Genomic DNA, 136,792 nt, shown 5'->3' on the forward strand with positions numbered 1-136,792 from the left:
CTCGTTCAAATCTGTCGAAGACATACTTGGAGAAAAAAATACTGTTTGTGTTGGATAGAACTGGAAACATTTAACTTGAAGAAATCGCCCAAAAGTCAAAACCAGGTAACATAGATTTTAAACCAGAAGACATTTTGTCCAGTGAGTCAACCAAATACCAGATAAAGAAGTTCCTGTGAGAGGGGACTTACGGAAAAGTGGCCAAATGCATAAAATTAAGCACTCAGGAAGTGATGGCCATGAAGATTATACGGAACAACTTGGCCTACTCTGGCAGAAGAGAGGAGGCCATCCTCACAGAACTGAAAAAGCTTGAACCAAACAAACATAATTTGCTGAAGATACTTGACAGTTTTACTCATATGGGACATGTTTGTATGGTATTTGAAAGGCTGGACATAACTCTTCACCACCTGCTGAAGATGAGGTCCCCACTGCATTTGTCTGAGATCAGAGTAATTGCACAACAGATTTTAGTGGCTCTGAATGCCCTAAAGAGCATACCTATGGTACATGCAGACATCAAGCCAGACAACATCATGCTGGTTAACCATAACATGCAGCCCTTCAAGCTGAAAATTATCGATTTTGGCATGGCTCAAAATGTTTTCAAAATGAAGAAAGGCAACAAAATTCAAGCAATTGGTTACAGGGCCCCTGAGGTCATTTTGGGCCTCCCACTGGATGAGGCCATCGATATGTGGGCACTTGGCTGTGTTTTAGCATTCCTGTACCTGGGCAAGCACCTGTATCCACTATACTCTGAATATGAGGTCATGAGAGTCATCCTGCAGATGCACGGTCAGCCTGAAGATCACCTGCTGAACGCTGGAATTTATTCCAGGGATTATTTCATTAAGGACAAACACTCCCCTGATTCTCCATGGAGATTCAAAACACCAGCTGAATACAAGCTTACAACAGGTTTGGCGATCACACCATGTAGTGGAGTTTTTGACACGTTTAACAGCCTTGATGACTTGGCCAGACCAGAAGAGATGAGTACTACTGAGTATGAAGACACACGGGCCTTTTTAAGCCTCCTCAGACGCATGCTACACGTGGATCCTGAAAAGAGAATCAACCCCAGTGAAGCCTTAGGTCACCGTTTCATCACAATGAAACACTTTATTCATGACACTAACGACAACATGTATGTCGAATCAGTCTGTCAGACCATTAAAAACTGCCAGTTGGAGACGCCATCTGTTGAATTTGAGCCCTTTGTAACATCAAGCGAAGTAATTAGTTGGCATGGACCTTCCCCTAATAGTTCGGACAGCTCAATTTCAACTAACGAAGAAACTGCTGAGGACACCGATAATGGACCACAATGCACAGCTGCTGAAAAAATTGACAGGACCACAGCTACAGATGACATGGACAAAACATCAAATCCTGAGGCTGATAAGAAACCACCTGGCACAAATGAGGCAGCTCCACCTGCCTCTCTCTTAAGTGAAGAAGAAACAGGCTTTGGTGAAGTCAGGTCCCGAAGGAAGTGGTTCAACAGGATCTGCAAATTCTTCACCAGAATGTTCAAATCTTTTGATTGCTGCACAGAGACCACTGTTAAACTGTAAGTAACAGGTCATAAATCCCTCGCTCTCCATGTTAGCATAGAGGCCTATGTTGGGTCCATCACCCAACTTCAACTATACACGATCAGATTCCAAATTACATCATCAGTGAATGATAGCAGCACTACTGTCCGGGATATTTTTGCTTCCCATTTGTCCAATGGGAAGAATTGGAGACGTACTTCATCTTTACATACACTGATCAGTTACAACATTAAAATCACTGAAAGGTGATGTGAATAACGTTAATCCTATCTTTACGATGCAATGTTCTGCGGGGAAACCTTGGCTTGCAGTAATCACGTGGATGGGTGTGGCATGGTGATGCAATGGTTTGCACTGTTGCCTCATAGCCAGAGGGTTCCAGGTTTGAATCCCAGTCTGGACCCTTCTGTCCTTCTTCTTCTTCTTCTTCTTCTTCAGTTTGCATGTTCTCCCTGTACCTGTCTGGGTTTTCTCCGGGTGCTCCGGTTTTCTACCACAATCCCAAAAACATGCACATTAGGTTAATTGGCTATTCTACATTGCCCCTAGGTGTGAGTGTGTGGTTGTCTGGTCTTGTGTGTCAGCCCTGCGACTGACTGGCGACCAGTCTACACTGTAAAAGGTCCTTCAATGGTGCAGTCTATACGAATTTATTTTAAAAAGTATATTTCTTCCAATAAATTAATTAATTAATTCCCTTTTTTTAAATTTAAGTTACACATGAGTAAAAAGTGTGAATGTTTTGGTAACTTATTATTATCTAACATAAAATTGATTTTACTGAACTTCACAATAAATTGCTTCCACAAAACGCCATTTAAGGGTTTATACCCAAAGTAAAACGTCACGACCCGACCACATGCAGCAGCAGAAAAACGAGACCCTTGTCACCTGTACCGTACATTTACACTGACGGTGAAAGCAGAGATGTTTGGGATGTTCAAAGTTGACTTCAAGATAACGTTAGCCTCAGTGAATGTGAATTATTCTGTCTCAAATCACTTGTCTTAAATTTTCTGCCTCTGTCCAAATTAGCTAGCAAAACCCTAGTAGCATGGCCTCGCATCCTTGTCCACGTGTCAGTTAAAAGTTACGTTAGCTGCTAGGTTTGTAACTGTTGTCGTCCCTGCATGATTGCAAAAGATGAGGACATAAAATATTTCTGGTGTCTCTGTCTCTCTGCAACGTGGTATCAAGAAAATGTGTAAATGTGTGTGTGTTGTTCTCTTCCCACTTTTTCTTTGAATGAGGGTAAAAAGTAGAAGTAGAAAGATAGGACTGGACAGGCTCGCACTATGAGTGGACGCACCTGCCGCATCAGTTCAGCAAAGCAGCTGTCCATGGACCTAGTTCGCTTTGACATTGTTTTATCATGCAATTATTAATATTTTTACATGTGCAGTGAGGTCTGAAATATTTTTACAAGGTGCAGTCTACTCGGTGTCATCAAAAAACAAGGGCTAATCAAAAATACTTTTTCAGAGACTTGGTTTAAATGTAACTGCTACACGAAAAGTATGACCATTGCATACTAAGTATATAGTACATGATTAAATGAAATATTCTCAGTAATTGTTGGTTGCAAATGAATTGCATATGGCTTAATTTAATCTGTTGATATATTTGTCTGAAATTTATTGAAATACTTTGAAACCATTTGTTCAAGTGAAAAGATTATAGGTTTTCTTTTGCTTTGCAATAACATTAATTATTCTGATATTTTCATAAATAAACTCTTTCATTTGTGTTGCTTCTTCAGAAGACCATCAGATCTACTGGGAGGAGCAGTTCATGGAGTAGGTAAGCTTTTAAGGTGAGGCAAAAGTGGTAACAACATTGCAGGGGCATATTCATACAATGAGTACTTTATTGTATTGTGTTGCCTAATTGGGTGAATATTGCAAAACAAATATATATATATATGTATATATATATGTATATGTGTGTGTGTGTGTATATATATATGTGTGTGCATATATATATGTGTATGTATGTATATTATGGCATGCCGTTCAGAAAATTAATATTTGAATATATGGAATAATTAGTTAGCTCTGCCATAACTTAACAAATAAGGAAAGAGAACTATTTGTTTCTGTAATCAATTTTAATGTTGTAAACATTTTAACATTAAAAAATTACAGAAACTTCTGACCTCATCTTAAAGTGCAGCATAGAACACCTTCAATCTGCTTACTCTTAACACTGACATTAAAATACAGTGATTCTTGACCTGAGCATTTTAGATAACAGAAGAGAACTGACTTAAACTTGAAAGTGCACAGTACCTTTTTGTATGTACTAAAACATTTTAACAAACACATACAAGAACACCTTTAAATTACAATCTGTGCTGTATTCTCCCAAAACATTTGACATTCAGCTCATCAAATGCACAGCAGCTGGAGGAACTGACGAAGTCTGTACTTGACTGCCATGTTGTTCTCAATTTAACTGCCCACCAAGCAAGTGGGAGTTGTGAAGCAAAGAAAACAAAAAAACATATTACATTATACATTATACTCTTAAAACATGTGACATTAAAATAAAATACAGGGACTCCTGACCACAGCATTTGGCACAAAAGAACTTCAACTTATTAAGTGCACAGTACAGTACATCTTAGTATGGATTAAAACATTTACCATAAAACGGTTTATATACTTGAACTTCTGACATGCAGCCTTATCAATTAAACACTCATTCACTCATTCATCTCTTAACAATCTCACTCATTCATCAAGCTCTGAAAAACACAACAAAAGGGCCATTTATGAGTGTGAGGTCAGCCTTTGACCAACTAGCTCAGAAGTTTGTTTCTGAGTGTCATGAATCTGGAAGAAGGCTTTGGGCGCAACGTGTCAATTCCCACAGACAGTCCCACAAACACCTCAAATGTTTTGCAGAGCTGGGGTGGATAGTGCAGGTTCAGAGTATATTTCATCCCCAGAAGCAGGCAACATGCCCTGGCCAGATCGCCAAGATCAGTAAGAACTGGGACTCCCTCAATGACGATTCCCAAATACCGTATTTTCCGCACTATAAGGCGCACCGGATTATAAGGCGCACATTCAATGAATGGCCTATTTTAAAACTGTTTTCATATATAAGGCGCACCGCATTATAAGGCGCATAGGATAGAAGCTACAGCAGTGGCTCGGGTTGCGTTTTGCGTCCACTAAATGGAGCTGCGCTAAAGGGAATGTCAACAAAACAGTCAGATAAGTCAGTCAAACTTTATTAATAGAATACAAACCAGCGTTCTGACAACTCCGCTCACTTCCAAAATGAATAAACAGCTGTGTTATTATTTTTCCCGAGGTAATGTCAGCGACGTAGTATTTTCGCGACACAGTTTATCTTTATACAGCAAGGTATAACAGGTAGTGCAACATTTTTATCACGTAGTGGACGGGAACTTTTCCTCGATTCAATAAACACGTAAAAGAAACAGTCCGATACCGTTACGGTAACTCAAACGTAAGTGCAATAACAATATAGTAACTCTCTGTATAGTGCAAAGTAATAACAATATAACAACCCCGTTCACTTCCAAAATGAATAAACAGCTGTGTTATTTTTCCCGAGGTAATGTCAGCGGTGTAGTATTTTCGCAACACAGTTTATCTTTTAACAACAGCAAGGTATAACAGGTAGTGCAACATTTTTATCACGTAGTGGAGGGGTACTTTTCCTCGATTCAGTAAACACGTAAAAGAGTCTGATACCGTTACGGTAACTCAGACGTAAGTGCAATAACAATATAGTAACTCTCGAAATAGTGCAAAGCAATAACCATTTAACAATAACTCAACGTTGCTCAAACGTTAATGTCCATATTCACAATATGACCAACCTTGTTCAGTTGTGAACACACAAAAGAAACACGTAAAGCTCACTTTATCAGTTCATTCCTCATCCACGAATCCCTCCAATTCTTCTTCTTCAGTGTCCAAATTGAACAGCTGGGCGAATACGGCATCCAACGGCTCCGTCTCGTCAACGTCGTCATTATCCGAGTCAGCGTCGCTGCTGTTGTCTGGTAGTTCAGCGACGATTCCAGCCTTCCTGAAAGCTCAGACCACAGTTGAGACTGATATATCAGCCCAGGCATTTACGATCCACTGGCAGATAGTGGCGTATATCGTTCGGCGCTGTCTCCCTGTCTTAGTGAACGTGTGTTCGCCTTCCGTCTAGCTTTAAATGCCCTGTTGACACCAATATCTAGCGGTTGGAGTTCTTTTGTCAATCCACCCGGAATGACGGCAAGCACTGAATTAGTGTGCTTCACTTGTTTTTTGACTCCATCGGTGATATGGGAGCGCATGGAGTCGCAGATCAATAGGGACGGAACTGTGTGGAAAAAGCCACCCGGTCTCTTGACGTAAATTTCTCTCAGCCACTCACTCATCTCTTCTTCGTCCATCCATCCCTTCGAGTTAGCCTTGATAACGACGCCGGGTGGAAAGTTTTCTTTTGGCAAGGTCTTCCTTGGGTGGTAGTTTCTGGCCATTAGCCTGGCAAGCGAGAACTACAGTGAAGGACGACTTCTCATTCCCTGTGGTGCGAACATTCACCGTACGTGCTCCCGTTTTATCCACAGTGCGCTTAAATCTGTTACTTTGGCCACGCCCCCTGACTACGGTAGCCACGATTGACCAGTATTGATCCATAGATAAGGCGCATCGGATTATAAGGCGCACTGTCGGCTTTTGAGAAAATTTAAGGCTTTTAGGTGCGCCTTAGAGTGCGGAAAACGAATCTGTCGAAGACATACTTGGAGAAAAAAAATACCGTTTGTGTTGGATAGAATTGGAAACATTTAACTTGAAGAAATGGCCCAAAAGTCAAAACCAGGTAACATAGATTTTAAACCAGAAGACATTCTGTCCAGTAAGTCAACCAAATACCAGATAAAGAAGTTCCTGTGAGAGGGGACTTACGGAAAAGTGGCCAAATGCATAAAATTAAGCACTCAGGAAGTGATGGCCGTGAAGATTATACGGAACAACTTGGCCTACTCTGGCAGAAGAGAGGAGGCCATCCTCACAGAACTAAAAAAGCTTGAATCAAACAAACATAATTTGGTCAAGATACTTGACAGTTTTACTCATATGGGACATATTTGTATAGTATTTGAAAGGCTGGACATAACTCTTCACCACCTGCTGAAGATGAGGTCCCCACTGCATTTGTCTGAGATCAGAGTAATTGCACAACAGATGTTAGTGGCTCTGAATGCCCTAAAGAGCATACCTATGGTACATGCAGACATCAAGCCAGACAACATCATGCTGGTTAACCATAACATGCAGCCCTTCAAGCTGAAAATGATCGATTTTGGCATGGCTCAAAATGTTTTCAAAATGAAGAAAGGCAACAAAATTCAAGCAATTGGTTACAGGGGCCCTGAGGTCATTTTGGGCCTCCCACTGGATGAGGCCATCGATATGTGGGGACTTGGCTGTGTTTTAGCGTTCCTGTACCTGGGCAAGTGTCATGCCTGGTGGTTTTTGGTTATGTTTTGTTTCTTGATTTCTGTCCATGTGCCATGTTTCATGTTTGTCTTGTCATGTGTTTCCATGTTTTATGTTCAAGGTTTTTGTCATGTCCTGTTTTATTTTGAAAGTGTCTCTTCCCCTGTGTGCCCTGTTTTCATGTAGCTTTGCTTTGGTTTTCCTGATTGCTTTCTCCCTCCTGATGTGTGTCACCTGTGTCTCGTTGTCATGTCTATTTAGTCCTTGTCTTCCCAGTCACCTTTGTCTGAGCGTCTGCATTTTTCTCTATGCCATGCCAGGATCTGCATTTTTTCTTCATGCCATGCCAGGAACGTTTCGTTGGTTTTGCCTTGCCTTGCCATGCCATGCCTAGTTTTTTGCCACAGTAAGTGTGTTTTTTTGAGTTTAGCTTTGTTTTAATAAAAGACCATCGTTTTTGGACCTCCACCACGCCTGCCTGCCGCCTCCTTTTGACTCTGCATCGGGGTTCAGCTAATCTCTGCGTCAGCGACGCCGACCAAACTTGACAGCAAGCACCTGTATCCACTACACTGTGAATATGAGGACATGAGAGTCATCGTGCAGATGCACGGTCAGCCTGAAGATCACCTGCTGAACGCTGGAATTTATTCCAGGGATTATTTCGTTAAGGACAAACACTGCCCTGATTCTCCATGGAGGTTCAAAATACAAGCTGAATACAAGCTTACAACGGGTATGGCTATCAACCCATGTAGTGTAGTTTTTGACACATTTAACAGCCTTGATGACTTGGCCAGACCAGAAGAGATGAGTACTACTGAGTATGAAGACACACGGGCCTTTTTAAGCCTCCTCAGACGCATGCTACACGTGGATCCTGAAAAGAGAATCACCCCCAGTGAAGCCTTAGGTCACCGTTTCATCACAATGAAACACTTTATTCATGACACTAACGACAACATGTAAGCCCTTTGTAACACCAAGCGAAGAAATTAGTTGGCATGGACCTTCCCCTAATAGTTCAGTCAGCTCAATTTCAACTAACGAAGAAACTGCTGAGGACACCGATAATGGACCACAATGCACGGCTGCTGAAAAAATTGACAGGACCACAGCTACAGATGACATGGACAAAATATCAAATCCTGAGGCTGATAAGAAACCACCTGGCACAAATGAGGCAGCTCCACCTGCCTCTCTCTTACGTGAAGAAGAAACAGGCTTTGTTGAAGTCAGGTCCCGAAGGAAGTGGTTCAAGAGGATCCGCAAATTCTTCACCAGAATGTTCAAATCTTTTGATTGCTGCACAGAGACCACTGTTAAACTGTAAGTAACAGGTCATAAATCCCTCACTCTCCATGTTAGCATAGAGGCCTATGGTGTGTTAGGATTGTGGCCGAATATTCGGCTATTTTCCCTTTGTTTTGTTTTTTTGTTATTCTTTTTTCCTTCAGGCACGCCGGGGACAGCTGTGTCGGCAGGACGGGGAATTGGAGCTGAGTGCTATCACCTGTCTCATTTAGCCCACCTGTTTCCTGTTCTCCGCTCCTTATTTAAGGACCTGGTCTGCATCCACTCTCCGCCAGTTCTTCAGCTTTTCCTCGCGGTAGTACTTCGGCAAATGTTTGAAACTCTTCCTGAAAAAAATCTTTCATCTCCTGATCCTCTGTATCTTTCAGATCACCAGCTCCAGTTCCCCGCCCGGCAGTGACGGCGTCCTTCGTTGTGTTTTTCTCCTCTGAAACCCTCCGTTTGAGGACACCTTTCGTTGTGTTTAAAACCCTCCTTTTGAGGACACCTTTTGTTGTATTTGTTACCCTCCGTTTGAGGACACCTTTTGTTGTATTTGTTACCCTCCGTTTGAGGACACCTTTTGTTGGTTTTTTGTGTTAATAAATCTCTGAGTGAGAACCCGCACCTGGATCCTCCTTCTCTCCAGATATAGTCCCTTAACATGGTGGCTCCATCACCCAACTTCAACTATACACGATCAGATTCCAAATTACATCATCAGCGAATGATGGCAGCACTACTGTCCGGAATATTTTTGCTTCCCATTTGTCCAATGGGAAGAATCGGAGATGTACTTCATCTTTACATACACTGATCAGTTACAACATTAAAATCACTGAAAGGTGATGTGAATAACGTTAATCCTATCTTTACGATGCAATGTTCTGCGGGGAAACCTTGGCTTGCAGTAATCACGTGGATGGGTGTGGCATGGTGATGCAATGGTTTGCACTGTTGCCTCATAGCCAGAGGGTTCCAGGTTTGAATCCCAGTCTGGACCCTTCTGTCCTTCTTCTTCTTCAGTTTGCATGTTCTCCCTGTACCTGTCCGGGTTTTCTCCGGGTGCTCCGGTTTTCTCCCACAATCCCAAAAACATGCACATTAGGTTAATTGGCTATTCTACATTGCCCCTAGGTGTGAGTGTGTGGTTGTCTGGTCTTGCGTGTCAGCCCTGCGACTGACTGGCGACCAGTCTACACTGTAAAAAGTCCTTCAATGGTGCAGTCTATACGAATTTATTTTAAAAAGTATATTTCTTCCAATAAATTAATTAATTAATTCCCTTTTATAAAATTTATTTAAGTTACACATGAGTAAAAAGTGTGAATGTTTTGGTAACTTATTATCTATCATAAAATTGATTTTACTGAAGAGAACAGCAGAAGAACGAGACCCTTGTCACCTGTACCGTACATTTACACTGACGGTGAAAGCAGAGATGTTTGGGATGTTCAAAGTTGACTTCAAGATAACGTTAGCCTCAGTGAATGTGAATTATTCTGTCTCAAATCACTTGTCTTAAATTTTCTGCCTCTGTCCAAATTAGCTAGCAAAACCCTAGTAGCATGGCCTCGCATCCTTGTCCACGTGTCAGTTAAAAGTTACGTTAGCTGCTAGGTTTGTAACTGTTGTCGTCCCTGCATGATTGCAAAAGATGAGGACATAAAATATTTCTGGTGTCTCTGTCTCTCTGCAACGTGGTATCAAGAAAATGTGTAAATGTGTGTGTGTTGTTCTCTTCCCACTTTTTCTTTGAATGAGGGTAAAAAGTAGAAGTAGAAAGATAGGACTGGACAGGCTCGCACTATGAGTGGACGCACCTGCCGCATCAGTTCAGCAAAGCAGCTGTCCATGGACCTAGTTCGCTTTGACATTGTTTTATCATGCAATTATTAATATTTTTACATGTGCAGTGAGGTCTGAAATATTTTTACAAGGTGCAGTCTACTCGGTGTCATCAAAAAACAAGGGCTAATCAAAAATACTTTTTCAGAGACTTGGTTTAAATGTAACTGCTACACGAAAAGTATGACCATTGCATACTAAGTATATAGTACATGATTAAATGAAATATTCTCAGTAATTGTTGGTTGCAAATGAATTGCATATGGCTTAATTTAATCTGTTGATATATTTGTCTGAAATTTATTGAAATACTTTGAAACCATTTGTTCAAGTGAAAAGATTATAGGTTTTCTTTTGCTTTGCAATAACATTAATTATTCTGATATTTTCATAAATAAACTCTTTCATTTGTGTTGCTTCTTCAGAAGACCATCAGATCTACTGGGAGGAGCAGTTCATGGAGTAGGTAAGCTTTTAAGGTGAGGCAAAAGTGGTAACAACATTGCAGGGGCATATTCATACAATGAGTACTTTATTGTATTGTGTTGCCTAATTGGGTGAATATTGCAAAACAAATATATATATATATGTATATATGTGTGTGTGTGTATATATATATGTGTGTGCATATATATATGTGTATGTATGTATATTATGGCATGCCGTTCAGAAAATTAATATTTGAATATATGGAATAATTAGTTAGCTCTGCCATAACTTAACAAATAAGGAAAGAGAACTATTTGTTTCTGTAATCAATTTTAATGTTGTAAACATTTTAACATTAAAAAATTACAGAAACTTCTGACCTCATCTTAAAGTGCAGCATAGAACACCTTCAATCTGCTTACTCTTAACACTGACATTAAAATACAGTGATTCTTGACCTGAGCATTTTAGATAACAGAAGAGAACTGACTTAAACTTGAAAGTGCACAGTACCTTTTTGTATGTACTAAAACATTTTAACAAACACATACAAGAACACCTTTAAATTACAATCTGTGCTGTATTCTCCCAAAACATTTGACATTCAGCTCATCAAATGCACAGCAGCTGGAGGAACTGACGAAGTCTGTACTTGACTGCCATGTTGTTCTCAATTTAACTGCCCACCAAGCAAGTGGGAGTTGTGAAGCAAAGAAAACAAAAAAACATATTACATTATACATTATACTCTTAAAACATGTGACATTAAAATAAAATACAGGGACTCCTGACCACAGCATTTGGCACAAAAGAACTTCAACTTATTAAGTGCACAGTACAGTACATCTTAGTATGGATTAAAACATTTACCATAAAACGGTTTATATACTTGAACTTCTGACATGCAGCCTTATCAATTAAACACTCATTCACTCATTCATCTCTTAACAATCTCACTCATTCATCAAGCTCTGAAAAACACAACAAAAGGGCCATTTATGAGTGTGAGGTCAGCCTTTGACCAACTAGCTCAGAAGTTTGTTTCTGAGTGTCATGAATCTGGAAGAAGGCTTTGGGCGCAACGTGTCAATTCCCACAGACAGTCCCACAAACACCTCAAATGTTTTGCAGAGCTGGGGTGGATAGTGCAGGTTCAGAGTATATTTCATCCCCAGAAGCAGGCAACATGCCCTGGCCAGATCGCCAAGATCAGTAAGAACTGGGATTCCCTCAATGACGATTCCCAAATACCGTATTTTCCGCACTATAAGGCGCACCGGATTATAAGGCGCACATTCAATGAATGGCCTATTTTAAAACTGTTTTCATATATAAGGCGCACCGCATTATAAGGCGCATAGGATAGAAGCTACAGCAGTGGCTCGGGTTGCGTTTTGCGTCCACTAAATGGAGCTGCGCTAAAGGGAATGTCAACAAAACAGTCAGATAAGTCAGTCAAACTTTATTAATAGAATACAAACCAGCGTTCTGACAACTCCGCTCACTTCCAAAATGAATAAACAGCTGTGTTATTATTTTTCCCGAGGTAATGTCAGCGACGTAGTATTTTCGCGACACAGTTTATCTTTATACAGCAAGGTATAACAGGTAGTGCAACATTTTTATCACGTAGTGGACGGGAACTTTTCCTCGATTCAATAAACACGTAAAAGAAACAGTCCGATACCGTTACGGTAACTCAAACGTAAGTGCAATAACAATATAGTAACTCTCTGTATAGTGCAAAGTAATAACAATATAACAACCCCGTTCACTTCCAAAATGAATAAACAGCTGTGTTATTTTTCCCGAGGTAATGTCAGCGGTGTAGTATTTTCGCAACACAGTTTATCTTTTAACAACAGCAAGGTATAACAGGTAGTGCAACATTTTTATCACGTAGTGGAGGGGTACTTTTCCTCGATTCAGTAAACACGTAAAAGAGTCTGATACCGTTACGGTAACTCAGACGTAAGTGCAATAACAATATAGTAACTCTCGAAATAGTGCAAAGCAATAACCATTTAACAATAACTCAACGTTGCTCAAACGTTAATGTCCATATTCACAATATGACCAACCTTGTTCAGTTGTGAACACACAAAAGAAACACGTAAAGCTCACTTTATCAGTTCATTCCTCATCCACGAATCCCTCCAATTCTTCTTCTTCAGTGTCCAAATTGAACAGCTCGGCGAATACGGCATCCAACGGCTCCGTCTCGTCAACGTCGTCATTATCCGAGTCAGCGTCGCTGCTGTTGTCTGGTAGTTCAGCGACGATTCCAGCCTTCCTGAAAGCTCAGACCACAGTTGAGACTGATATATCAGCCCAGGCATTTACGATCCACTGGCAGATAGTGGCGTATATCGTTCGGCGCTGTCTCCCTGTCTTGGTGAACGTGTGTTCGCCTTCCGTCTAGCTTTAAATGCCCTGTTGACACCAATATCTAGCGGTTGGAGTTCTTTTGTCAATCCACCCGGAATGACGGCAAGCACTGAATTAGTGTGCTTCACTTGTTTTTTGACTCCATCGGTGATATGGGAGCGCATGGAGTCGCAGATCAATAGGGACGGAACTGTGTGGAAAAAGCCACCCGGTCTCTTGACGTAAATTTCTCTCAGCCACTCACTCATCTCTTCTTCGTCCATCCATCCCTTCGAGTTAGCCTTGATAACGACGCCGGGTGGAAAGTTTTCTTTTGGCAAGGTCTTCCTTGGGTGGTAGTTTCTGGCCATTAGCCTGGCAAGCGAGAACTACAGTGAAGGACGACTTCTCATTCCCTGTGGTGCGAACATTCACCGTACGTGCTCCCGTTTTATCCACAGTGCGCTTAAATCTGTTACTTTGGCCACGCCCCCTGACTACGGTAGCCACGATTGACCAGTATTGATCCATAGATAAGGCGCATCGGATTATAAGGCGCACTGTCGGCTTTTGAGAAAATTTAAGGCTTTTAGGTGCGCCTTAGAGTGCGGAAAACGAATCTGTCGAAGACATACTTGGAGAAAAAAAATACCGTTTGTGTTGGATAGAATTGGAAACATTTAACTTGAAGAAATGGCCCAAAAGTCAAAACCAGGTAACATAGATTTTAAACCAGAAGACATTCTGTCCAGTAAGTCAACCAAATACCAGATAAAGAAGTTCCTGTGAGAGGGGACTTACGGAAAAGTGGCCAAATGCATAAAATTAAGCACTCAGGAAGTGATGGCCGTGAAGATTATACGGAACAACTTGGCCTACTCTGGCAGAAGAGAGGAGGCCATCCTCACAGAACTAAAAAAGCTTGAATCAAACAAACATAATTTGGTCAAGATACTTGACAGTTTTACTCATATGGGACATATTTGTATAGTATTTGAAAGGCTGGACATAACTCTTCACCACCTGCTGAAGATGAGGTCCCCACTGCATTTGTCTGAGATCAGAGTAATTGCACAACAGATGTTAGTGGCTCTGAATGCCCTAAAGAGCATACCTATGGTACATGCAGACATCAAGCCAGACAATGCTGGTTAACCATAACATGCAGCCCTTCAAGCTGAAAATGATCGATTTTGGCATGGCTCAAAATGTTTTCAAAATGAAGAAAGGCAACAAAATTCAAGCAATTGGTTACAGGGGCCCTGAGGTCATTTTGGGCCTCCCACTGGATGAGGCCATCGATATGTGGGGACTTGGCTGTGTTTTAGCGTTCCTGTACCTGGGCAAGTGTCATGCCTGGTGATTTTTGGTTATGTTTTGTTTCTTGATTTCTGTCCATGTGCCATGTTTCATGTTTGTCTTGTCATGTGTTTCCATGTTTTATGTTCAAGGTTTTTGTCATGTCCTGTTTTATTTTGAAAGTGTCTCTTCCCCTGTGTGCCCTGTTTTCATGTAGCTTTGCTTTGGTTTTCCTGATTGCTTTCTCCCTCCTGATGTGTGTCACCTGTGTCTCGTGCCATGCCTAGTTTTTTGCCACAGTAAGTGTGTTTTTTTGAGTTTAGCTTTGTTTTAATAAAAGACCATCGTTTTTGGACCTCCACCACGCCTGCCTGCCGCCTCCTTTTGACTCTGCATCGGGGTTCAGCTAATCTCTGCGTCAGCGACGCCGACCAAACTTGACAGCAAGCACCTGTATCCACTACACTGTGAATATGAGGACATGAGAGTCATCGTGCAGATGCACGGTCAGCCTGAAGATCACCTGCTGAACGCTGGAATTTATTCCAGGGATTATTTCGTTAAGGACAAACACTGCCCTGATTCTCCATGGAGGTTCAAAATACAAGCTGAATACAAGCTTACAACGGGTATGGCTATCAACCCATGTAGTGTAGTTTTTGACACATTTAACAGCCTTGATGACTTGGCCAGACCAGAAGAGATGAGTACTACTGAGTATGAAGACACACGGGCCTTTTTAAGCCTCCTCAGACGCATGCTACACGTGGATCCTGAAAAGAGAATCACCCCCAGTGAAGCCTTAGGTCACCGTTTCATCACAATGAAACACTTTATTCATGACACTAACGACAACATGTAAGCCCTTTGTAACATCAAGCGAAGTAATTAGTTGGCATGGACCTTCCCCTAATAGTTCAGTCAGCTCAATTTCAACTAACGAAGAAACTGCTGAGGACACCGATAATGGACCACAATGCACGGCTGCTGAAAAAATTGACAGGACCACAGCTACAGATGACATGGACAAAATATCAAATCCTGAGGCTGATAAGAAACCACCTGGCACAAATGAGGCAGCTCCACCTGCCTCTCTCTTACGTGAAGAAGAAACAGGCTTTGTTGAAGTCAGGTCCCGAAGGAAGTGGTTCAAGAGGATCCGCAAATTCTTCACCAGAATGTTCAAATCTTTTGATTGCTGCACAGAGACCACTGTTCAACTGTAAGTAACAGGTCATAAATCCCTCACTCTCCATGTTAGCATAGAGGCCTATGGTGTGTTAGGATTGTGGCCGAATATTCGGCTATTTTCCCTTTGTTTTGTTTTTTTGTTATTCTTTTTTCCTTCAGGCACGCCGGGGACAGCTGTGTCGGCAGGACGGGGAATTGGAGCTGAGTGCTATCACCTGTCTCATTTAGCCCACCTGTTTCCTGTTCTCCGCTCCTTATTTAAGGACCTGGTCTGCATCCACTCTCCGCCAGTTCTTCAGCTTTTCCTCGCGGTAGTACTTCGGCAAATGTTTGAAACTCTTCCTGAAAAAAATCTTTCATCTCCTGATCCTCTGTATCTTTCAGATCACCAGCTCCAGTTCCCCGCCCGGCAGTGACGGCGTCCTTCGTTGTGTTTTTCTCCTCTGAAACCCTCCTTTTGAGGACACCTTTTGTTGTATTTGTTACCCTCCGTTTGAGGACACCTTTTGTTGGTTTTTTGTGTTAATAAATCTCTGAGTGAGAACCCGCACCTGGATCCTCCTTCTCTCCAGATATAGTCCCTTAACATGGTGGCTCCATCACCCAACTTCAACTATACACGATCAGATTCCAAATTACATCATCAGCGAATGATGGCAGCACTACTGTCCGGAATATTTTTGCTTCCCATTTGTCCAATGGGAAGAATCGGAGATGTACTTCATCTTTACATACACTGATCAGTTACAACATTAAAATCACTGAAAGGTGATGTGAATAACGTTAATCCTATCTTTACGATGCAATGTTCTGCGGGGAAACCTTGGCTTGCAGTAATCACGTGGATGGGTGTGGCATGGTGATGCAATGGTTTGCACTGTTGCCTCATAGCCAGAGGGTTCCAGGTTTGAATCCCAGTCTGGACCCTTCTGTCCTTCTTCTTCTTCTTCAGTTTGCATGTTCTCCCTGTACCTGTCCGGGTTTTCTCCGGGTGCTCCGGTTTTCTCCCACAATCCCAAAAACATGCACATTAGGTTAATTGGCTATTCTACATTGCCCCTAGGTGTGAGTGTGTGGTTGTCTGGTCTTGCGTGTCAGCCCTGCGACTGACTGGCGACCAGTCTACACTGTAAAAAGTCCTTCAATGGTGCAGTCTATACGAATTTATTTTAAAAAGTATATTTCTTCCAATAAATTAATTAATTAATTCCCTTTTATAAAATTTATTTAAGTTACACATGAGTAAAAAGTGTGAATGTTTTGGTAACTTATTATTATCTATCATAAAATTGATTTTACTGAAGAGAACAGCAGAAGAACGAGACCCTTGTCACCTGTACCGGACCAGCGCCATTTTTTTTCGGATTTTTTTGGAGTCTTGGAGGGCTACATACAACACGCAACATATGTAAGTAACTATTTACATCGCTTAAAGTTAGCTTTTAGCTGAATGAGCACGCATGTATTGCACTATAAAATGCAAAAGCGTCGCCCGGCTTCATTTAGTAATGTTAAATTTTTCAATTGTGCGGGCGCCATGAGGCCTCACCAAAGGTCTAACATTAAGATTAATCTTAATCAACGTAGGATAGGTAAAAGTGAGCTATATTGCTAAATGCTGTTTCTACTTAGTATGTGGACTTTTTAAAAACAACAAACTTCGTCCGCTTGTTCGTTTGAGGAGTCCGACATGTTAATTAATCTGCCATTCTTCCTGTGGCAGCAACACTTGGACTTTGGAAGGCAGAGTAATTTCAAAGTAGGCCTAACTGAGAACATTTACACTGACGGTGAAAGCAGAGATGTTTGGGATGTTCAAAGTTGACTTCAAGATAACGTTAGCCTCAGTGAATGTGAATTATTCTGTCTCAAATCACTTGTCTTAAATTTTCTGCCTCTGTCCAAATTAGCTAGCAAAACCCCAGTAGCATGGCCTCGCATCCTTGTCCACGTGTCAGTTAAAAGTTACGTTAGCTGCTAGGTTTGTAACTGTTGTCGTCCCTGCATGATTGCAAAAGATGAGGACATAAAATATTTCTGGTGTCTCTGTCTCTCTGCAACGTGGTATCAAGAAAATGTGTAAATGTGTGTGTGTTGTTCTCTTCCCACTTTTTCTTTGAATGAGGGTAAAAAGTAGAAGTAGAAAGATAGGACTGGACAGGCTCGCACTATGAGTGGACGCACCTGCCGCATCAGTTCAGCAAAGCAGCTGTCCATGGACCTAGTTCGCTTTGACATTGTTTTATCATGCAATTATTAATATTTTTACATGAGCAGTGAGGTCTGAAATATTTTTACAAGGTGCGGTCTACTCGGTGTCATCAAAAAACAAGGGCTAATCAAAAATACTTTTTCAGAGACTTGGTTTAAATGTAACTGCTACACAAAAACGTATGACCATTGCATACTAAGTATATAGTACATGATTAAATGAAATATTCTCAGTAATTGTTGGTTGCAAATGAATTGCATATGGCTTAATTTAATCTGTTGATATATTTGTCTGAAATTTATTGAAATACTTTGAAACCATTTGTTCAAGTGAAAAGATTATAGGTTTTCTTTTGCTTTGCAATAACATTAATTATTCTGATATTTTCATAAATAAGCTCTTCTTTCATTTGTGTTGCTTCTTCAGAAGACCATCAGATCTACTGGGAGGAGCAGTTCATGGAGTAGGTAAGCTTTTAAGGTGAGGCAAAAGTGGTAACAACATTGCAGGGGCATATTCATACAATGAGTACTTTATTGTATTGTGTTGCCTAATTGCGTGAATATTGCAAAAAAAAAATAAAATATATATATATATATATATGTATATATATATGTATATATATGTGTGTGTGTGTATATATGTGTGTACATGTATATATGTATGTATGTATATTATGGCATGCCGTTCAGGAAATTAATATTTGAATATATGGAATGAAACTCTGAATATATGGAATGAACCTTGAATATATTGAATGAAACTCTGAATATATTGAATTTCAATATACAAACTACAATATACAAACTCAGAGGAGTTTCATTCAATATATTCAGAGATTCATTCCATATATTCAAATATTAATTTCCTGAACGGCATGCCATAGTATATATATGTGTGTGTGTGTGTGTGTGTATATATATATATATATATATATATATATATATATATATATATATATATATATATATATATATATATATATATATATATATATATATATATATATATATATGCAAGATTCAGTTTTTTGTTATTCACTTATTAACTCTAGGACCCAAGTATCTCTGTGATGAAGAAGAGAGACGTGACTCTGAGATGCCTCATTGAATATGTGGGAGAGAGTGGGCAAGAGCTCATCTCTGACTACTACGTAAGCATAGTTTGAAAAGCAACAAAAAGCTACACTGCTACAGTGTAAAATAATGCATTAATATATTTATTTGACCACTCAACACATTTTTAAAGCCTCCTGTTCATTTCTAAGGAGATGGCTGCACATTGTAGAGCTCTGAAACTTTTAAACTTGATGGAGCTGATTTAAAAAATTATACTCAAGAACTGCCTTTGGTCCGACACTGCCCCATGAAGTCACTTTAGTCTATGGCCAAATCAAAGTGAAGTAATTTTTATTGATCGGATATTATCTCTGGTAATAAAATACTGAAGGACTTTCTAATCAGTTTTCTATTAACTGTAATACTAGCAGTGTAAATTGGACTAAAAACATAACGTATGTTGTCATTATCATAAAAACGTCAAAAGTGGTAACATAATGGTTTAAACGAATCATGCCGCATTGCATATGTAGGTTAATGTCATACGGATTAAAATATAGTGAACTTTTAATGTGTGATTTTATTGAAGGCTTTTGAAGATTGTTCTCTGTTGCCACTTATTGTTCTGTTTATATGTTATACAGGGAAAAACGGAGAACAGTGTCCACGATGAGTTGAAAACGCACAACATGCAGACATATGTCTGCCATGAGCCAGATGCAGTGGGAATTGTCATTGAGGGAATGTTGCCTGCTTCTGGGGATGAAATATACTCTGAACCTGCACTATCCACCCCAGCTCTGCAAAACATTTGAGGTGTTTGTGGGACTGTCTGTGGGAATTGACACGTTGCGCCCAAAGCCTTCTTCCAGATTCATGACACTCAGAAACAAACTTCTGAGCTAGTTGGTCAAAGGCTGACCTCACACTCATAAATGGCCATTTTGTTGTGTTTTTCAGAGCTTGATGAATGAGTGAGATTGTTAAGAGATGAATGAGTGAATGAGTGTTTAATTGATAAGGCTGCATGTCAGAAGTTCAAGTATATAAACCGTTTTATGGTAAAATGTTTTAATCCATACTAAGATGTACTGTACTGTGCACTTAATAAGTTGAAGTTCTTTTGTGCCAAATGCTGTGGTCAGGAGTCCCTGTATTTTATTTTAATGTCACATGCAACTCTTGCTTGGTTGGCAGTTTAATTGTGAACAACGTGGCAGTCAAGCACAGACTACCTCAGTTCCTCCAGCTGCTGTGCATTTGATGAGCTGAAGTCAGTGGTCAAATGCTGAGGTCAGAATCCCTTTATTTTAATGTTAAATGTTTTGGGAGAATACAGCACAGATTGTAATTTAAAGGTGTTCTTGTATGTGTTTGTTAAAATGTTTTAGTACATACAAAAAGGTACTGTGCACTTTCAAGTTTAAGTCAGTTCTCTTCTGCTATCTAAAATGCTCAGGTCAAGAATCACTGTATTTTAATGTCAGTGTTAAGAGTAAGCAGATTGAAGGTGTTCTATGCTGCACTTTAAGATGAGGTCAGAAGTTTCTGTAATTTTTTAATGTTAAAATGTTTACAACATTAAAATTGATTACAGAAACAAATAGTTCTCTTTCCTTATTTGTTAAGTTATGGCAGCGCTAACTAATTATTTGAGGTGGATTGCAGAAATAATAATAATCTAAATTAATGAGAGTACATGAATTCATTTAAATCAAAGAAATTTTATTTTTATTTTAAATGTTACTTATTTTAATTAAGTATGATTTGGTCAATATGCTGCTCTTTTTCGCAATGGTTAAACTCAAATGTTTTGCTTTTGGTTGTAGACTCTACTTAATTTTTTTAGCATACATGAAAATACATAATACTGAATTTTACCAACTCAAAATACCAAGAAGTTCACTAAAATGTTGCCTTCATTTTTTTCAGTTGGATCTAAGTAACAGTTTTGACAGTGTAGGGTGTACCAGCCTCTCGTCCGTAGTTAGCTGAGATAAGCTCCAGCTCCCCGTGGCCCTGACGGATAAGCAGTACAGAAAATGAATGTATATATAAACTTATTTTACAATTTAAAAAAAATATGTACAGTCCCAATATCTAAAAAGAAAAAAGGTTTTGTTTTTGTTAGTAATACTAATAATTTTTAACTACATTGCTCTGTATATTCTGCACATTTGTTCCGTGTGTATATTTATTGTGATCTACATTTTACACTAAGTTTATTCTTGTGTATTGTGTTACTATAAACAGAACCACTGATTCAGCGAATTTTTATGTTTTAACAGGAAGTTGTTGTGACCTGAATGGACATTGTTTAATATATGCAAAATTACATATGTTTGATATGAGTCCAGGACACCTACATGTCATGTCAACACCTCAAAGTTAACATGACTGCATATGTACAGTACATATGTGTTTGTGTCAGTCATCATGACAAGTCAATTACTATGTGATGCTGTATTTCATTGCTAATTTTCCTTGTGTTTATATGTTTGTGAAGAGTTTAGACTTTATTACACTGTAAAAACTGTTGCTTAGATCCAACTCAAAAAAATTAAGGCAACATTTTCCAACTACTTTTTGCAAGTTTAGTGAACTTCTTGGTATTTTGAGTTGGTAAAAAAATAAGTAGAGTCTACAAGAAAAAGCAAAACATTTGAGTTTAACCATTGTGACAAAGAGCAGCACATTGACCAAATCATACTTAATTAAAATAAGTAACATTAAAAATAAAAAAATAAAAATTTTGATTTGAATTAATTCATGTACTCTCATTAATTTAATTATTATTATTTCTGCAATCCACCTCAAATAATTAGTTAGCTCTGCCATAACTTAACAAATAAGGAAAGAGAACTATTTGTTTCTGTAATCAATTTTAATGTTGTAAACATTTTAACATTAAAAAATTACAGAAACTTCTGACCTCATCTTAAAGTGCAGCATAGAACACCTTCAATCTGCTTACTCTTAACACTGACATTAAAATACAGTGATTCTTGACCTGAGCATTTTAGATAGCAGAAGAGAACTGACTTAAACTTGAAAGTGCACAGTACCTTTTTGTATGTACTAAAACATTTTAACAAACGCATACAAGAACACCTTTAAATTACAATCTGTGCTGTATTCTCCCAAAACATTTGACATTCAGCTCATCAAATGCACAGCAGCTGGAGGAACTGACGAAGTCTGTGCTTGACTGCCATGTTGTTCTCAATTTAACTGCCCACCAAGCAAGTGGGAGTTGTGAAGCAAAGAAAACAAAAAAACATATTACATTATACATTATACTCTTAAAACATGTGACATTAAAATAAAATACAGGGACTCCTGACCACAGCATTTGGCACCAAAGAACTTCAACTTATTAAGTGCACAGTACAGTACACCTTAGTGTGGATTAAAACATTTACCATAAAACGGTTTATATACTTGAACTTCTGACATGCAGCCTTATCAATTAAACACTCATTCACTCATTCATCTCTTAACAATCTCACTCATTCATCAAGCTCTGAAAAACACAACAAAATGGCCATTTATGAGTGTGAGGTCAGCCTTTGACCAACTAGCTCAGAAGTTTGTTTTTGAATGTCATGAATCTGGAAGAAGGCTTTGGGCGCAACGTGTCAATTCCCACAGACAGTCCCACAAACACCTCAAATGTTTTGCAGAGCTGGGGTGGATAGTGCAGGTTCAGAGTATATTTCATCCCCAGAAGCAGGCAACATGCCCTGGCCAGATCGCCAAGATCAGTAAGAACTGGGATTCCCTCAATGACGATTCCCACTGCATCTGGCTCATGGCAGACATATATCTGCATGTTGTGCGTTTTCAACTCATCGTGGACACTGTTCTCCGTTTTTCCCTGTATGACATATAAAAACAGAACAATAAGTGGCAACAGAGAACAATCGGCAAAAGCCTTCAATAAAATCACACATTAAAAGTTCACTATATTTTAATCCGTATGACATTAACCTACATATGCAATGCAGTATAATTAATTTAAACCATTATGTTACCACTTTTGACGTTATGAAAATGATGACATACATTATGTTTTTAGTCCAATTTACACTGCTAGTATTACAGTTAATAGAAAACTGATTAGAAAGTCCTTCAGTATTTGATTACCAGAGATAATATCCGATCAATAAAAATTACTTCACTTTGATTTGGCCATAGACTAAAGTGACTTTGTGGGGTGTGTGTCAGACCGACTGCAGTTCTTGAGTATAATTTTTAAATCAGCTCCATCAAGTTTAAAAGTTTCAGAGCTCTACAATGTGCAGCCATCTCCTTAGAAATGAAGAGTGTAGCTTTTTGTTGCTTTTCAAACTATACTTAGGTAGCAGTCAGAGATGAGCTCTTGCCCACTCTCTTCCATGTATTCAATGAGGCATCTCAGCGTCACGTCTCTCTTCTTCACCACAGAGATACTTGGATCCAAGAGTTAATAAGTGAATAACAAAAAACTGAATCTTGCAGGCAATCTTAAAATTAATAAAGAGTTGTAAACAATGTTTTTGTTTTGCAATATTCACTCAATTAGGCAACACAATACAATAAAGTACTCATTGGATGAATATGCCCCTGCAATATTGTTACCACTTTTGCCTCACCTTAAAAGCTTACCTACTCCATGAACTGCTCCTCCCAGTAGATCTGATGGTCTTCTGAAGAAGCAACACAAATAAAAGAAGAGTTTATTTATGAAAATATCAGAATAATTAATGTTATTGCAAAGCAAAAGAAAACCTATAATCTTTTCACTTGAACAAATGGTTTCAAAGTATTTCAATAAATTTCAGACAAATATATCAACAGATTAAATTAAGCCATATGCAATTCATTTGCAACCAACAATTACTGAGAATATTTAATTTAATCATGTACTATATACTTAGTATGCAATGGTCATACTTTTTGTGTAGCAGTTACATTTAAACCAAGTCTCTGAAAAAGTATTTTTGATTAGCCCTTGTTTTTTGATGACACCGAGTAGACTGCACCTTGTAAAAATATTTCAGACCTCACTGCTCATGTAAAAGTATTAATAATTGCATGATAAAACAATGTTAAAGCAGACTAGATCCATGGACAACTACTTTGCTGAACTGTTGGTGCAAGCCTGTCCAGTCCTATCTTTCTACTTCTACTTTTTTACCCTCATTCAAAGAAAAAGCAGGAAGAGAACAAGACATACACACACATTTACACATTTTCATAATACCACGTTGCAGAGAGAGACACCAGAAATATTTTATGTCCTCATCTTTTGCAATCATGCAGGGACGACAACAGTTACAAACCTAGCAGTTAACCTAACTTTTAACTGACACATGGACAAGGATGCGAGGCCATGCTACTAGGGTTTTGCTAGCTAATTTGGACAGAGGCAGAAAATTTAAGACAAGTGATCTGAGACAGAATAATTCACATTCACTGAGGCTAACGTTATCTTGAAGTCAACTTCGAATAGCCCAAACATCTCTACTTTCACCGTCAGTGTAGTTGTTCCAGATTAATGTTAATGTTATACCTTCAGTGTGGCCCCATGGCTCCCACAAAGTTGACAAACTTAACGTAAATTCAAAAAGAAAAGGGAATTAATTTACTGGATGAAATATACTTTTTAAAATAAATTCCTATAGACTGCACCATTGAAGGACTTTTTACAGTGTACTTATATATAGTAAGTAAGTCATATTTAATCTTAGTATGTTATTGTATGATCAAAGTGTTGCCCGATCCATGTAATACATATATGATGGTGAGTGTGGAAAACACAAAACAAAAGATATAAGTTAGCAACTTTTTACTGAGTGGTGCTTTCATGTAAATGCCAAAACAGTTGGGACACTGCAGGGAATCGAACCCCATCCCGCTAAAGCAGGAGTACCATTACCAGTGCCTTTTGTTTTTGTGGCTGAAATTTCAGCTAATCTGTTCTACAACGGAGGCATGGCGTGTAAACAGGGAGGAGTCAAACTTATTGTCCCATTAGTAACTGAGCTCACGGGCTCACTGAGCTATCTTAGGTTTTTTGTTTTTTTTTACTCTCTATTTTGTATTCGTCACATCTCTTGCTTTTGGTGTAACTGGACTGTTGAATGTTGCTGTGCAACTTTATGGTGTGACTGGGCCCTCATTCTGCCTCAGTAGCTGCTGGCTGCGTGTTGGGACCAACCACAGCATTTCTTTTATTGCAACTGAAGTATCGCAGGGAGACTTTTTGAAATCAGAATTTTGTGTTTTACACTCAGCTGACAGTTACAACGGCACGTGAGTAAAGTTTGAAAACCACAGGTAACCAGCTAATGCCAAAGTTTTCTTTATTTGTTTGATTCAGAGTCAGCAAGCTTAATGAAATAGTAGGCTATTACTAAATACTTGAAATTAGCAAATTAATTCCTTTTTGCTTTTCATTTTTAGCTGTTTTTAATAGTAGTTCAGTATAGACATTTATGTATGTTTACATTTATCATGAATTCCCATCACTCATCATTAACAGATGATCAAGTCTATATGACTTTAGGTGTTGGAAGTTCAGTTGATGTATGAAGTAAGTATGAGTTCCTTAACTGATGATCTATTAAGTGGGAACTAATCATGTGGTGACTTTTGACTATAATAGTGAACAACAGGAATTCATGATACATGTTGCACTGAATCATCATCAGTCATGCATTACTCAGTACTACTGAGGTATATAATTTGTAGTCTAACCTTATTATAGATATATATAAATAGAATAGCTCTTTGCCCGTTCGAATCTGTCCAAGACATACTTGAAGAAAAAAAATATCGTTTGTGTTGGATAGAACTGGAAGCATTTAACTTGAAGAAATGGCCCAAAAGTCAATATCAGGTAACATAGATTTTAAACCAGAAGACATTCTGTCCAGTATGTCAACCAAATACAAGATAATAAAGTTCCTGGGAGAGGGGGCTTACGGAAAAGTGGCCAAATGCATAAAATTAGGCACTCGGGAAGTGATGGCCGTGAAGATTACAAAGAGAAACTTGGCCTACTCTGGCGGAAGATGGCCATCCTCAAACAACTGAAAAGGCTTGGACCAGACAAACATAATTTGGTCAAGATACTTGACAGTTTTACTAATATGGGACGTGTTTGTATAGTATTTGAAATGTTGGACATAAGTCTTCAGGATCTGGTGATTATGACGTCCCCACTGCAATTGTCTGAGATCAGAGTACCGTAATTGCACAACAGATGTTAGTGGCTCTGAATGCCCTAAAGAGCATACCTATGGTACATGCAGACATCAAGCCAGACAACATAATGCTGGTTAACCATAACATGCAGCCCTTCAAGTTGAAAATGATTGATTTTGGCTTGGCTCAAAATGTTGCTGAAATAAGGAAAGGCAACAAAATTCAAGCAATTGCTTACAGGGCCCCTGAGGTCATTTTGGGCCTCCCACTGGGTGAGGCCATCGATATGTGGGGACTTGGCTGTGTTTTAGCGTTCCTGTACCTGGGCAGCACCTGTATCCACTATACTCTGAATATGGCGTCATGAGTTTGATCATGCGGATGAACGGTCAGCCTGAAGATCACCTGCTGAACGCTGGAATTTATTTCAGGAAATATTTCATTAAGGGCAAACACTCCCCTGATTCTCCATGGAGATTCAAAACACCAGCTGAATACAAGCTTACAAATGGTTTGGCGATCACAAAATGTAACAGTCATGACTTGGCCAGACCAGAAGAGATGAGTACTACTGAGTATGAAGACACACGGGCCTTTTTAAGCCTCCTCAGACGCATGCTACACGTGGATCCTGAAAAGAGAATCACCCCCAGTGAAGCCTTAGGTCACAGTTTCATCACAATGAAACACCTTAGTCGTGACACTAACGCAAGGTTATAATAGTTTTGGATTTTTCATTATAGTTTAGTTTTAGTTAGTTTTGACTTTTTTTTCTCTAATTCAGTTAGTTTTAATTAGTTTTTAGGGCGGGTTGGCTAGTTTTAGTTAGTTTTCATTTTTTACTAAATGCTTAGTTTTAGTTTAGTTTTTATTAGTTTTAGTATTAGTTTTAGTTTTTTCATACTTTGGGTCATTTGTCAGGTGCAGGATTCAAAAAGATCAGAGTAAGTATTGTGTAATAAAACTCAACAGAAGATACCATTTAAAAATGTATTCTGTTACTGTTTAACAACCAACCGTCCACAACAACCATAACAGTCCACAGGATAACAGCCTTATGTGCAAAATGAGTGTAATACTGCTTCTGGGGTTAAATACAGTGCCTGCCTGGTACAAATCAAAATAGCCAAAAGACTAAAGACACACATGAACAAAAGAATATAAACCCATTTGTGAGACACAAGTCACATTTATTATAATAATTACAATGCCTTCTGTCCAACATTGGTTCTTTGGCAAAAGAACTAGTTCAGTATGGGGCACTAGAAATCCAATTGTTGTTCAAACATAACAAACAAAGAAACCCTTATTTTTTAACAATTTTTTAACATTTTTCCACAACTGTCACAACTTTTGACATATAATGTAATGAGATCCACTCTAACATCAACGGCTTTTTATCAGCTATCAGTGAAGAACAAACTGGATGACATATATATGGCATATGTTTCCTTTACGCTGGCATCATCACACGTGTGTGTGTGTGTGTGTGTGTGAGAGAGAGCAAGAGAGTGATGTGTGTACTTCAGTCAAGCAAAAATTTCTTGTTGATCTTGAGGAAAACACGCTGCTCCAGAGATGTGGTTGTTCTGTTCCTCAGGCCAGATGACAACAGTCCACATACTGAGAAGATGCGCTCCACAAAGGCTTGTGAGGCAGGGGCACTAACGAGATCTAGTGCCACAGGGGCAAGTTTTGGGTAGACAGCCTCTCTTGATCTCCAGAACTGCAACGGTGTCTCATTAAACACACCCTGTTTCACGTCGTTGCCATACTTCTTCATTTCGGTCAACAGACTGTCGGCTCCATGGGGTTCATTTGTCAATGACACATTGACCTCCATACGGGAGGCGAGGAAGCGGTATTTCTGAAGGGCAGTATGAGGGGAGTGTGCTGCAGTTTGAGTGGCAGTCACATTATCCTGAGAAGGAGTTGCTGGGTTATACTGAGCTGCCAGGTTCAGCACTAAAGACTCTGCTGCCCTCCTCAGTGGCACCATGTCTGGTGTTTGAAGAATCAGTGAAACACTTGGATCCAATAGGCAGGCTGCTGCTGGTGTAGCATCAAACTGTGGGGAATCCGGGCTCAAAATGGCAGCAAAACGTTCTCGCAAGGACTTCAACAACACTTGAGCTAACTGCTTCCCAGCAGCAGTAGTCATCAGCAGGTGTGCCTCAAGGTTGAGCACGCATGGCACTCCTTGTGAGAGTGACTGGCTGTCACTCTGAAGCTGGTCTGTGTGAATGGCAAAGGGCTCAAGCAGCTTGACCAGGTTCTCCAGCTTAGCCCAATCGCTTGTGAGAAGTGTGTCAATGCCCAGCTCGTCAAGTACTTGATTGAGTTCAGTTCTTATAGATATATATAAATAGAATAGCTCTTTGCCCGTTCGAATCTGTCCAAGACATACTTGAAGAAAAAAAATATCGTTTGTGTTGGATAGAACTGGAAGCATTTAACTTGAAGAAATGGCCCAAAAGTCAATATCAGGTAACATAGATTTCAAACCAGAAGACATTCTGTCCAGTAAGTCAAGCAAATACAAGATAATAAAGTTCCTGGGAGAGGGGACTTACGGAAAAGTGGCCAAATGCATAAAATTAGGCACTCGGGAAGTGATGGCCGTGAAGATTACAAAGAGAAACTTGGCCTACTCTGGCGGAAGATGGCCATCCTCAAACAACTGAAAAGGCTTGGACCAGACAAACATAATTTGGTCAAGATACTTGACAGTTTTACTAATATGGGACGTGTTTGTATAGTATTTGAAATGTTGGACATAAGTCTTCAGGATCTGGTGATTATGACGTCCCCACTGCAATTGTCTGAGATCAGAGTAATTGCACAACAGATGTTAGTGGCTCTGAATGCCCTAAAGAGCATACCTATGGTACATGCAGACATCAAGCCAGACAACATAATGTCAATGTCAATTAGCCCAATCGCTTGTGAGAAGTGTGTCAATGCCCAGCTCGTCAAGTACTTGATTGTGTTCAGTTCTGATCTCCAGCAGCCTTCTCAGCATATCAAAAGTGCTGTTCCAGCGTGTACTACAATCTCGGACTAAGGTTTTGCCACACTTTTTGATTATTGCTTCATTTGCCACTGACGATTTCCTCACAGCATGTACCAGCTTCCTTGCTCTTGATATGAGCGAATCAGCATTTGGGTGCTTCAAGACAGCTTTCAGGGTGAGCTGAAGGGTGTGGGCCAGGCATGGCATCCTCTGGAACTTGTTGTTCTCTCCATCATCTGGCAGGTCTAGTTCTTAGCAAAGAAAATACAAACAAATAATTTATTTTCATCAAATGTAAAACACACAAAAGAATATTACAGTTTAATAAAGAATTATTTATAGGACTGTCTGTAGTAACCCTTGGTTTTACAGCAGGGATGACAACATTACTTGTTTTATTGTTTATACACTGTGCGCACCCTGAATTTAACTGAGATAACTTTATTTAACTTTACTTAACATTTAATATTGTACGTTCATAATGAACCCCAATATTGGATATGAAATCATGACATGACAATAACTATGATGTCAATGTGACAAATACATTTTAAGTTTTAACAGATGAGTGATGAGTGAGTAAATGAGAGCAAGTAAATAATTTTCCTCTCTTTTTTTTAACTCTATGGGGTTAATATCAATTAAAGCTTACAACACTGGTTATATCATTGTTACATTTTATATCCAAATAAAACAAATCAATAAATCTAATGTATGTGGCACAATAACTACACACTCACCGAGGTCTTCAGTCTCTCCAGTCTCTCCAATCTCCCCCTCCTCCTCCTCGTCCTCCTCTGATTCGATCCATAGTTCATCCAGACCATGTCCGGCACCTCCTGGCTGAGCCCGTGAACCATCTGTGGACTCCTCACTTTGTACTTGGCTTCTCTCTCTAAGCAGCCGCGCAGCTTTGACTATGTTGGAGCCGTTATCTGTCACAATGAGCAGCACCTTGTCTTCTCCTATACCCCATGCTTCCAATGTCTCATCAATGCAGCAAGCAATAGTCTCCCCAGTGTGTGGATGCTCCATTCGGTGTAGGTTAAGCAGAGCATGGTAAACGCGGCCTCCAGGTGGATGATAAAAACATGCTGACACACCCATGAAAGATGCTGTTAATCCTCTCTTGCTCCAACCATCCACACAAAGGGTCAGTTTCCTCGCGCCCTTTATGATCTCTTTCAATTTGTGCTTTGCTTTTTCCATCTTAGCTCCAAGAAGGTTATTCACTCGTGCAGCACCGGGTGATTTGAATTTTGGCTCGAGTGAAAAGCTAAATTTTTTGAAGGCAATAGAGTCACACAGTCTCGTATAAACATATTTACGAGTGCATCTTCCCGCTTGTAGTGTTCCTGCGTGTTAACTAGCCAGCAGCTATTTGGTCGTCGGTGAAAGCAGTCCATTATGGTTGTCTCCTCCTTCCCGGCGCTACCTGGCCGGGATGTTGCTTCACTTTCAGGGGAGCTACTTAGAGACGCCACTTTGTTAAGGTACTCGCCATTAGCCTTCTTGTGCAAGCTTCTCAAATGGACTTTAAGATTCGTGGGGTTTTTTCCCTTGAGGAGTATTCCACATATTGTATCACCTGTTTCCACAACAATGCACTTGCTTTTGTCTGTCGCGCTGTCATATTCAAAAAAATCCCATATCGGACTCTGCCGCCTTCTCCCAACTTTTGATGCCATTTTCTTGCCGTAGAGTGGCGAAGAGAAGCCGATTCTGACCGACTCTACGCGAGAAGTGACGGACCATGAGATGCCGCCAGCCCTCTGTAACATCAAGCGAAGAAATTAGTTGGCATGGACCTTCCCCTAATAGTTCAGTCAGCTCAATTTCAACTAACAAAGAAACTGCTGAGGACACACAATGACCACAATGCACGGCTGCTGAAAAAATTGACAGGACCACAGCTACAGATGACATGGACAAAACATCAAATCCTGAGGCTGATAAGAAACCACTTGGCACAAATGAGGCAGCTCCACCTGCCTCTCTCTTAAGTGAGAGAGGCAAAACATCAAATCCTTGGCTTAGGACCCTTTGGCTCCTACATTTGCGATGCAATGTTCTGCGGGAAAACCTTGGCTTGCAGTAATCACGTGGATGGGTGTGGCATGGTGATGCAATGGTTTGCACTGTTGCCTCATAGCCAGAGGGTTCCAGGTTTGAATCCCAGTCTGGACCCTTCTGTCCTTCCTCTTCTTCTTCTTCTTCTTCCGTTTGCATGTTCTCCCTCTGGGTTTTCTCCGGGTGCTCCGGTTTCCTCCCATTTCCTCCCACAATCCAAAAAAACAATAATCAATTACTATGTGATGTTGTATTTCTTTGCTAATTTTCCTTGTGTTTTTATGTTTGTGAAGAGTTTAGACTTTATTACTTATATATAGTAAATAAGTCATATTTAATCTTTTATTTTCCTTCCTTTTATTAATTCCTATAATTCGTAGTCTAACCTTATTACAGCGATAGCCCAGAAGCAATAAAATAGTTGAAGAAGAAACAGGCTTTGGTGAAGTCAGGTCCCAAAGGAAGTTGTTCAACAGGATCTGCAAATTCTTCACCAGAATGTCCAAATCTTTTGATTGCTGCACAGAGACCACTGTTAAACTGTAAGAAACAGGTCATAAATCCCTCGCTCTCCATGTTAGCATAGAGGCCTATGGTGGCTCCATCACCCAACTTCAACTATACACGATCAGATTCCAAATTACATCATCAGTGAATGATAGCAGCACTACTGTCCGGGATATTTTTGCTCCCCATTTGTCCAATGGGAAGAAGCGGAGACGTACTTCATCTTTACATACACTGATCAGTTACAACATTAAAATCACTGAAAGGTGATGTGAATAACGTTAATCCTATCTTTACGATGCAATGTTCTGCGGGGAAACCTTGGCTTGCAGTAATCACGTGGATGGGTGTGGCATGGTGATGCAATGGTTTGCACTCTTGCCTCATAGCCAGAGGGTTCCAGGTTTGAATCCCAGTCTGGACCCTTCTGTCCTTCCTCTTCTTCTTCCTCTTCTTCTTCTTCTTCAGTTTGCATGTTCTCCCTGTACCTGTCTGGGTTTTCTCCGGGTGCTCCGGTTTCCTCCCACAATCCAAAAAACATGTACATTAGGTTAATTGGCTATTCTACATTGCCCCTAGGTGTGAGTGTGTGAGTGTATGAGTGTGTGAGTGTGTGGTTGTCTGGTCTTGTGTGTCAGCCCTGCGACTGACTGGCGATCAGTCCACACTGTAAAAAGTCCTTCAATGGTGCAGTCTATAGGAATTTATTTTAAAAAAGTATATTTCTTCCAATAAATTAATTAATTCCCTTTTTTAAATTTATTTAAGTTACACATGAGTAAAAAGTGTGAATGTTTTGGTAACTTATTATTATCTATCATAAAATTGATTTTACTGAACTTCACAATAAATTGCTTCCACAAAATGCTTCATTTCCAGCTTTAGCCAGTTCCCCTTGAGGTATGTCCCTATGCTACAAAAATTATTCATCATTATAAGATTTGGGATAATTTCTCAGAGCATCTATTCAAAAAATCACTGACGTTTCATCAGTACTGACATTTCAATATGCCAGTTGTCCTGGGGGCGCCGACACCATTGCTAGTCAATACTTTGCTGCATTCTCTGTTGCATGTGGAAGTGGGAAACTTGCTGAACTGCACAATCAGGCATAATTTGTTGCTCTTCTGCTGTGATTGGTGAAAAGATTGGTTTAACATGGCTCACTAAAAGGAACCTTATCAATGGCATCCATTTTTTCAGTGCCCATAATGTGAATATGCTGTATAGAAAGTGTGGGGTCATACTTCTCACAGTACCTATGTTGCCTGAAGGCAACGTGACAGAGGAAGGTCCTCAGCCTTCTTTGTTATGCTGTCACTCATGATTGAACGGCCCTCTAAGCAGATGCCACGCCCCCCACGTCAGATCAGGGCAAAAAGTTTGACACTGAAAAGATGAGACCTGAAAGTGAACAAAAGATCTGAAAGCAAAAAAATAAATAAATAAATAAATTCTGAAACCTGAAAAGATTTGAAAGATTTGGTATTTTTGCGTTTTAAGTTCAAAATCAAAATTTCAACTTTCAAGTTCAAATCTTTTTTTCAAATGAATGAAACTTTTGCACCTGATTTGGCTCCATACCTCTGACACATGCAGACAAGCCATCAAGCCAGACAACATAATGCTAGTTAACCATAAGATTCAGCCCTTTAAGCTGAGACTTGTGGTTCATACAGTTTCCGAAATGAGGCAAGGCAACAAATTCAAAGACCAAGACTCCCCTGGTGCTCCATGGAGGCTCAGTACAATACAGTCTCTATGACATACTTAAGATCTGCCCAAAAGAAAAGGGTGCCACTGAGTGCAAGGACAAACAAGCCTTTTTAAGCCTCCTCAGACGCATATTAGTTTTACGCATGCTTCATTGTATTTCCCTCACTTTCAATATAATACTCTACCATTTTCTCCCCAAGGAAACTCCTACAGGTAAACAGCATGTGTCTCTGAACCCGCTTCCCCAGGAGCTTCATGTGCTCCCACACAATCCCTCTCTGATCCATAGAGAAAGCACAGTACAGGGAAACATTTGGTCCAGGTAGACACTTACTTACAGTTACAGCCAACTCATAAGCTGCAATGAAATGGGGAGATACATGATGAGTTAAACAATTTTAAACTTAAGTTCAGACTAACTGTAATGATGATGAGGTGTGGCTGTGTAAATCAGTAGTGTAGGTGACTGCATGGGTGTAATGGCTAATGTTGGGTGCATGTTTACAATGCGTTAACACAAAATAAAGGAGAAGAATGGAGCATGCAGGTCTGGGTGCAGGTACTGACGAAGAAGTCCTCTAGTGTCTGAGGAAGTGGGTAAATGGACATACTGGCCGGGTGTTCTCAGTCAGCTTAATGGTCTCAGCTCCACCCATAGTGAGGACCTGTGAGAGACAGTACACAGCCTCCTGTTTGCTGCCCTGCCCTGACAGGGTGGTGCTCTCTTTCTCCCCTGGGAGACAAAGGAAAACTTGACAGTGTCAGTCACATTTTTGAATAGATGTGAAGACATATAGAATGGCAGTTTTAATAAAATATCTTTTTTTTGGCTAACTTTTTGAAACCGTTTCCTTGGCTTGATGAAAATGCATTTTGTTACCAAATTGACAGAGAAACTTTGCTCAAAAAGAAGCCAGCATAGAGATGGAGAACATATTGAGCAGAGATTATCAGGGTTACACTGGATGTCTGCGACTCTAGATGTCTGACAGAAAAGCTCTTATTTACTTGTATTGTTCCTCTGGGATTTTACGAATGAGTTATTTTTGACTTTCTTAATCCCGTTAATTAGAGAGATGGAGTCCTAAGAATAACAGTAAAGTGAGATAAAAACCAAAGTGAAACATTTTTAGAATGACCCTCAACCAAAATAAATCATTTTAAGGCAACAATAAAAGAAGCAACAAGGAAAAAAACAAAAACCAAAATCAGGCATGAATGACTCACCACCTCCCATTGTCCCTTCTGTTGTGTGCTTTGTGATAAAGAATATCCAGCCAGAATGAAAAAAAAATACTTGGAGTGACAAGAATAAATCAAAATATCTCTATGATTTAGTGTAGTGCAACACAAATACCAGTAATGCTTCATTTCTTAAAATCTTCCTTTTTGGAGTCCAGTTGTGATTTTGTTTCAACATGGTTCATTTCTGTGTTTTTATTTGAACTTTTATTGAACTACATTATCATGAAAGGAGGATATTTTGTCCACCTCATTTAAGCAGATTTAGTTTAAACGTAAATATCAGGACCACCCAATTGAACTGAACATCCCCGAGGGATCTGTAGAGGTCATGACAGCTTTGACTATATTCAATGAGACAAAGCAAAGTGTGGCAATGTACTGTATCTCTAAGGCAGCCTCACACTGCAGCCCATCTAACTGTTTCTTACTCATGATGTGCATGAACTCTGTGCAGATGCACAATGAACAAAAGCTTGTGCAAGATAATATGCTTTCTATACCTTAGCGGTCTGACTTATGCAGGGCATTCTATTTTGCACCACGTATGACAAGAAGGAAGAAAATCAGTTAGTTGTTAGAGTTATAGAGCTCAAAACAAGTACAGTTGGAGAAACCTTTGCTCCTGTATTTCTTTGCAGCAAAATACAAGCTCACAGGTCAACTCTACACGTCCTTAAGGGAGTTCATTCTTTTTATAAGACCGAACTCTGACTGGGTCTCACTGGTGATATTTTTGCAGAGGGTAGCAGTTTTCATGCAATTTGCTTTCTTATGCTGGAGAGCTGTTGTATAAATTCTAATCTCATGGTTAACAAGGGCCTTGTCACCTCTCCCTGCCATAGCATATTGGGAAGTGACACCACAGATTCCCTTAAAACCAGATTTTCCTATGATTTTGCCAGGCTGACTGTTGCATAATTTAAATGACACGGGATGATCTTGTGTTAGTTCTTTGTGCTCATACTTGTCTCTGCACACTGACTTGGGCTGCTCATTATAGCAGCCCCCCCAGGTCCTCATAGATAAAGAAATGTGGTCACTGATAGAGCCAAGACTTAAAACATTATCAGAAATGAGTACATTTGATTTTATTTCAAATCTGCTGCTTACAAAAAAAAGTGAGATAAATGATTGAATGAAATTGTCAGAGCCCAAGACAATAAAAGCTAGGAAAGCTGTAAATAAAATGCTTGGTGGTGCTTTCAGTTGACTCAAATAATAACAAAGATATAATGCCTATGATATGCGTGTATATTTATTTTTATAGTGATGTACTTCATGTAAATTACCAAAATATATATATTTTTTTAATGGTGAGTCATGTAGTTCCCCATGTCATCTATCCTGACAGATAATGGTTATGGGTCTCTATAAGAAATGGCATCATTTAAATCCAGAGCCTAAAATAGCAATAACAAATAAATAATACGCTGTACAAATAATACACTACTTGGCATCAATTCGATTTTTTTTCAGCTCAGTCTTGAAGACTCAAGAGAGTGTGACATCTATATTTAAGTGCATTTGAATTCTTTGACAAACTGAGGTAAGGTCTGATTTGAAACATTTAAAACATTTTGGAAAATAGCAGGATGGATATTAGGTAGAACCAATACATAAAAACATATGCTTATTTATTATATTTCCTAAACACTTGACAGTCATAGTTACTTGAAATTATGTCAGTGATATGATTTTTCTGAATTTAAAGTATCTTGTTAAGGAGTTAGTAGCACCCCTAACAATTAACAACAGTTAATATACAGTATATAATATTATAACTCATGAAAGAGACTATTTATAAACATGTAATATTTGTTCAGTCTTTGGAGTATTTTTTGTAAATTACGAAGCTTGTCTTTTTAATATTATTAGTAAGTTTGCTCAGCTAACCATTTCAAAGTTTACATCATCTCTGTATTAGCATTTTGTATTAGTGTACAAAAGTCTTGTATCATCAGTGAACAGAGAAAATACAAATACAAATCATAGGCAGGTAGTTTAGATAAATTTACCAGTAACAGACCCTTGTGGCACACACTGGGGCCTTTCTGTGATCTTCATTTGCTACAAATTGTTCATACATCCATAGCAGCACTCTGAAGCATCTCATATGGCACTCCACTTAGTGGTTCCTGTATACTGCATTTAAGAGTTACCCTTTAAGTGCCAGGATATAACTGCTTATCCAGCAGATTTGACATTTCCATCCAGGATAAATCCCACTGCACTTCCGTTGCATCCTGCTTGGTTGCAGGAAGCTCCATGGCCGGCAGGGCTTCTTTGGAAACTGGCCAGCAACTACGAGTGCAAAACATCTGGTACCTTCACACAAATATGATCATAAGTTAGGCATTTGTGCTGCAGTGTGTACACAGGTCATTAGACAGATACAACACAAGATGTAGCGACTAACCTGTAGTGACGAACTAACCAAACAGTGAGAGGAATGAAGAACAGAAGTACCAGACCGCATGAAAGGATGATCCATTTCCAAGAGCCTGATGAAGAGAACAAATAATATTTATATGAATGTGTCAGCAACAAAGATGTACCAAACAGTGCACCTCCACTACACTACATGATGTCGTCTAATTTCTCATTAATAGTTGCAGTCACACCAGGAAACCCTTTGGATACGGCATACGGTGATCTGATTCACCAGATGCTGATGTCTTATCGCTACAAAACACACTAGAGTTGAAAACACAACTGATATTTTGCTTTTATTCTTGTAAGAAAATGTAAATACATAATCAAAATTACCCCTTTAAATTTAATTTCTGTTCTGCATGATAAACCTCAAATATTCATCTTCCCATACAAGTGAAAACATTTTCAGCTTAAACAACATGAGGCATATTACAAATGCAGGACAAAAATTAATAAATGGTTTCAGTACATAAATATGTTCATAATAATGACATATGACAATAATGACTTATTAGAAGGTAGAACTCTTTGCTTCATGCAGTCATTATTATTGTGCTTACTGTCACTATCATTCTTATTGTTACTTATTAACTCCCCAACCTAGTCAGTAGATGTGTTAAGAATCTGAAACAATTTTACCATGAGTGGGATCTGCTGTTCCATCTGTTGATGTGAAGGTGCCTGAAAGACAAAACAGTTTCACTGATCCACTGATTGATATGACAATCAGAAGAATGATGAACATTCTGAACAGTAACAGTGTGGCAGTAAAGCCACACAGCTGACCTCGGCCTGGTCTCACTGATAACCAGCTTTCTGGACTTTCCATCTTTCTGTCCTGGGATGCACACTTGTAGAAGCCCTGATTTTCCTGTGTCACATTCTTGAGAGTCATCTTAATTACTCCGTCTGAAGATGAAGAACTGTACGGGATGATTTCAGCTCCATTTTTAAATAAGCTTGTTTTACTGTTGTTGCTTGTCCGATAGTACTGACAATACATGTCCACTCTATCGCCTTCAAATACAGGGAAGGCAGGAGTCCTCAAGATGATGGTACCATCTGTGGGACAAAGATAGTAGACATAGTTAACAGACAAATTGTAAAACAAGCAAATTGTCCTTTTAAGTAACACAACAAATTCAAGCCCTCCTTGTGTGACTGCTGATTTACTGTGGAGCAAACTGCTGTCTGTTTGGAGCATGATTTGATTTCTTATGTGGTTTGTCCCCCCAGTTTGTCCATTGTCTTTAACATCACTGTTACGCAAGACTCACGGCTTACTGTGATGTTGACTGCATTGCTACGGCCCTCAGCGCCCTCACACCAGTACAGTCCACTGCTTCCACTAACAGCAATGAAAGCACATGTGTCAGAATTGTTTGTGCTAACAGCACCCCCTAGTGGTGAACACCAGTCAGTGTCCAGGACTCCTTTCTCCACTTTACGGCCCAGCGGGAACTGCTTCAGCCTCCAGCCTGTGGAGTTACTCTGAGACACGGGGCACTGGACAGTGAAACGCTCCCCACTTAAGACCTGTCTGGTGCTGGGAGTCAGAGTCAGTGAAGGAGGAGGCAGCTCTGGAGGAGAGAGATGAACAAAAAGAGTAGAAGTACATATCTCAGTACTACAAATCTCTGTAAAATACATTACAGTTATCACACAACTACAGTATATCATGGTAAATGTCTTTATTGAAGCAACATGCAATAATGACAGAGAGAGCATCCTTGTACTCTGACACTCATTCAGCAACAGAAGCAACAGATGGCTGAACCAGACATTGTACACTGCATACTGAAGTATCAGGTACTGCCTATACTATTTCGTATAGGCATTTGTGCTGCCCAGAGTTTGAATTCCTTTTACTTTGGTATTCTCCTGACTTTTCTTCTTGTACAGTGATTCCCAAACAGGGGTACTTGTACCACAGAGCATATTTGTAAGACTGGGAATACTTATACCACAGGGGGTACTTGGAAAGACTGTAAAGTATCTTAGCAAATCTTAAAAAATTCAATAGATTTGATTGATGATTTGATTTAAAAATCCAGATATTGAACCTGCTATAACAATTAATTTAGGTGGTGCTTCAACTAAAAGTCTGTGAAGATTACTTAGTGAGCAATGGAGATGCAATCAAAATAAAAATTAATAGATAAACTGTCACCAAAAGTAATGGATAAATGGTTGAAACATAGCTTTTACATGTGGCTGTAGTACCAATGTAACCTTGACCAAACTGCCATAAACAATAACTGTTAAATTACATTAAAATATAGTACCATCCACTTTTAGATCCACTAATAGTAAAATATCCAGTTTGACATTAAATCAAATTTGCAACATTACTGGTGGTATTGATAAAGGGGTACTTGAGCTGATCAGACAGGACTGTTGGGGAGTTGGGGTGATCAGATTTTCAATTTGTTCAATATTTTGATAAATGGCAAAATATTAAATTAATGTTAATGTTTTTTTGAGTCAATACATAGCCAACTTATGTTCTGATAATAATATCAACAAAAATGAAAGCATTCAGGCTAAAAAGCTGCATTAATCACTAAAAAGAGTGAATGATGAATGTATGAGAATGTCCTTGAGCACATCACTCAGGTCATAAAGACCTAAAAACTTTCGACAAAATTCTGACCATTTTATTAACCAAGCAGTACGAACCATGAATAGATTAATATTATTATGACTTCAGTCACTATTATATAGTTTGAGGTCAAAGCAATATAAAAGTAGCACATGTGTCGCCACATTACAAGTCAGTCTTGGAATACTCAGTCTTCCCAGTATTGTGTGTTGCTTTGTGTTTACAGGAGAAACTTGATCCCTCTCTGCAGAGGCTGCAGTTGCTGCTGCTCACCTGACACACTGAGGGCAGCCGGCTGACTGAGGAGCACCACAGAGGTGGTGTTGGCCTCCCACCGCTCAGCTTGACACCAGTAGCTGCCTGCATCCTCCCTCATTACTGCAGTGATGGAGTAGCTGTCGCTGGAGACCAGGTGCCTGGGGTTTGGGGTCAGAGCGAGGTGCGGTTTGTGTCTGAACCAGTGGTAGTTCCACACAAAACTGGAGTTTGACTCCACTGTGCACTGCAGAAAGACACACTCGCCAATGTAGATGTTTGACCCCGGAGGCCACACAGACACGCTGACCTTCAGAGTCTCTGCAGGAAGACAGGGACTCCATTATTGTCTGTTGTTTTTCTTGCCTAACATACTGAAGGGTCATGTGCATGAGACAGGTGCACGTCTGTATGTGGTTATGGTCTTTGCATGTACCTTCATATGTAGCAGCATGGAGAACGAATGCAGCTACACCTGAAATACAGAGAAATTGCTTCACACAAATACTTCGCAACACACATACACATCTCCATATGTGCTCATATAGTACTACAGTTTGTTCCTGCCACATCGGTGACAGTTTGGGTACAGTATGTTTAGTCGACAGTCTGCTCTGCCAGTCAGGAGTAAAATGTACTAACATGAACACCACAGGCAGCTCAGATGGTCTGTTCCCACATGGCGGCAAGCCAGATAGTCAGTTATGGTCCACTGCTTGTTTTGGATTACATAACCGAGACAATAAAAAATAACATTTTAAAAAAGTTAATCTCTGCAGGCAGGTTAGATGTGTTAAATCTAACCCCGGCAAACTTGTGTCTGTAAGACATAACAACAATCTCTAATTCTGCTGAGAAGTTGCAGTGAACACACAAACCATCTGTACGACACTCTTGACACAACACACACACACAGTCACAGTACTGCCACACAGTATGACAGAGAGGAGAGACTGTTAAGGCAGTTATCATCCCCATGGGAACAGAAGGAATGCACACACATTCGCTGTATTTTCTTGTTAGGTACCCCGCCCCCCCTTCATTCAGATATACATCTCTCTTGGCTGTCAAAGATGGAATAGCCAACACAACAAATTGGCAGCCTTGTCGAAAAAATTCCATTAGCCCTATTCAGATTCTGGTTGGTGCACATCATTTTAATTTAACACTGAACACTGAAACTCTCAGCTGCAGGCTAACAGCTTAGTAAAATTTATATCCCTGCATACCACACTGATATACCAGTATCTACATCACCTAAGAGTACAGCTTTGGGTAAAAGTCATCTCTGCTCTTACAGTTGAACACAGATGCTTCTTAAAGTACTTGGATACTGTTTTGTCTACTAGTAGAAGATTATTTTAAAGGAAAACACAGGTATTTATTGCAAGTCTTCTCCGTAGAGGCCAGTCTGAAGACAGTCACTCAAAAAGAAGGAGGATGTCACAGAAGTTTTATCTGTGATACTCACCAATCACTGAGGGCATAAAAATGATGTTCATTCTGTCAAATGTCCAAAATTAGATGTGCACAGCTCCTGCGTGACCCTTTACAAGAACAGGGAAAGCGGCAATAATTACAATTTGCAGATTTCCAACACTAAAAAATGATGTGTATTTCAGAAATCCAAGACTGTTTTTCACAGCCTTTTAATTTGAGAAGCTACGAGACAGAGAATAACAGCCTCTCTTAGGAGGAGTTTCAACTGACTATCACAGCAAACCACAGGCAGAGATGGTCATCTTGGTGGAGACATTTCCTTCCTCTGTCAACTAGTTAATAGGCAGAGCCATCACACAGCAGAATCCAGGAGCAGACAGGAAAGCAGCGAGGTAAAGATGTCAAACTACAAAACAACCAATATACTAACAAGAAGTTTTACTGTTTCTGTGTAAGCAAAAAAAAATGCTGCTGATTTTATGTACACCCGGCCAATAAAATCTATTCAGCTTTACACAGTTTTATTTATTTATATACCTTTTTATTCGGGTTAATAGTTATCGCTTGTTTGCTCTATTTATATCCTGCTTTTCTTTCCAGTCCTTGCTGACGCTGATGCTTATTTTCTCTTTGGAGAGTATTTATTCAGGATTGACAGCTCAGCCCCTCTTCACCCGAGTGTCCAAGACATACAGCCAAAGATCAGATGACACGACCACAAAGTCAATCACTGACATCCAGCCGAGGGTGTCCTGGTGCCACGTGCACTTATGGATACCCTTATGCATGAACGTGGTGTTTGTTTATGGGAAAGCTTTGACTAGGACATAGTCCAACAAAAAAACATCACTCGGGTTCAGACTGGGGAGGCTATTCCTCCCAATCATGCCCCTCCAGGTGTCACTGTCATTGCCTACATGGGCATTGAAGTCCCCCTGTAGAACTATGGAGTCCACAGTCGGAGCACCTTCCAGCACCCCTCCCAGGTACTCTAAGAAGGCTGGGTACTCTGTACTGCTGTTCGACCCATGGGCCAAAACAACAGTGAGAGACCTATCCCCGACCCGAAGGCGCAGGGAAACGACTCTCTCGTTCACCGGGGAGAACTCCAACAGAAGGGGACATACTTATAATTTTTTGATTCAATTGTTCAGTTTTCTAGCACACAGCAGCTACACAATACAAGAACAGCACATTACTTTCCTGCTAAGCTCTCCTTCTTATCTATTTTGCAAACCTTGCACGCAGTATAGCTTATTACCTGCTAAGTTGCAGCATAACACACAGCATACAAACCTATCTGCAAATCTCTCTGTTGGTTCAGTTGGATGCTTGTATTGTCCCTACTCTTCAGTACCACCAACAACACACTTTCTAAATTTCTACCCATGACATATAGAAAGTTTGTTTACTTTGATCCTTGTTCCACTGTTGCGGTTCATCCTGCCATCTTTTGTCAACCAGCACACATCGACTCACCCCTCCAGCAGGCTGAGATGAAAAGGAACATTTCTGATATCATGCCAAATGCATTGTTGTTTTTTTGTTGTTGTTGATTTTTACCTTTTAAAAATTTAAATAAATCAAAAAAACACACATTTGCATTATTTTTGACGACAAAAGGGATATTTGGTTATAGCATTGCTGCAGACTTTTAGTCTGTTTTTTCATGTAGCATTGTATAATACAGACCCCAGAATTACTGTTAGAAAGTGGTCAGAAATAGTAATATATCATCAGTCTAGTTTGGGTTTTCACTGCACCTCGAACTTTTTTAAGCCAAACTACAGTGTATGGCGTGGTCCTATGGTTTTCCAACTTGATAGTGCATTTCACAGGTAATAGCTGCAGCTGCCTCATTATCCCTGAGTGGTCACCGCCTTCTCCTCCTCATCCCTCCCTCCACCTCAATGCCCCTCCCTCCATCACCCGTCGTTCCCACACCCAGCCTCCGAACATCCACAGGGTTTCTTCCAGGCAGTGGTGGTCCTAGCCTGAATGGCGCCCTGGGTGAGCAGCCCCTATGGCGCCCCCCCACCTTCACCCCCGCCGCACTGGCTCACGCCCCCACCAATCCAAAGAGAACACCGGGTGAAAAGTATATGCATAAACTTTATTAAGATAGAAATACAATAAAACAAACTAAATATTAACCAATTTAAAGTGCACAACCATGAATATATGCAAGATATATATTGTTTTTAAAGTGCTTTATAAAAAAAAGCACATCACAAGCATAGAAAAGCACAACAAAGAAATAAGAATAATTGAATATAAATAACAACAATGAAAATAAAAGTCAAAATACACAAATCCTTCACACACACAGAACTAAAACCTGACCCTTCTGCTGACAGCATCTCCCATTAGGAAAAAAGAAATCTGATGCCACCTAACTTGGTCCTCTGTGTACCAACTCGGTCCTCATGCTGTCAGTCAGAGGTGATGGCCAGTCTGCAGGGTCTGTTGAAAGAGGCTCTTCCCCAGCGGAAAATGAACTTTGTGGGGGTTCAGGCATTTCTGTAGAACAGCACATTTGATTTGGCACATTATTCAAAGCACACAGCAGTGGAACAAAACATGGTTTTAAGAAATAGCAAAACTGGATTAATCACAACTAACAGGAAAAAATGTGTACAGGCAGGTAAAATTCACAGATAAAACACACTGCTACTTCTATCTTCACACACACACACACACACACACACACGACAGCAAAATACCGCCCACCTATAGGCTCCTGCTGAGGAGAAGCAGCAGCAAACTCCTCATGGTCTTCCTGAGACATGGCAGGAGATGCCATAGAGGCCATAGCAGCCGTAGAGGTGGATGGGATCTCCTGATCCTCTGCTACAGATGAGGCCTCTGTTGCTGGAGACTCATCCTGGGCAGGAGGCGCTCCAAAATATTTTAGCAGTGTTGCTGGAAAAGTGCATCAATGTAAACATGCATGAACGGCACACTGAAATACATCAGCCATCTCTTAATGTCATTACACCTATTACATTGTAGATAATTGGCAGACATTTTGGGGAAGACCTGGTCTCATTAGGAGAGACGGCATTCATCCCACTTTGGATGGAGCAGCTCTCTTATCTAGAAATCTGACTGAGTTTCTTATTAAACCAAAACCCTGACAACCCAGAGTTGAGACCAGGAGGCAGAGTTGCAGTCCTACACGCCTCTCTGCGCTTCCATTACAGTTACCCACCCAATATCCCATAGAGACTGTGTCTGTCCCCCGACCACTTAAATTAATTGAACCAAATTCAAAAAGAGGAGTTATACATAAAAATCTAATAAAGATCAACACCAACACCTCCACAGCTACAACTGATAGGAGAATTAAATGTGGACTGTTAAATATTAGATCTCTCTCATCTAAAGCTGTACTAGTGAATGAGTTAATATTGGACAATAATATAGATTTATTTTGCTTAACCGAAACCTGGCTTCGGCCAGAAGAATATGCCAGTTTAAATGAATCCACTCCCCAAAGTCATATTAATACTCACATTCCTCGAGACACCGGCCGAGGAGGTGGAGTTGCCGCCATTTTTGACCCAAATCTATCATTTAGTCCAAAGCCCAAAGTCAACTACCATTCATTTGAAAGCCTTATTCTTACTCTCTCACACCCTACCTGGAAAACAATACAACCAATTTTTATTGTTGTAGTGTACCGCGCTCCTGGCCCATACTCTGAATTTTTACTGGAATTTCCAGAGTTCCTATCGAGTCTGGTCCTTAAAACTAATAAAGTTATTATTATGGGTGATTTCAACATCCACGTGGACGATAGTAATGATAGCCTTCGCGCAGCATTTATCTCTCTCTTAGATTCAATTGGCTTCTGTCAGTGTGTACATGAACCCACTCATTGCTTCAATCACACTCTTGACCTTGTTTTGACATATGGTATAGATGTAGAACATTTAACTGTCTCTGAACAAAATCCTCTTCTGTCTGACCATTGTTTAATAACTTTTGAATTTATACTATTTGACTTCATACCACCAAGAAAAAACTCCTACACTAGATACCTGTCTGATAGTGCTGTGGCTAAATTTAAAGAAACAGTTCTATTGTCATTAACTTCAGTATCATGTCCCCATATGAGTGAACAATATAATAATCCCTCTGAAATCGACCATTTCGTGAACAGTGCTGCAAGTTTACTAAGGACAACTCTAGACTCTGTTGCTCCGCTAAAAAAGAAACTCATAAAGCAAAAGAAACTTGCACCCTGGTATAATACAGAGGTTCGCAAATTAAAACAAAATGTGCAAAAACTTGAGAGGAAATGGCGTTCCTCCAAACTTATTGAATCTCGCTCAATCTGGCAAGACAGTCTTAGATCATATAGGAAGGCCCTACGAACTGCCAGAGCAGCCTATTACTCCAAATTAATTGAGGATAACAAGCATAATCCCAGGTTTCTCTTCAGCACTGTAGCCAGGCTGACAGAGAGCCACAGTGCTATCGAGCCTTGTATCCCTGTGACCCTTAGCAGCGATGACTTCATAACCTTTTTTAACGACAAGATCTTAAACATTAGAGACAAAATTCAGCACCTACTGACCTCAGCTGATCCTGATGTAACATCAAACATTAGTGTCTTAGAACCAACAGTAGAAACAGATATTCATCTTGACTGCTTTTCACCTATCGATCCCCATCAGCTATACTCACTCATATATTCATCCAAGCCAACAACATGCCTCTTAGACCCCATCCCTACCAAACTTCTCAAAGAAGCTTTACCCTTACTTAGCACCTGTCTATTAGACATGATCAATCTGTCCCTGATAACAGGCCATGTACCCCAGTCCTTTAAAATAGCTGTAGTCAAACCTCTCCTTAAAAAACACACACTTGATCCAGAGGTTTTAAGCAACTATAGACCAATATCTAACCTTCCATTTCTTTCCAAGATCCTTGAAAGAACAGTCGCCAATCAGTTATATGACTTTCTTCAAAATAATAACTTATTTGAAACTTTTCAATCTGGCTTTAGAGCTCATCATAGCACAGAAACAGCATTGGTCAAAGTCACAAATGACCTCCTCCTGGCATCAGACAAGGGATTTATCTCTGTCCTTGTACTGTTAGACCTTAGTGCTGCATTTGACACCATTGACCACTCTATATTACTGCACAGATTGGAACACCTAATTGGCATCAAAGGAACTGCATTAAGCTGGTTTCAGTCTTATTTATCAGAGCGATTTCAATTTGTTCATGTTCATGATACATCGTCCACACTCTCAAAAGTTAGTCATGGAGTTCCCCAAGGTTCTGTCCTTGGGCCAATATTATTCAGCCTGTATATGCTCCCCATTGGTGATATTATTAGGAAACACTCCATACATTTTCATTGTTATGCGGATGACACGCAATTGTACTTATCAATGAAACCAGATGAAACAAATCAGCTAGTCAAGCTTCAGGCATGTCTTAAAGACATAAAAACCTGGATGACCAGCAACTTCCTACTTCTCAATTCAGACAAAACCGAAGTTATTGTTCTGGGCCCCGAACACCTTAGAAATAACTTATGCAGTGATATTGCATTGATAGATGGCTTAGCCGTGGCCTCAAGCTCCACTGTAAGAAATCTAGGAGTTATCTTTGACCAGGACATGTCCTTTAACTCGCACATTGCAAATATTTCAAAGACTGCATTCTTTCACCTCCGAAATATCGCAAAGATTAGGCACATCCTGAGTCAGAAAGATGCAGAAAAATTAGTCCATGCATTCATTACATCTAGACTGGATTACTGTAACTCCCTTCTATCAGGCTGCCCCAGTAAATCCATAAAAACTCTCCAGCTAATCCAGAACGCTGCAGCACGACTACTGACAAGAACCAGCATGAGAGACCATATTTCTCCTGTTCTGGCTTCTCTACATTGGCTACCTGTAAAATTCAGGATAGATTTTAAAATTCTCCTCCTCACTTATAAAGCCCTGAACGGTCAGGCACCATCCTATCTTAAAGAGTTAATAGTACCCTATTATCCCACCAGAACTTTGCGTTCCCAAAATGCAGGGCTACTTGTGGTTCCTAGAGTCCTCAAAAGTAGACTGGGAACCAGAGCCTTTAGTTATCAAGCTCCTCTGCTATGGAACCATCTTCCGGTTTCGGTCCGGGAGGCGGACACCCTCTCTATATTTAAGAGTAGACTAAAAACTTTCCTCTTTGATAAAGCTTATAGTTAGGGCTGGCCTAGGCCGGCCCCTAGTTATGCTGCTATAGGCTTAGACTGCCGGGGGCCCTCCCATGACGCACTGAGCTCTTTCTTCCTCTCCCTCTCCTTCTGCACACATTCATGTCCCATTAATGCATATTACTAACTCAACTTCTTCCCTGGAGTCCCTGTGCTTTCTTGTCCCGCAGATTCCTAGCGATCATGACTGGACCTCCTGCTGCGGTCCTGCTGTCGTCCTGCTCAAAACCTACTGCAATTACTACTGTTTAGTCATAATCTGATTTAAATCTGTTAAGACTCAGTACAGCTACTACCATTATTGTCACTACCATTGTTATCAAAATCACCATAATACCTTCTGTATACTTCATTGTCATTATCATTATCTACATTTCGATACTTCTGGTATTATTACTGCTGCTATGCATCTCTGCTTGTGTGCTCCTTCTCTCACGCCCCACCCCCTCTGCCTCTCTCCCTTGCTCTCTCTGTCGCTCTCCTGCTCTCTCTCTCTCTCTCTCTCTCTCTCTCTCTCTCTCTCTCAACCCAACCGGTCAAGGCAGATGGCCGCCCATCTTGAGCCGGGGTCTGCTCCGAGGTTTCTGCCTTCTAAAAGGCAGTTTTTCCTCGCCACTGTCGCCAAGTGCTTGCTCAAGGGGGAATGTTGGGCTCTCTCTATTTTACAATTTAATTAAAGAGTTTGGTCTAGACCTGCTCTAATTGGAAAGTGTCATGAGATAACTTTTGTTGTGAATTGGCGCTATATAAATAAACTGAATTGAATTGAATTGAATTGAATTGAATACATGCTATTAACCTACAGATTAACCAACGGGGAGAAATGCTTCATTGACTAAATTCTAATAACGTTATACTGAGACAGAAAATAATGGACGAAATGTGGGCAACGTCCGTCTTTTTAAGGCTAGCTTACTGCACGGAAAATCCCGACGGCCAAATACAGCACGCAGCGATAACCAAATGGCCACAAAGCAATGACAGCAAGGAGCTGATGGCTTAAGTGTAGACACAGTTATTGGGATGTATGTATGTTAACTCAGATAATGTTCAGGTAAACTGTAACCAGCACACGAAACAGCAAACAAGCTAATGACCGCTAAACAATTAACGTTAGCCCCTTTTCATAACGTAATTACAGTCGTACGCTACAGAGGGAACATTAGCTACATACCTTTGTCTTTGGACCGTTTCTCCTCTTCTTCTTTCCTTTTCTTTCTGAAATAAGCACCCGACAGCTTTGGCCTTTTTCTGTCCATTATGTACCGGAGTACCTTTCTGTACCGGAGTCGCCTCGCGAATCAACAGGTTACGCTGATGCCAATGGCCTCTGACGTGACGGACAGCAGGGGTCAAGACTAAACCAGATAGTCTCATTTTTGAATAGTAAGACTGTATTATTGGCCTTCGCACAACACACAGACGATAAACAAGAGTGTATGGAATTTGAAACAGGCCTACAGTAGGCAACTATCTAGTGTTATGAATGAAATTTACTTTGAGTGCTTTTTGATTCCATAACTGTGGAACAATTAGGAGGATCCCCGTTCCCCCTCCTCCTTATTTCAGTGGTTTGACCTCGGCGAGTGACCCCACCCCCACCCCCTTCTTGTACAGTTGCAGTAACTGCAGCGGCGCTCTCGGAGGGGGGCGTAATTACAACGCCAGGGGCGCCAATTATTAATTAATTATTTAAGTATTTTTTATCTTATTTTTCGGTGGGCGGGGCGGAGGTCCTCACATGCCGCCCCCTGCAAAGTGCCGCCCTGGGCGGCCGCCCAGTTCGCCCATATGAGAAACCGCTACTGCTTCCAGGAAGCGCGTCTGGCAGTCGGAAGCTCTGCTGGAATGCCTGGGAGAGAGAGCATCCTTTTTGTCCATTTCTGAGAGAGAGACAGACAGAGAGAGAGCCAGTGGGGAGGAGGAGGTGGAGGAGAGGAGGAGGAGGCGGGGTGGCGATAGAAGAGAGGAACAGACATGGCTTCTAAAGAGATCACTGCCTCTGGTTTCGTCAGTGTGAACAAGGATATCACAGGTGGGTAAAGACTCCCGCTTGGTTATTTTGCTCAGTGTGTATGTTACTGCGGGTTATAACGGCGGTCACCCACGGCGTGTCTGCGTTCATGCTCTGGATGCTTTTCCTTCGCGCGTCTGGCGGAGGTTGCGACCGAACATACGCATTGGATGATAGTCATGAGCTGCACCTTTACATTTTGTTCTGAATCTTTCCGGGGCGTGTTTTTCCTCCTCAGTACATGTGGATTAGTTAACGTGCAGATGAATTATTTACAGTGCAGGGGGAAGCATGCTTTGCTTTAAATCTGCCCCTCGGGGCGGATCAGGTGCCTATTAAACACCACAGCCTTAGGCCAGAGAGGAGAAGGGGCGTTGTGAAAATAATGGTGTGCATTCGTGGGATCTGATAGCTTTCTGTTTCCTGTACGTTTTTCCCAACACACACTATCTCAGATATGTTTTTTCCCTCTTGAAACCCGAGCCTTTGAGTGTGCTATCTTTATTTATATGCAGCCTGTCCAACCAGAGTGCTATAGTGATTGCGCGCGTGAGTGCGTGCGTCCATGCGCATGCGTGCGAAAGTGTAGAGGGGGACCGATAAAGGCAGATGTTCACTGTGTCTTGCCAACAAAAATGCACGAGCTACACAAACCCAACAGCGCGAGCGGACGCACTAATATGTAGTCGTCTTTTCTCAAACAACATCTTACACATGTCAGAGTCATGGCACAGCCTTGAATTGAGTCTCGTGCATAAGCTCAACACACGCGCACAAACACAGACACACTCCACACATGCTCAGGGAATCTGCTGCTGTGTTAATTACTCCTAATGACTCTATTAGGCGCTCTGTGATGATTAATCCAGTGGAATCCCTGCCTCTCCATTCAGTCACCTGCCGCGAGCCTGCACCGCCTCCTCCTGCCCTGCCCGCACTGACTGACAGGTGGAGCACCGCGGCCGCCGTGGCCCTGGTGGCCTGCAGGCCTGCACAAGGTCACTTGAATGAGACTTCTGTCCTGATCTCTTTTCTGGATCGGCTATTGTCCGTTGTGACATGAGGGTTTCCATCTCTGGATCTTACATCGATCTTGTGGTGAATTTACACCAAACTGACAGCAATTTGTTTTCAGAAAAGCATTTATGTAGTTGTGTTTTGGAACTTGGAAAGTAAGCCCAATCTTTCTAATGTTCCAGTGCTCAGATACTGCTGCCCTGTGCTTTCGAACAGTAGTGGAAGTTCTTGTTGAGTAAAAGTACCAATAACATAATGAAAAAATACTCCACCACACAACTAAAATTTGAAACTATTCTTATATTATTAAGTTATTATCTCCAATGCATTAATTTGTCAGCAATATTTTACTGCGGTAGCAGATTGATAAGATGCTACTTTTAACTGCTTTATATCCTGTAAGGAAGTTTATTCTATAATTCATTTTATTTTGTTAACTGATCATATGCTTCACACGTCAAATCTTCTGCACAGTAACTATTGCTGACAGACAGATGTGATGGAGTAAAACCTATCATATTTCTCTCTGACGTTTGGTGGAGTAGAAGTACAAAGTAGCATAGCAGACATATTCAAGGTCCATGTGTAGTACCTGAGTAAATTGACTTTCTATATTCTGTCACTTTGAACTTTGCCTCACAGAGAACAATGTGCACCTGAAAATATGGATACACACTGCTCCATAAAGAGAAAACCTTGCTCTGCTGTGACTGTATAAACGCCCGTGCCAAAGCCATCCCAACTTTAGTATCGATTAGTTCGTAAAGTTGTCAATCGGGATGCTGTGCAGCCACTGTAATGGGATGGAGTGGCTGAATCATGTCATTCCAGCTGGCGGCTGTATTTTTCTGTGATAGTGTGTCGGTTCCATGTGTTCCCACCCTGTGAGTAAGACGCTTCCACTGGCACTGCAGGCAGGTTACGTGCCTTATACATATCAGGGGTCACAGCCCTGATGGTAATGCTTTTTGACAGGAACAGTTCTCAGTGAATCATAGACACTGATGCTCGCATGTGTCATGTCAGTCTTGAGAGGAAGAAATTGACACTGAAGCATATTTTGAACCATTTTGATAACACTAGACAGAGTAGCTCTGTGAGAGCCTGGTGATGAATTCATTGAGGAATACAGAAAAAAAATATTGTTATATTTCCAGGTCGATCCGTGATTAATCCAGGCAGCTTCTCTATAAATACCACTGTAAAGGCCTGTCCAAAGGTCAGAGTGATTGATTTCATTTTGACTCATTTGATTTGTGTTTTGATGGTATCTTAAATGACCACTCGAGACATTTTTATGTGTTTATAAGGGATGTGACTTTAGTAAGATGACAAGAAATGAAGTGATGGAGAGATTGGGAATGACATGCTCAAAGAATGCTGGTTGGTCTTGAACCATGGTTATTGTAGTATCTTAACCCCTAATACGCTGCTGTGTCCGTGTTTTGACCATTTGCTATGAAATACGTGTATTTATTGGTACCAAGTATCTACAAAAGTGATTTTTAAATGTCTTTTTGTTCTACCGGGTAGAAAATTCTAGTACAATATGAAAATCAGCTTGCAGAGACAGGAGACAGGTGATCTGCCATAAACATCACGTCCCTTTTTATTGTTCTCAAACTAATGTTATTGCTGTATGGTAATGCAGTGTAGACTTTTCAAATAAATTTAGAATCACTGCACATGAAACGTTAATGTGACTCTGACAAAAATAAATGCAGACTGTGATGAATTACCTGTGTCAAATTATTAGTCTCTGCAAGTTGATTTTTTACACTGCATGGAGAATTGCTGAAAGCAGTGTCTGTCTTGAATGTAGCACAAACAGATCTAAATGACAGCTGCATGTTTAGCAGTCAGTCATCAAAAATGTTCAGCACTAATGTGTTTTTATTTATGAAGCATCCAGTAAATGTTGGATAGCAGGGGCACTGGGTGTTTATGCATTCTTTTTCGTAGACTATAATATCTATGTTGCGGTTTTCATCCACAGAAAGCATCAAGAAGATTGTGGATAAATCATCAATCAAGTTTATTTATGGCATAAAGCTTGACACCAAAACGGGCAAAACAGAGGACAGAATACTGGTAAGTTTTTGCTTTCACTCTGTTCTCTGAGTGCTGGGCTGTTGTTAATAGGCCTCTGTCCTACAGTAACTCTGGGCTGCAGATGTAGAGGAGCACCTTAATCCTGCAGCCTAAGCAGTCTGATGCATGCATCATGTATGTACACTACCTTTGATGTTAACTTCCACTGCATTGTTAATGGCTCAGTGACAGCAGAGGCTCTCCATGATTTAATGGTGAAACGTCTTGCTTCTGAGGTCACTGCTAACTGCTTTATAACTGCTGGTCCTCTTCTGTGACAGCTGTCGGCAGCTTGGTTGGATGAATATTGGATAGACATATCTGTGGACGTGGCCCCTGGACTCCTCTATGTTGCGACCCCCACTGCAGAGACAGTAGGGGGCTGAGCAGCTCACAGCCTGTGATTCCGTGATGCTTTTATCAGAGAGTATGGGGCAGAAGTATGAAGTCTCTATTAGAGTTAGTGAAGTTCAGATAAAATCTGGGGCAATCAGCATTCACATTTTGGACCAAAACTGAGCCTGGACCCTCAGACAATGCCCGTATCCTTGTATCTTGCAAGGACTTTTACTGAGGTAACATACATTCACAGTACAGAGGAGGTTTTATTGATTGAGTGCTGCTGTAAGTGCAGCAACTAAACAATATATCTGCACAAGCAAGATCTTAGACAATTCCCAGGCCAACAGCAGTGGAGTCAGTGTATTTTTTATACTGCTTAAAAGACCTGTGACTCCTGTTGCCCCTCCTGAAGTCCCCTGATGAGCCAGTGAGCTTTCATCCCCAGCCGAGCATGCATCGGCCTGGCAGAGCAGCGCTTCCACCCAATGGATGCTTTAATGATTCGTCGTGCGGCGAGAATGGGTGGCTTGGAGAGTTTCTGTGTGTACAGCCTTTGATATTCAAGCCCTTTGATATGTCTGTCTGCCAGAAACGTCTTTCCAATAATCTCTTTCCAGTCCATGTCTCATTTACTGCTTCCTCTTAAAAGCTGATCTGGAAAGCAAGAGTTCTAGCTCCTGCTGCGCATAGAAGATGAAAAAATAGATCAGAGTGTGATCAAATGCAGCAAGTTTGTTGGGGAATGCAGAGCTTAACTGTGTTCAGGTTTTTGCTCATATTTCACAGAGGTTGGAAGGATTTGGGTTGCAGTTTCTTTTAAGATCATGATTGGATGATCAGTCACTGCAGGTCACATGAAATTATTTCTTCCCTCGCCCAAGTTGTCAATCAAGAAGAGTTCAGAATTTTAGTCCTGTAGCAGGTCTCCTGCGTAATTATACACCACAATAAGTATGATGTGTGTCTGCTAGATCTAGATCCAGACTAGATCTCCCTCTCTCTTGCTGCGTCAGCATGATTGACTCCTGTTTACTTGTTCACTCTCTCTTAACTATCACCCGTAACCCCAACTCATCACCGTAATGCGATACAATCTGGTCTTCTTAATCAACCCCTTCAGACACGCATGTCCTCCTCTCCTCCTCACTCCCTCTGTCTCCATCTCACATGCACATTGTGAGTGACTACATTTCAGACACCTCGCTTGCTGTGTGGGTGTAAGAGGCTGACAGCGTGTGATTCCGACAGGCCTGTGTCAAGCTCCTCTCTCCAAAAAACACAGCGGTGGAGTGAGAGAGCTGTAATTTAATTACTGCTTTTCACTGGGGAGAGAAACATGGGAGGGGGGGCTGTGTCCTGAGGGAGTGTTTTAGCAGAGCCATCAGGCAGAGTGGAGTAAATGATTGGGAGCGACAGAGCAGAAGAAGAGAAGAGAAAGAGCAGAGGGCAGTACTCAGGGGCAGGTGGAGAGCAGCCAAATGCCAAAGAATCACTACTCTTTGCTTGCCTTGATGATGAGAGACACTGACTTTTTAAGGGTGTGTTTAAAAAAAACAATAAGGGTTTGCTGTTCTTGAACAAGAATCAGGGGCAGAATCAGATATATCCAACAGCTGCGTGACACTTAGGTTTCTGTGTTGGGAATAAGTGGTTGTAAGCCCAGAAATGCTGCGTATGCTCACTCAGACTGACATGCACAAATAAGCTCCCTGCTTGTTTTCAGATTTCTAGTCACGTCCAAATTCCCATCAACTTTGCATTGCACTAAAAATGATCCCACACACTTCAGACTGCAGACGGCAAATTAGCAGAGGTAGTGTAGCAGAAATGTTAATTTGGCGTCCTGACCCAACATGACCGGCATTTCTGTCTCTGGAACAGATCCCATGATTTGAAATGTGGAAAAAAAACAAAAAAAACAAAACATTGTTGAGCGCTGAAAATGGGCTTTAAGCTCCGATATTAAAAAGATCTGGGAGATGCTGAATGACTAGAAATTACTGACTTAAATACATGAGCCACTTTAATGTTTGCCCACAGCAGATATAATGTAATGCTACAGAAGTTATATTTGTGGGAATGTGATTAAAACGAGCTATCATTTCTCAGCCTTTGTCACAGTATGTTAATCTGTTAATGTTAGACAACATGTCTCTGACACAGTGGGCTTTTAGCTGGATCAATACATGAATGTACAGAGGACTCCTCATTTCTCTCTCATCAGTATGATGGAAACTCCTGGGACTACTTCCTCTCCATGGGGAATGCGACTGTACAGCGAACGTTTCCTTAATCTTGATTCAATTTGCTTTCCTCTCGTTATTTTAGGTCCTCACAACATGGCGTCTTTATTTCCTGGCACCAAAGACTCCTGCTAAGGTAGTTCTTACTGCTCTCTGTCTCCAGTTATTGTACAGCGTGGTGCTTTTTTTCCTCTACAACAGCTGCTGAAATTTTTTCTTTGTCGACCGCATCTTTGACAACAGGTAGAAACCACATTCAACTTCTTGGAGATTCGAGCTTTGAATTCCCACCCTGAGCACCAGGTGAATTTCAGCATTAGTACTGAACTCTGTACATCACTCCACTTCACTGTAACAGCCAACTGATTGTCTGTAGGGTTGTATAATGGAGTGGTTACGTCACTTCAGCGGCTTTCAAGGAATGACAAAACACATTTAAAGCATTTATCAGAACAGCTTCAGTGACTCTGTTATGAACCTTCTCCGGGGGGATGTATTTTCTTTTGTCTGAAGGGAGGGTATTCTGTTTTTGGTTTTTTTGGGGAGTGCATGGAGGGGGTTACTCTTCTTAATGGATGAAGGACAACAACATTTTGTTTTAGGGCTCAATTTTTCCACGTCACAGTCAACTATCGAACATGACCAAAACATCAGTCATGAGAAACACTTTAGTGATTAAATGCGATCTCTACAAACCTTTGCTTCCTTCCTCACTTTAACCTTCAGCAATCTATTTAGCGTTTTAAGAAACATGATCAGTATTAATAGTTAGTTTATAAAACATCATATCATAGCTGTAATCACATACAAGGCCTTTTCTGGTGTGTGTTGATGTAGTTAACACCTGCAATATCTGGATGCTGGTACATAAACAGATAGTGAGTGACAATATGATGTAGTAACACAGCTGCAATAATATCAGTTATATCAATATTCAGTTTATATCACGTATTGGAAAATCTTAATTTCCACCTCCAATATACTCATGAGTGGCTCTGAAAATTAGAATTGCATTAATACACAAAGGTTTGATCTGCATAGCATTAACTTTAATCTTTTTTTTTTCTTGTTTATTTATTAATGGTGAAATGAACAAACTGTATTATTTTTTGAGATATTTGAGGGAGGCTGTAGCAGTTTCTTGATGCTTGGAAGGATCTTCAAAAAACGAAACAGAAGATTTAGTTACCCTCCCCATTACAGTTTTCACAGTCTCTTACAGTTTCATTTTCTGTGCAGGTTATTATCGATACTGACAAGTCCAGCTACTCCCTGAGGTTTGAGTCACGTGAACACCTCAATCATGTGGTCAACCATATTAATTTTGCTCTGTCTCGAATATTCAACAACTCCATTTTTGCGTAAGTGTCGCAGGAGAAAAGATCATATCTGTACCACTGTAGATAATCCAAATACTGAAAGGAGAATGACCTTTATTTAGATAAATGAGTCCTTACATTATCTGTTTCTTTTATCTTTGCAGCCCTTCCATCTGTCATTCAGACAGTGACCTTTCTGAGGGCAGCAGGAAGTATTCACCCAGCTCAGAGACTTCAGTTGAAACCCAGAGGGCCTGTGGTAAAAGAGATATTCACATCAAATATGGGAATTTCACACACACGCGCACACACAGATTGAAGCACACGCACACAAATTGGCAGACTCAAGAGGAAGTTGGCTCACACGCTTCACAAATGATCTCCCAGATGTTCTTTTTAAAGAGCTCTGTCAGACAAATAAAAAAACAAAAAAACACCTGATAATTTGGACAAACGTTCCTGTGTGCATTTTGCTCTATTTTCTCTCCTGTTATCGCTGAAGGAAGCAGCTGTACACGTCAGCTCATTCAGTTTTTTTCCTCTCTTGTTTCTTCCTCTCAGGAGGCTTCTCAGAGACGTACTCTGCTCTGTGTGACTATAATGGCATCAGCTGCAAGGAGGAAGTGCAGTGGGTAAGAGCTGTGGGACTGTGTCACTGTGAGTGATTTTGAGCGTTAATGCACAGCTCTGTGCACGAAATGCGTGAGGGGGGGTGGGCAATCATGCAAAACACTCATGGCTAATGTTGCTCATAGGATGTGGACACCATCTATCACTCCCAGGACAACCGAGAGTTTAACCTGCTGGACTTCAGCCACTTGGAGAGCAGGTGAGGGACAAAGAGCAGTCAAACACTGTTACCTCCAGTAAATGTTACAGTCACTTAGCACAGTTTTGCCTTTTCCAGGGATTTGGCAGTGATTGTTGCATCAATGGCATACAATACCTGGTTTACTAAACTGTACTGCAAAGACCTGCGCATAGTAAGTAGAAACGTCTCTGCTTTATTTTGCTTCAGAAACAGGTGAGAGAAGTTTTAAGTGTCTGCTTTTTCCTTCAGGGGTCAGAGGTCACCGAGCAGGTCCTGCACACAGTCAGCAAATCATCCAGCCTGGAGGAGATCACTCTGGAGAACGCAGGGTTAAAATCGTGAGTTTTGATCCCCCTAGCACCTCACATTTCATATAAGCTCTTTGTTTGTATAAAGGAGCACTGGTTTTTCACATCAAGATTGGTTTACTACAAGGAAGGAAGTACTACTCAGCCTCCGAAAAGCATTGTATAATGTTGTCTGTGTATGGAACATCACCCTGAAGATGAGAATTGTAGGATCCGGTGCTACTGTGCCTCTTTAAATGCTTGTCTGTATTGACAATGTATGTTTTGTTTTTTTTTGTTCTGTACAAATCTATGGGCACGCAGAGACTTTCCACAGAAGATGTCAGCTGCTCTTTCAGAGAACCCTTCTTCTGTCATCCACTCACTCAACTTGGCCCACAACTCACTGGACAACCAAGGTGTGATTGTAATGGCTGCTTTATGTGTCTCTGTGGGGCTGCTTTCGACCAGTGTGTGAGTTCCAGTGAAATAAGGCCCCGCATCACAACTATGACTGAAGTCTACTGTATGAAATATAGTCATTACATAAGGTTTCTGGTGCGTTTGTGGTTGAAGTTTTTTTTAAAAATAAATATATTTTAGTTTCATGAATTAGGATGAAAGACAATAGCGAAATAGGGAAATAGTAACACAAACGTAAGGGACAATAGTAAAAAAGCTGTTCCATTTGAAAGATAAAAAGATAATAATATATTTGGCCTTGATCAAAATTGATCAACAGATCTGGGGCAGATCTAAAGTTTCTCTGACTCCATTCTTTTACCTTTTGCATGCGTGTTGCAGGTGTGTCCAACTTAATCCAGCAGGTGTGTCGCCTCAGCAAGGGACTGCGTCTCCTCAACCTCTCCAAGACCTCACTCACCTCTAAAGGTTTTAGCTCATCTCACTTAAATTTCTTTTCTTATCCTTTACTGTACAATCTAGTTCAGTAATGTCAGTGGCATGTGATCAGAGTTTGCAGCATTTTCTACTGTGCAGGACAGTAACTCGTCAAATAACACCCGTGGCGGTTTTTGTGAAGCAGCTCTCAGAGTTTGGGTTGTGTTACAGGTTAAGGCCAGTTCTCCCTCCTGAAGAGCTTTGTCTCATGTTTTGGTCTATGCTCTGACTCCATATTGACTCAGTTTATGATGCCTTGTGCTGCCCTGCAGGCAGCAGGCCTCCTGTTACTGTGTCAGCTTACCATGTACCCAGTGGAGAATTTAAATATTACATTGAAGCAGGCAGATACTATACATGACTTCCCATTACTTCTACTGATACCTGCTGCAGATGTGTATGAATAATGCAAGAACACAAAATGTTTTGAAAGCGTTCTCTGTCTTTTAATGTTGCTCAACTCCCCCTCTTTCTCCTCCTGCTCTCCCCATCTCTTTATTTTTCTTTGTATCCATCTCTCTCTCTCTCCCAGGAGTGGTGTCTCTCTCTCAGGCTCTGTGCTCCAGCGATGAGTACTCTAACTCTCTCCTGCACCTGGACCTGAGCAAGAACCCTGGAGTCCTCTCGGGGGAGGACGCCTCGGTCAGAGAGCTCAACCCATCTGGACACAAAAACACACACTGCTCCATTTGTACACCACTTTTCCAGCTTAATATGACGTCCTTCTCTTTTTCTTCTGTTTTTAGAACTTATATCTCTTCTTGTCTCAGCCCAACTGTCTGGTCCATTTGGATCTGTCAGGCACAGATTGCTCTGTGGACTCGGTGAGCATTTAGCGGGAATGTTTATAGTGCAACGTGTAAGTGAAATGCATATCTCTCTGCACAGTGCTCAGCCCAGATTAACTGTCTCCACCCTGTGTTTCTTGCAGCTATTTGGGGCTCTTCTGAGGGGGTGTTGTGCTGATCTTTCCTTTCTGAATCTTTCCAAAAATTCCTTCTCCCACAGGTAAGTCATATATCCCTGAGATCATCAATATAGGCAGCTGCAAAGCCAGATCTGGGAATACCTCACCCTTATTTCGCTTTTAAAGCCTCATCCTCTCTCTTTCATCATCCATTCTTCCTTGATCTTTCTTTTTCTGTCATTGTCTCCATCTTGTGCTTAATGGGAAATCAGAAATGAGCTTTGTGGGAATCGGTGGAACACTGTGTTTCGTCTCTGTGTGTATGTCTACTGCCGTTTAAAACCAGAACTCTCTGCGCTGTCTGCATAGATAAAACTCATGAATATTTGAGCAGTGCTATCTATCATTTGACCCTGCTCTCTCTTTCCTCTTACACCAAAGAAATTTTCACTCTGTTTCTCACTCTTTGTCAGTGCTTTGTGTTCAGCACTGTGCTCATATTTACCCAGCATGTCAACAATGTGACTTCATCTTTTCTGTGTGACCAGTCTCATCCCAGCCAACTATATCTATCTACCTGTATTCTCACTTCTTTGTCTCCTCTCTTTCATCTCTTGTTTTTTGCCCAGCAGAAAAGTGAAGGACACTCTGCCACTGTTCCGGCAGTTCTTCAGCTCGGCCTTCAGCCTCACTTATGTCAGCCTGGCCTCTATGAAGCTGCCCCCTGATGTGCTGAGGTGCTCGCTGTGTCGCCTCTTATTCTCCATTCAGATGTGCTCCCTTTTATCCAAACTCCTATGCAATGAAGGCATATTTGAAGCATGTGGATATCCTCAGCCTTCTCTGCTTGTCTTTTATCACTCACTTCTATACTTCCTGTCTCCACAGGGCTCTTTTAACAGGGTTAACCTCCAATCCTCATATCAATGACCTTCATCTGGACATCAGTGGCTGTGAGGTAAGAGTTCACCTCCACATTTCTTCTGGACTCTAAACGCAAGTTAGTTCAAGCTCAAGGGATAGCTGGGTATTTTCTCCTGAGCAAATGGTATTCTCTGAATCAGGAGCTTATTCTATGGACTCACAAAAGGGTGAGTAAGATTGCAAGCTTGTGAAAATATGCTCACAAATCATTTCGAAGCTTGAGGTATGTCAGCCATTGTAAATCAGTGAAGACTGTGAATGCTTAGAAAAAGATTTGTAGTTGAAAAGAAATCTAAATGAGAGTGTGAGATCTGTGAACATCTGAGTACAGACTCAAAGCAGAAGACTACCTTTGAAACTGTGAGTGACACATAAATAGGCACATAAAAGTCATAAGTGCACAAAAAATCTCACATTCTACATAATTTGTACAGTTTGCTTCTCATTCTTCTTCACTCTGCAACATTCAGAAAAACTGAAACTGTGCAGTTTTTTCACAGGTTAACAAAGTGTGATTTACAAGATTTACAACCACCGACAGAATGTGTTACTAAATCTTATTTGAGCCCATTATAGCCTGGCCTAACTTGCTGGCTGTGGTCAGAGTATTCATGCACTAAAGTAAGTAGCAATACCCCAATGTAAACTGAAACTACTGTACTACACTGCTACTATACTGTAAAAATACAGGAATAAAAGTAAAAGTGAATTATTTCAGCAAAATGTATTTGAAGTATTAACATTGAAGTTAGTGATCATGCACCAGAATGGTCCCCGTGTTATACAATATCATAATAAATTATTTTTACTGATGCATTAATGTATAAGCAGCACTTAAATGTTGCAGCTGTGCAGCTTTTAATCACTTATACCTGAATATTCAACACTTGTTCATATTTTATGATCTGTAAATCTGCTAGTAAGTAGTCCTCAAATAAACAAGGAGGAAAACAATATTTTGCTCTTCAATGTATTGTAGTACAGGTATTGTTGCATAAAATGGAATTTCTGCAGAGAAGTTAAGTTATTTTTCTTTGTTAAGTTAAAGTCGTTAGTTAATTTTATAATGAAGCAGGTTATGTCAAACTATCAGTTCCTGTTCATGTCCACTCATCAGCAAGATATTGGTATATTTATTTTCTTTAAGTGAAAAAATGCTAAACTAACAGGTAGCAGAAGATCTTTTCCACACTGCTAAGCAGAGCGGCTGCAGATTACAAGCAAGCGAAGCTCACTGTTTAACACTCCTTGCAGAGACATAAAAAAGGCATCCATAAATCTGCCTCTCAGTGGAAAAATAGAACAACTCCCCGAAGACTAAACCCAAAATGACTGTGCATATGTTGCTTTTCCATTTCTCTCTGTCTCTCTCTATCTGTAGCTGAGGTCTGCTGGTGCTGCTGTAATCCAGGAACTCCTCCCCAGAGTCTCCTCTGTCGGCACTCTGGATATCTCAGACAACGGTACGGTGTCACGCTTCACACATCCTGCTGTGACCTTGACTGTCTGTCCTCAGGCAGGAGATGTTTGAGCAGGCTGTTAATGAATCAAGCCGTGCTGAGCTCTATTTGTGTGTGTGTGTGTGTGTGTGCATTGACAGGTCTCGATGCAGACTTGCTTACAGTGCTACCAGCCCTCTCCAGACACCCATCCCTCAAACATCTCCATCTGGGCAAGAACTTCAACATTAAAAACAGGTGCTGCTGGTGCTCTCTGTCATGCTTTACTACAGTTATGTGTGTGTGTGTGTGTGCGCGTTTGTGTGAACATCAGGATGTGTGCACTACATATGCCAGCTTGAATATACGTGTCTGTGATTTTATTTCCGTTTTCATAAGCGGCTGCGGCTCCTCAGGCTGAAAGCTTGCTGGCAGCAGGAAATGACTCGCGCCAGCTCATCCAGCCTTGTCTCTGTGCTTGTGTCTGCAGGGTTCTGGATGAAGTCCTGCAGAAGCTGGTTCAGCTCATACAGGAGGAAGATTGTGTGAGTGACAATACAGGAAATGTCTGCACTCATAAAGAGATACTGTAAGATGCTTCCTCCCAAACAAATCATCCAAACAGGAAATGGACCAGCTGCAAACACACAAGAAAAAAAGACAATTTCTAGTTGCATTGCATCATATTCTGCAAAGGAAACAATAATGATGATAATAACTTACTTTGATTACTCTTTGCCTACTCTTCTCTTTCCACTGCTCAGTTTTCTCAGTGCTCAACTTCTTGAAAGAAAAGTCAGTGAAAATAGTATCAAATACATAACAAGCTTATTTTCAGTTCTTGCCATCAATATTCTGAATTCTTTGACACATTATTTTAATGTTTCGCTGTCACAGTATCATTTATTATTACTCTTTCTCTGCTACCCTTGCAGGCACAGTGTCTATATCACACACATATTGTAAATAATTCATGCTTACAGCATGTAAAGTCATTCTGGCACGCAGTCACATCACTCTGCAGTAAATTTCACCAGTGGACTAAACCTTCCCAGCTCCCCATTCCCCTCTTCTCTTTCCACTGCTCAATTTTCTCAGTCTTTTTTCTTTTTTCTTTACTTTATTTATTCCTAAATACACACCCCTCCCTCCAGGCTCTGCAGTCTCTGTCCCTGACCGAATCACGCCTGCGTTCTCGGGGGACAGTGCTGGTCAATGCCCTGGGCAGCAACACCTGCCTGAGAAAAGTGGACCTGAGTGGGAACAACATGGACGACATCGGAGCCAAGATGCTGAGCAAAGCTTTGCAGATTAACACCACACTCAGGTGAAGGGAAAAATATGGGCAGAGTGGATATTCCTATTTCGTTTTTGCTGTGGAACTTGTGTTCTATATGGAGGTTTATATTCAGTACAACTCATGACTTTGCCCTGCAGGAGTGTGACATGGGATCGCAACAACACCTCCGCAGCAGGATTTCTAGACGTAGCCCGGGCACTTGAACAGTAAGAACATTAAAACATCATCAACGTGTAGTCTGTATATGCACGCTAGAATTTAGTTAATAAATAAGAGAGCTAATATATCTGCTGCAAGAACAGTATTGATTTTAAGAGCCCATGATAGATTTATCTTCTATTTTGGAGCATTTAAACACACTGAAATTTGCAACGTGAGCAGAGCAAATTGTTGTTTTCCACTTTGCTATCTTAAATGGTCCAGACTTACCTTTAGGCTATGGATGACATGGTTGCAGAGATCAAAGTATTACTCACTTATTGCATGGAATAGGAGGGATATTTTTGGATGAGCTCTGTCCGTTGGGGATATTAACCTTAACTAACCTTTGAATCTGTAACCCACTTTATTTTCTCTCTTTAGTCCGTCATTGTCTCCTTCAGTAACTCCGGCCTTCCTCTGGTCTTTGTTCCTCTTCTTCTCTTTCCTCTCTCAGTAATTTCACCTTGCAGTACATGCCCCTACCCCTAAGTGACATCAGCCAGGCATACCGCAGCGCCCCCGAAAGGACAGAGCAGGCACTGACCAAGGTTGGCTTTGAAGCCACAGACACAGTCAGAGAAACTGGGAAATTTCATGAAATATTTTCATCATGTTGTCTTGCATCCTCAAATGTTTTCCCTCTGTTATGATACTTCCTGATGGAAATATCTCTCACATTATCAGCTAAAAGCTCCTCTGTGCCCACTAGGTAGTCACTAACTGTCTGTTAGTTACTGTGTCTGTCTGCTGTTTGGTGCTGAGCTGAGTAGCGTACAGTAAGTTCAACAGTGAGCTGAAACTCATTATAAAGCTCTGAGGGAGCTGCGGAATTAGCTAATAATTCATTGTGGATTCGTCTCTAACGACAACCTATTTCACATTATCATATTGTTTTTTACATTGTCAATTGATGAATATATTATTATAAAGTATATAAAATGCAAAAATCACCAAGTGTAAATCTTGGAAATAACACTATTCTCACACTATTCTCTGCACAGGTTCTCATGTGCAGTAAACAGCCTGAGCTTTCAGCTTGCTGCACTTTATACTCTTAGCCTCGTGCAAGTGGGGGTTTTACGATCGGCCTTCAGATGCTTTTGATAAATGGGACCCAGAAATGTAAATATATAAATGTTACAGCAGCCTCCCTGCATCCTTTCACTGTGCTTTGCTGCACTTTGTTTCCTTTGCAGCAATCTATCTGTTGCATCATAACTTTGCTAATCTTTCTGTTCTGTTTTTAAGCCCGTTTTATATTCTTCCTTTCTGCTGCACAGATCCAGCGTGCCCTGGTGAGGAACAACCAGACCCAGCGCTTTTCCCAGAGGCAGGCCTTGCGCCTGCACCAGGGCCTGGTCACAAGTACAGCCGAACAGGTAGTACTGATCTGCATGGCTCTCACCTGCATGTGTTTATGAGTGTTTCATGTGTGTTTGGCACTCATAACACTCCTCCGCTGGTGTTTCCTGTTTCCAAGGTGATGGAGCGCCTCTGTGTGCGCGTCCAACAGCAGGTGTGTGTGTTACGAGGTGTGGGAGAGATGGAGGAAATTCAAGCTGCTAAACAAGTGCTGAAAGAGGCCAGGAACTCCCGTGCTGTGAGTTGATGTGAAATGCACAATTGTAGTATTTTTATTGCTGTCAAACATTAATTTGAATGATTTCTTTTCTCTGTCCAAGCTGTACCCTTCACTGTGTGAGCTGGCTCATGTTCTGTCTGTGGATGGGCCTGTGCGTCAGAGGCTGGACTCTCTGGCTGGTGAACTCGCCAAAGCTGCAGACAAGGAGCTTCAGGTAGAGCTAAGAGCCTCTGTTCACACCATGAGCCTTCACGGGTGACTGAGTTACTGATCGCTGGCGTCCATTTCAGGTGATCGTCGACTCAATGGTGTCTCTCTGTCGTGAGCTCTGCCCGTTATCTTCCTCTGCGGCAGAGAGGCTGAGTCCTCCGCTCTCGTCCGTCTCCGAGCGCGTGTCCATCCCTCGCTCTGCCATTAGGACAGCTCTGATGGAAAGAGCAGCGCAGGACATTCACCGAGCATTAGAGTAAGAGAGAGATGTGGGGAAGAAATAGAGGGGAGCAGCAGAAAAAGGTCGCAGCAATAAGCCTGAATCTGATGAGCAGGTTATTGATTTCCTCTCACTTTTACCAAACCTCTTCCCATCTGTCTCACTCTTTCCTCTAACCCATCATTCTGTAGAGAAGTGAAGCTGTCAGTGGTTTCCTATCTCACCAACTCCATCGTCGACCAAATACTGCAGGAGCTCTACACCACCCATAAGACCCTGGTAAATACAGATCAAAAGACAATGTGTCTGAAACAAAGATAAAGGGATTAAGTGGGCATCGAAAATACTGAAGAGCACTGTCTGTCTCAGACTCGGCAGGTGTCTCATCTTAAACACTGGGAAGAGACTTGTGAAGATGGGACAGACTGGAGGTTTAACAGACACAGAGACTCTCTGGACATCACGGATGAGGAGCTCAGCACCAGCATAGTGAGTGTGAAGCTTTTTTCTGTGGAGTTGTCTTAGGTCATGTTCACACCTTGCTCGTTTAGACCATGTGTTTCCAAATCTGGAGTGTTTCGCCCCCAGGTTTGGTTAGTTGGGCACATGTGAACACTGCAAATGCACCTGGATGCAGTGTAAAACAAGCAGGCCGAGAGAGGGTGGTTTCAGTTCGCCTCTGCTTGAACTCTGATGGGTTCCTCTTTTACATTAGTAGAACTAATGAAGGTGAACTCAAGGTGACTCATCTAGAAGCTCTCTGGAATTGGATGGGTTTTTTTAAAATTTAATGATCACAGGTATATATAACCACATTATGACAATGAAAACAATGAGGTATACATGCTGCTGGTGCTGCACAATGAGGAAAAAAATACAGAAACAGGAAACATTTTGAGGCAGATCCATTCTGTGATATTTCTGACCAATGAGAGACTGGCATACGATTAAAACTTCTGGACTTTCTTTAAATGTTGCTGCTTGAACACCAACCTACCAGTGAGCAAAGCAGAGGTTTGAAAATGCACTCATTTGCTGCTCAATTTTAATCAATATTTTGCACTTAACAAGTAAAGTGTTTGACATGATCAACACAGCACACTTCTACAGCAACAGGGTCCTCCACTTATATCTTATAGGTGTATAGTTAATTTTTCACTGTATATATATATATATATATATATATTAAAGATTTAAATATTAAATATTTTAAAGAAGTTTAAAAGGATTTTACCCAGACTGAATATTACACCTTTAGCTGTCTCTTGCCAATATAAAAAAAATAAAGAACAAGTCCAGAAAATATGAAAATGGTCAACCACTCCTTTTTTTTAATCACACTGCTTCCACCTCCAGCATTTGTTCTGTCCCTGAGAACTCTTTTGTATAAATTACAATTTTGATGTTAGAAAATATTATACTGTTTCATCCCCCGCAAGTAGTATTAGTGTGACATACACTATTTAAATCTTCAGATCTTTGGAGTCTATATGCATCAATCTTGACTAAACTAGGGCCACTCACCTTCTTTACCATATTAGCAGTACCACTACTGCTCACCTAAAAATACGCAAAAAAATACTGCTTCAGTCTTGGCGAGGCTTGGAGTATTTGATGGACTTTCCTCTGGGCCCTGATATTTGAAACATTACACTGGCTTTCTTGATGGGAAGGTCAAAATTTGAAAAGCCTTGAAAAGTCATTGGAGATGTTTCAGCAATACTTGGATTGATGATGTACCATGATGTGCCAGTAAGAAGAATCTACAGCTATGCTAGCAGCTCTGTGAGACTGCACTTTAGTATGCAGCATTTGCTAGTTTTGTAGGTATTTGCCCAAAATATTGTACAACTTCTAATTTTGATCTGATGATGACACTCGGAAAAGACAGAGGATCAGCAAAGTTATTACATTTAATCCTGAGTGGGTATTGACCATATGTACTATGTTTTGTGGTAATCTATTGAATAAACAACAAATGTGAACCTTATGTTTGAGGTACAGGAAAATTCATGAAATCACCATGTCAGCATTTATCCTCTGGGCACCATGAATATCTATATAAAATCCAACAGTTCTATAATTGTTGAGATACTGGGCCAAAGTGTTCAAAACCAGCTTTCTTCCATGGTTGATCCCCTTGTTACAAAAATCTGTACAATCCTTCATACTGACCCCAGTTTTCATGAGCAGTTTCAGTAATGAGATCCTTCCGCTGAGAAGATTTTCTGTAATCATCTTTTCTTGCCATTCACACTGTCATTCAGAAGAAGTTATTCAGGGTGGAAGTTATTGTCTCTGTTGTGCTACTTGACGGATCAACTGAGCGTACCATTAGTCACCTAGCTTTTTATGTAATACTGTGTGTCTGTTATTGTTTGGCACTTTGCTTAATGTGTTGCTTTCTGAAGTGACCTGCTTTTACAAAGCTCCACTGACAAAAGCACTGACTGGCCGAAAGGGCGGCTTGTATCATTTGTGCTACTTTACATGTTTACTTAGTCCTGCTTGCGTGCCTTACACTAATACACTATCACTACTCACTATCATGTTTTTTCTTTTTTTCTCTCAGGACACAATAGCCATTAAGAAGCGCAGCTCAAGAACAAGACGAATACGACCTGTCTCCACCAGGCTGAGTAAGTACTGCTGTAGATCCTGTTATCTTCCTCTCTTTCGTCTTTCCTATTGAGCTCTGACTCCATCCTGTCTCTGTCAGTGGTCCATTAGTGTGTTTTCTGTTAACCCTTTTTTCTACTTCCCCATCTCTTGATGTGAGAAGTTTATACAGTATACAGTATATAAGCCTATATAAGTCAGTATATCTCAGATCAGTCAAAAATGATAGCTCCCTGAACTTCCCATGTCTTGTCTCCTTGACCTGCTCCTTTGTCTTCTCAGTTTCACACTCTCTATAATCCTTTCATCACTCCTCCCTGCCATCAGGTCTGTGTGACGACTCCAGCTCCTCTCCACCCCCCTCCGTGCCATCATACTCCTCGCCGCTATCCCGCTCGGCATCCTGGGAGGGCTTGTCAGAGCTGCCTACACAGGGTCTGCCTCTCCATCATGTGACGCGAGTTCGACCGAGGCCTCCGCGGAGACACAAAGGGGGGCACATTCCTGCTGAGACAGTAAGGCCAGGCAGATTGTGACACCTTTTGGCACATAGTGATGTAACATGAAATACACACAGTAATTCAGTACACGTTGCTTGAACTCAGTTCACATCCATAGCATCTATCTACATTTTTATGTATCTCTGCATAATTCTCCCATTTCCTAATGTTCATGCCTGCTGGCAGTGGCTGTCTTTGTCAGAGATAATCTATACAAAGTGGATGGCTGCAATTGGATAATGTCATCTCACTGAAGCCTTGTAATCCATTTGTTTTATTACATCCAGAACATTTACAAATGAAACCCAGTGCAACCAAAGTGACCCCTCTAAAAAGAGTGTGTGTATGTGTGTGCAGCATTGCAGTGAAAATGGAGGAATAAGCCCTCTTGATGATGGACTCCCAGATTTCTATACTAAAAGAGTTCTCCCTGACAGGTAAGAGTCTTTTCTACTGCATCCACTTTGATGATTCTTGTCTCCAGCTACCTTTATCTTTGTGTATCTCTTCTCACAGAATATGCTCTCAATTTACATGTTTTGACTACAAATCACCTTTACTTAAAATTCCTGCTGTCTTGCTAAGCATACTTCGAGTTTATGAAATGAAGTTCGCACTTTTCAGTTATATTTTCCATTTATTTCACTAGGCATTAAAGATCAGTTTGTAGAGTCTTCAAGCTTACTTGAAATAGGTGATCATCACAGAAAGCATTTTGTCACCCGGAGGTTATTGGTGCACGTTAATGCAGCTGTGAGCAGAAACTGCTTTGAAAACTGTGTCATGGACATCTAAGAGACTTATTCTGTGAACATCAACTTTTCACAGTGAATACAAGAAGGAGAAGAAATGTTTACTTATCCTTTGTCTTCTGGGTTTATTTTTCAATAATGTAGTTTGTTAATGAAATGTTTTTTTGCAACAAGCACTTAAATCTGATCTTAATCTGATGTGAGAAGGTCTTTAATGTCTTTAGCAGTGGATGTATGGTGTTCTTTGGGGAAAAAATACTAAAACTCTAATAAAAAGATTTTTCACTGTTGAGGTTCCTACAGTATATGAGTGTCAGAGGGCACAATAAGAACAGACAATTGCACTATGTGAAAAATGTGGCTTTAACTGAAATATAACCTGACCTTGGTTGAACACAACTAGTGTGAAGTTGTATAAAAGGAGTCTTATGTAACCAGGAGTGAAGGCAGCACAACAATTCAGCATCGTACAGAATACCAACTAGTATTATCAGGCTAGATTTGTAGTAATTATGTATTCCTGAAAATGTGATATTTTTCAAAAGAAACAAAAGGTTTCAAAAGGTGACATGAGCAACATAAGATTGCTACATTTCAGTCAAATGAAATCTTAATTCAATACATTTCAGATCACATTCTTGTGATTTCATTTAGGCACATTAATATATTTACTGAGGAAATGAGGAAGAAAACATAAAAAACATTTCAGACCAAATAAATCATTGATTCTTTCTTGTCTGTGTTTTCACACATCTTTCCTGAGGCTTTATTTTAGCTGTCTTATGTTGAGGTTAGTATTTTTCATGCTTGTGGTTGTGTTTCTCTGACCACTGTGCTGTCTGTCTTTGAAGAAATCTCATGGTGAGTTTCAGCTTGTTTAGGGCATCCTGCACACTGCTTGTGCATTCAGAGGCAATTGACTCTGCTGTCCATAATCTCTGCTCAATCGAAATGTTCATTTTGTCACTCTTTGAGGATTAGTGGAGCTGGAGCTGACTGTATGGAGCATTTGGAGTTGGGTAACAAGACACGATTGGTTAGTTGGTGAATGTATGCTGTTGATCAAAGGAGTTTGTTTGTTTACATGTTAGTTGACAGGATGTGGCTGTGGTGGGAGCTGTTATCAGCTGGTGATTTTGTTAAATTTGTGATCAGTGTGGAAATGAATGTTTGATCCTACAATCATCAACAAAAAAAACCCCCATAAACCTGTGACCAGTGAATGTACAGTTGTTTAGATTTTTATAATTTGGTGAATCTTTATTTTAGCCAAGCTAAGCCACAGCTTATCAGAATAATGTTGCTCCCTTCCACACTGCAGATCATCAGGTTAAGTTAGTGTTAGTGTTATATTACTGCATTTATAATATCAAGAAGTTCACTTTAGATAAATCATTGTCTACCGAGAGGTGTAGCCTAGCAACTCTCAGTCCGCTGATTTGCCAGAGGAAACGCAGACAAACAGCCTGACGTGGATGGATGTGATGAATGTAATGAATCCTAACCGAGCAGACTGGTGTGGACACACAGGATGACTGCATCGGACTGGAGTGTATGTGTGACATTCAACCTCTCTCACCTTTTTCCAGTCAGCTCTCGTCTTTGCACAAAGCTCACTCACTGAGAAGGAAGAAGAGGAGAAACATGCTGTCCATCTTCGGTTTCCGCAAGAACCGCAACCAAACTTTGTCCATTCAACCAGAGTCGGAGGCAGACGTTTACAGAGACGGGTGTCACACTGTTGCTACAGCACCGACAGGGTTTGTGTATGCACACACACACAACACACATACAGACTCCAGTTAGAAAGATATAACCGTGAATAGACAGGCACATGCCTATATGGTGCACTACAGTGCAACACACCGTGCCACAAAGGACTCGCTCGTTTTCCTCCCATATTCTCCTTGGCGCTTTCACATCTTTTGCACATTGTCTCTTCCCGATTCTCATGTGGACAATCAGCAGCGCTGAGCTCAATAAATGCGCTGACAAATATCACTCTAAATCTCCCTCATTTCTTTGTTGATACAAGAAATGGCTGATAGCTGCCAAAGTGCAGACAGGCTGATACCAGCGTGAGTGCACAGATGTAGATGACAGCCGGTGGCTCCGATTCTCAGCCAAGTGATTAGAAATTAACACGCTGTATGTCAAATACAGATTAGAATAGCAGGATAGCTGGTTACTGCCATAAAAGTGATACTTCATAATTACACTGTTCTCAAAGCTTGTTACATTCTAATATTAATTGGAAACTTCAGCAGGCTAACATCTTAGTTTTCCAACTTGTAGGACAGCCACAGAGAATGTGTACACACTCCTTCAGCCTCCGAGGTCTGCGGCCAGAGCTGTATCTACTGGTGAAGGGGTTGATGGGAAAATGAATGATCACCAGGGGAAAAATAGTCTTGTTTTGAGTCCGCCACCAGTCCCAGGCGTCCCTCACCCGGGCATGGGAGGAAGCAAACACCCCTTTTATTCTCCAAGAGAGGTACAATAATATGACCCACTACAAGCATTCATTTTACTGGAAGTTTGCCTCTAGTGCAGTCTTTTCTTTTGCCTCTCCTTGTTGTGTTTTAACAGAAATCCGAAATGGATGCTGTGTTTGAACAGCCGGTAGAGACAGACAAGTACTGGGTGGACGACAAGCAGAGGACGATAGAGGTTTTGCAATCAGACAAGCCGTGGATGGAAGCGAGGCAGAGTGATCATGATGAGAAACACGTTGATAGACAGCGGTTTGACAACAAACTGCAAGAAAGAACTTTTGGAGAGCCGAGGACAACCGACAGACAAACAGACAGGTACTGGACTGAGAGTGGACACCCGGACAGAACTGTGGACAGACAGTGGACTGTTGACAGACATACCCAGCGGCAGATTGACAGAAAGATAGAAAGGCAGTGGATGGGCGGCAGACAGATAGACAGGTCGTGGTCGGAGAACAGGCCGTCGGACATACAGGTGGACAGTCAGTGGACTGAGGGCAGACATCCGAGCAGGAAGACAGAGAGACAGGTGCAGGCGCTTCATTTGGCTCAAAGACCGCTGCCGCCATATCCGTTGGACAGGACGCCTTCACCAAAACAGGAAACAGATCCGCTGAAAAGCAAAGAGGCAGCGGCTACAGACTGGCATCAGCAGGACACACAGGGAGACAGACAAATTTGTCCCGATGCTGGTGGAGGGTTCTCGGAGGGATGGAGGAGCTGCGGAGGAGGAGGAGGTCGAGCTGCTCCCTGTGCTTCCAAACCCAATCCCCCACCGCAAAGCAGTAAACCAAACCTATCCAAACTGAGGCAGAGGCATCGGGTCGAGAGCTCAGACGCTCTACCAGGTACGTTTAGGTGCTGCAGGTTGGAAACTCAGTGTGCAAACAAACCATAAATCTAGGTTACAGTCTTCTTTTTAATCTGCAGGTACAGAGGAAGAAGGAGAGGCAGAGAAGGATCCTGGAAAGATGGAAAAGAAGGAGAGAGAAAAAAGACGAGACTCGGAGGGTCAACCTCCTCCAATTCCAGAAAAGGTGTGCAATTTATAGCCATGCATGGTTTGGTTTGTTTGTTGTGTAGAAATCAAATATAAACTGCAGTATTCCCAAATCCATCAGTCGTTACTGTATTATACTGACAAATTATTGTCTTTGCCCTTTTGATTTGTTCATGTTTTTGTTCTGATATGAAAAACAGCCAAAGACATCCTCGTATGTGATTTTTCCGAAAGAATCAGCCAGTGAGAGGAGCTTACCTCCTCCTCCTGTGCCACCTCCCATTAACAAGCCTGTGCATGCATTACCAGACAGAGCTGCAAGTCAAGGTAAGTCCGCTACAAACAAATTAAAGTGGTGTTGACAGTTTTATAGCTTCAATTGCTAAGTTGTGTTCCCATTCCTATTAAGATAATCATTTTGCAGAAAAACTTCAAGGAATAGTTCTGGGAAATACACTTATTTGTTCTCATGCTGAGAGATAGATGAGAAGATTGATACCAGTCTTGTTAGGAAGTTACAGGAGATGCTTAGCCTAGTGATTGAAAATGGGTGTTAGTGATTTTTAAAGAGACTTTCAATATGGGTAAACAGCAAGTTGTGGTTTTACAGTGATTGTATTGTATGTTGGCCTACTTCTTGGCCATTTCCAGTCAATCTGCAGAGACTCCACAAAATCACTACTCCCAAGGAGTAGTCTGACACATAACACACTGTGAAACAACAACTTGTGTATTATCTTCTTTGTACAAATTAAACAAATGAGGTGTAACATGTTAATGATGTTAAGCTTTACACACACTGTTGGACAGATTTGTTACCTCTGGACAGAACCAGATGAGGTGTCTCTAGTCTTTATGCTATCCTAAGCTAATCAGCTGTGGGCTGTACTCTTATATTTACTGAACAAACATGAAAGCGCTGTTGCTCTTCTCATTAATTCCTAACCAAAAAGTAAATAACTGTATTTCAGAAGTTGAACTAATAACTTAAACATTGTGTATATAAATGGTTCACATCAAGGACCCCAAACTGAGATCATGAACCCCCATCTGATTTGTGTCTTAGGTCAGCCATCTGACAAGAATTTCGCTTTTAGATTTTTTTTTTTTTCCTACAAAAAGTATATGAAAATATGACCAAGATTGTCCTGAATTCTGTCACTGGGTTACTTATGGCTGAAATTATAATGAAATAAATTATTGCCCTCAAGGATCCCACTTAGCAAACCACCTCTGTGAACAATGGTAGATGTTGTAGTCCTGCACTGGTGAAACATTTTGTCAGAATAGAGATATGCAATTTAGTCTCAAATAATCTGTGTCTATTCTTCCTAAAACACAATTAGGGACTTTGTACTCATTATAGCGAGATAAAAGACATTTCACTAAAAAGTATAGTCCTGAAATAATTAGTCTACTCTGATCCTCTTCACTCTCACCTAAATCATAGAACAAACACAGTCTGTTCTGCCCATTTCTATGGGTAATGGTAATGTACCTAAGTGTAACCACACACACACACACACACACACAGATCCGACTTTTGGCTCATATCAGGTTGTGTTCATGCACTGATCATCACAGATATTAATGATACATGATAAATATATATCTTGCCTGCATTACTCATTGCATGTAACCATTTTTCCCCTCAATTTCTTTTGATAAATGTTCAGGTGAAGAAGGATTGAGACCTCAGGCTCCAGCGAAACCACAGAGAAACAGGAAGGCCATGTCTTGCGACGCAGGTACAATTAGTCTTTTCTACATCACAGATGGTATTATTTGCCTAACAGATTGTTACATAATATGGTTTTATTTATGTTGGGAATTTGTATATATGTGTATGTTGATTGGTGTGAAACGTCTAACCGTATCTAACCGTTAATTGGTGTTTTTTGTCCTAACCTAACTCAGGTACTGACAGGGAAAGCCCTAATAACGTTGAGAAGCCCCCAAATCGCAAACCCCCTGTGAAAAAACCTAGACTACCCCAAAACAGAAATAAGTCACTGGACTTGTCTGGTACATGTCTCTCTGTTTTTATTTGTGTGTGTGCGTGTGTGTGTATGTGTTGCAGATGTTCCGGCATGTGAATCAAGTGGTATGTGTTGCAGCATATGTTACGATTGTGGAACACGATGTTGTAAAATTTTCATTATAAAATACATTGATATGAATAGTGTGGATGCTTTACTGTGTTTTTTCCAAACGTTATGAACTCACAGCTGAGTAGAATCCATAATTGATCAACCGCAGTATTTCACGCTTCTGTCCTGTTCTGCTTTACAGACAGCCTCAACTCTGCCCCCGGTCACAGCGAGCTGTTGTGATGCCTGAGAAATCCGCTGTCCGGCTGACGCGTTGTCATGACAACAGTGGAGCATTTCATCCAACGAGGAAACAAAGAAGAACATGTGAGGAGGGGAGAGCCACACAGAAAATGTCTAACATGACAGACATCATAAAGCATCAGTCACTTGCTTCTGTTGAAACATTCACTTTTCTTAGTGTCACTTTCCTCCCTCTTGGCCCTGAATGTGTTTCCATCTTTGCTTTTCTCTCACGTGAAAAGTCGCTCAAGTTTTCTTGTGGCTACAGTATTTTAACAGTATTTGCTACTTTAGAAAGCCCAAATGATCATTGTCTTTTGTGTTGGTGGCCGGTGGGCCGAGTGTTTGAGCTTTGTGGCTTTTGATAGACAGAAAAACAGTCTTTATTAGAATGTGATTTCTTAAATCTGCAATGCATTTTTGACTGCTGATACAGTTGATTGCCTTGGTTGACACTTGAAAATGAGTTGCTTCTTATCAGATGAAACTTGATTATTTATATCTAGTTTTGCTTTCAGGAACTGAAAGGTAATATATTTTATAAAAAAAAAAAATATGTATGAGCACCCTCACTGTATGAATAAAAGATTAATGGAAAACAGCTATGACTCGTTTTTAGAAATTATCGAAATCATATCACATTAAATCTAGTTTCAGTTACAGAAAGTACTCAAGTATAGTAAAGCTCCCTTAGTTTTATGGTTTAATAGCAGTATAATGTTTTCATTTTTAACTACATTTGCTTTGATTTACTCTCAAATGTTTTTTGTTTGTTTTGTCTTGTTTGTTTTTGTTTTCGTTGATGCAGCTAACTGTTTACAAAGAATCACTCCAGAAACCTACTACCTGCTACCTGTACCAGCAGATACAGTAATGAGCTTGCTAATGAACATACTGTGACATCAGAGGAGCATTTAGAGTTAAAAGGAGAGTGAAAACTGAGCTTACATTCACTTGGTGGACAGAAACACAACTTTGAATGAATGCTTATTTTCTTCAGTGTCTGTTTGAGGTCTTATTAGGCAGCTGGTTTTCTGAAAGGTTCATCATATTAACTTAGAAGGTGATAATATGCCAGTGTTTGGAGGTCTGTTGTTGCTGCCCCCAAGAGACCACAAAGGCTAGTTACAGCAGCATGTACTCATAAAACTGCAAATTACGAGCCCATAATTATTACCAATTAATGACACTGTCTAATTAGTTCATCATCACCCTAAATTGTAAAGTTATTAAGCCACTTACACATAGTTTTACAATAACATGTAAATGGCTGATTTGATTTCCATGATCACAGGTGGATGCTAAATTTACTTCCTGACTTCAGACATGTCCCTCTCTGGTTGGCATGGCAACCTCACAAATTCATAAAAGTCAAAGAATGTGAGAAAACAGCAGGGGGCGACTGATCCTTACAAATGAGGGAGCCGCTGGGAAACACACACACACACACACACACACAAATGATTGGAGTAGAGCAGCAGTCTTGCAGGTTGTCATTAGCAACCATGCCGTGACCTTTTTTCTAAAGATGCTGTAATGAGTCAGATATGAGTTAGTATACTGCCATCGAGTGAGGAAATCTTTGCAGTTTCTTGAGATGGAGATAAAGAGGCAGTTTTTCCACCAAGTCGGTGATTTTTAAAGAGCAAACAGCCTGTGGGAAAATACTACAAAGATTTTTCATACGACTGAGAGTAATTGCTGTGTTCACTGAACATTACAAATGTTGTGATAAAGGCATCTGCTGCTGACATTAACACAGTTTTCTCTTTTCCGCTGTCGGGGCTCCTCCAATGAGGGAGATACTGCACGTGTGAACTTTAACTGATATATTTAATCATTCAACCTGTTAATTAATCAAAGCAGATCCTGATAAAAGATGATTTAATATCCCGTCCTGCATCCATTCTATGTGCGCAAGTCTCTCCTGGAGTCATTTAACATCTCACTTTTTGATTTATGGTGAGATTACAGGCAGTGTATTGGCAGTCATGGCAACAATAACTTCATAATATTGCATCCCAGTGTTGGTTGAACTTTTACTCCCACTCCACCTCAGATGTAATGTGGCGACTCCTTCCCTGTAATAATATCCCCTGAAATTAATGTGCCCACTGTTATTGATAGATGAATTGTCAAGGGAACCGCTGCAGAAATTGAGGCTTTGAGACTTTAAATACACAGATTTTGCTTTGAGTTTGCATGCTTTAAGCAAACTGTCATAAAGAGAACAGAATAATGATAATTTGCTTAGATTTATTTTACATTTCTGTTAAAAAAAAAACACTTTTCAAGTAAGATGTTTGCTAAAAATATGCATACATGTTAAAACCAGTGTCTGTTCCATGCTCAGAGATTAAGGATTAGGTGCCTTGCTCTATAACAGCTCTACAAATGTTTTAAAAGAAAGAAAGGTCATTACTGCCAAGATTTTTTTCATTTTCATTCATTATTTTTAGCAAACGCACAAATTTACTGCCCCAAAAGATACAAATGAAAAGTGATGATACAAGTTCAAGTAGCACCCACAGGAGAATTTCTTCTAAATCACCTGAAATCTCAACTAAAATACTTTATGGTGAATGTCATTCAGCAGAGTTACATACTGCAGCGTATTCCTTACAGCTGATCTGAAGACACATCACACAGGAGGCACCCGAACACATCCTACACTTCTCATCATTCTTCTGCAGTTACCAAGCAACATGATCACATAAAGGCCGAGGGAAGAGACGAGCCAGAGAGAGAACATGTGTGGGTAGAGGAGAAAGATGCGTGAAAATAAAAGAATGCAGGCAGTCCAAAACAATGTGTATGTATGTGCGCGCACAAATTCCTCCCAAATCCCAAATCCTCTCCTTTTCCTTTTGGGCTGAAGTAAGATCCACCGTGCGTGAGAAAAGGGCCTTAATGAATTGTGAGACCAAGTTCAGTTCATGTTAAGAATATGCCGCATGAAATTTAAAAGCTATTGATGTCTACATACAGCAAATACACTAGATTAAAAATTAAAAACTATGAAATCCAGAATGAGTAAGTATCTTCCTCCATGCTGTCAGAGCATGAACAAGCTGTGACAGTTGATTTGCATGTGGCTCCTCACGGCTCCCCACAGCAGGCCTGCTGGATGATATTCATGCCACAGCAACTACATGGGAAATGACTCATGAAAGGAGACAGTGATAAGATGCAGTGTAATTTAATGCAATTACAACCATGTCTACTAAAGGTCATAAGTGAGCTGTTCAGCCAGGTCGTCATGGGAACCGTCTCCCTAATTGCACGACTGCTGTCGATGGGCCAGCAACCTGTTTGTTGGACGGAGCAGCTCAAACAGCATCAGTCACAGGTAAAGAGGCAGCTAATAGACCTGTACACACGACCTGCTCACCAACTGGCTACGGCAAATCAGTATGATGAAATTGTATTATGTGACTAGAGTTACAGGGAAGAATGTCTTTTGCTGTTAAATAATGTCATGAATATTTTTAAATAAACTACAGTGATGTTAGCAGGTCTGTGATGCTTGAAGATTAATGCTAATGTCACCATGCTAACAGACTCCCAGTAATAATACTAACATACTGAGGCTAAGCAGGTATAATGTGTACCATGTTAGGTCAGCAGAGTAGCATGCTAACATATGCTAATCAGAACTAACAAAATACAGCTGAGGCTGAAGTGAATGTCATTAGTTTTGCAGGCACAACCCAAGGGACTATTGAACAAATTTCATGTCAGTCTATCCAAGGCCTAGCTGTTAAGAAACTCAAAACCACTAATGTCGACCTCATGATGGCGCTACAGGGAAAGTCAGGGGATCTCCAAAGTCAGCCATCAGGCAGATGCCAGAAGAGAAGCAGAGGGAGCAGGGCTTTGCACCCAGATGAGAATATGTCTTGGCCAACTTTTTCAGTGAGCTCAGGAAGCTGCTCCCAGCCAGGAGGTAACGTTAATGTCATAATGACCTCATGGAAAGCTGATGAATATATAATAATGAGCATTTTGTAATATCTGGACAGTGTGCATTGTATTTCAAAAATAATAATTCATTAATAGTTATCAGCAAGAAAAATCACGCCATTACCTATAAAGGTTTAAACTGTGGGAGGAAATAAACAGTCTAGTTTTTCCAAAAAGAACTGATTAAGTGTGCAAATGAGTGCATTTTATAAAAATGGCATTCATTATACTAATGAACTCATTATAATTATGCAATATAATAACAATAATATGAACTGTTTAAAGGGACATTACATTTTTAACTGCATTAAATGCAGTGCATTGAATGTTACACTGCTGGCCACAGCAGTGTATTCATGAAGTATGCAGTAATGTGAATCTGTGCACACATGTATCTACATATGACACCATCACAGACAGGAATGAACAGAACGTGTTTAAATCTAAAATAATACACAGTTAGTCTGCGTGCACCACAGTACTGCAGTCGGACTGCAGGTGTACTGCAGAGGAGCGTCAGCCTCAAGTTAATGCCTCCTCTAACAAAACATTCATCATTTCTATAAACACACAGACTAAAATGTGTTTTTTTCCTCTTGTCTTTATTTCTTGTAAATCAGCCTGTTGAAATTTTTCTGAAAAAAAAAATATCTGGTGTGTGTTTTATTGTTAAATCCTAGGCAACAGTAAATTTGACTGACTTTGATCCCAAAACACATTTGTACTGGCCAAGTGTTTGTTGCAGTAGAACTTACAGTAAAATGTCATAATCCTCCTCAGAGGAGGACGGAGGGGAGAAGAATCAGAGCAACTATGTGGTGAGAGAGGGAGGGGTGGAGAGAGGGAATGAATTAACAGCTTTAGTGTCACCTCTTAGTCTGGGAGAGGAACCAAAGTATTGACCACCTTAATCCGCTCATCCCTCTCTTCCTCCTCCTCATCTTCCCTGACCTCCCTCTCTGTCTCTCTCTGTCTGCTGCAACCCCCTGATTTCCATCTCTGATCATCCTCGTTTTTTTAAGATTTAAGTTGTCTCATACTTTATGTTTCTTTGGATGTGCCGGTGTTGATGTGAGCTTGGACATTTTGAGCCACCTGTCTAGATTTAGATTTATACTACTGCTGCTGCACATGAATTACACAAGAAAGACGTTTGCGAGTGATTATGCTTTGCGAGCAGCACTTTATTATTTATTTAATGTAAGTGAAGAGTTGACTTATTAATGGATATTCAGCAAGAACCACAGGAATGACATGTAGAAATTTTACACATTATAGCCTGTTTGATGGTTAAACACTGCTGAATAAATAGAAGAGATATGATCCTCATGAAGCGTGTCCATTGATCTGAGGTGGGGATAGACTGTTGAGGCTGGGGTGGGTGAGGTAACAGCTTATGTCTACATTACAGATGGTTTATGAAGGCATGGGTATCTGTTAATCTGACACTGGTTTCAGGGGGAGAATCAGCGCTAATCCTATGACTAGCCTGATAAGTCCACTCACAATGAGACCCCACGTGTGGCTAGCATGAGTAAACACACTCACACACACAGACACAAACACAAACAACAGAGTCACAAGTAAGGTGGCCTGGAATGAAAATCAATAAAAGACGGCCCATAGCTTGGTATGAAATGCATAATCTTGTAGATGCATAAGCTCAAAGTCAGACTTAAATGGGCAATTTAAAGTTTAACAGCTGAAGTGATGGATTAAAAGCCTGTTACAAAAACACAGATTAGAGACAGCCAAGACAGGGGGTGAAGTTAAGTGATAAGCAGTGTTTCTCTGGGCTGAGTGAAGATAAATATAATAGAATAGAATAGAATATTTACTGAAGAGGTGAAGAGAGTGTAATAGTACGTGTCTTCTGATCATAATGAACGCTTCACTGCATGCCACATTTGTTTGCTGCTTCAATTATATTTGAATTCAGTCAGAAGGGGAAGAAATCGCGGAGCTGTGAGACATCCTGCTGATATTAAAGTAATGTTTCAAGTCATTCTTGTTAGACAAAATAATGCAAACACTTCAAAAGACTTTAAAAAATATGTTTAAGTTTTGGGAAATGTGCTTAGCTGAGAGTTAAATTAGAAGATGATGATGAAGATGATGCCACTCCTGTGTCTGTACGCTAAGATAAAGCAAGAGAGCTTTACATCATAAAGACTTGAAACAGCTAGTCTGATCCACTAAGGCTCACACATATATTTTAAGAGAGTTCATCTTTATAGTTTATTTCTGGACAGAGCCAGGCAAGCTGTTTCCCCCTGCTTCCAGGCTTTATGCCAAGAGATATGTAGATATGAGTGCATGTAGAGAGTGAAGGAAGACAGATCCTCAGAGGGAGGCAGGGAGGGAGGGGGCCCCTCTTGAGGTGAGATGTGTAAGCCTGTTGCTTGTAGCAGAGTTAGTCGGGATTAGGACATGTATCTGTGGGATAAGGCAGAGTTACTGGGACCCTACAGACCTCCACCTCACACCATCTGTCCAAACAGTCATGCCAGTCCGCAGCTCTGTCACTCTCTCAGTCCCTCTGTCCTGTCCTGTCAGTGCTCGCTCAGTCACTCCTTGTGTGCTATTTCTTGTCCTCTTTTCTAAAATATTCTCACCTTTGCTTGTGCTTCAGTCTCATCCTGAGTTTATCCCACTTCAGCAGCTTCTGTTTCATGACCCCGACTGACCTTAAGAGCCTGCCAGAGGATAAAAGCTAGACAATGTGAAACCGGGTTCACGGGGTGATGGAGAGGTTATTTCATTGAGAGGATTTGGGGCAATGTTGGGAGATGCTCGTGCCTAAAGTTTACCCAAATCAACATTTTTTAGATAGTTGAGGTTTTAGTACTTGAGGTTTAGAACTATTGAAATGAAGTGTTTATAAAGAACTGTCAACAGAATTGAGAATGAAACTGACTGAATTTTTCAACATTGTGGGAAATATATTTAGACTTTTTTGCTTTCTTTCCAACAGTGAGATGAGAAGATTGATGCTACTCTCATACTTGTATGCTAAAAATGATGTTATAGCCAGCAGCTGGTTAGTTTAGCTTAACAATGATAAACAGAGGGGATGGCTGGCCTGGCTTTGTTCAGGTGAAAAAAATTAAAATAGTCTCATGTATTTGAGGTAAATATAAAGTCGACAGCAGCTGCCTGTGAACTTAGCCCAGCATAAAGACTGAAAACAGCTAACCTGGCCCGAAGGCAACCAAATCTGCACAAAACATAAAAAAGTTATGATGTGATTACAGGCGTAACCACTGCCCCAAGGCCCAGAAATGTTTGTTGTTGTTTCTAGTGAGAGAACGTCCGTATATGAGCTCAGGAAATTTGTGTGAAGGTTGTAAAACTGAATTAAATATGGTAATCCACCACACAGTGGGAGGAAATACAACTTGCAATCAAAGAACAACCACTACACCATGTACTACATTAGTGGTACCTCCATGATAATCACAGTGTGGGATCCTGATGAGCTAATTACTTAAATATACCTCTGAAAATAACGTTCCAGAACAACAATGAACAGGCTCAAGCTGCAGATCAAGTCACAAACTTGTGCACGGCTGCAGATGCAGGAGGGGTGATGGTGTGTTTGGTATGAAGCATGAGGTAAGTTCCTCTGTGTCTCTCCATCTCTTTGTCCCTCACCCTCACCCTGGGAGGCCCTGTTGGTTTAGCTGCTAAGCTTTCCCCGGAAACACAAATGATGGACAGATAGAGAGGTTAAAATAGAGAAAGAGAGGAAGAGAAATTGAATGATGACAGTATAACCTCTCAAAAGGTTGTCTTTTAATTTGTCTCCTATGCAGTCGTCACATTTTACCAAGGTCCTCAATATGTTCTCTGCTCACCAGAGGTCAGAATTTCTGTTGTGAAGTAAATGGTTAAATCCTGTTTATGAGTGCTATTTCCATGAGTCAGCGTGTCTGGGTGCCTGAAAGGTTTTGTTTACTATCCAAATCAGATTTGTGAAGCACTATTAACTCACTGATTCCTTAACGAGACACTATTAAGACACAGAGAGACTCCGGATTAACAAGTTTAGCTTTTAAGGAGCATCGAGAAATGCTTGTTGTGCGTTTCTCTGCTCCGCAGACTTAAATGGGTCAGAAAAAAACAGAATTAATTCACAGATTTTGAGTCTAACAGCTAGTGGCAAGGCAGCATGGAGACACAGGGGGTACTAATTTGCGAGGGCAAAAACAAACCTCTCCTCTGTGGAAATATTGAAGTATCAGCAGCACAGTTTTGTTTGCAGACAATGACAAAAACTGATTTCAGAGTTCTTGGCAATATAATTAAGCATCATTGTATTGTTATCTCATTAAGGAAATAATAAAAGTGAATAGATTATTTAAAAAATTGCAGAGTGCTCCCTTTTCAGATTCCTGTTCCAGCTCCTGCTTAAACTGTGCCGCTTCTGAAATGTTTTTTATTTTCCTTTTTACCTAAAAACTAGGGTGGAAGAAATATTCAGATCCTTTGCTGAAGTAAAAGAAGATATAACAAAATACTCTATTACAAGTAAAAGTCCAGAATTCAAATGATTGCTATAGGAAAAATTCATTAGTTAGAAACACCTGAGAGTTTCTAGCAGAGAAGAGTTTAATATCACACCTACAACGTAATGAGCTTGTATATTTTGCATGCAAATATTTTATATAATTCATTTTGAAGCTGTTAAATGAGTAAATCAAAAGCATATTATTTCATAAAGCATTTCAAAATGAAGTACAGTAACTCAGTGAATGAACTTGGTTTCCGTCACCTAAAAGATCTTCATCGCTCGCTGTGTGACAGCCTCAGTTCAAATAGGAACTCCCTCATGTATTGTGTATCATGTTGTCCACATTCTGCAGTGTATACACATATACATTATATTTGTGACTGTATTTACCATGAGGCTCAGCTCAGTAGCTGTGACCATCCACTGTGGGGCAGTACAGAGTATACAAGCCAACTGTCAAGACTTCACTGTGTGACCAATGACTAAACTTTGCTGTTTGATGACAAACTGTTTTGCAGAGGAGTGTGTGAAAGCTGCACGTGTGTTACAGTTTACATCATATAGCATGTGATAAAACACACACACACACACACACACTGTGTGTATGTGTGTGTGTGTGTGTGTGTGTGAAGGAGAGAGAGAGAGAGAGAGAAACTAGGAAACAGAAACAAACAAAACAGACAAATTAAAAATTAAATAAGAGAGAGAGGGAGAGAGAGAGATTGCCAGAGAGTGTGAACATGCCTGTGAACCATGAGAGAGGGATATGTGTTGGGGGAGAGAGAGAGAGAGAGAGAGAGAGAGAGAGAGAGAGGGAGGGAGAGAGAGAGAGAGAGAGAGAGAGAGAGAGAGAGGGAGAGAGGGAGGGATTTGGAACAGAGGGGAAAGAAAGAAAGGGGGCAGTGGCACTCAGTGACAGAGTGCTATACACACTCACATGCGCACACACACACACACACTCTCTGTTTCCTCTGTCTCTCTCCAAACGTGTCAGTCAACCAGTCAGTTGATTATTTTTGTGTACGTGTGTGTGTGTGTGAGTGTGTGGTGGGGCGATGTTGAAAAGAGCTCGGTACCATCCTTCATCTCTATGACCGACGGTAAGATCATTTCATTCACTTTGACAGTCACGTCTCTCATATCATGCCTTTATCTTTCTATGCTTTCATTCTACTTTTGCTTGAATGTCCGGTGTCTGCTGTGTGTGTGTGTGTGAGCTTGTGAGCTTGTGTGTTGCTCTTTTTTGGCCGACTTTATGCCGTGACTCTGGTCCAGAGCCAGATTGAGGCCTCCATGGAGCCCTGTCACTGTTTGCTTTCTTTTACAATCCGTTTTGACCCGTGGGGGGCAAAACTAATGAGGTGTGCAGCAGAGGCACTAGTCAAAGGTGGATTTTTAATTAGATGTTCATTTTAACGCTAATAACTGTAATATGTGAAGGCTGATAATTAGTATTGTAGGAGGAAATAGCTTTGCTCCTCTACAGCATTCTTTGATGTGGTTACAAAAGTATAATGTTGAAAATATTGAACTTTTCATTGATATTCTGAGGAGAGACGTGTTCAGTTCAGTTTGGTCAATTGTGTATAAATGTTTTTGAATTGTTAGATGAATGTTTAACTTATTTGTCACCATGACAACAGAATACTGTAAGTTATCATGCACTTCATTTTCTGATTTATTTCCATATGAAACACTAGATTAGACTGAAAAAGGACAAGTGCTAAAATGTTAAAAGATAACATTTAAGGTCACTATAAGCTCAAGCCGAAAATGAAACTTAAAAACTTCTCTGACAGTATAAAAATGTGTTTTGATTTATTTTAGAAAGTCTTGGGCTGTGGATTAAAGTCTGAATCTGTTGATAATTGGATTTGGCCTCTCAGACTTGTGGATCTTTCTGTCAAAAATGATTAAGCCCTCTGAATTCAGTCAGTTATGTGTTCAGTAAGCAGATCTTTCTAGAAATATTACATGTTATATCTATTGTCTGCGTGTGTGTGTGTGTGTGTGTGCGCGCGTGCGTGCGTGTGTGTTAACATTAGCCAATAACTTGCAATCATTTCTAGACACAGGTGAATACAACACTTGGCAGACAGAAGATGATTCATTTCTTTTTAGATAAACAAACAAATCATTTTTGTAATGTATTTGTTTCACATTCGAAATGCTCCCTCGCTAGAAAGAAGCAGTGTGATATTGTTTGTAACTGAGACAGCAAAAGAACTGTTGAACATACAAATTTAGGCCCAAATTATGAAGTTTCAAGTACAGTGTAAAAGCTTAGACTCAAGAAGTTTTGGTTTGTCTGTACACATCAAAACTTTTTATATGTTCAAATGCACGTGTATGTGAGCATGTGTACATGTGTGCATGTGTTTGTGGTCCTATACGTGTGTGCATAAGATGTTGGGCAGATTAGTGTCGTACTCTAACTCGCAGATAGACCTGACACACAGACTTACACGGTCTAACTTCATTTTGGACAATGTCAGAATGATCTTTCTGTCAAGGCAATTATCTGTAACACTTCAGTCTTGATTATTACAAATACTCACAATCATCATCAACATGGGTGCCACTTTATTATAAGGCTTTATAAAGGGTTTATAACATGTAATTAATGGTTTAATTAATGGTTGATTTTGACAACCTATCCTTTAAGCAAGATCTTGAATTCATCAGGACATTCACTTAAATTGACATCATACAGTGATTCTCTGTAATAAGTTTATGGCAATAAATGGATTGTTGGGGTCAAACAGAACAGTTCACTTTCTTTCTTATGGAGTTGAGTGTTAGTTAAAAGGACCAAGCAAAAGCTGTAGGAGGACTTTTTTTCACAACCTGGTAACCAGAAAGTTGTTATTATTAATAGTACGTGAGTGATCTATGTAGCATTAGTGAAATATTACTTGACAAAACCATCAGTTTTACTCATCAAAGTCTGCTTACAAGTCTTGCAGAGTACTACTGTACTACTACCTTTTATGACTGTGAGAGCTGTGCAAAGTCTCATAAAGTGCTTCAAATGATGTCATGAGTCCACGTCAGATGGGGCTAAAGACTACAAGTTTGAAAAGGAAAGAAATCTGTCACTGTTCAGTGAGAAAGAGCCCTGTGTAGCCTACTCCTCTTGTCCACTGGTTAGCAGCTCAAGGCTACATTAGCCACTACTAACACTCACAAATCTCAGACTGAACTATGTGCAGATGAGCTGCACTGTGGGTAATGTAGAAAGAACTTAGGGAGAATTAGAGCTGAAAAACATGTAACACCATTCCTTCCTCTCGTCGAATCCCAAACCCTTTCCTTCCATCCCATCTTTCTTCAGGACTAGAGAAACAGAGACAAGGACACGGGAACACACAGTTTGTCACAGAGGAAACTCACCAACCAGCTGACTTCCTGATATCACTGCTGCTGCTGTCTATGAGCTGCACTGAGGCAGAGGAGTGGACTTTCCAACAATCCTGACACAAGGAAAAACCCTGTTGAAGCTACACCAGCAGCAGCAGACACCATGTCTTCTCCATCCCTCCCCATGCCCTCTCTCCCCCCAAGCCCTCTTGCCATGGAGTACCTAAACGACTTCGACCTGCTCAAGTTCGAGGTGAAACCTGACACTCCTCCACTCCCTCCACCATGTTCATATCCCAAATCTGGCCTCTCCCATGACCCCTCCAGTTCTCCTTACACCAGCCAGGCTCCTCAGGACTCCAGTTTGAGCTCCAGCCCTTACAACTCGCTACCACCCTCGCCGACGCTCAGCGACGCACACCCACCACCTTCAGGCTCTTCCTCCCTCTCTTCGTCATCCTCCTCCATCTCCTTCCCCCTCTCCGTCTCCAACAGCTTCGCCTCCACCATCAGCTCTGGTTCTCAGGGGAACGTGGAGGGCAGCCCAGCCCACGGTGGGCCTCAGGGTCCTACCCCTGCCTCCCTGGAGGACTTGATCTGGCTGGCTGCACTGCAACAACAGTTTGGAGGTGAGGTGACAGGCCCCGCCACTTTGCTTGGAGCCTTGGGAGGAGTACCAGAGCGAGGGGACAGGGAGAGGGGCCCGGTCAATGGCTTTCTTGGCTGTGAGGATGCTGTGGAGGCTTTACTAAACTCAGCTGCTGCAGCTGTGAGCTCACAGGTACTAATCTCTCATTTTCGCCTTATGATTCTTCTCTCTTATACAGAATATTGTCATGAAAGAGTTGACATCTATCTTCTCCCTCTGCTACCTCTTCAACATCAGTTTCCAGGTCTGTCTCAGAGTTCTAGCAGCAACCTGGGAGACTCTGGCAGCGACAGCGGAGGTGACATCTCCTGCGCCAAAGGGACAGACGTGTGCCATCGCCCGCTTGTCTTCCTCTCATCAGCCCCTCCCTCACTCCCAAATGCCAACCCCGCCTCGGCACCCTACCCACAACCCCTCAGCCCCCAGGGTCGCCTTCATCACCACCAGCATCACCATCATCAGCACCACCCACACCACCCCATGCATGGCAGCCATCACCATCATCACCACCCACAAATTAATCAGGTACGTGGGGCATCACTTATGCAAATCAGTCCATTCTGGCTGAGATGAGTTAATAATGATAATGACAGGAAGTGTTCATCAAAAAAACATGGGAGATTTTGGAGGTGAAAGACTTGAGAGAACACTGAGACTTGTTACATTAGAGGGCTGAGCGGAAGGAGAGAGGGATCGCGCAGTGATGGATTAGGATTAGGACATTAGAACATGGTTATTAATGTCTGTGTGTATCTGAAGTATCCCTTTAAGGATCGCTCTCTACATGACAACTGGGAGTGAAGCTCGAGCTTTGTCTCTGAAGGTGTAAAGTCTTGATTTCCCATGAAAAATATGCATTTATCTGCCACACGTTACCCCACCAATTTAGTATTCATAAGAGCTATATAGACATTTAGTACTGGTATTGGTACTGATATTGGTTTAGAGCACGCAATAGTGTTTCTTAATGTACATTTACTATACTCCACATGCATTCTCATCATTTATTTATTACCTGTTAATACCAGTACCAGCCTCCAGTAATGTAGTAGTAGTTGACAAATACATTAATAAACATTAACATCTGTGTTATAGTGTGTTACAAACCATGCATTAGGATTAAATGTTTACTTATTGCTTATAAATGTCACTTTAAATGACCAGGTGTGCTTGGAGGAGGAGGGGAAATATACAACTTCTTCATAAAAGTCTTGAATGCTGTTTCCTATATGTAATTTGAGTTGGTAAATAAACTCACGGTGTTCTGGTCGATCAAGATGTCTGGGTGGATGTCTATATGGAGCACCATGTGAGCTTATGATAATATCTGCTATTATTGCTGGGCATAATCCTGATAACTGTCACCCACACTTAGTCAGATTACATGACAGATTATGGACATGTGGTGCTGAAATGTGCCCCCTGACAGACAAACACCCAGTGTAACACATCACATGTCCACCACTCACATCACAGTCATATATTTACGCCTGAATCTTGTATAAACCCACTTATCTGACTGAAAACACATTTTCAGCATGTGCCAGTTAGCACTGATCAACGGCCTGTTCTCCCTGTGTGTTTTCTCCATCTGTTCGGCAGTGTGGTGTGAACGAGCGCTTCTCTGATGAGCAGCTGGTGAGCCTGTCGGTGCGGGAGCTGAACAGGCACCTGCGTGGTGTGAGTAAAGATGAGGTGGTGCGTTTGAAGCAGAAACGCCGCACGCTAAAGAACCGAGGCTATGCACAGTCCTGCCGCTACAAGCGCTTACAGCACCGCCATGCTCTGGAGTCAGAGAAGCATGTGCTTACACAGCAGGTACACACAAACACTTCTATTATTGTCAGGACCCCTATTGACATATCTTAACCATCAGAAATAAATGCCTAACTCTAACCATAAATTCTAACCTAACCCTTAAAACCAAGTCTTAACTTTCAAACAAAATGTCCTCACTTTCCAAGAATGTCCTCACTCTGTTGGTTGATAACTTGTTTCAGTCCAGATTTAATTCAGAAATCCTAAACTTCTGACATTTGGGACAGTTTGCAGATGGATAATAATAAGTGAGCATCTCTGCACTGTGTCATGGCAAAGCACAAACAAATGATAATTTTTCATCCCTCCTCAGTTGGAACAGCTACAGTGTGAGCTGACTCGAGTGCTGAGGGAGCGAGATGCCTACAAGGCTCGCTACGAGAAGCTCCTCAGCACGAACCATGGAATCACCGGTGGCGACGCCCCACCAACCCGCACTAGCAACCCCCCTTCCCCACCCCCTGACTACTTCCTCTGAGTTGGACCCTCGGGGAGAGGAAGGAGAAGCAGGACGAGAATACAGAGGAATGAGTAATAACATCAGCCAGCATGGAGCAATCAATGATGAGTAATCAGACTTGGGGGAAAACACCAAGGATGTGTCTATGTGTGTGCATGTGTGTGTGTGTGTGTGTGTGTGTGTTTGTGTGTGAGAGAGAAAGTGAAAGAAAGACACTGGCAGGCAACAACTGTGAAATCCTCCCTTGAATGATTAAAGGGGAATTGACTGTTAACTCACAGGGTTAGACTCAACTCTAGGCTGCTTCATGGACTTCATTTTAACTTCACTGTGAATGATGATTGCACAAAAACCTGTTGAGAGGTCTTTGAGGTCTTTTGCTTGTGATATCAGAGCAACAGTGGACAAAAAGGCTATGATAACAGATGAATAAAAAGCTTCATCTTGGATTTAAACTTATCAGTAGGCCCATACACTGCTTAGAATATTATCTATGCAATATTAAATAGCTGCAATGTACTTTCCAAAAAAGTGGTTGAGGCTCAAACTGTAGTTGTGTTTTTTTTTTGTTTGTTTTTTTTTATATTAAGCTGCTAAAGCTGCAGAGGTCTGAGTAGTGCAGTGGTGCTGGAGTGATATGGGCTTGGATGAAGTATCCACAGCATGCAGTTGTATTTGCCAGCTAATATTTCACAGTTGCCTACCAAAGTGTTTAAGCTCACCACGACTTGTTATTCTTTGTAAGATCAACAATCATAGATTAAAGAATGTACAAGAATACCTTTCATGGGAATCTTCCAGTGACTGTGCTAAATGAATAATGGGGATATTGCGTTTGCTAGTCAGAAATGGTTACTTTCAACCATTGAACAGCAACATGAACGACTTGCTGTTTGCTCTCACAAAATGGGTTTTTACGTGCAGAGAAGTGGCGCTAGTAGTGTGTTTAACTAAAGCGACTGCATATGTTGAAAGAGAGAAAGAAACCCATTGCAGCAGGCGAGAAAAAGTGTGGCATGATTTGTGTGGCTGTGTCCAGTTCTCCAGACTAGAAAAGCTATTTTTGGGCAGACTGAACACCTCTGCAACAGGGACGATCACCAAATTCATGCAACATGCGGCACCACAGAGCTGGTCACTGTGGGCTCAGTTACTGTGGGCTACGGGTGCAACAGGGAAATTAATGGTGCAGGGATTTAAAAAAAATGCAAAAAACGATACATATATATCTTCATGGAGACACCTTCTTAAATGTCCCATGAGGTCATTGATAGGTTTCATGCATTAGAGCTATTAGTTTTTGTTTGGGTGTAGGTTAAATAAATTGTTCTTTTATTTATTCACTTATTTATTCAGTATTTATTGTTTATTTATGTACTGATTCTAATTATTTTACTTTACTGGTTTTATTCCATTAGTGTGTATTTTTACTTTCCTACAGTTTATTATTTTATCCAACTGTGATTAGAATTAACATAATTACAAAAATGATGGCCATTATCATGGTTTCCTGCTCCTGTTGTAGTGTGGTTTCATATGCGTATGAAATAAACAAAGTACTTTGCCATCCCTGTCATGCTGTGGTGTGCTTTTTGTGCACACACCTTACACGTGGGCTTTAACATCATCTCTTTTCCATTCACCTTTCCGAGCATCTCCCACATTCAGACTTCTACAGGCCTTTTCTCTGCAGCCCCCGTGCCCTGCTGCATCTCTCTCTCTTTATCTCTGTCCCTCTATAGAGAGGCAGTGACCCTGGGTGTGCACTGTTTGGGATGACCTCATCTTCAGCTCTACCTCCCTCTCTGTGTCTCTCGCTCTCTCTCTGGCCTGTATAATAGGAGCAGGATTAGGGCTATAATAGCGCCCTGGCTGCTCACTGCCGGAGTCTATTGTGGCTTTGTGTGGGAGGGACGCACCACTGCTCATGGCCACCCTCGCTTTTTGACTGAAAACACGTCCAAATCCACTCCTTGGATAAGGGACTAGAAATGAATTGATTTAGTAAAATACAAAAGTGTCATGTGTGTCTTCAACAAGAACACGCAGGAAAAGAGGAAAGAGACAGACTAATAGTCTGATAAAAAGTTTGCCATGTCTCTTTCTACCAAAGGAATCGCCTTATTACACATTTTTAACATATATTCCCCGGAGAAACACGCACACAAACAAAGCCAATTAGTGAGGAGAAGATTTGTCTTATGCTGCCCCCTAGCGGTCGGTCTCCATATCGCGTCCTTCTTTCAGAGGTCAGTGACAGCTTCGTGATACTGAACATGTTTCCACGGAGCTGCTCCGCCTGCCTGCCTGCCTGCCTTCCTGCATCACCGCCTCACATGTGTTGCTAAGCTCACTACATGGAAGCAAACACTTCCAGTGCGTGAGTCTGCCGGGTGGCAGGTTTCAAATCTCCTCTGCAGAAAGTCCACATCTTTACGTGGCAGGTTAGTGAGTCATAGTCAGTTTGGGGAGCGGTGATGAATGACGGGGCTGCCTGCAGAAGTGGACCTGGGCCCTAACCTGAGGAGGCAGAGATAGTAGGACGAGAGAGAAAGAGACATAAATTGGGGCGCGAGTGCAGGAGAGACAGAGAGAGAGAGAGAGAGAGAGAGACAGAGAGAGAGAGAGAGGTAAAGAGCGCGAGAGGAAGAGTGAGCGAGAGAGAGAGAAACCGTTTTTACTTTGTAGTTGCCGAGAGCGGCGTGACAGGTGAGAGATCATACCGTGCTGCTTGGGCATGGGGTTCATGAAGTATGCGGGGTGGGGGGAGGAGGAGGAGGAGGAGGTGGAGGTTGGGGGGGGGGGGGTACTGTGTCTTTTGGAGTCCTTATTCCCGGTCGCTTGCTTTCAGTGTGCAGATGCCGACAGATGTGCCCGAAGACAGGCTCAACAACGAGGAGAAAGCGACAAAGGTAGGATGCACAGCTCCAGCATGCAGCTGTTTAATTAGGCAATCAGGATGGGGGCAAAGTGGTGAGATGTGATGATGTTTGGTATTCTGTAGAGGGCTGCCAGCGTGTGTGTGTGTGTGTGTGTGTGTGTGTGTTTTCAGGTGGTGGTGGTGCCGGGAGGGAGTGTTCTTCAAATCGCTTCTTTGCTTTAATCAGCAATGAAACATTTTTTGGCCAAATGGAGGGGCTTGAGCATCCTAAATCAGCTGTCAGTGTAATAACTTATTAAATGAGACTGTGAAAGGACGGAAAAGAGACCAAAACAAAGCTAGAAGGAGAGGGAAGTGGACTTACGTTAATCAGGAAGACACCAAAACGACTCTAAATGATTGCTAATGTTGTTCCTTATCTGTGTGAATGGCCAACTGTTTTCCAACAACTTTACCAGTGAGCTTAAAAATTAGCATATTAGTGTTGTGTTTGCAGTTTGTTCAAAGAGGCTAAAAAACAAACAAACAAACAAACAAAAAAACACTTCACTGATATTGCCAGTTTATTCACTATGTATCTGTGGAGGAGCTTTGTCGGTTTAATTTGAAAATTATCCTGTTGATGTCATTTAAGAATTATTTTGGATTTGACTTCAAATATTTGAGGGAAATCCTGTGATAGTGACCTAACTGTGGGTGTGAAGTTTAAGAGATGGGGGCATTTAGGAGGCAGGGAAAATCTAATGAAAGAAGCTCTTCAGTGGCACTATGGGAATTGTGAAATCCAGTGTTTATGGAGCTGTGCTCATGCAAAGGACTGAATGGGGAGGGGGAATCTCAGCTTAGATTTTGCCTATTAAGTCTCTTGCAAGTCACCTGACTTTATGGAGGTGTTGAGTATCACACCATCATGGGAATCGGGGGCTGGGAGGTGGCTTTTTAGTATTATGTAAGAATCACAATATGTGAGTACACACTAGCTTTAAATGTTATTAAATGAAGAGTGTCCGTCCATGTTCCTCTCTCCTGCAGTGTGACAGTATGACTCTGTCCAGCACCACCACTGTTCGCAGAGGAAGCACTCCTCTGCCAATTAAGCACCAGCTCAGACGAGAAGAAGCCGTCCACGATGACTGCGACTGGACATCAGGTGCTGCTGGGCCATCTGCTTCACCAATCAGCTTTAGCCCAGCCTTGGATGACACTCTGACTGTGGCCGTGGAAGGCAGACCTGATGGGCCTTTAAGAATCGCCCTGCTGGGGCAGAACGGAGTGGGGAAGTCTTCCCTGGCCCTCGCCCTGGCTGGGGACATGGACAGGACTGCGTCTGTGGATTCTGAAGGTACAAAGTGGTGTGTTTGCTCGCAGGACTAATGCAGAGCAGCATAATGATGTGAAGAGACAAGTAAATAAGTTATAGCACCCATCTCCCATTTGAGACCTAACTGCTGCTCTCCTTGTCCTTAGGGGAGGGTTATGTGCGCACAGTCACTGTGGATGACGAGGACAGCACCATCATTATCTATGACAACTGGAGACAGGTGAGCCAAACAACACTTCCCCGTTCCCATACTGCCTGCTCTCTGCTCCCTCATTAGGACACTGAGGCCTCTCTGCAGCTGCATGCAGTGTGCTCAGCTGTTTTGTGGCATTTCACTGTGACATATACAATACATATAAATATATATATATATATATATCTGCTCTGCTCAGGTGGCCTGAGGGAAGGTGAATCATTGTACTGAATTAAGAAGAACTCAGGATGTAGCCTTTCACTTTATATTGTTAATTTACTTGCCAGACAGCCTAACTTTATTTGAAGCTCTTTGTGTGCAGCTCCTCTTAATGTGTGCTTTTTCAGGAGATAAGCTGCGAAAATAGGATCAGGATTTCTAGTCCGTGGAGAACTGACAGCATCTATGCATCCATCCTCTCATACGCGCATTGAGTGCATCCCTGGGAAGGTTACTTATATAACTAGCATATGGTACGAGAGATGAGATTAGAGGGAAAATGTATTTTCAAAGGAGCTAGTTAAAGAAAATGAAAGACACAGATAAAACAGATGCTTACTGTGCATGTAGCATATGTCAAATGTGTTCATATTGCACACCTGGAACACATTGCATTGTTTACTGTACTTGACAGCACTAAAACAAAAATTTATGCCAAGCTCAGAGACACACTGTGGCAAAAAGAGGACAATAAATCTGCTGCATCTGCTCGACTGAGGAAAGCTCATTATCAGGTTGTTTTGCACACTTTTTCTTCTTTTCCCTCGAGTGCAGTTCAGAGGCATCTGTGTGTGGACGTGTGTGTGTGTGTGTGAGAGAGAGAGTCAGAGAGCGAGAGAGAGGGAGAGCTACCCACAGTGAGCATGTGCCAAATGACTGCATTAATGTTTTTGATTTAGGTGGCTGTGTGAAAAACTGTATACACATACTCGTGACACAATCTGTCTTCTTTCATGTGGGATTCTTATGTGTTAATTTTTGAATAATGAGTTATTTGTTTGCAAGAGACACTATAATGGCCACATAAGAAAATTTTCTTACACAGTTGTGGTATCACGTCTGTGTCTGTGATTAGACTCTTTGGTCTGTGCTCAGTTCTGGACTCGATCAAAATTAAATGGAAAGTCAATGGACCGTGGCAGCTCTAACTAAAGTCAGCCTGGGGTTTAGTCACTTTTCTACAGTGTGAAGGATTCACTCATGGATATTTTATTTTTAGAGAGGTTTTTTTTTCTCTCTTGCTTGGAGAGGATGAGTGCATCTGTGTGTGTCAGCAAGAATTCGAGGTGCGCAACGTTTCGGCATTATTTATCCACAGTAGTAATTTCTCACTTACCCACAGGGGATTGTAGATAGAGCAGTCAGCTGTCTGCTGTTTCTGCAGGCGGCGCTTCCCCTCTTATTCTGCACATAAGGCTTTAACAACAATATTTATGAGAGCAATGAAAACATCTATGCTCAGTGTCTGTCCTGATTTAAACCTCCCCATGTTTAAATTGCAGCTGCAGTATTGTGACACACTGTGTGTCTGCCTCTGTCTGTCCCTCAGGACCTGTCAGCTCTGCAGTGTGAGGTGTGTGTCCTGGTCTTTTCAGTGACTGACAGGCGTAGTTTCCACCGCACTGCTCAACTCCGACTTCTCCTGAGGGAGACTCAGCCCCAGACGCCCATCATCCTCGTTGGCAATAAGAGCGACCTCGTCCGCTCGCGTGAGGTGACATCTCAAGGTGAGACGAACCTCCATTTTCATCTTTACCACGTTGCAAGTTTTTTTCCCACATGTTTTGTTGTTTATTGGTGTTGTGCCTTTTACCTTCATGCTTGGCTTTGACATTTTCAGCTCTTCAGGGTGAAATATGTGAACATGTAAATATTATTGTCTCAGTTGAAAGCAGAAGAGCATTCAGTACGAGTACACTGATGTACTACACAGCTTGTATATGTACAACCTCAAACCCCTGAAAACTTGGTTTCAAGCCTTAAATATTTTCCCAAAATGTTATTAATATTGCTCTTTTATCATCTGCCTCTACACCAGATCATATTGAACCTTCAAGATTTGTCGAGAGAGTATGAACAGTCTCAGAAAATCCAACTGGTTTGCCCTCATTTTCTGATGAGCTCTTCGTAACTGTTTTCAAGTGTGCATTAAGAAAATTGAACCAAAGATACTCTGCCTTATGTTATCTTCTGGAAACAAAGGGAAATTCAATACCAACACAAATGAAAGTATACATGATGTTTTTGATGAGTTATTCCTGAAGGTTTGGTCACCTTTTCTAAAATACTAACACTATATAGACAAAAGAATTAGGCCACCGAACCTTTACCTCAACAGGGACTTTAATGAAATCACATTCTAAATACACAGACAGCTCTGCAGTTGTAACAGCTTCCACCCTTCTGGGAAGGCTTTCCACAATATCCACAACAAGGCCTGGCTCACAATCTCTGTTCCAGTTCATCCCAAAGGTGTTGGATGGGGTTGAGGTCAGGGTTCTATGTGGGCCAGTCAAGTTCTTCCACACCAAACTCATCCAGCCATGTCTTTATGGACTTTGCTTTGTGCACTGGGATACAGTCATGCTGGAATAGAAAAGGTTCTTCACCAAACTGTTGCCACAAAGTTGGAAGCATAGCATTGTCCAACATGTCTTGGTATGCTGAAGCATTAAGATTTCCCTTCACTGGAAGTAAGGGGTCCAACCTCTGGAAAAACAGCCCCATCCCAATACTTTTGTCTATATAGTGTACTCTTCAAGATGATCCTTTTGAGATCCCTGTCCCTTCCCTGGCTACAGGCTCTACATGATACACAATATGGCCTGGCTGATGATGACTGGTTACATGAACTTATTTTTTTGTCATTCTATGCACTTTATGATGTGCTGACTGACTGTGAGGGTGTGGCTCAGGGGGTAAATGTGGTAGCCATGGGAAGCCACATATCGTGTTTCCTGTCTACTGTTTTTTGTTTTAAATGCACTGCAATTTACTATACCGCTATGGTACCATAATGTGTGCCATCATTTTATCCGCAGACTAAAATTGACAAATTAGGCCTGAATTTAAGTAGCACTGGTTACTGTGACACTAAATGTAAACTTAGACGCTGCTTTTATTCATTCTGCCGCCCTCTCCTCCCGATCTCTCACCTCAGAGGCCATGTCCAGCGCCGCCCTCTACAACTGTCTGTATCTGGAAATCTCTGCCTCTCTGGACCACCGTACTCTGGAGCTTCTAGAGTGCGCCGTGCGGCTAGCCAGGGGCCAGTCCCCCTGGCCCCCAGGGACCTGTGCGGAGGACATGAGTGGCGGAGGTCAACGTGAAAGCATCACCTCCCGTGCCAAACGTTTCCTGTCCAGCCTGGTGCCCCGGTATCCACGAGAGCGAGAGGTGGGCAAGTTTATGAGGCAGAAGTCCCGCTCTTGCCACGACCTGGGGGCGCTGTGATGGAGTGCCACAGGGGGTCTAATGGTCAGATTGTTAGAACAGGCAGAGCAGCTGGAGGTGGTGTAGTATACCAACAGAGAGAGGAAGAGGGAGTGATACAGCAAAAAGAAGTGAGTAACAGAGTAGGTGAGAAGGTGCCAGAGTGATGGCAGGACATTGCTGTGAGAACAATGTTAGGATAATATAGAAATTTTATACACAAGACTAACACAGAAGAAGAATGCTGTTGTAGAACACCTGTAAATAAACCATCATAGTGATACAAAACTGAAACCCTAAATAAATAAAAAACATTTTTGAGGTCTTGAGAAATTCACTGCTTGTTTGCTTTGTTATTAAACTAGTTGCCACAGTCTGTTTATTAGAATTGAGAGGAAAGTGTTCAGGCCCAGGATAAAGTCATGACCACACACATTCAGACCTCATTAGCGGGTTAGACTTTGCTGATGATTCATGTTGTGTTCATTTACTCTCAGCTATTTGTGGTATCCATGGGGATGGTAAGCAGTAAACCAGTGAAATACCAGCAAGGATACAAGGGAATTAAAGAGATAGAAAACAGATTTACAGAGCTCAGCATGGGAATAAGTGAAGGAAAGACAGATTATTGTATATAGACTGATTGTTGCCATGTTACAGTTGTCAAGGAGACCCAAATCACTGAGACATACTCATTATGTCCATTTCAGCTCTGTGATAGTACCTCTACTCTTTATTCTCCATACAGATGTAGAGATGGTAATGCTGATTCCCATGCAGCGAAACTGCATTTTTGAACATAAAATTTAACTCCAAATTTAAAAAGGGGAATTCAGATATCAGCTTCTGTGCACTCATCTGTATCACTCTCTAGCCTCAGCACTTCCAAACTCCCACTTCCTCCCACACGTGAACAACGATTTAGCACATCATGGGCTGTTATACCCATCATTTGATATCAAAGGGAGAGCTGTGCTATAATAGAAGTAAGAAAATAAAATGGTGGCATGATATTCTGACTCATTCCCTTGGCTGCAAACTACTGGAACCGATTGAAAGGTTAAGATTTTGGATCACCAACATGGGACACAGGCTCCCTCTGGTGGATCAATTGGGTTCATACAACTGAGCAGAAGACAGGAATACAAACTCTGTGGACAGAAGTATTGGCATTAGGCATTGGCACCATTTCACCAACAAGGACTTTGACATTGAAATGGCATTTTAAATATACTGACAGCTCTGCAGCTGTAACAGCTTCCACTCTTCTGGGGAAGGTTTCCACAGGATTTGTGTTTCTGTGGGAATTATTGTCCATTCATGTAGAAGAGCTTTTGTGAGGTCAGACACTGATGTTGGACCAAAAGTCTGGCTCACAATATCTGTTCCAGTTCATCCCAAAGGTGTTGGATAGGGATGAGGTCAGGACTCTGTGTGGGCCAGTCAAGTTCTTCCTCACCAAACTCATCCAACCATGTCTTTATGGACTTTGCTTTGTACACTGGGACACAGTCATGCTGGAAAAAAGTTGGAAGCATAGCATTGTCCATGTCTTTGTATGCTGAAGCATTGAGAGTTACCTTCACTGGAAGAAAGAGAGTTTTGTCTAAATTAACTACATTGCTACAGTTAACAGTTGTCTATATAGTGTTGAAATGACAAATGTCAGGGGAATGTTTGTACAGCTCTCCATCCTCGCTCACAAGTTGCTGTCACTTTAGCAGAGCAATCAGTTCACTCACAGGAAATGCACCTGTATTGCATTAAAAGAGGGGAACAGAGAGTTTCCATGCAAACTAGTGAGAGCTAGAGGGTGTTGTAAGGGCTTTTTGTAAGACCACTGCAAAGAGCTCGGACTGTGATCTGAATTTCTAAAACAGAGCAGCTTGAATATGCATGTAAAAATGCCAATAAAATAAGACACTACAATACCAGCTTTAAAAATAGGTGCCTTCACCTTTCATACACTACATCATATGATATGTACCTGAGGCAGAAGCGATCTCTACAGCGGCGCCATTTCAGACTGTGACCAACATTTATCAGTTTTTCATCTTCATCTCTGTGCTTCTTGTAGCAATTTTGACTGTGAATATGAACTCCATATTCTTCTAGATCAACCAGTAGAATCTCATCAGTTCTGAATACTAGTGATAAAATCTCAAATTGGCACCATAGCCAAAGTTTCATAAAGACTGAGGTCCTAATTTCACCACAATATGTCCCACACAGAATTCTTCACTTGCCAAAAATGAAAATGTTCCAATTTTTCTTTGTTTTATTTATTGTACTGTTGCATTATATTGATTGTTTAGTGTTTCGCAACAACTTAAATGCTATTTCTAAGCCTCAACATTAACATAATTCTGGTGAAGAATTATTAAAAAAATGTTTTCATTAGTTTGGATAAAAAAAAATATCAGAAATAACACTTAAACTGATGCCACGAGAACTCTAAAAGATGAATAAGTGTACCTACACCAATATGTTAAACTATTGTTTGAAACTGAAGGTTTAGTTTTCAAAGTTGGTGTGCAGACATAGTCCTTTTGTCACAGCAGACACATTGACTCACAGCAGGAAAAGCACAGGTGAAACAAAACTATTACTCCAGCATGGACAGTATCAGGGCCCTGGAGCTGGAGAATAAATAAAGAAAAAACAGCCCACATAAATAGAATTTAGTTGATTTTAATATGATTACATATATGCTTTTCCTGTGATGACATGTCAAAATGTCTCACCTGTGAAGAAAGTCTACAATGGGATTAAACAACCATAGAAGCCTTTAATGGTTTTCTTTTTTAATGGAATGATTTGTGTGAGAAAGTACATTGTTAGTGGGTTTTCATGGTAAACAGAGACATGACAGCTGAGCCTTACGAGAGCAGGTCTGTACAGGCCTTCACAGACTGCAGGCCTGTAACTTCTTGTCAGCCAGCTTGAGAGACACCCAGGTGTTGAGCATGGAGGCCCTCAGTTTGCACCACACCAGGTGATCAGCCAACCCGAAGATCTGTGCGGCAAACTGAGCAGCAGCCTCAGGGGAGAGGACTGTGGAGCAGCCGAGACCTGCAGGGGAGAAAAAAAAACAAACAAAACAAAAACAAAAGAGGATGCGATTACTAAGATGAATAAAACTCACATGTCAAAATAAGACATAATACAAGAAGTGCTACTCTCACCACTTGGCATGCGGAGGGATGACCAGACATCTTGTGCACCCCAGTCTGGAGTGAGCGGTGGGCAGTTGATGACAGGATACGCCGTGTTTCCAGACATCACTGGACCGAGGCCGTTACTTCTGCCAGCTACCGCCACAAAAACTGTGGGTACACCGTCACCTGAGGGAAAGCACGTACATGATCAATAATAAAAAATTCCTCACCTCTTTAACTAAGGCAGAAAAGGAAAAGCAACCGATTTCTGTTAAAAATGAATGCACACCTTCATATTCTGCTTTGATGCGGAGTGTCTCATCTGGACCTTTGTGTGCTGACGTGACTCTTAGGATGCAGGGGATACCATAGGAGGTGCAGGCCTTTCTGATTTTTTCACAGTGAGCTATGTCAGAGGTGGAGCCCATCAAAACCACCACCCTGCCGCTGGCCTGAGGCTCCAACAGCAGCTACAGACACAACAAAGGACTCATTAGCTCCATGCTAACATAAGCTATCGCTGGCCTCTAAGTCCCCAGTCATGGCGGGACAAATAAGACTATAACAGCAGAAGCCCTGAAAGTATTGCACTGAGAAAGAATGTGATTAATTGCTCATGAATTTTCAGAAGAAAGAGTTTCGTCTTACAAAACATACATGGAGTCACTTTGAGGTACATTCGCAGACTAAATATTCCATGTAAGCCAATTTATATAAAATGAAACCAAGCACCTGTCAGAGGGGACAACTAGCTGCTTTTTAAATGATTCTTGAAGCAGAATTTCAACTTGAGGATGACAAAACTGGAGATCAACAAAGGTCAGATAATTAGTTAATAATGAACTATGTGCTTCTGTTATAACATGTTGATGAAGAGCAAACAAATGCCTGAAGCCTGTCCTGATATCAAAGAGCTGATTGGGAAAATGAGTTCACTGTACCTTGACCCTTTCAGAGACCCACTCAAAGTTCCTCTTCACCATCTGCATTGCCTCAGGGGTGACTTCTTTAAGGTCTCGGTACACCTAGAAAGAAGAGAAAACAAGTTATGTCAGCTTCCATCTAAATATTTTAAAGAGTCGAACTGAAACATCAAGAGCAAAGAGAAGCCCTGACCTGCTTATCCTTCTGTTGGCTTCGATCTCCAGCTGGCCACAGCCTCCATGAATCGTTGTCAATCACATCAGCAAGGACAATTTCTTGAGTCTTCACATTGACACCAAACTCAATCTGGAAGCAAGGCAGATGTATTGTGAAGCAGCTAAAAGGACATCACAGCTCACACTAGAATACCAGTTTAACCAGCAGAGGGCAGCATCGCACAGCACACCTTCATATCCACCAGCGTGCAGTTCTGAGTAGCCCAGGCCTTCTCCAGAATCTCAAAGATGGCCACAGTACTGCGATTCATGATGTCCACCTCACACTGGCCGATAGTGAGCCCAGCCAGAGAGAATTTGGCCTCCAGCAGCTGCTCCTCTGACCACTGGGGATCATTGTTGGCATCATCCTACATTGGAGAGCTAATGATTAGGACTTAAAAATTCATGTGATTTGAAATTTGGCCACTTTGAGTCAAGTTTAAGTGCTTAAAGACTTAGGAGGGAGTTGAGATAAGGTCTCAGACTCACTTTAAAGAACATCTCCATCTTCAGGGGGGTGAAGCGGTAGCCCTCTTTGACTCCTGGATTCCTCTTGAGGAACGATCCAGTTGCCACCCTCCGACACACCCACTCAATGGGAATCATCTCACAATGAGCTGCGATGAACGCTGTGTCAGAGTGTTGCTTCACAAAGGCAGTCTTAATGCCTGGAAGAAAGGGGGTGACATTAAATAAATTTCCCACCTGCCCTGAGGGCTCCAAAACCCAAACATCTTGACTGTGTCAATGGCTGTGAACAAAGAAGAACAACATCTGAAACTCAGTAACAACAAGTTAGCAAGCCTGTGTCTGTATTCATTTGGACTACAGACAGAACTTGAACTCAACAGAACATTAAAGACTTTCACAGTTTGTGAAACCCTAAAATGAAATTTAATTGAGTGAGATGCGGTTGGTCATGTTCTGGTTAATTATATGCGTCAATTTTTCAAGTCACAAGACAGTCATTACCGCAGATCGGCTGATGCACACCACACTCATGAGTGGCATGTGGGATACAGTTACTCAATTAATGTTAAATTAAAGCAAGACGGAGAGTCATTTTAGAACTTAGACTTTTTTTGGACCTCATGACAGACATGCCCCTACACATGTCCACACTATTTATTATCAGTTCTGTGCAGTTCTCCACATATTGTAGGGATCCTAAACTAAAACTAAAGAGCTGAAAAAAAGTGTGTGAAAACTGAAAATGTAAATTGTTACTGAATTTTGTCTTGAAGGTAATTAAGTGGGGACACGATCATATGTCCAGTAGAGCTTAAAAAATTAGTCAATTGACAGAAAATTGATTACAATGCATTTCAATATCAAAACAATATTAAACTAAATATCTTTGGGTTTTTGATTGGCAGACAAAACAAGCAATAGTTGGGCTATAAAGAACTACAAATGGCATCTTTTTGTGCTATAAATAAATAATGCATATAAATGAAATTAAACTGCAGCTGCAACTACAAACATACTGAAACTTGCAGAGTTCTGTTTCCCAGCAGAAAAGATAAATAGGCCAAAGGTTGTTTTTCTTACTGAAATACACTTACCTCACTGACCTCTTATCTCAATCACTAGGGTGCCCACAAAAAAAACTCCAATGGGACTCGTTTATTATATGAGGGCATGCTTATGAAAGTAAATGAATCTACAATACCTCAATGGCTTTAAAACAGTAAACAGCAAAGAATGTTTCTCAGTATGGGGGAAAGTTGCTTCAGGCTGAATGTGACACACATTACCTGGGAGAGACTGAGAAAGTCTTGAATGAACCAACCGACTATAATAAACTTTAATGAGTCCTCACCAGATTCCTGGAGGAGTCTGAACACGCAGCTCGTCGTTTTATTGGCAATGGCAGCCTTGCCTTCCATCTGGTCTTTTCTCACAGCATTCCCAGCGGTAATCTGGTCTTTGGACTGGACCAGAACGAGTCCGGGCTGCTCCTCGAGTTCAAAAATCTGCTTTGTCTTTCCTTCATTTAGCTTCTGGCCGATTTTCAACTCTACAAGAACAAGCACAAACAAAAACGAAAAGCTCCAAATTAGACAATGGACAAATAATTTTTGCTGTGAACGTATACATTTATGGTTGTGCTGTACCTGCAGTGGAGGCCATGGTGCTGCACTTTAACAACCTGTAGTCCTACAAGACAAAACACAAAATGAACCAATGTGCCTCTCAAAAGTTGCAGAAAAAGCAGGCAGCAGAAGGGGGAAGTGGAGGCTGCCTTACGTGCTCTGATAACCAATCACACCCCTCAGCTCATTCACCCAACCAATCACAGCAGCGCATTCGTCACCACGTGAAGGGAAGATGCTTCAACACCAAATATTTGCAAGACGAAGAACTTTTTGGAGTTTATCAACTAGACTAACCCCATTTTGTGTCTGATAAGAGTGGTTTATCAAAACTTCATCAAGACGAAACAAATAGCAGATCGATCGAGTCGATTAATCTAATTCAGATTAGTTATTGTCATCTTCATCGCAAAATACCACGTGTGTTGCGTCAATTCAAGGTGTTTGATTAAATCCGTTTATGTTTTTTTTATGTGATAACAGTGATGGTGGCCTGCTCCTTCTGTTAAAATTGAAGCTTGCTGGCACAGAGTTGCCTTTTTTGTAATTTACGTCCGCTTAAACAATGTCAGAGAAGTTTGTGTTGTTTTAACGAGCCACGTTGTGCCGCACAGTCAAACTCTGTGGCACGTGTTCGGTCAATACTATTGCTCAGAGCGCGATCAGGTACGCACGCGCTGATTGCCCCGACAGCCAGGCACGAGACTTTCCGGCGGGTTAACGGAGGACCAAGAGTGGAAGAGATGGAGTTTGAGGAGTCCGGCATTGGGGAGGAGTGCGGGGTTTTCGGATGTGTGGCTGCGGGAGAATGGCCCACACAGCTGGAGGTGGCGCAGATCTTAACTCTGGGACTTGTGGCGTTACAGCACAGGTAGGTAACTGAGAAAAGGTGTGTGTGAGCGGAGTGGTTTTTATCAAAATAAGGATAAAGATGTTTAGAGGCCATTTTGTGCGACAGAAATCTACTTTTCATTATTACTGGTGCCTGGATAGCTCAACTTCTGATTCACGTCGAAGAAGAAGCGTTTTTTTTCTTTTTAACAACAGGTTAGGCTGTTGTTAAAGAGAGAGCAGAAAAACAACCACGTTAAAGTGTTGTATTTGTGAAGGAAACAACGTCTGTGTCACAAGCTTTGTGTTTGCGTGGCATTTCAACCTTGTGTGTTGTTGAACGCATGACTTGAGGCATCATGAAGGCATCATTGTTTTCCTGTGCCGAGAACAAAACGTGACTTTAAAGATTACTCTTCAGCTACGAAGTTGTAATATGGGCAACAAAAAGTAAACAAAAGTTTCTAATGAAAACCTGTCCCCAAATGAATTATGAGAAATGTCGCCATAAGCACAATATCAGCATTAGAGTAACAAATTCACTTTTAAATACTAAGATGTAGAGGCAATTTAAGTATTAAGTATTAATTTAAGTAATTTTCGCTGATTAATCCTATGATTTTTTCCCCGTAATTAGTTTATCGTATTCTTTATACAAAAATTACTCTTACAATTTCCTACAGTCCAAGAAGTTAAGACTTTTCTTCAATTTACTGGATTGAATAATTTTTTGTACCATTTGTTAAATGGGAGTGTGGGCTAGAGATTACCTCTCTTTTTGGGGATGGATCATGGGAGGCCATTGAACACACCGAATTGATCTTTATTATTGGGATGGGATCCTGCTCTTCTTTACACTGAGCCTTCACCTCATCTGCGACGGCAGAGCCAGTGCCCAGTTTTTTTACTGGTGTCTGCAGGGTGAGGTCTGAAAAAGGGAACAAAGGTAGGTTTAATTTCAGATTATTATTCTCACATTACATGAATCCTGTGTGTGCGTGTATGTGTGTTGGTTTCCGATCTTCATGGATAAGATTTCTTTTTCTCTTGGTCTGACAGGTGACTTGATCATGAGATGTGCCTTTTGTTAGCAGTTACAACTCTGCCCTTATCCTTAATTTGATTATCAGGCTCCATGACAAATCATGGGACTGAGTCAGAAATTACAAAGGCGTCAGTCAATTCATGTGACATGTTATTTGATTCCAGAGGAAGGCACATTTCAAACCTTGATCTATAGCTTTCCTCTTCATTCCTCGGTTTGCTGAATAGGTCTCCCCTTTGTCTGGCCTGCTTTCAGAAGAGCCTGCAAACAACATAAAGCAGTTACAAGATAACAGGCCAGGTTTCACAGGCCATAAATTGTGCTTTCATGCTCTTTAAGTGATGTTGAACAGACAGACTTGTGACTTTTTTTATGAAAAATATTTTTCGTAGCTGCTGGACCAACAAGAATTAACTGACAAATACAGTTTTGTGTGGGGATACGGATCGAGCTTTTTATTATAAAACACTGATAAATGTAAGTTTACCTCAGTGTATTTTGGGAATGCATGTAAATCATTATTTTTGGTCTTTTCTAGCTTTTGGAAAAGGTTTATTTCCCAGATAATTCAAGGATTCCTTAAATTAAGATTTAAAAGTAGAAAGCTATGTGTGAATTCTTCTCTCCAAACGCCTGTCCTCAAGACATGAATGAATAATGATATTGGGCTTACTCATTAATCTGTGCTGCTGGTCCAAGTGAAGCTCCTGTACTGTGTGCAGCCTCGGCTCTTTGCTGTGTGGTGTGACCTCGAGGTTTAAAGACGAGACAGAACTGGAGCTAGAGGATCTTTCCTCCATTGTTCCTGTACTCATCTTTGACAAACAGCCATCTACACGTTCGTTCTCCTCGCCGTCCTCCAACATCGTAAGTCTCCCTGAATCTGCTTGGTTGTCTGCAGCTGGTCTGTCCTGTGGTGAACCATTAGTTGTGCGATTCATAATGGCGTCCACCTCATCATAGAACCTCATAAGGCGTCTTGGGTCAAGTTCGTCACTCTTTCCTCTCTGGAGGGAGCGGTAAAGGTACTTGAGATTCTTGTACTTGGTGTGGCACTGTTTCCAGTCACGTTCAATACCTTGCTGCATTAACCTGTTGGAGATCTGGACAAAGATGTCTCTCTTTCTCGTCGAGCTCTCCAGCTGCCTGCACACACGCTCATCGGACCAGACTTGAACCAGCGCTCGCACCTCCTGGTCACTCCAGTTTCGACCTGTGTCAGACACCGTGACCACGTGGAAGTGGTCAGCGCTGGAAGGGTCTGTGAGTGTTAGGTCGGCATCTGGAGTGAATAAAAATAGATTAAGGACAGAAGACACATGTTGTAAATTTGCTGGTTGTTGATGAAGCATACCTGATCCTCTCCATTTTGCTTCCATGTCTCTGTCCATATCATAATCATCACTATTGTCATCTGAAAATAAAAAATAGTGAAAAAATTGGTTGTTCTTTGAACTGCGAATACAACATTTCTGTATGCACCTCAGATCGAATACATACCATCATCAATTTCAATGACAACCTCGCTTTCTGAAGCTGTCGTCTGTGCTGGTGTTTGCATCCTCCCTGCTCCCATTTCACCTTCGTACAACTTTTTTTGCATCTCCATGGTCCCGTTTTCCAGTCCTTGGTCCAGCAGAATGGCTTCCACCTCATCAAAGAACTTCATGTACTTCCCGGGGCCTCCTGTGGCGCTGCCTGCAGCAGCATGAGCACTTTTGGCAGTCTTGTAGTCGTACTTCAAGTTCTTGTATTTTGTTCGACATTGTTTCCAGTTGCGTACCACCCCAAAGTTTCTCTGCATCTGGCGGGACATCTCTTGGAAGATGGATTTGTTGCGTAGTGTGCACTTCAGGCGCTCTCGAATGCGCCGGTCCGCCCAGACGCACAACAGTGCTCGCACCTCATCATCTGTCCAGTGGCGGCCGCCCTCTTCAGCCACGCTCGGAGTATAAGGGAGAGCGCGATGGATTCGACTCCTTATGCCTGCACACACACACATGCGCACACTGTTATCTTTGGCTGAAGTTCAACAAATAAGATGGCTCTTGTATCTAAATGTGACTGTTTAAAATGTTTGCAGCAGGCAAAAGATATCTGCTTCAGTTTGAGGCTAAACGTAGTTTGACTGACATGCTTGTTTATCTTCTGGTCTGTAAGTTGATTAAAATGTGTTGAGCAGTGTTGTGATCGTCAGCACGACAGTTGGGGTTCAACCTACATTTACCTTCCTGCATTGGGAAAGTGACTGAGGAAGGGTAGATTCCTCTTTGATTACCCACATCTTCCTCCCAGCCCTCCTCTGGCCTTCCATCCACTCCTGGGCTGTAGTTTGCTGAAGTGCCTGCTGCGTCACGCTTCCTGCTCTGAAGTCCCAGACTCGTGCACTTGGCCTGACACTCCCACCAGCTGCGCACAACACTGAGCTTCCTCAGACGTTCTGAGATCAACTCAAATGTGGCTCTGCTCTCAGCTACGTGCTGAGCTCCCACCTCGTCCCACACTGACATGAGAGCCAGCACCTCTGCCTCCCCCCACTGCCTCTCCACCAAGCCGGTTTCCCCTACCACCTCCCTATCACCTCCTCTTTGTCTCTCTGCTCCTCTCTCCATGTTTGAGCTGACCTGGAAACGCTTTCTTTTCCCCAGTCCGTCTGTCTCTGCTGCCCGGTTCCCTAGGCAACCAGGCGGTTAAGCCTGAAAGCAACGCCTCCATGCAGAAAAGCAGCCTCACCACTGGCTTAAGCTGTGTGCTGAGGAGGCGGGACCTACTGTAATCCGAGAAGCAGCTTGGTAAGTAGGCTGAAACCGCAGCAAGACGACTCTCCCTTATATGGCAGCTCGACAGCCAAGGAGCAGGCATTTCTGTTTTTTCTTTCCCTGCTCCCCTTTCCCGCTCTATTTTGGAAGAATCAAACCAGTTTATTTTGCCTCAAGCTTTTAGACCTGAACAAGTTCATTCAGGTTTAATCTTACAGGATGGAGACTTGGAGATCATTCGTGATACAACTCACCTCTTGCACAAATTTCCCCTATTACAATTTACATGTGATTGTTTGTGTGCACACAGGGGTCAGGAAAGTGCTGGGATTGTCACATGCAATGGAGCCAGTTCACCCACATACACAACCCACAAGGTAACAGTAATCATTGCCACATGTCTTTTGTATAGTAAGACAGAAGCTTACTTGGACTCGCATTGTTCAGATACAGGAAGCATTTGAGCCGCTTTTTATCATCCTAACAGCCTCACACACAAACACACAGTTTCACACAGTTACAGTGAATTTGTTGTTTATTGCAATCAGATTGTGATCTGTTTTCCCAACCTACAACACAATAGCTCCATATTACTATTTACTTCAGTGTTTTTGTAGACTGTGTCACTTGAAACATCTCTCATGGATTCCTCTTGCCTTTTTTTAAATTTAGGGAATGGGATTAGTGAGCGCTGCATTCTCACCCGAGGCTCTACAGAAGCTGCGCTATGGTAACCTTGGTATTTGTCACACACGCTATTCAACTACTGGGATCTCAGAGCTGCAGAACTGCCAGCCCTTTGTGGTGGATACACTGCATGGCAGGATTGCTGTGGCGCACAATGGAGAGCTGGTTAATGCTCATGCTCTGCGGAAAAAGGTGAGGATGACCCACTAACTGGTTCTCACTGAACCTGGTGCCCACCAGTGGCCCTGCCTGGGTATTGTCCACCATGAGTAAACAAACCAAGCCTCTGTGAATGAAATGCATAACAATATTTAATCAGTCAGTGTTGTGATTGTTTGTTAATTAAATTTCTTTATGAAGACATAAATAATGTAATCGGCCTCCATGAAATAACCCTTCTGTGTATATGCTGAGTTAATAAGTGTAAATGTGCTGAGCAGGTAATGCGCCATGGTGTTGGCCTCTCCACCAGCTCAGACAGCGAGCTCATTACCCAGCTGCTGGCACTGACTCCCCCTATGGAGGAGCTGGATGCACCCGACTGGGTTGCCAGGTCTGTGTTAAGACTTACTTGCATAAATATTATAACTATTTTTCTTTGTACTATTTTAAATTGTGTTTTTTGTTAATTGTAGAATTAAAAATCTGATGACTGAGACCCCCACATCGTACTCGCTGTTGGTGATGTTCAAAGATGTTATCTATGCAGTGCGTGACCCTTATGGAAATCGTCCCCTCTGCATTGGCCGGCTTGTTCCCATCTCCAAACTCCATAGTTCAGGTATGTTCAACATGTTTGTCCTTAAAGAACCTAACTTCTACTACTGATAAATACGAGGTGTCATGAGAGGTTATCAGGGCTCAAACCAATGCTTTTTTTAGTCCTGTGACAGCTTTTGAGTTCATGAGAGGTCAGGTGGTGAATGATTAATGTCTGTCTTTGACCCTTTCCTCAGGTCCTGGAGAGGAGGACACTGAGGGATGGGTTGTGTCATCAGAGTCCTGCAGCTTCCAGTCCATCGGTGCCAGGTCAGTTTTTATCACTAGTGGAATATCTTCTTCATTTGAAAGGAGACAAGTAATGTGATTAGTGATCATTTTTGTGTCCTTCCTCATTCTCAGGTATTACAGAGAAGTGTTACCAGGAGAGATAGTCCAGATATCCAAGCATGGAGTCAAGTCTCTGAGTGTTGTCCCCCGTCCTGAAGGAGACCTCCCTGCCTTCTGCATATTTGAATATGTTTACTTTGCCAGACCAGACTCTATTTTTGAAGGTTTGAGCATTAAATTATCCTTTATACCAATCTGTTCTTAGCTGTTTGGCCCTCTGGTAGAAAAATTGACAGTCTGTCAAAGTAAAAACGTGTTGCATGTTCAGTATTGATACTGCTTCACTGCAGGGCAGATGGTCTATACTGTCAGGCAGCGCTGTGGGCGGCAGTTAGCCATTGAGGCTCCAACAGACGCAGACGTGGTCAGCACTGTGCCAGAGTCTGCAACCCCTGCTGCGCTGGGATACGCTCAGCAGGTCTGTCTACAAGCTGTCTGTTTGACCTCCATAAAGAAATGCTGTAATAAACTCACCTGGTGAGGGACCTCTGCCCTCACAAGCTCTCCTCCTCTTGTCCTCCTCTCTCAGTCTGGGCTGCCGTACATCGAGGTCCTGTGTAAGAACCGCTACGTTGGGAGAACATTTATTCAACCAAATACCCGCTTGAGGCAGTTGGGGGTTGCCAAGAAGTTTGGGGCTTTGACAGACAACTTTGCTGGCAAACGAGTGGTGCTAATTGATGACTCCATTGTTAGAGGCAACACCATCTCCCCCATTATAAAACTGCTCAAGGAAGCTGGTGCAACAGAGGTTGGTTGACTGTGGATGTTACAAGGACAAGAAAGCAGATAATAAAATATCATAGAATCTTGTTTTTGTTTTGTGAATAACTGAATATTTTATGCTCTTGGGTCTTTCCAAAAATAATTCAAAAGGGGCACTATACAGTGCAACTCTAAGGTCAGAAGAAATGATTATCCTCACATGAAATGTATGGTTTATTAAGCATCATTTTCTCCCCATTGCATGATAAAGTCAACATGTTTAATGAGTATGCCTGTCATTTAAACTAGTTTCATCCAGTTCAGCTCAGCAAATAAGATCAAAATAGAGAAGTAAGGGGGGGGACTATTTGTTTGACATAATCATAACATATACACACATAACCAGCGATGATGGATCACATGGTGACACTCCTTTGCTTTAAGGAGTCACAAGCCAAAAAGCTGGGAACCTCTGTTTTAATACATGGACAAAGACAAATAAATGTGGTGTTGTGCTGTAAAAAATATTTGATTTTTGGCAACTCAACAGTGAAATAGGGTCAATTAGTTCACTCAGTTGAGAGACTCTCAAAATTACATTTACTAACCTTTATTTTTTCCTTGACAGGTCCACATAAGGGTCGCCTCTCCGCCAATCAGGTTCCCCTGCTACATGGGCATCAATATTCCAACCAAGGAGGAGCTCATTGCCAATAAGCCAGAGTTTCAGGACATTGCTGGATACATTGGTAAGTACAGATATGTTAGAACATCTGTGTTCATCTTCTAATCATATTCATCTGCCTTATTGTGGCTGCGCTGTCAGTTAACACTTGACCTGTTGGGTAGGTGCTGACAGCGTTCAGTATCTGTCTGTGGAGGGCCTGGTATCAGCCGTCCAGGAGGGAATCACCTCCCTTCAAAACGACAAGATGATCAACTCCAGCAACAAGTCCAACAAGCTAGTGGGCCACTGCACTGCCTGCCTGACGGGGAAATATCCAGTGGAGCTGGAGTGGTAACTGGTGGACCACTGCAACAGCCAACCATAGCAGCAGCACTGTGGATTTCCCGCAAGCTCCGGAAGCTGATAGACATAAATGAAATATTCTCTGTAGACTGGAAAACAATTGGTCGGGCATCTCTATACTGTTATCTGAGACGCTATGATAAATTCACAACAGCAGGATGTGCTTTCTTTTAGGGTCTTTATCCTGCTCAGATTGTTTGACTCAGGTTAGAAAATGTTGATGACATCTAGTGGTTGCAGTCGCACTTTGCTGCAGGGATGTTGAAATCTGAGTTTACTACATCTTGATGTGATGTGATTACAAGTCACATGGGATAGCACAGCACTGATGCTTTTGTTTTCGAAGGTCACCATGTAAATGTTTTTTCTTCTTCAGATAGCTACGTTTACTTTCCACACCTTAACACAACAGGTGCATTACATTATTTGCCACAAAGCAAATCGCACAAGGCTAATGACCAAAAAGTGAAATTGCCTTTATGAAGTGTACTTTTCTACTTTTACTTTACATTAACCATTATACTTTCTTGTTTGGAATCACACTGTTGGATATTGTTTTAACATTACATGAATATATTTGAAAAGTTAAATAATAAACAGAATAGCTGCAATGTGAACATTTTGTTTCAGAGACTTCATTTTCACTTTGACACAATTTACTTTAATAATGAACAGAATTTTACAAGAAAAACACAAAACTGCTAACTTGGGTGACCATGCATCAGAGCACAAACAGTAAAACATATGGTTGGAGGACACTCAACAGTGAAAGCACAATCACTTTAACAGATCTTTCTAATGGTGTTTATACAAAATACAACATCCAAACAGGGACACTAATTAGGATTTTAAAAAAACACAAACAATTTGGACATTAAAACATCTCAGCAGTTTAGTAAGACAACTTACTGAACTCACACTGCGGCAACTAGAAGAAATAACTTTTATTTGCTCCCACTGTCACCTGTTAGTTATTGTGAATGTGAAGCGTCACGCTGCTACAGAATCCTTTTACAATCGCAGTTGTTACACAACTGAATAGTTTTCCTTCTGCGGGTGAGCTGATGTTAGTCCCTGCTCACCACCATTTTCTGCACATGTTGGGGGGGAAAAAGGAGAGAGTGATTGTGAGAACACAGCAATGCTGCAAAGGCATAAAAGAGCACCATACATAGGATTATAATCACCTTGGGGAATATCCACTGGCCATTTTGCTCTCAAATGAACCTCCTGTTGAGCGAAACATAACAATGACTACAGGAATCTGATAGAAGGATTCAACATTTAAACAACAGCAAACAGGACTTCTGAAACAAACAGTTTTACAGAGGATGCTCACCCAGGCCAGAAAGCTCAGATGCAGATGTGTTGCGAACCGGACTCATCCAAGTTTGCGTGTCTCCTGAGCGCTGCTGGGTGCTGAATCTTTGAAACATGCTGTTTTTACTTGGGCTGAAGGAGATGCCACAATGGGACTGCTCATATTCAGATGGAGAGAGACGGCGCCTCAGCATTTCGTTACTATGGCGCTTGGATCCTGGCGAGGATGTGCAGTACTCATCCCTGGAGCGTTTGGACTGGCGGTGGCTGCCCCAGCTTATCTCCCTGAGGCGTTTCCTCAAGACGGAGCGGTGTGGTGACAAGGCGAGGGCAGCCAGAGCTGAGGAGGAGTGGCTTCTGCTGGCCTCTGAGCTTCTAGCACAGAAACGGCACGGAAGCCTATTAAAGAAAGACGATTTGCTCTGGCAGACAAATTTGTGGTAAAGTTTTATAAAACCCTCATCAAGCTCCTTTGGGGAGTAAAAGATGCGAGTAGATGGCACGGAGGAGTCGAAGGAAAGGTGCCGCCGGAGCCTGTGACGACCTGCTGCTGTGGCTGACTGAGGTGAACGCAGCTGTGACTGGGATGAATGATGGGAGTCTTGAGGGTAAAGCATCCTCTGTGCCACAGATGGCTTTTGTGGAGGGGAGGAGAGGGACGTGGACATTGATCTGGATCTCTTAGGCTCTCTGGAAAAGCTTTCCACAGAATGTGCTCTGGGGCTTCGGGAAAAGGTATGAGGTGATCTACTGAGGCTGGTCATCATCCTTGCTTTTAAGGGACTCTGTCTGAGTGGGGAACTGTAGATGTCTGGCCTCTCTGTAATAGCGGTGGTGTGTGATGCATACATGGAGCACCCATCAGTCTGTGGTGAGTCTGCAGTGAGAGACGGCCTCTTAGACCAGAGGGACAGGTCCAAGGATGCTTTCACAGTGGGATACAAAGGTCGTGAGGGACTGACAGCAGAAGTGGAGGGCTTATCTCCCAGCTGGGACACATTGAAGGTCTCGTTCAGGGAGATCTCTCTTAGTTTAGAGATTTCCGAGGAACCAGAGAGGTCCATGACGAGGATAGGCTGGTTGTGCTCTCTTCTCATTGAGCCTTTCACCCTAACAGGAGACTGTGCTTGCCAACCCTGTAGATTGGCAACCGTCTGCAAGGGAGATCGAGGAGTAGCATCGGTTCCCCTGACCTGGATTTTCACAGGGCTGTTTGATGAACTCTCCTTGAGCAACATCTTGTTGATCATCTTTTTTGGGTTGTTGTGTCTCAGTGTTACAGTGAAAGTGTTGTTGAGATAGCTTCTGTTTGGCTGCTGTCTCCATCTGCGGTACCTCCTCAGCACAGACACGGCAGCCTCAGAGACATGCTGCCGATGCCAGACTCTCTCTATTCGACTGATCATGCTGGGATAGAGCTCGGCCAAAGAACTGCCATGACTTCTCAGAGACATCTCCAGTTCCTCATCTTGATCCTCCGGCTGCAGCTCTGTCTCAGAAAGGTTTCTGTGACTCTCATTCAACGAGCTCGCGGTCCGCTGAGTCGTATCACTCCTATCCATCCCTGTACGTCGCAAAAGGGAGAAAAGAAGTGTCACCCTTATATCATGGGACAATAGCTTACTCTCTCACGTTGTGTTTCAAAAGTCTGCCTGTTGCTTTTTTTGTTCTTACCATCATCCTCCACAGAAAATTGGGTAGAAGAAACACTAGAAACACAAGTCTCAGCAGCTCCACCATCTTGATGTGTGAAGTCCAGCTGTTGATGATACATCATTATGAATTTGACTTATACTAAATATTCAATACAGAACTGTTAAAATAAATACAGTACGTTTACCTGAGAGTCTCTTGTAATGTCCTGGGCTGTGGTAAGAAATATCAAATTAACCAGATTAATAAATATACAACATCTCTGCAAATTTCTTCTGTGGTTTTAAGATACAGATACTTAACTCTCAGTGACTCGTCTCTCAGATCTGTCAGGCTCTGAAGACAGGACAAATGTTCAGTTACAATAGCTGTACGCAATATTTCATATCTGAATTCACTTGTGTCACATATGGCTACACAGTAGGTTCGTAGCGACCCAAACCTTCGATTCCAGACTGTTCAGCTCCGTTTTTGACAGCTTCATGTAGCGTTCAATTGCTTCACCATGCAAGGAAGTAAAGACAGAAAAGACAGCACAATGAGGCCAGGTCACAGGACAACTACGAATTATTTCAATCATTAAACATGCTCACACATTATTCATTTCAATTGTTTGTCGTATTCATTTTCAAATGGCCTGTTTATTTCTGTAACGTTACAATACACATCCGCATGACGTTATTGTAAAGTTGTATATGAGCTAATGTTAACGTTAACGCATGGCGACAGTCCCTTACATTAAACTATCGGCAGGAAAAATGTTGTAATTGCTTTGTAACTGTCAGTGAACTTACTCTGGGAATTTGTATCATTGAGGTCCACCTCTATCCCCCCGTCTTGGTACTGAAGCTTTGAATACTGTTGAAAGCAATTGGAGGAGTGAGAAAATCGAGTTATCACGTCTTCGTAGTTCTTAAAGTTGGTTTTCTTAAGCTAACGTTAGCTGCTTCACTTCACTTGCTAACGGATACAATACCACCACCGGACAGCCTCAATCACACACCTTGTCTATGATTCGATCCAGTGACCTTTTGTAGTTAAGGCTATTTAAATATAGATGATTTTTCAAATGCAAGTCCATGTTGCATATAAAATACGCAAAATACGGTGAGAGATGATGGAAGTAGTAGGCTAACTGATCTAAAACAAAAGGCGCTTTAAGTTCAAAATTCTTTCGTCACAGAAGGGAAACAGATGATTGGACGGGAGTACATGTTGCCTTCCTGTTTGCTAGGAAATTATGATTTCCCAAATAGCACCCTTGAATATTTAAAACATTTGAAAGTCAGAACATCTTAAACAAGACAAATAACAGGATTTCAATTTTAGATTACTATTACACATGTCACGCTGTGTCAGTAATATATCGAGGAGAATGTGTCTATCAACTTGATGTGCAATAACACCGTGAGCACATCAAACACATGCCCGCACGTAATGTCGCCAGTTTGTTTGTAACTGAACAAATCAACCCAGAAATCCTGTGTTTTATTTTGTATGGTTTTGTTGAGTGATCGTGATAAGTAAGACTTCCCGAATTTAGCCGTACGTGAGTATTACAGAAGCAAGTGAAATAGCCATTAGTGTGACGTCATTTTTGTCTGAAACATCATCTTCACGCGACAAACAGTATGTCTCGCTGATATGTCGGAGCTCCACCTGGATATACACAAACAACCCTCCATCGTCTGGATTACACATTAAGTGCATCAACACATGAACTGTAAGTTATTGTCCGGAATCATCGCCCACAGAGGAACGCTTGGTCCGTGAACCTCTCATCAGTATGGCTGCGCGTACACTGCAGGAGCTTGTATCCGCCGCTGCCTCTGTGCACTCTGACAGAGAAGCTGTGATATATGACAGCGGGTCAGTATCGGGGAGCCCGGTGTCTTTGTTGTACCGAGAACTGATTGAACTCTCCGATGAGCTGTCTCACATCCTGCGAAAGAACTGCTCCCCTAATAACGGCGTGATTGGCCTGTGTTGCTGCGATGATTTATTCATACCTGTCTGGATTCTGGGGTGAGTTCACCATATTTACTCAATTAAACAAAAATCTGAGCAGTGAATATGTGAGTGTGTGTTATAAAAACAAGTTTGAACTTCTGTGACACGTTAAATAAGTTATGTCTTGGGTGAACGGCTGCGTAAAGTGAAAGATGATAAATGATTGTGTGTTGTCTGCCAGTATCCTGCAGTCACCTGCTGCTTATGTCCCACTGGACCCAGAAGCTCCGGGACTCCTCTCTGCCAGGGTCATGAACCGGTGTGGGCTCAAGTACTGTGCTGTGAAGACTGACATCCTGCAGGTTTCATAGTTCATACGTTATCAATGTAAAAACAACACTAACGATAATCACTACTTGTTTGAATGCCACATTTCGTAATATTTTATGTTAAATCTTTATCCCCTATTGACACTTGCAGCCAGTAAGACGGGGCCATAAAATATAAACCAGTAATGCAGCACCCACTACATTTGTTGTTATGTGTTAGTGGTGCACAAACATTCAGTTAATTAAATTACAAGACCTGACTGACATGTCCAAACAATGTTTTTTATCATGTTTCCTGTAAATCCCATTCGAAGTGTATATACTACAGGTGCCTTTGTTAGATAGCATTTTGTTTTACAGTATTAACATGAAGTATTCACTTGGTATGAATATTTAAATTGATTCATTTCCTCCTTTCACTCTGTCAAGCGATTTCAGGCAGCTCTAATGAAACACATATCGGTGGAGGTCTGTGTGGTGCTGCCCAGGTTAAGACTAACCCTGATACGATTCAAGCCACTGCCAGAGCCCGAAGGACTACTAGAAGAAACCGGAGCTCAGACAGCAGGTGGTGCTGGTCTCCATCAGGAGGCTGGCCACATAGCCTTGGCATATGTGTTGCACACATCAGGAACAACTGGCCTTCCAAAGATAGTGAGGGTGCCACATAAGTGTATACTCCCTAATATACTACACCTGAGGTGAGTGTTTCTTCCTTTTTGCCTTGAAGGGTCTCTAAAGCATTATTATTTTGATACTTATTTAAAAGCACATTAAAAAGGGAACCTTTCTTGGCTCAGATCTTTGTTTCAGATGAGAGCAGATGACGTGGTTTTCCTCGCCTCACCCTTAACCTTTGACCCCTCTGTGGTGGATATCTTCCTGGCCTTATCGTCTGGAGCTCAGCTCCTCATTGTCCCCACTGTGATCAAGAAAATGCCCAGCAGACTGTCTCAGCTGCTCTTCACTGATCACAAGACGACTGTCCTACAGGCGGGTGTAAAGAAACTGTTTTGCCTGGAAGATTTTTCGTTCACTATAATGTGTTGTGTTTTTTCTTGTTACCACAGGTCACGCCGACTCTGCTGGTCAGTTTTGGACACCAAATCTTAAAGCGGGAAGTGTTATCATCTGGCTCGTCCGTGCGGGTGTTGGCTCTGGGCGGAGAGGCCTGCCCCTCACCAGCTCTGTTGAGCAGCTGGAGGCACAAGGAAAACAAAACCCACATTTACAATATCTACGGTATAACTGAAGTGTCCTGCTGGGCCTGCTCTTACAAAATACCAGAGTCTCTTCTGCAGTGCAGTGATCTGTGAGTGAACCCTGTTTAAAATGACTTATTAAATCCACATGTTATACAAGTTGCAGTCAGTAAAGCTTTATTGAACACTGCATGCTTTTCAGCTCCTTTGTGCCTCTTGGGAGTCCTCTGATGGATACAGTGGTGGAAGTAAGAGACGAACATGGGTGCATTGTTGCAGAGGGTGAAGGACAGGTGTTCATAGGTGAGAGAGAGCTCACTGATGCATACATGCAAACCTTATTTCAGTGACCAAAATCCATGCAAATCACTACGATCACTGGTGCAGGTGGAGAGAACAGGGTTTGTCTCCTGGACAATGAAGAGACTGTCATCCCAGGGACAATGAGAGCCAGTGGAGACTGGGTTAATGTTAAAGACGCACAGCTGTGCTACCTCGGACGGAAAGACCGGCTGATTAAACGCCACGGAAAACGGGTGAACTTGGACAGCTTGCAACAAGTAAGACGTTTTAATATGTATATACTGTATTTTGCCATATATGAATAATACTGTAATAGTTATTTTAGTGTCACATAGAAGCACAATAAATAAATTCACTTTATGACATCAAAGGCAATGAAGAGGTATAAGTGGTTAAGTGAAAATATTGTCTCTGAAGTTTCAGTGATTAAAATGTTTCTCATTGTAGAGAGAGAGAGAGAATGAAATCTTAAAGTGCTGTTGAAGCTGTAATTTCTCAACAGATGAATGTGTTAGCTAAGCCTTGCTTATTAACGTATTCAGCAGACACAAAACAACATTAGCATTTATATGAAATCATGTTTGTGTCCATCTGACCAATGTAATATTTACTCTCCATTTAGCTTTGTTTTGGTTTTCACCAAATCCTGTGAAAAACATCTCTTTAGCGTCTAAATGCTCCTCTGTGTTCACCAGCCAGTTGCTAACGCAGTCTGTCTGTGCTGTGGCTTGAGAAGACAGTGGATTTATTAGAGCTTTTTCACTGAAAACAGCTGCCCGTTGCTGCTGAACGCAATGCTAACGAGAGCAGTGAGAGTGAAACAAAAATATTGATCTTAATAACATAACCAAAACGACAAGCTGAAGGGTGTCGAAACGGTCGTTAGAGCTGAGGAGAGCTGGGTGATCATTTTCTGTGGGTTCATCTCTGAGGGATACCTTTTACATTGCACACTGTTATCTGTTGTGATGTTGATAAGTTCAGTGTTTGAACTGACAATGGCCATAATTTAGCGATATTCAAGTGGATTCAAGGATTCAAGGAGCTTTATTGTCATTTCACACACGTAGAACATGAGTGGAACGAAATTAGTTTCCCCAGTCCCGGTATAAGCCCAATTGCCTAACAAAATAAATATAAATATAAACAACGCTATATAATATAAAAACAGTAGAATATAAAAAACAGTAGATGGTATAAACATCAGTGTAAACAGTATAAACAGTAGTGCAAATGACTGACAGGGTAGTGCAAATGACAGTAGTGCAATGGGAACATGAGTAGTTCGAGAGTTCAGAAACAAGGAGGTTATAATCTTGTATGTACAGTATGAGATGCTCAAAAGACAAGAAAATAAAATAATAACTAATTAAATGAGATTTTTAAAAAAAAATGAAAAGAAGAAAAGCAGTGAAATGTATAACAATATGAAAAATAAGAATATATAAGGAAATTACTGGTGGTGCAGTTTTTCATGAGTAGTTTATGATTTGAGACAGATATTATTTAAATGAATACTCCACAGGATTCATTTTTATTTTTTATTTTATGTAAATACATGAATGAACTAAGATAACAATAACATCATAATCAGTTACAAAAATTAGCATTCTGTTTTTTATCGAAAGAAATGTCAACAGTCCCTTTAAAGACTGGATAGAAACAGTTTTTGTGTGTTGTAATTAAGAGGTTTTAACTGATTGTAACCATAGAAAGCTTTACATTTTTTCAGCAAAGTATTAATGTAGCATCTCTGCTCCTCCAGCTCATATCGAGTCTGCCTCGGGTGGGGGCCTGTGCCGTGGGTTTGCATGAAGGCTTTCGACTGCTTGCCTTTGTCGTGGTGTCCACATCTGGAGAGGCAGAAGCAGCTTGTCCTATTGCATCTGTGCAGGAGCATGTTGAACAAAGACCCTTGGGTGAGCTTCGGGAAAACCTCCCTTCTTCCGTGAAGCACCACCAGGCTGAGACAGGCGGTGCAGATGGAGACCTGAACAGACTCATCCTGAGCCAGCTGTCTCTGCTGCTGCCGTCTTACAGCGTTCCTGACGCACTGGTGCTGGTCCCAGCATTATGTCTGACTCCTCACGGTGAGCATTCGACACACAGTCACACCCAGGGAGAGATCCAGTCATTCAAATGTCACGATTTTCCTTATGTTTGTTTTATCGCAGGTAAAGTAGACATAGAGGCTCTCATGAAAATATACCAAAGACAGAGACAGTGTTTGCGGTCTGATTCTTCGCGGGGAGACGTGACCAAACTAAAGCAAACTCTTCAGTCCTTGTGGCAGGTATTCCTCTACTTTTCACAACATAACTCCACATTTAAATACTTCCTGGTTTAAGCTGTTGGCTAAATATGTCTATGCTCAACCACATATCAACAGGAAATTTTAGGCCTTCCCACAGGCACGACCACTGATGAAAAATCCAACTTCCTGTTGAGTGGAGGAGATTCTCTGAAGGCGCTGCACCTTTGTGAAGACATCACCACTGCTGTGGGAGTGACCTCACCAGACCTTTTGGAGGTTATACTTGATGGGACCTTCTCTGACATATTGCACCATGTTGCAAGACTAACACTGATGCCGCCGCATGAGAACAGTCCGTCATCGCTGTCAGAGGCCAAGAAACGTCACACTGATGCTCCCTCTGTGGTGGCAGCAGCAAAGAGAGAACGCAAAGACTCCAGGAGAGCAGCAGAGGAGACGCAAGCTGTTAAAGTTATAAGACGAGCAGGTGAGGTGATTGAGATGAAAATTAAAGATCCAGAGACCAATGAAAGCCTCCAGGCTGATACACTTGGAGATAAGGATTCTAGTAAGAAACCCAGAGGCGATGCTCTGGGCCTCAGTCTGAGCTGGTCCTCAGACACAGGCAGATGTGTGGACGCCTCTCCGGTGTTTCTACTACAAGACAGGACAGGTCAGAGGTCAGACGAGGGTAAAACAACAGTGTTCATAGGCTCCCACTCTCACAGGATCCAGGCTTTAGACCTGATCACTGGGAGCCTTCTGTGGGAACGGGTTCTTGGGGACAGAATCGAAGCCTCGGCTGCAGTGTCTCACTGCGGGACCCTCGTGGTTGTAGGTCAGTATAAGCTCTCCAAATACTGTGTAAAAAAAAATGAAATAACTGACTGTATGTTGTTTGCCTTTAGGATTTATTTTTGGATTTTCCCAGGTTGCTACGATGGCTGTGTGTATTTTTTGTGTGCTGTGTCTGGAAAGACACGGTGGACGTTTGAGACGGGGGATGCGGTGAAGAGCTCTCCTGCTTTGGATCCCCTCACAGGTCTGGTGGTAGTGGGCTCACATGATGGGCACGTTTACGCCCTGAATCCAAAGGTGAGTGCGTCGGTGAGTTTGCACAGTTCCGTGGTGTCACTTTCAATACTGCGGAAACAAGGAGAATGTGCCTTTCATTTCAACCTTCAAACTTTTATTTTAGAATCTAACATATGGTCTGTAAGGCCCTATGTAGAGTAGTTTCTCAGCGCTGCATCAATAGGAACTGTTGACTCATCACTTGCAACAAATCGAGGACCACATATGCTGAATGACTCAGCATGATACTCCATCGTTTTACAACCCCCATAGGAAAAGGATAAAAGAAAAACCCAAACCCGAGAGTGCTTCAACACATAGGGCTTACAAAATACTCCTGCTTATAAAATGTACGTCGGTAGCATTGCTGATGTACAGATGTTGTCTGCTGTGACCTGTCACTGCGTATGTGACACTGAAGTAGTTTCCTCTCTGTTTAAGTAAAAGTTATCTAAACTGGTAAACGAGGTACAGAGAAATGAAGGCATAGGCATGTGTTGTTTGTCTCCAGCTTCAGCAGTGTGTTTGGAGGCGTCACTGTGGGGGTGGAGCTGTGTTTTCCTCCCCTTACCTCCATACCTCACTCAGGCAGCTGTATGCGGCTTCACTGGGAGGTCACCTCCTCTGTCTCAACCCCGTGAGTAAAGAAAATACCAAACCGCAGTAAGCGTTTTGTTCACAGAGGAACATTCTGAACATTTTGCCACATAGTGTTTTTGTTTCCTGTCTCAGGACAGTGGAGAGGTCCTGTGGGCGTACTGTAGAGACATCCCGTTCTTTTCATCGCCAAACGGCTCCTCTGGTCATGTGATGATCGGTTCGGTGGATGGAAATATCTGCTGCTTCAGTAACAGAGGGAAACTGGTGAGAAGCCAGTGGTGTTTTCCTCCACTGTCTACTGTTACCAACGTTTTAAAAATGCTTTGTCTCTTTGGTGAAACTGAGCCAAACTGATCTTTAGATAGAAAGGGTTGTTTAATCTTATCTGCTCAGCTTACTGTATTTCAGATCATTAAAGTGATATTTAAGGTTTGTTGCTTTGAATAACAACAAATTACAGATGTCATTAATTTATGTGCTATGTGAGATTTTAGGCCAAAATGAGGAAGAGTATAACATTCTGTGTTAAAGTTAAAATCCTTAAGATTTTCATGAAATGGTTTTCAATGCTATTTCATTTTGTTCGGCAACAATCATTCAGTGTTTTGTTTTTTTTTTTCTTTTTTTTGCATTATATAATTGCCCCTCTGTTTTCATTGTAAGTGTCAGAGTCCGTCACTGGGTTCACATTGCCTTCACATGACGACACGAGGGATTTACAGGAAACAATGCAGTGTGTAATCCGCTGTTACAGTTTTACTCTTAGTGATATTAGCCTCATTATTTACTGCTGAGTCTCCCACAACAAATGTGTGCAGTTACTACTAATGCTAACTGAACATTTCACTATTTTTCTGTTTGATTTCAGACAGGAGTAGAATTCTGGGACTTGTAGTATTAAACTGCACCTGCTGTAACCACAGTGTTGCCACGGCTGACATCTTACAATTTACAACTTACAAAAGCAAATTGACTCAAAGCCATTTTAAAATACTGTAATATTTAAAAGACTCTTGTTGTCTCTCTCCAGGTTTGGCAGTTTTTAACAAAAGGACCTGTCTTCTCCTCTCCGTGTGTCACACCAGACCAGCAGAGGGTCCTGTGTGGATCACACGATGGTTGCCTGTACTGTCTGAACTGCGCAGACGGCTCTTTAGTTTGGACTTTCCGGACCACAGGGAAGGTGTTCTCCAGTCCATGTGTGTTTGATGGCTCTGTTGTGGGCAGAAGGGGGATTCTGGTGGCACTGGCCTCTACAGATGGCACAGTATGGATCCTGGATGGGCAAGATGGCCAAATGTTGGCTTCATTCCATCTACCTGGGGAGCTGTTTTCATCCCCTGTGGTGTGGGGACAGTTTCTTGTAATCGGGTGCCGCAATGACTATGTGTATTGTTTAAATCTGACTGCCAAAGAAGAAACTTAGAAGGATAAAAAGTGCCTTTGCACTCATTTTATAACTGATGGTTTTTATGTCTTTGCCAGAGTGGAGCTTTGGGAAACAAATTTTAATTAAAGTTCAGGGAAATAATGAGTCCAAGGTCTTTCAGTTCAGACATCAGTATTTAATTTACATTATTCATAACATTTTGTATCTCTTTAAGAATTTTCTCATGAATATCTCTAAGTGGGACAAAAAAAGTGCAAATAATACCAAACATTTTTCTTGTTACATATAACACTGCGTACACTACACTATTGTGCACGACCAACGTTAGAAACAAAATGACAAAGTGACTCTTTCTGATCAAAGCTCTGGTAACGTCTTTGACTTCCATACAGTACATACTTACATACGTACAGATCATTAAGTGAGTGGCAGGAAATGAGAACTGGGAGGGAGGGTATAGAAGAAATGCCATATCACATTTACAAAGAAGTGAAGCCTACAACCACAAGTGTGTTACAGGAGGACAGCTACAAAAATAGTATGTTACAGCAAGCAGGTGTCGTGTCTGTCTCCATTAGCAAAGCAAAAAGTCCACATCGCATCATCACACAGCTGTGAGGATAATGTGCACTTCACTGTAAATGCCCAGTAACACTTGTGGTCTTAAGTGCTGTGTTCAGGTGCACCCACCGTGTGTTTATGACAGATTCTTTGCTTTATAATGATGGGATAGTACAATAGCCTCTTTGACAGCTATCACAGTCGTCACGGACACAGTGAGAATTGTTATGCTAAGAGTACAAGTTTAAAAAAAACACAGAAAAAAAGTCTTCTTTTGTACATGACAAACAAGGCTCAGAGAGGAGATACAGTATTGATTCAACATAGATAAATCAGCGGCTTTACATAAATAATACCAACTAGGGCACAGAGGATGCCTGTAACACTTCCATCAGCCGTCCAGAAGCAGATCGAGCAGGTGCAGTTATTGTTACTGGTAGCCCTTAAAACACGATTCAGACAGTTACCCTTTGTTGATCAAACACTGTCATATGTCAGAGCTTCAACTCTCTAATGCCGTGTTTCACCTTTTATTGTGTTGAGCAAATGATTAATTTACAACCATGGTGACGCAGTTGGCTACAAAATTTTATAAAATGGGGTTGGCTATTGCAGTGGCCAGCCATGGTTGTGATTGGCTGAGGACTCCCTGGACTGCGACATGTTTGTTCTAGCTGTGTCTTTTTGGGACATATAAATGTGTGTTTGAATACATTATGTGCATGCACGCAACAATTGTTTACATATATCTGTGTGGCTGTATTTGAATAATTGAAAGTGAAGCGCACTTTAACATGATAATAGTACCGGCCAGTGTGTGGGGTTATTGGATGATGAGGGCTTTACTTGTTTCACAGTCAGGAGGATGTTCATGGTGAGGTTTGGTGAGGGGGCAGGTGATCGTGACTCTCGGGGTGTCTCAGAGCCTGTGGGCAGTCGGCAGTCTCAGTGCAGGCCAGAGCCCGGTGTGAAGCTGGGGTGGGGTGTTATTTGATGATCTGAGGACAGTCGCTCCAGGCTTTGGCCTTTCGCTTGGCCAGGGCCAGCCAGGCTGGCTCTGTGGACACCTGCGGAGAGTCACTGGAGGGGAAGCGCTTTGACACCTCTTTGACAGCAGGTGGCGATGGTGTAGAGTCTGCAATCTCAACTGAAACATCAAATCGGAGACAAAAATTACACATGCATTTGTACATCCCTTTAAGTATGTTTTATGAAAGAGGATTAATGAAACTGATTTAGCTGCTACCCCTATTGATATTACTACTATTATTTTCACAGTTAGTCTTCAGATTTTATTTCTATATATATTGACTTCTTCAGTGTCCGGAAACAGTGAAAAATGCCAATTTCCTAAAGCACGAGGTGAGTGTATGTCTTGTTTGGTCTGACCAGCAGTCCCAAACCCCAAATTAATTAATTAATTTGTAAAACAAAGAAAAGCAGCAAAGTCTTACTTCTGAAAACATGGAGCCAGTAAATATTTGTTATTTCTGGGTGGAAAATGACCAATGCTCATTGATTTATTTTCTGTCAATCAACCAAATGTTTTATCGACTAATTGTTCAAGAGATAGCCTACTGTAAAATTTATTTGAAACAAAAAATTATACTCCATAACAAATCCTTAAAAATATTTACAATAGTTGTCGTACTGTAAAAAAACATTTAGGGATGTGTGTATTTATTATTAATTAATCTAACAATTATATTTTTAGTCTATATAACGTCAGCAAATAGTGAAAACTTTTCCAGATCCCACGTGATGTCTTCAAATTGTTCATCATACAATTTATAGCCTTACAACCTTAAACCTAAAATAAATCAATTAAATAATAATTTCGACACTATACGGCTTTATTATTCTTACACTTACATCCTCAATGTGCAGATCCTTACCAGTGACAGAGCTGGGTAAAGTGTTGGCTTTTTTCAGGTGCTCTCGGCGCTCAAATCGTCCCAGGAGGCTGTCGGGTCTCTTGGGTTCCTCTGGTGTCTGAGGTTTAGAGGAGGGACTGGTGCTCCCACTTCCTTTGCTCTCTGTTGGGCTGACCAGTGTAACCTACAGTAGAGATATGGAATTCTATAAAATTCTATAAATGTAAATGTCACAAGGGATATTATAAAGTGCGTAAAGGTGCAATCTATTACACATACACTGTCCCTAGCTTGTTTTTCGACCAGTTTGGACTCTCTTTGGCTACGGCGCTCCTCTCGATTCTGCTGCTGCTCCCTGAAGCCCTTCTGTTTCTGTAGAGCCAATGTGATCCACAAGGGCCCAGCCTCCTTCTCTTGGACCCTGGAGCTGTCCAGTGAGTGCCTGCTCTGTAGTGAAGGTTTCTCTGTGGGGGAACACATACACATTGGCATATTGCTAGGGAAAGATTTTGTTTTAAAGATATTGCATTAGTACAATGTCCAATATGATAACTGGATTTTTGTACCAATACTAAAATGATAACATTTTCAAAATATAGACAAAGCAAATAGGATGACAAACCAGACCAGATATTGATTTTGGCATTTGACAGTTTTCAGTTTTTTACGTTACAGATAAATTTCAGCTGGTTTCAAGTACAGTGCTGAGGTTTGGTACCCATGCCACATCAAAGTAAATTTTCAACATTTGGGAAAATGTGTATTTGCTTTCTTGAGTTAATAGCAAAGATCAATACTAGTGTCATGCATGTTTGGTAACTTAACTAACTTGCCCAACTCTGTCCAAACTGGTTTGTCTACCAGCACCTCCAAAGGCCACTGATTAACAAGTTATTTCTTGTTTGTTTAATTCTTTCAAAACCAAGTAGCTTTAGGGCTGACAGATTGTCTGTTACATTTGAAAAGTACCATGCTATCTTTTTCCCTGTTTCCAGTTTTCATCCTAAAACTAACAGGATGCTGGCTGTAGCTATATACATATTTACTGCACAGACATGAGAGTGGTTTTAATCTTGTCACCTATCTCCAGACAAAACTGCTGCTCAAAATGTTGAACTAATCCTTTAAGCCATGCAGAGACACTATATGTTGAAGGACTTTGCTCCAAAAATGAAGATTTCAAATTCCTGATTGGCACAAAGACTGACCTCTCCTGATGAGCTCTGTCTTTCTGTCCACCTTCTCTCTCCAGGGGATGTTAATAGAGGGGAAGAAGGATCTCTTCTCCTTTGGTTCCTCTTCCATGTGGACCTGGCTTCGGCTGCTCTGGTGCAAATGGGCCGCGATCGAAGGTTCCTCACTCCTGTTCACCAGCTGCTCGCTGGATAATCCTGCAGCCCCTGTTCTCTGAATCACAGCATCACTGGGGGGCCCATGTGTCACTTTGGGTAGTGGCGATGGAGGAGGTGTGGGAACTGCTCCAACAGGTTTGGGTGACGTGGTTGGTCTACGGTAGAGCGGTGGTTTGGAAAGCACTTTCTCACCTTCGCTGGGTGTAATAGGGCTGGTAGACTTACGTGGTTTAGCTCGAGGGGTGGCGGGGGAGGCAGATGTATTTAAGTACTTGCCAACTGCACCTTCTTTTTGAGGCGAAGTGGGACTTGATTTGTCAGAAAAGACAGAGGAAGCATCAGAGTCTGGCTCAATAGGGGTGAGAGGTGAAGGGACGCCATCAAAGCTGTCCCCAGCACTGTATCGTTTCTTCCTTTTCTCAGTAGACTGTTCACTATGAAAGCGGAGGGAGTAGTTGGTCCTCCTCAGCTTAATGCCAAAAGGTGAGGGCTTCTCCTCACTGTCCTGGACTCTGTCCTCTCCCTCCTCTCTACTTTCAGACACCCCTGTCTCACTCTGAGCCCTGCTCTTCAACTCTGGCCCCTCAGGTTTGGCTCCAGGGCTGGGAACCAGGAAAGAGGGGAGGTCTTTGGCAAACATACATTCCTCGGACCCTCTCTCTGCAATGCGGACAGTTTTACTGGTCCTGTTCTGAGGTTTACTGGTTGAAGCTGTAGAGGCTGCAGTGAAGCTATCAGACATAGTAGTTTCCTCTCCCATGTCCTTATCATCTGCTCCAAACACCTCAGAGTTCCTGTTTGAATCTCCAAACTTCTTCTTTGCAGGGGTGATGGAGAACTTGGCGCTGGCAGACATAGTCTTCCTGAGGTTCGTATGAGAGAATGCAGGCTGTTCTTCACTGCTGGACTGAAGATGGTTCTTGCTCGGGTCTGGGTAGTCATCATATTTCCCCTCCTCCACCCCTTTGAATATCTTTGATCTGATGCTTGCCCATTCTGCCAGGACAGCTGCACCGGACTGGTCTGGAGAGAACGAGGCCTCATTGAGTGATTTGGTTTTCCCAGACTTGCGGTCTGGTGAAGTCTTGCTCTTGGTTGGTGGTGTGCCCTGGGCCTTTCTGTCTTCTCCCAAACCCAACAGAGACTTGCAGGCAGTGTCTTTGATCTGGTCTAAATTGACAGCTGTCCCACAGAGCTGTGCGCCTGTCACTAAAATGGCTGTGTGGGGCACATATGGAGATGTTGGCAGGTTGGGGGACTCTGGTTCTTCAGAAGAGGAAACCTTGGCGCTTTCTCTCGCTACGGCACCACTCTGGTGGCTTGAGGCTGGTGTAACAGGCGTCAGGTTAACCTTCTGGAACAAAATCTGTTTTTCTCCAGAGGAAACTTTGAAAGAGAAAGGTCTCTGTCTCTCCTCCATCTCTCTCCAGCGCAGCTCCTCAGCCCGCCTCTTCCTCTCCTGTGGATCTGAGCAATCATCAGCCTCCTCTAACGACAACCTCCTCTGCTCCTCCTCCTCTTTTCTTAACCTCTCCTCTGCTTCCATTTTTTTCTTTTCCTCAATCTCTTGCAACCTCAGCTTCTCTGCTTCCTCTTTTCTATTTCTTTCATCTTCTTCCTCTCTTAGTCTCCTCTTCTTTGCAGCCTCAGCTTCCTGCTGCCTCCTTGCTTCTTCCTCCTCCTCTTGCTTTCTTCTTTCCTCCTCCTCTTTCCTCTTCTGCTCTTCCAATCGTCTCCTCTCCTCCTCCTGCTGTCGGCGCTCCTCCTCCTCCTCTTGCAACCTCCTTTCCTCCTCCTCCCTCTGCATCCTTTCTTCCTCCTCTCGCTGCCTCCTTTCTACTTCTTCTTTGATCCTTCTCTCCTCTTCCTCCCTCCTGCCTCTCTCTGCTTCCTCTCTAAGCTTTCGTTCTTCCTCCTCCTGTTGTTTACGAGACCTCTCCTCCTCTAGTTCACGTAGCCTCAGCTCCTCTGCTGCTCTCTTTCTTGTCTCCTCCTCCTCCTGTTTGAGCCTCTGTTCCTCCAGCTCCCTCTTCCTTTTCGTCTTCTGTCTTTCCTCCTCATGGAGTCTCTGTTTCTTGAAGTTTTCTAAGGACTCTTCAGTAGATGTTCTGCACCGGTCATCTTTGGAGAAACCTGTGGCTTCGAGGTCCTCTTGCACCACACCAGGAATAGATACCTCTTGGAGGTCCTGAGAATGTGAAAATATAATTAGTTCCTATTTTATTTTTTTAAATCGAAACAGTGAGTTGAGTGGAAAATGTTACAAAATAAACCTCTTGCTAAGACTCACATTAGGCAAATCACAGCTTGAATTTATCTCTCACTCACCTGTGTAAATCTCCGGTGCTTGCGGGAAATCCTCTGGTTTTTCGGTTTGACGGATAGTTTATGCTTGGCAGCAGTGTTGTCCAAGAGAGGGACAGACTGTGGAACAGCATCCAGATTGATGGACTCGATAGTACCAGTAGGTGGAAGAACTCGTTTGGACCTCGGGGACTTCACTGGGGTGCTGTGTGGTTCAGCTTGTTGAGCCCCATGGACCTGCTTTTGTCACAATAACAGACCACTTATTAAGGACTGAAACACATCTGGTGTCAGTAAGTAATATCTTAAAAGAACACTCCACCAATTCAGGCAACATTCTTCTTCCTTGTCAAAACCTGGTGCCTACATTACCCATAATGCAATTGAACCGCTGACAGTTCAGACTAAGATTGAGTGTTATGTACGTTGTGGCTAATGTGGCATTGAGTTGTAAGCCTCAAGCAGAGCTGAGGAGAGGGATACAGAGGTCTAGTAAGCTCACTTCTTTCTCCTATGCCCCAGATTGTTTTAATTTTCAAACTTGTTGTCTTCATCTTCAACTGATTCTCACATTTGTCAGAGTTCACATAGAAAATTGTCATAAGAATAAGTTAATAAGTTACCTTTGGTTCTGTGTTTACTGGCTCGGCTTCTACCTGGGCCAAAACCTTCATAGGACTCCGGGGAACCTCTTCCTCATCTGAACTTCCTTCATCTCCTTCACTTTTCCTCAGAGAAGGAGGTCTCTGGCCAAACTTTATGCCTTGTGCTATCTGCTTCTGTTTGACCAACAAAAAAAGGTTGCATGTTACGTGTGTGGGCAGAAGATAACTCTTACAACAACTGAGTACACAATACAAGACTCACCTGCAGATTCCTAACTTTGTCTGAGACGTTTTCCTGGGACATGCTGTGATCTAGACCAGGCTCAGTCACCGGTTCCTCTGGGATAAAGATGCTGTCGTGTGAGAGAGCTCGAGATCCAATGGGATTCAACTCCCTGCAGAAGAATGAGAGCCTCTTCAGTGTTGCAGTGTGTCAGTCATTCATTCAGTTATCATGAGTGGACTGTAGCATCACTCTGTAAATCATTTTACACATACAAATGAATGACTTATTTATAGCAGAAGTCTTTTATCTTTTTTAGGATGTATTTGAGCAGAGCATAATCCTTTTCTCAACTGACTGTTGAATAACCACTAACCACAACCGGTCTAACACTTTCATTTTTCTGGGAGGGAAAAATATCGGTAAAGTCTGTCTGTCCTTTCTGCCTGGAAGCACACTATTGATAAGACCTGTGGTTGCAGCCTTTATCAGCAATAATAAAATGACAAGAGCAAGAGTTAAGTTTCATTATGTGTAACTTATGTACATGTAATATATGTAAAAATGAAAGTGTATGGAGTTACCTCAGAGTTTTATTGGACTCCTCATTGTCAGATACAACTCCATTCCATACTTCCCCAGTAGAAAAACTCGCCTTTAGCTCTGCTCCATCAAGACGTCCTTTTGCCTCCCCCTTCTTCTTCTTTCCAAAGAGCCGTCTGAATGGCTGGAATTTGCCCTGTCGCCTTCGCTCTGTTGGAAAAATAAAACAGATGACATCTACCGCCACATACAATCAGATCATCAATCTTTATATCTTGCCCCTAGACTAAATGATGAGCAAGACAGTGCCCATGGGTGTGTCCCTGAATGCATGTGGGTAAATAATGAAATGCAGTAGATTGAATTCAAAGAAAATAAAACAAAATAGCAAATGAAATGAGAAGAAAACCTTGGCTCCTTGGTGCATACTTACTCGTATTTACAGGAAGTTGTAAAGATAAACAACACGCATTAAAGGGATTGGAAAAGTGGTGAACAAATCTCTGACTTGTTGGAAGAAGCAAAAGTAAATCTGTGATTGGTTCTGATAGAAAGGAAAGCAGTGAAATCCCACAGCCGCATCCTGACTGTTCAGGACGACTTCAGAAGTTAATGTTAAAAGTGTATCATGTTTGATTTTCAATACTTTCACAACTCACCAAGATCTCCAAGAAGAGTTACGACAGCTAATTACTCACATAGATTCCCAAATTCAACAGCCACTCGGGCCTTTTGACCACATCAGATCAGAATGGAACAATTAAATGTATCTATAGTGCAATAAAACGGTGCAGATGTAATAAGATTTGTTAGTTCTGGTAAGATTGAAGGAGTCATGCACTGAAGTTATGGAAGTGACTTTGGACTTTTGGTTGATCATTATTTCCTCATCGTCTTTCATGTCAGGAAGTTATAAACTCTTAAACAAGCCAAACTTTCCCTGTGTAACAGGAAAAACACACTTTATTCCCGCCAGGACAATAGAGATGAAAAAATGTAAACACATACGTATATTTTCAAAATGTGATTAACACCTTCAACTGTGTGCTTTGTTTTTGTCTGCACATTTACTTGTGCATGTGTGTGCGTGTGTACTTGCAGTGGGTGAGGTTACAGAGCTACAAAAGCTACTCTACACCACTGTGCAGACAGGCGTTCTCAGGGCTCCTGGGTATCCCTTTCAGAGCTATAAGTAGCAACTGGTGTGGGATTTCACTTCGGATGCTGCACACTACAGCAGAGGCATCATGGGAAATGATACAGTAAACTAATTTCCCCACTTCCCCAGTCCTCGACTCTGAAGTGGCATCTTTAATACTTGCTTGAGAGAGTTAAAATGCCATGCACGTATTTACCACTCTGTTTTTTTTTTATTATTATTATTTGTCAAATAAGGTTATTTCTCAAAAGGTGTTTCTTTATGTTTCTTTAGTATTTCTTTGAAAGCTGCTCATGTAGCTGAAGGCAGTACTTTTGCTGTATATATTTAGGAAAAAAAAATCTGTGTAGATTTGCGATTTTGTGAGCCATTGTCTATAGCATTATTTTTTTTTAATGGAGATACGTGTGTTTTTATTGAACACAGATGAAATTCACAATATGCTTAATACTCAGGCACACTCTTCTTCTGTCTATGTGCAGTGAATGATATTATTGTGTGGCTCTGCTTCCCTGCAGCATGCTCTTCCAGTATCAGGGCCATCCAGTACTTCTACTCTGCTACAAAGCCCATAATGCACTGCCATGGGCATGCTCACACACCCATGCGTGAAACAAGAAAGGACATGTTTTTCTGCAGTGTAGACGACTTAGTGACAACACTGGTGTTAACTCTTGGTTTATGTGGTCGTAGTGTGGTGTGTTTTGACCCTGGTCCCCTGGACTCAGACCTCTGCTAGTTTTTTTTTATCTTACAAATATTTCCCATCTGTATCTAGTTGGTATTTTCAGATTCCTAACCATCCCCTAATGATAATGAATCTGCCAGTTTTAGACAATTACAGTTGACACTGCATTTACTCCCCTTACTTTCTTTATACTCTGCAGCCTCTAAAGAAGTAAAGTAAGTCTGTAGTTATTAACTCAGGACACAGTTAGCGTTGGTTAAAAGCTTTTCTAATTTTTGTTCCTAAATAATTTCATAGACAATGTCATGCAGTCGCCACAGTCAGTTGACAGCAGAAGTCAGACACCCAAGTCCAATTCTCTATCAAGAGACGAAGGAAAATATTTTTGAAAAAACAGCAGAATCTCACAGAGGTTCTTGCGAAAGATTTACAGTTAATTGCTAGCATAACATAAATCAGTAATCGCTAGGAAATGTATGTTTGAACTGAGTGTGAACTGGCCTGATATAGTTTTGTTTTACTTGGTTGTATGGTTGTTAATATCTGAAGATGATCACAGCTCTTAAAACAAGTTATTTCTGCAAAAAAGTAATAAAATAACTGTTGAATCTTTTCACATCATATGTCTTAAAACAGCTTGAAAGGATCAAATCTAGTAATAAGGTGATCAAAGAAGCCAGAAATGTGGACACAGCACACGACTACGTAAAGCCTCCAGTCAAACCCATCACCACACCGTGCAGTTCTTAAAGAGACAGTAAAAAAAAAACCCCAAACATTAAACTGAAGCCATTTCATCCTCATGATGTGAGGATGAAACTATCTCTTTAAGATGTTGCTAAAAGCACTCATTTTTTCCTATTTACCTGGGCCTTTGGATTCGGTTACCTCTAAAAGCATGTCATGCTTAGTTTCCGTGGCGTCTGTTGCCATGGTCACTGCACACCTTGGCTGTGGTGAAAGAAGAAGGCAGTGAGCATAGGGATGTTGTTATCATTTTTACTGCGGGGAGGGGGGTGCAAAGGAGCAAGTGTGAGTTTTTAATTGAGGGAAAAGAGAGGAGAGACACGTGAGAGATCAGGAAAAGGGAACTGAATAGTTACTGCGTCACAAACATGTCTTGTTTTTAATTTTTCTCTCCATCATCTCTAGCATTATCATCAAAAGCTTGGATTTGTTAGCTCTTGCAGAATGCTGGCTGACTGGCTTGTCTGGGACACGATACAGCCTCATCTGTTATAAAAGCAAAGTGGGCCCTCTGAGGACACTCCATTGTGACTTGTCAGCGTAGAAATGGTGATAATAAAAAGTCAGCGGTACCTCTGAAATGAAAATACACAGCTGCAGAGGGTGCCAAAATTACAAATAAAAAAAACCAAAAAACTTTTTATCACAGCTGAGTTGAATGTTCACTTTCAGGAGGATGACCCTTTGCTTCATCTAATGAGCCACAGCAGAGATACAGTAATCACACAAACAAAATGAGCCCGCCCTTATGCATCTCTTAAGCTGACAGGAACTAACAAAACACAGGCAGCTTCCTGAACATTGCATCCACAAACCCCCCTTCTGCAGCACGTCGGCTGAGCCAGAGGTTTTCTGATGTACTGCAGAAATGTGTATAGCGCAAAACCACAAGCACCCGAGCCGGCAATATAAAACAGAGAGTGTGAGACAGTACTGAGAGAGTCGGAGAAGAGCCTGCTGTCTCCAGTGGGATCAGCATGCTGTGAGCTTCCTTCCTGAGGGTGACAGAGCGGGACAGACTCTCTCAGAAATGTCTCGCTCCCAAAAAGCTCTTTGTCCTGTCTGATTCCAGCCAGTGCAGAACAAGGATTGAACAAGCATGTTTGGTTGTAGGGGTGTGTGAACACACAGAGAGAGTGTGTGTGATGATGAGAGAGACTGTGTGTGACGTGTGATGTGTCTGCTAGGGTAAAGAGAGCTATTGTGAATACTCTTCTTTTTCTGTTTCTCTGCTTATTTACATGTGTTGACTGGGCTTGGCTGCAAGTCTGAATGTTGAGCAAGTGTCTGTGTGCACATGTGTTTCATTGTTATTTGGTGCGTTTGCTGTCCTATTGCTGCAGAGGACAGACTTGGGGAGCAGTTAGGGATGGGATGACAGAAGCACGAGGAGCAGCCATGTGCTCTACAGAAGCAGAGAAATGCCTTTGACAGGGATACAGCTGCATCATAGTATGGTGGTGGCATAACACGATACTGCGTCTCAGCGCTCTCGAATGAGCCAGCAGCTCAACATCATTTGATGGTGACAGCAGCTCTGCACAAGAGTGAGCCAGACAACCAACAAAGTCCAATGGCATGGCTTAGTGTTGTAGCAACTAAGTGCCATAACCCTACAGCACAAGTAGCTTGCTGACAAAGCAGACAGACGAACGTGGTGGAGCCGTGTAACAGTTTACCTATTTCAGCTGCACAGCTCGAGATGGCTGCGCACCACTGCAGTAAAACTTTAGGGAACATCGATCTGCCCTTTTGCACAAAGCTTGTTTTACCCAGATGAACGTCGCTGCTGCCTCCGCTGTGGCTTTGGGAGAAAACGGTGGATAAATAGAGACAAAACAGCATGCTTTGGTTTGTTAGGTCTGTTAGTATCAGGAGCACTCACAGTGGGAAAACATAGCACTGACAGTGACATGAGAAGGGAAGGATGAGGAAGCACTTTTAAACACAAGAGCATGATTTATCAGGATGTATGAGGTGGTACAACAAACTATGAATTAAAAAGGTAGGTTTTCACAATCACTGACAAAATGTATCATCAATGTCAACTCTATGTCCCAGGCTCATTCTCTATCACCCTGTGACGTTTGAGCAGCCTCTCTTTTCCATGGCAACGGGTTAACAGCAGCCAGTGCCATAGGGCACAAAAGCAAAACACAGAATCAAGTCAAACAACAGATCCTTAAACACACTGAAATAGTTCAAAATGTGCACAAACATGGCAAGTGTTTCTCCTGGATGAAGAGTGACAGGTCATGACACTAGTAGCAAGGGAGTGTCCAAGTGCACTGGCCGTTGAGCACAACCTACAAGCAAAATGGGTTGGGGATCAGTCATCATCTTGTCAGCCAGTCACACTACTCCTGTCAAAGCTACCCACAACACTTCCCCACAGTAATCCTGATTATATTCCACTAAAAAAAGATGTTTTGGGGTGGGATTATTATAGGCGACCATCCCATTGAATCTGCTTTGTTAAATGAGACGCAAACTGTTCCAGACGCATTTGTAAAAAGGCCTTGATGTCAGCAGCTGCTGCCCCTGGTAAGCCATCATTAC

General features: G+C 41.6%; 11 protein-coding genes and 1 long non-coding RNA gene across 25 annotated transcripts; 6 read left to right on the forward strand and 6 right to left on the reverse strand.

The window, feature by feature from the left end:
• Positions 1 to 233: 233 nt before the first annotated feature.
• On the forward strand, positions 234 to 8,684 carry LOC124060713 (homeodomain-interacting protein kinase 2-like). Its single transcript, XM_046391969.1, has 3 exons — positions 234 to 1,244; positions 8,037 to 8,371; positions 8,500 to 8,684. The coding sequence occupies exons 1-3, from the start codon at positions 234 to 236 to the stop codon at positions 8,543 to 8,545; spliced, it is 1,392 nt and encodes a 463-aa protein (XP_046247925.1). The 3' UTR covers positions 8,546 to 8,684.
• Positions 8,685 to 21,608: 12,924 nt separating this feature from the next.
• On the reverse strand, positions 21,609 to 22,613 carry LOC124060577. The gene is made up of 2 exons (XR_006843596.1): positions 22,407 to 22,613; positions 21,609 to 21,970 (listed from the first exon to the last, which is right to left on the reverse strand). It is a non-coding gene; the product is annotated as an uncharacterized LOC124060577 (long non-coding RNA).
• Positions 22,614 to 36,095: 13,482 nt separating this feature from the next.
• Positions 36,096 to 42,296, reverse strand: LOC124061129. 3 transcript variants are annotated; one of them, XM_046392691.1, is made up of 9 exons: positions 41,749 to 42,287; positions 41,243 to 41,318; positions 40,208 to 40,246; positions 39,790 to 40,092; positions 38,192 to 38,494; positions 37,701 to 37,976; positions 37,554 to 37,595; positions 36,898 to 36,982; positions 36,096 to 36,806 (listed from the first exon to the last, which is right to left on the reverse strand). In XM_046392691.1, exons 2-9 carry the CDS (start codon positions 41,271 to 41,273, stop codon positions 36,644 to 36,646), a joined length of 1,242 nt encoding a protein of 413 aa, XP_046248647.1. In that variant the 5' UTR covers positions 41,274 to 41,318; positions 41,749 to 42,287; the 3' UTR covers positions 36,096 to 36,643. The 3 variants fall into 3 exon arrangements, with proteins under 3 accessions (XP_046248647.1, XP_046248648.1, XP_046248646.1); XM_046392692.1 differs by having other exon boundaries at positions 36,096 to 36,782; positions 41,243 to 42,296; XM_046392690.1 differs by having other exon boundaries at positions 41,243 to 42,287.
• Positions 42,297 to 49,115: 6,819 nt separating this feature from the next.
• Positions 49,116 to 75,548, forward strand: LOC124060990 (capping protein, Arp2/3 and myosin-I linker protein 3-like). 7 transcript variants are annotated; one of them, XM_046392454.1, is made up of 40 exons: positions 49,117 to 49,478; positions 52,471 to 52,565; positions 55,236 to 55,286; positions 55,394 to 55,453; positions 56,390 to 56,511; positions 56,634 to 56,728; positions 57,031 to 57,101; positions 57,225 to 57,298; positions 57,377 to 57,452; positions 57,530 to 57,618; positions 57,892 to 57,986; positions 58,372 to 58,458; positions 59,000 to 59,109; positions 59,214 to 59,291; positions 59,399 to 59,475; positions 60,007 to 60,111; positions 60,263 to 60,332; positions 61,680 to 61,761; positions 61,899 to 61,995; positions 62,228 to 62,282; positions 62,892 to 63,064; positions 63,175 to 63,243; positions 63,693 to 63,786; positions 64,519 to 64,617; positions 64,719 to 64,838; positions 64,921 to 65,034; positions 65,111 to 65,286; positions 65,442 to 65,529; positions 65,620 to 65,739; positions 67,823 to 67,889; positions 68,197 to 68,384; positions 68,727 to 68,806; positions 70,711 to 70,881; positions 71,417 to 71,615; positions 71,711 to 72,464; positions 72,547 to 72,653; positions 72,817 to 72,943; positions 74,293 to 74,364; positions 74,534 to 74,641; positions 74,909 to 75,548. In XM_046392454.1, exons 1-40 carry the CDS (start codon positions 49,421 to 49,423, stop codon positions 74,947 to 74,949), a joined length of 4,614 nt encoding a protein of 1,537 aa, XP_046248410.1. In that variant the 5' UTR covers positions 49,117 to 49,420; the 3' UTR covers positions 74,950 to 75,548. The 7 variants fall into 7 exon arrangements, 5 of the variants coding, with proteins under 5 accessions (XP_046248410.1, XP_046248411.1, XP_046248412.1 ...); XM_046392455.1 differs by having other exon boundaries at positions 71,741 to 72,464; XR_006843660.1 differs by lacking the exon at positions 74,534 to 74,641 and having other exon boundaries at positions 49,116 to 49,478; positions 72,851 to 72,943.
• Positions 75,549 to 86,556: 11,008 nt separating this feature from the next.
• On the forward strand, positions 86,557 to 91,276 carry nrl (neural retina leucine zipper). Its single transcript, XM_046391996.1, has 4 exons — positions 86,557 to 87,566; positions 87,672 to 87,968; positions 89,037 to 89,252; positions 89,566 to 91,276. Exons 1-4 carry the CDS (start codon positions 86,949 to 86,951, stop codon positions 89,728 to 89,730), a joined length of 1,296 nt encoding a protein of 431 aa, XP_046247952.1. The 5' UTR covers positions 86,557 to 86,948; the 3' UTR covers positions 89,731 to 91,276.
• Positions 91,277 to 91,968: 692 nt separating this feature from the next.
• Positions 91,969 to 97,872, forward strand: LOC124060153 (GTP-binding protein REM 2-like). 2 transcript variants are annotated; one of them, XM_046390751.1, is made up of 6 exons: positions 91,969 to 92,156; positions 92,564 to 92,624; positions 93,626 to 93,935; positions 94,061 to 94,134; positions 95,657 to 95,834; positions 97,268 to 97,872. In XM_046390751.1, exons 2-6 carry the CDS (start codon positions 92,571 to 92,573, stop codon positions 97,558 to 97,560), a joined length of 909 nt encoding a protein of 302 aa, XP_046246707.1. In that variant the 5' UTR covers positions 91,969 to 92,156; positions 92,564 to 92,570; the 3' UTR covers positions 97,561 to 97,872. The 2 variants fall into 2 exon arrangements, with proteins under 2 accessions (XP_046246707.1, XP_046246708.1); XM_046390752.1 differs by lacking the exon at positions 91,969 to 92,156 and adding an exon at positions 92,181 to 92,421.
• Positions 97,873 to 100,214: 2,342 nt separating this feature from the next.
• Positions 100,215 to 104,113, reverse strand: paics (phosphoribosylaminoimidazole carboxylase, phosphoribosylaminoimidazole succinocarboxamide synthetase). Its single transcript, XM_046390750.1, has 9 exons — positions 103,957 to 104,113; positions 103,662 to 103,859; positions 102,329 to 102,507; positions 102,028 to 102,207; positions 101,814 to 101,927; positions 101,639 to 101,722; positions 100,987 to 101,167; positions 100,725 to 100,883; positions 100,215 to 100,611 (listed from the first exon to the last, which is right to left on the reverse strand). The coding sequence occupies exons 1-9, from the start codon at positions 103,970 to 103,972 to the stop codon at positions 100,445 to 100,447; spliced, it is 1,278 nt and encodes a 425-aa protein (XP_046246706.1). The 5' UTR covers positions 103,973 to 104,113; the 3' UTR covers positions 100,215 to 100,444.
• A 43-nt stretch (positions 104,114 to 104,156) lies between these two features.
• Positions 104,157 to 112,719, forward strand: ppat (phosphoribosyl pyrophosphate amidotransferase). The gene is made up of 11 exons (XM_046390749.1): positions 104,157 to 104,806; positions 108,881 to 108,947; positions 109,243 to 109,449; positions 109,698 to 109,810; positions 109,893 to 110,038; positions 110,214 to 110,286; positions 110,380 to 110,531; positions 110,658 to 110,785; positions 110,897 to 111,118; positions 111,701 to 111,821; positions 111,922 to 112,719. Exons 1-11 carry the CDS (start codon positions 104,679 to 104,681, stop codon positions 112,092 to 112,094), a joined length of 1,530 nt encoding a protein of 509 aa, XP_046246705.1. The 5' UTR covers positions 104,157 to 104,678; the 3' UTR covers positions 112,095 to 112,719.
• Positions 105,462 to 108,479, reverse strand: LOC124060149. Of its 4 annotated transcripts, none has more exons than XM_046390748.1 (6): positions 108,033 to 108,479; positions 107,312 to 107,797; positions 107,166 to 107,225; positions 106,485 to 107,072; positions 105,995 to 106,072; positions 105,462 to 105,694 (listed from the first exon to the last, which is right to left on the reverse strand). In XM_046390748.1, exons 1-6 carry the CDS (start codon positions 108,421 to 108,423, stop codon positions 105,477 to 105,479), a joined length of 1,821 nt encoding a protein of 606 aa, XP_046246704.1. In that variant the 5' UTR covers positions 108,424 to 108,479; the 3' UTR covers positions 105,462 to 105,476. The 4 variants fall into 4 exon arrangements, with proteins under 4 accessions (XP_046246704.1, XP_046246703.1, XP_046246701.1 ...); XM_046390747.1 differs by having other exon boundaries at positions 106,485 to 107,093; positions 108,033 to 108,478; XM_046390745.1 differs by having other exon boundaries at positions 106,485 to 107,225.
• Positions 112,720 to 112,736: 17 nt separating the features above from the next.
• On the reverse strand, positions 112,737 to 116,252 carry si:dkeyp-117h8.4 (uncharacterized protein LOC572032 homolog). Its single transcript, XM_046390744.1, has 9 exons — positions 116,079 to 116,252; positions 115,870 to 115,933; positions 115,518 to 115,573; positions 115,378 to 115,411; positions 115,263 to 115,288; positions 115,097 to 115,181; positions 113,442 to 114,986; positions 113,290 to 113,332; positions 112,737 to 113,193 (listed from the first exon to the last, which is right to left on the reverse strand). The coding sequence occupies exons 1-9, from the start codon at positions 116,154 to 116,156 to the stop codon at positions 113,181 to 113,183; spliced, it is 1,944 nt and encodes a 647-aa protein (XP_046246700.1). The 5' UTR covers positions 116,157 to 116,252; the 3' UTR covers positions 112,737 to 113,180.
• A 414-nt stretch (positions 116,253 to 116,666) lies between these two features.
• On the forward strand, positions 116,667 to 124,327 carry aasdh (aminoadipate-semialdehyde dehydrogenase). Of its 2 annotated transcripts, XM_046390741.1 has the most exons (14): positions 116,667 to 117,100; positions 117,267 to 117,387; positions 117,784 to 118,055; positions 118,155 to 118,347; positions 118,425 to 118,666; positions 118,759 to 118,859; positions 118,944 to 119,116; positions 120,625 to 120,949; positions 121,034 to 121,152; positions 121,249 to 121,951; positions 122,045 to 122,208; positions 122,699 to 122,824; positions 122,920 to 123,051; positions 123,818 to 124,327. In XM_046390741.1, exons 1-14 carry the CDS (start codon positions 116,862 to 116,864, stop codon positions 124,211 to 124,213), a joined length of 3,306 nt encoding a protein of 1,101 aa, XP_046246697.1. In that variant the 5' UTR covers positions 116,667 to 116,861; the 3' UTR covers positions 124,214 to 124,327. The 2 variants fall into 2 exon arrangements, with proteins under 2 accessions (XP_046246697.1, XP_046246698.1); XM_046390742.1 differs by lacking the exon at positions 116,667 to 117,100 and having other exon boundaries at positions 117,273 to 117,412.
• A 9-nt stretch (positions 124,328 to 124,336) lies between these two features.
• cracd (capping protein inhibiting regulator of actin dynamics) lies at positions 124,337 to 132,218 on the reverse strand. The gene is made up of 8 exons (XM_046390743.1): positions 131,681 to 132,218; positions 131,136 to 131,268; positions 130,892 to 131,047; positions 130,293 to 130,508; positions 127,821 to 130,152; positions 126,892 to 127,076; positions 126,634 to 126,796; positions 124,337 to 125,885 (listed from the first exon to the last, which is right to left on the reverse strand). Exons 2-8 carry the CDS (start codon positions 131,175 to 131,177, stop codon positions 125,725 to 125,727), a joined length of 3,255 nt encoding a protein of 1,084 aa, XP_046246699.1. The 5' UTR covers positions 131,178 to 131,268; positions 131,681 to 132,218; the 3' UTR covers positions 124,337 to 125,724.
• Positions 132,219 to 136,792: the final 4,574 nt, after the last annotated feature.

This window comes from Scatophagus argus, chromosome 6 (genome assembly GCF_020382885.2).
Source record: "Scatophagus argus isolate fScaArg1 chromosome 6, fScaArg1.pri, whole genome shotgun sequence".
In the NCBI taxonomy this organism is placed as follows: Eukaryota; Metazoa; Chordata; class Actinopteri; family Scatophagidae; genus Scatophagus; species Scatophagus argus.

Coding starts and splice junctions, on each gene's coding strand:
- LOC124060713 (XM_046391969.1), top strand. CDS start 234: ATGGCCATGAAGATTATACGGAACAACTTGGCCTACTCTGGCAGAAGA. Junction 1,245..8,036: donor TTGTAACATCAAGCGAAGTA/ATTAGTTGGCAT, acceptor CCAAGCGAAGAA/ATTAGTTGGCATGGACCTTC. Junction 8,372..8,499: donor ACAGAGACCACTGTTAAACT/GTAAGTAACAGG, acceptor TTTTTCCTTCAG/GCACGCCGGGGACAGCTGTG.
- LOC124061129 (XM_046392691.1), bottom strand. CDS start 41,273: ATGAACATCATTTTTATGCCCTCAGTGATTG. Junction 36,983..37,553: donor AACAGCAGATCCCACTCATG/GTAAAATTGTTT, acceptor TCTCTTCATCAG/GCTCTTGGAAATGGATCATC. Junction 36,807..36,897: donor TGGTTAGTTCGTCACTACAG/GTTAGTCGCTAC, acceptor ATTTGTGTGAAG/GTACCAGATGTTTTGCACTC.
- LOC124060990 (XM_046392454.1), top strand. CDS start 49,421: ATGGCTTCTAAAGAGATCACTGCCTCTGGTTTCGTCAGTGTGAACAAG. Junction 57,299..57,376: donor TTCAGCCACTTGGAGAGCAG/GTGAGGGACAAA, acceptor TGCCTTTTCCAG/GGATTTGGCAGTGATTGTTG. Junction 64,839..64,920: donor AGGCCAGGAACTCCCGTGCT/GTGAGTTGATGT, acceptor TCTCTGTCCAAG/CTGTACCCTTCACTGTGTGA.
- nrl (XM_046391996.1), top strand. CDS start 86,949: ATGTCTTCTCCATCCCTCCCCATGCCCTCTCTCCCCCCAAGCCCTCTT. Junction 87,567..87,671: donor CTGCAGCTGTGAGCTCACAG/GTACTAATCTCT, acceptor CTTCAACATCAG/TTTCCAGGTCTGTCTCAGAG. Junction 89,253..89,565: donor AGCATGTGCTTACACAGCAG/GTACACACAAAC, acceptor ATCCCTCCTCAG/TTGGAACAGCTACAGTGTGA.
- LOC124060153 (XM_046390751.1), top strand. CDS start 92,571: ATGCCGACAGATGTGCCCGAAGACAGGCTCAACAACGAGGAGAAAGCG. Junction 92,625..93,625: donor ACGAGGAGAAAGCGACAAAG/GTAGGATGCACA, acceptor TCTCTCCTGCAG/TGTGACAGTATGACTCTGTC. Junction 93,936..94,060: donor TGCGTCTGTGGATTCTGAAG/GTACAAAGTGGT, acceptor CCTTGTCCTTAG/GGGAGGGTTATGTGCGCACA.
- paics (XM_046390750.1), bottom strand. Junction 101,928..102,027: donor GCACGCTGGTGGATATGAAG/GTGTGCTGTGCG, acceptor CCTTGCTTCCAG/ATTGAGTTTGGTGTCAATGT. Junction 100,884..100,986: donor CATCAAAGCAGAATATGAAG/GTGTGCATTCAT, acceptor GCTTTCCCTCAG/GTGACGGTGTACCCACAGTT.
- ppat (XM_046390749.1), top strand. CDS start 104,679: ATGGAGTTTGAGGAGTCCGGCATTGGGGAGGAGTGCGGGGTTTTCGGA. Junction 110,532..110,657: donor ACCAGACTCTATTTTTGAAG/GTTTGAGCATTA, acceptor GCTTCACTGCAG/GGCAGATGGTCTATACTGTC. Junction 111,822..111,921: donor GGACATTGCTGGATACATTG/GTAAGTACAGAT, acceptor CCTGTTGGGTAG/GTGCTGACAGCGTTCAGTAT.
- LOC124060149 (XM_046390745.1), bottom strand. CDS start 108,423: ATGGAGAGAGGAGCAGAGAGACAAAGAGGAGGTGATAGGGAGGTGGTA. Junction 107,798..108,032: donor CCCAATGCAGGAAGGTAAAT/GTAGGTTGAACC, acceptor GTGTGTGTGCAG/GCATAAGGAGTCGAATCCAT. Junction 105,695..105,994: donor GAGGAAAGCTATAGATCAAG/GTTTGAAATGTG, acceptor TCCCTTTTTCAG/ACCTCACCCTGCAGACACCA.
- si:dkeyp-117h8.4 (XM_046390744.1), bottom strand. CDS start 116,156: ATGGACTTGCATTTGAAAAATCATCTATATTTAAATAGCCTTAACTAC. Junction 115,934..116,078: donor TGGATCGAATCATAGACAAG/GTGTGTGATTGA, acceptor TGCTTTCAACAG/TATTCAAAGCTTCAGTACCA. Junction 115,182..115,262: donor ACATTACAAGAGACTCTCAG/GTAAACGTACTG, acceptor TATCATCAACAG/CTGGACTTCACACATCAAGA.
- aasdh (XM_046390741.1), top strand. CDS start 116,862: ATGGCTGCGCGTACACTGCAGGAGCTTGTATCCGCCGCTGCCTCTGTG. Junction 118,348..118,424: donor ACAAGACGACTGTCCTACAG/GCGGGTGTAAAG, acceptor TTGTTACCACAG/GTCACGCCGACTCTGCTGGT. Junction 120,950..121,033: donor ATTATGTCTGACTCCTCACG/GTGAGCATTCGA, acceptor GTTTTATCGCAG/GTAAAGTAGACATAGAGGCT.
- cracd (XM_046390743.1), bottom strand. CDS start 131,177: ATGTCCCAGGAAAACGTCTCAGACAAAGTTAGGAATCTGCAG. Junction 131,048..131,135: donor ACAAAGTTAGGAATCTGCAG/GTGAGTCTTGTA, acceptor TTGGTCAAACAG/AAGCAGATAGCACAAGGCAT. Junction 126,797..126,891: donor AAAAACAAGCTAGGGACAGT/GTATGTGTAATA, acceptor TCTCTACTGTAG/GTTACACTGGTCAGCCCAAC.